This window comes from Aquarana catesbeiana, linkage group LG12 (assembly GCF_042186555.1).
Source record: "Aquarana catesbeiana isolate 2022-GZ linkage group LG12, ASM4218655v1, whole genome shotgun sequence".
Classification (NCBI taxonomy): domain Eukaryota; kingdom Metazoa; phylum Chordata; class Amphibia; order Anura; family Ranidae; genus Aquarana; species Aquarana catesbeiana.
Window position 1 is genome coordinate 138530433 of NC_133335.1, and position 144179 is coordinate 138674611.

The following is a 144179-nucleotide window of genomic DNA, read 5'->3' on the forward strand; positions in this document are numbered from 1 at the left end:
AAGCCAAAATCAGTATAACTTTTATTTTAAGGAGTATTTAAAGACAAAAGTATAAGGCCCATTTATCAGATTCTTCCCCCCCTCTGATGGCCCATTGTAAAAATTTTAGGGGGGGAGATGTTTTGGACAGGTAACCCTCTCCACTTCATTGAGAGCTGAATGCATAAATAATGTGTGTTACTTTGGCCAGCCCCTCCTTACTTACAATATTGAAAGCCCACTGGACAGGTAAGAAGTGTCATAATACTAAAATATAAATACACACTGTACAAATTGAAGCACATTTTTACATTCTGTAATTACCTATCAAGATAATAGGAGAACAAAACTTTAAACAGTACCATTTGAAAGTATTCAGGCAGGCCCTTTCACTACATGCTTTGGTGAATTCATCCATAAATCTGACCACAACAGAGGTAGGTATAGTGTGTATGGGCTTGGCAAAGTCAGTAGATAGAGGATTGGTATTGGTTGACTTAGCGGTTGGGGGGAGGGAGGGTTACAAATGATTTTGGGACCCCCCAAAAAAATCCTCTGGCACTCTGCCTGAATTTAAGGACACAAATAACAATTGTACACATTTTAGGGGGTGTTTAGGGTAAAGCACTGCAATGGAGGATAAAGAGGACATTCACAGCATATTATAATCATGGCAATTATGAAATGATGAAAGAAATACAAAACATTAGCATACATTAAATACATAGAATGTGATGTTAAAGGAGAAAACTTACCCTAATATAGTCCTTCTGCAGGACCTGAATGATGGCAGAACAGGTCTCTGGAATAATGATCCCCAGAGCCTGGGGGGAGATGCCTGTTGAGAACGTGAGGTCCTGCAGACTTCTCCCTGTTGCCAACTACCGCAACGTGGCGACTAGCCTCTGCTCCGGAGTGATGGCTTGCCGCATGCAGGTGTCCTGCTTCGTAATATAAGGGTCAGCAAAGCCAACAGATGTTGAAAAATGGGGTCCGTCATCTGGAGATAATTCCTGAAATCATCAGGGTTATTCTCCTGGATCTCACGCAGCTAAGGCATATGAGAGAATTGGTCACGCTGGAGCAACCAATTCTTGGTCCATGAACTCCTCCCTGCCCTGTTCATGGACTGGGCTTGGGTCAAAGTAAGAACCCCAATACCAAGCCACCACACAGCACGAACTCTACGAGGAGTACGTAACCGCAACATGGCTTCAAAACGGTCGGCTGGTCAGGACGAATTTAACAGAACGCACTGAAGAACAGCAAGGCCTGTAAAGAGCGAGCTGAAAATCAGAAGCGAGCGGACAAGAAAGCACTGAAAAACAGATACGAACTGACTACACACGCTGAAAAGCATATACAAACACACAAGCACAAACTGAAGAGCAGTAATGGACTGAAAAGCACGAAAGCGCAAATCGTCTCTCACCAAACTTCTACTAGCACGAGATAAACACGAGATTAGCAGAAGGAGCCCAAAGGGTGGCACACTGGCTATTGAACTTCCTTTTTCTAGTCCCGTCGTACGTGTTGTACGTCACCGCGTTCTTGACGGTCGGAATTTGGTGTGACCGTGTGTATGCAGGACAAGCTTGAGCGGAATCCCGTCGATAAAGCCATCATACTTTTTTCCGACCAAAATCCCGATTGTGTATGCGGCATAACTACCTGCAATAAACACTTAACCCTTTATTGTCCTACAGGTCATGCTTCAGGTGGTATCTCACTGTACATATATGTATATCGTATCCTCATACTGTTAAACTGCTCTTAAGCTATTTCTTGGGGAATTCCTCTACCGCGTCTGGGCTGTTATTCAGAACTCGGTTGATCTATTGCCCTCCTTTGTAAATTACTACTTTGCTACTCCAATAAAAGCTGAGTTAATATAAACATATTGATCTGTGTGACATGTCATATACAGGTGCTTCTAAAAAGATGTCTGGAAGGTTTCCAGGGTCATGGTGATGCAGATGAGCAGGTAAATCCAAGCAGTCCTCAAGGGGACCATGCTACATTTGTAATGCATTTAGGCCAATAATGTTTTGTTTAATTTTTGGTAAAAGCTATAGCATAAAGACAGCTATTGTAATCAGATTTCTTGTTTATCATTTCAGGATATAGCAATAAAATATTAATGATTAACATGCTTTGTACATTCCAGTTTTCCTTATAAAGGATAAATTCATAGGGTCACAATATATGAGCATTCTATGTTTTTACTCTAGAAAAAAAGTCCTTTGTTTTGAGAATGGTGCATTGTTTTATTCTGGGAATGGCATAAATAAAAAATCCAAATCTAATAAGAGGACCAGTTATAGAAATTGTTCCCCACTAAATTTAGTTACAGTATGATGGGTTTTTCCTGTTGCAAAATGTATAATTAAATTCCGAACATAATCAAAAATAACTTGTTTGTACAGTAGGTCATTCAGCAGAATTCAGCATTGAAAGGGTCAAAGGAGGCGACAGCTTGTAGTATAAAGTGGCCTCTGATGGGTCCTTTATTTGTACCCATATTTTAATGTATTCTTTAGTATTGTCATCAGCATGAGTCAGATGAGAGCTTCCCTGCTGTTTAGCTTCTGACAAATGTCCCCTGCCGAGTTGCTCCTTTGGAAGCCTCCTTTATCAAGGCCGCAGGCGTTGTCCCTGCTTGTGATGCTGTGTTACCACGGAGACAGCTGGCACATCCCAACATTTACTGTCATGGCAAATAATGAGTGACCAGCTAATTTAACCAGCCTGCTACACTGCACTATACAGAGCATGTAGATTGTTGAGATAATTCTTTTCAGTGCAACATATTTTATTTCACAGAATACCAAGCACATTTGCATTTGCATTGTTACAATTGATGTATATGTACAAATGCATTTGTGAATCAGAACATAATTGCATATATATATATATATATATATATATATATATATATATATATATATATATATACATAAGCTACACAAAAAGAACTAACGGAGAATCAATTCACTTTTCATATCTCAAATGCCATTTAACTGAACAACCGTACATTTTCAGTTCTTAAAATGCATTTGTATGCAACATGTCTAATTATGTAAGGCAATAGATAAATCCTTTACCTAGGTGCTTCAGCTGCTGAGCCTGGTTGCCAAAGCCATGCTCTCTTTTATGCTGTAATGACTATAGTTCCAGCCTTGATTATAACCGTCACAGTTCTTCTTGATCTATTAATTCTGCTGCTTCTTGTTATATACTGCTGGCAATTACACTGTATAATGAAGAAAATGTGTTCACATGAGTACATGCTATACTGGATGCTGCAATCTACAGCTTTAGTCATTTGGAATCTAAAGGGTTTATTTTTGTTGTTAATCTCTATTATCATCAATTATATTTTATTGCATTTATATTATGTGTGCATGTTCATTTTTGGCTGAATGGTTTCTGGCCTACGAATGATTCAAACACTGGTTTGAATTATAAAGGCCGTTGTATGAATTACTCTCCAATCAAAAAACTATTTATTTAGTCAAGTTTCTCATTAGAACTGATCATGGTGAGGACAAAGTGTAAGCTGATCATGGGGCAGAGGGGTGTGGGATTATTCAATGTATGAAGTTATAGTTGGAGCTGAAAATGGAACATATGGATAGAAAGCAGAGGCATAATGGTGGATGAACCTGGATGAGTAGAGAGGAATTGTTCCTTACAGGGGATGTAAGGGAGAAAAGAGTGACAGCCTACCATAGAACATTGTGAGAAACAGAGAAGGCAAAGTAGATGCTGAGAAGAGAGAGGAGTCCGATTTGATTAAGTACCAAAGAGACTAAGAGAGAGAAAAGGCAAAAAGTAGATAATCATGTATAGGGTTAAGGCAGAGACAACATAATCTATACATGGACCTTTGGAGCAGAGCATGTTTGGGAAGAGAAGAGACAGAGCAAGAGCTGAGTGTTGTTGAGGGGTGGTAGAGGAGGTAAACCCCCCAAAAATGAGAATCAGTGTATGGTGAGCAGGGGCACCCATTTGTAGGCAGGTACAGTCTGTACTCCCCAGTACAGGTGGTGCTCAACCGAAGCGGCAATGCAGAAGAAGAAGGAAGTTGGCTCCTTTATGACTTCCTGCGGTCACAAGGAGATGGCTGTCCGATTGTGACTCCAGTGGCCATCTTGGGTCAGGCAGAGTCTATTTAAGACTCCAACTCCCAGATTTGGCACACTTTATGCAAGTGGCTAGCATAGGGTCTGGATCGCCGTCTGGCAAGTACAGTACATAGGTAGGAAAAGATTCCAGAGGATTAGGGAAAGTGCAGAGACCACATCTACCACTCTTCATGAAGTCTTCCCATTGGGTGTGGACCAGCTATGCCATGTTCAGCTCCTCGTTGCAGATGCTGTCAGCATCTTCAAATCTTCAAACCGCTGTTACAGATGATAAGTGGCTTTGAATTGGTGTGTCTGCCTGCCAGGCCTGAATAAGGAAGAATTAAAGGATTTATACTTCTAAAAAGTTAGATCATTGGTAACATATAGTAGGTGACATAGTTGACAACAGTGCCAAATTTCCCAAGACAGTCCGGAAATTCCGACCTATGTCCTGCTTTGTTATTGTCTTGGACAGAATCCCCAAAACTGGCCTCTGTCCTAGGCCGCACTGTCATCCCTCCCCTACCTCCTCCCCACCTCCAGGAAGTGCTGCGGATTGGTCAGTGCTGAGAGGGGGCATGGCCAGCCGAGGGTGATTGTCAGTGGCTGCTGTGGGGACCTGACCGATAGCAAAAATCAGGATTCTACCTGTTGGTGTAGTAGTGGCACTTGACAGGGTCCTGCAATCTTCAGCAGTGACATCATTCAAAAGGTAGATGCAAGGTAGATGGGTGTTTGAGGGTTGAACAAAAGGGATTAGGCTGGTGCAGAGGGGTTTTTTCTTTTGCCCAAAGTTGTGCTTTAAGAAAGATTAGCACTGCACTTGTTTTTTTTCCAATAGTTATGTGACTTATTAAGTGACAAACATTTGCCACTGAATCTTTCTAAACATTTGTAAAGCACATTTTCTGCTCACCTTCACATTCATGATATGAAGCCACATTCTTTGACAGTCATTATCATCTGTTTTTTGACTGAGAAGGGTGGTTGCTGCCCTATATCTTACTGACCTCCGTACACTGGCCTACATCCTACTGGCCTCTGTACACTGTCCTACATCCTACTGACCTCCCTACACTGCCCTACCTCCTACTGATCTTTGTACACTGCCCTACATCCTGCTGACCTCCATACATTAGAAAAATTAAATGACACTGCGCTACAGAATCCACTTATAAACTGTGATGAAGGTATATTAGGGATTGGCAGATGAATGCCCTGGTATTTAAAAGAGAAATCTGCTGCCTCTACAAATTAGTACCACCTGGGTGGAGCACAAAATGGATTATGGGGGTGTAGACGTGGCGCTGTTTCCCTTAAAATATATAAAGGTAAAAACATAAAAAGAAAAAAAATGATGTTAGGGATAGTTGACTGGGTCCTGATGTAAAACCCTCCCATAAATGGTAGGTCAAAACCAGAAAGGGGTGGGTGTGCTACACCATCTGTCTCTCCCAATCTATAGAGACATAGAGATAGAGGGAAAATTAGTAATGTAAAATAACCATGTGAATAAATTGCACCTTATGTGCTGAAATAAACTGTGTTACATCCTCTGTCTGATGGTCTCAGGGTGTGTTTAAAAGGCAAATGCAAAACTAAATATAAATGTCAAACATCTAAACAAATACAGTGATATATTGAACCTCTGGTGCAGAAAAACACTATTTAGTGTTACACCCCCTGGGGGCAAAAATCAAAAGTAGCCTATATAATGGTGTTACACCCTCTGTTGATGAGTAACAAAGTGTATGTATTTAGAGGTGCTGAACTCCAGATAGGGTGTCCCACTGTGTGCGACACCCTCTGGAGTCCGCAAACTAAAATCTATGGTCCAGAAATGGCAAAATAATATATATGGATAACTGCTGTATCAATAATATGATATGTGAAAAAATCCAATGTGCCAATAAATAAATAAACAAATGAATAAACAAAACCAAAACGTGAAAATAAATTAAAATTAATAATGATGAATGTGGTGAAAAAAATAAAAAATAAATGTACAATTCAGTATACGTCTATGTGTTACACCACAGTACAAAAACCATTAATGGAATTGTAGTAAACACTAAATCATTAATAAATTAGTCCATACGATAAATAAAGTGACTTGTGCTCAAAAAACAGTGCCCAGTGCTTCATCAGAATAAGGTGCTGATTATCCTTTCAAGTGACAGTGGTGCCAGTTGACAGTATCCGAGTTGATAATATGATTGCACTCACCAGATGACATTACCCCCCCCCCCAGGGGTGTTAAGCCTTCACAGTGTGAGCCACTGTGCAGCTCTTTGGAATTCTGCTGGGCAATCTGAGAACCGTTTTGCTGGCTTTCCCACCGAGATGTCACATAGAGGAAAGAGTAATGCCCATAGTGTAATATTGTTTCAAAAATACTTTATTTGGTAAAAAGTTTAGGAGATATACTCACATTTACAATGTTTTTGTCATGCAAGAAGGTAAAACAAGAGCTGGCGCTGTGTGACAACAATCGCCGCTCAGAACGGAAATGACGCAATGACGCTCTATGAGTTTCATCACCCAAGACGTCATCTGGAGCGCTCCAGATGGCGTCTTGGATGATGAAACGCGTAGAGCGTCATTGCGTCACTTCCGGTCTGAGTGGCGATTATTGTCACACAGCGCCAGCTCTTGTTTTACCTTCTATAGACATATTGCCTTACAACATGACTTTAATCCCCAGGTTATCGGCTTCACCGCCCTGGAGCTTACGTCCCGCCTCTCTCTTCTCCCCTATTGCTGGGTGCTTGCGTCTGGTCCCTTCCCTTCCCTGGCTCTCCCTTTGCTGTTCCCAGCTTCTCTCCCCTCTCCACCTTTCCCCTTCCTCTGCCGATGCTCCAGCCACAGAGGGGTGTCCAGCCAAACCCCCCCGAGTAGAAGTGCAGTTCCCTGTGCCGCCTGGGCTGTATGGACACCCAAGGGTGACACTGCCCTCCAGCAGTGCCAGCCCGCTTTTTGCCATTGGCATTTCAGATGATCCACCTGGATCATCACAACATCTACTGGTATTCTGCAGCGCCACTGTATTGGTTGGCTCTCCAGTTTGTCCAGCATTCCGCGTCAGTTCACATCTCATGACGCGCTACCACTTGCACAGATTCTATACGCCACACCTTCGGAGCCACTACTTCGTCGAAATCCATTACTGTTCGACCAAAAACCACTAAGACTTCAACACCCCTCACGTGTACACTGCCACGGCCATCCTCCATGATCACTAAAACTGCGCACCACGCACTCACAACCACTGCGTCTGCACCTCTTGCTCTCCCTGCACCAACCGTCAGAAGGGTAAGTGAACCTAACCCCACTACAATGTTTCCTACTAGCACACAATTAATTGACCCAAAGATTGCCCCTATTTTTTTAGCTCAGACACTGGACTGCCCGCAGAGTCCCATGCTGAACCCTTTAGGTGCTCTTCCCAACAAAGAACCAATGACCTAGAAGTAGTCAACCTTTCATCTTTCCCACTCACAAACGACCAAATTAAGGTGCTGCAACTGGGCCTGACATTTTGTCCCACTGCGGACTTTAATAAATTTCAATTTATTAAAGATATCCACTTGTCCGCTAGGAAACTAATGTACTAAAGTGATCTACGATAAGTCCTCCCAAACCACCACTGCTGATTCTTCACTATGCAATGTTGCTCCCACATTGGCCGAAATAAAGGCCATCGAGGAACTGATGTCACTACTAGAAGAGGGCGGCACAGAGGATGATTACCCATCATCCAGTGATGATGTGGGTATTGTCGTTTCTGGTGTCTGCTTTCCTCCCCCTACTTCATTTAAACCCAAATCTCAAGCATTTCCTACACTCTCTACCAACCCAACATCTGGGCTTTTGTTGAACAAATGACCAAAGCTATCAAATGCTTAGACCCACCTAATTCTCATTCCTCCAATCTGTCTCTTGCCCATAGGAAAGCCCTCAAATCACTGCAAAACCATCCAGGACTGGTTATTAAACCATCCGATAAGGGCGGAAACGTCATTGTCATGGATGTTGCCGCATATGAGACCATGTGCCGCAACATCCTTGACAACAAAGACTGGTATCGACCCATTTTGAGGCTACTTATTGACAATTTTGCTACAGAGTATTATAAATTGATTTTTTCTGCTTATCAACATGGCACAATTGATTGCAATACTTGGAAGTTTTTTAATGTTAAAGATCCAAAAATACCAACCTTTTATGCCTTACCAAAATTGCATAAATCACTAAAATCCCCGCCCGGCCGCCCCATCGTGTCCGGGTACCAATGCCTTACCGAAAATGCAAGTGCGCTTGTTGATAAATACCTTAGCCCTCATGTTACATCACTAACTTCTTATGTCAAGGATACGATACACCTTCTCTGCACTCTTGAAGATTTACATCTGCCCCACAATGTATGGTTAGTTGCCCTTGACGTAGAGAGTCTTTATAATGCCATTCCCCACAAAAAAGGTATTGAAGTTGTTACGAAACAACTACAAGAAAGAGGTCCAGAATTTGAATCCTATGGTCAGTTTGTTATTAAACTTTTGCAGTTCATTCTTACACGTAATCATTTCATGTTTGGCCCTTCCCACTTCGTCCAGGTACAGGGGGTGGCTATGGGGACCAAGTGTGCCCCCTCCTATGCCAACCTGTACCTGGGGGGGTGGGAAAGGGTACTTTTTGCCAACCCTGATTTAGCTAATTTTCTATGCCATGTTGTTTCATGGCATAGATATATAGACAATGTGCTTTTTTTCTGGTCAGGCACCCACGAGGAGCTGTCCGAGTTCGTGGACTTACTTGCCATTAACACCTGCAATTTAAAATTCACCATGGAGTGTAGCCAAACTAAAATTACATTCTTAGATCTAGAAATCCATTTGGATCCTAATGGTACCCTTCACTCAGCATTATACCGGAAGCCCTCCTCCGATAACACTATCCTCCATGCAGGCAGTGCACATCCAAAGTCATTACTAAAAAGTATCCCTTTCAGTCAATATCTTCGCATTAAACGAAACTGCTCACATGGAACGGATTTTATCAAAGCATCCTATGATCTTTATCATAGGTTAAGAAATAGAGGATATAGCCACTCACTTCTTAAGCGAGCATATAACAAGGTGAAAAAGCTGGACAGGAAAAACCTTATCTTTTCCACAAAAAATCGTGAGACTTCTCAACCCGTTCGTCTCATTACACATCATAACCAAGTCAGAGACATCTTTAACAAATTCTGGCCATTACTAACTGCAGATACAGTCATCAAAAAATATATCAAACCTTACCCTGATATTACTTATCGACGATCCCCGTCATTAAGAGATCGCTTGATAACTAGCCATCACTCCCCTACACAAGTGCCCTCTCTAACTACTGTTTGCGGAAAATGTGACATATGCCAATTCATTTACGACTCTCGAGAAATAACTCTTCCAAATGGTTCTACCCACACCATTAAATACACAGTTACATGTCAAACTGTGGGAATAGTCTACTTAGCCACCTGCCGTTGCGGATGTTATTACGTGGGCAAGACCAAACGCCCGTTCTACATACGTATCAGAGACCACATAAAACCACTGTACAAATGCACTACTACTACCGCTATCAATAGACGTATTGCCTTACAACATGACTTTAATCCCCAGGTTATCGGCTTCACCGCTCTGGAGCATGTTCCTCTACATGCTAGGGGCGGTGGCACCGACCAAAGGTTACTCCAACTTGAAACTAAGTGGATACATACCCTGGAAGCTACTAAATTTCCAGGGTTAAATGAATACATTAGCTTCAAACCTTTTCTTTAATTGCCTATTTTCTTTCATGACATAAACAGTTTTCACTATAAACACTGTAATTTCCTTATTCCCTCCGCCCTCCCATCCCCCTCCCCAATTTGAAGTCTTACCATGGATCCATGGGACATGTTACCTCTATTATTTATTTTTTTTTTTTTTGCAGCCTGTACTTGAATCTCTAATGTTTTCTTTATTTGTCAATATTTTATTATTGAATGTTGTCCATTATTTTTCCTGTTGATTATTATCAATTTATTTATACCATTTCGTATTGACTATGGTAATAATCCATATGTTCATATACATACTTAAACACTGTTCGGTCACCTGACATGGCCAACTAGCGGGACCTTCGTGGGGACCTGACCTGTTGTTCCCCCATTGGTGTATGGGTGACTCATGGTCATCATTGCCCCCGCTTCTCTCTTCTCCCCTATTGCTGGGTGCTCGCTTCTGGTCCCTTCCCTTCCCTGGCTCACCTTTTGCTGTTCCCAGCTTCTCTCCCCTCTCCACCTTTCCCTTTCCCCTGCCGATGCTCCAGCCACAGAGGGGTGTCTGGCCAACCCCCCCCGAGTAGAAGTGCAGTTCCCTGTTCCGCCTTGGCTGTATGGACACCCAAAAGTGACACTGCCCGGCAGTGCCAGCCCACTTTTTGCCATTGGCATTTCACAACATCTACTGGTATTCTGCAGCGCCACCGTATTGGTTGGCTCTCCAGTTTGTCCAGCATTCTGCATCAGTTCACATCATGACACGCTATACAATCCCGCACAGCCCTATGGGTCTTGTAGGCCCATGGAGCTGTTGACGGGCACATGCGCAATGGCTCCGTGTGTCCGCTCACACGATCGGTGACGTCAGACGCCGCACGTGTGTGGGGGGCATAAAAGGCCAGCTTCTCTGGCCATTCTTTTGCCGATGCTTAAGGGCGCCCGTACTTGCTGTCTCCTCTACATCTAATTCTGGTGATCTCTTGTTTCACTTTACCCTCAATATCAAGCAAGACTACATGCTTTTCTCTTATAGCATAGCTTCGCTGTGTCCAACACACCAACCTATACCCATTGTATTTCTATGGTCCATATTATGTCTTCAAGAGTCATGCCGGACCTATGGGTGAGTTTTTTCATTTTAAACTATTGAACTTTTTGAATCTATCATGCGTATCCTAGTACCATTTGACCCTATTCCTCGTTTTTGAACATATACCTTTTTGGTAAAAACACTATTTCCCCATTTGTTCTTATTCCCCCTTTTTTGGTCCCCCCCCTTTTTTCAGTAACCACTCGTCAGTGACCTCATCTAACTCTTTATACGACTATCAGCATACTGGGCGCCCTTATTCTCTCTTGCTTTTACTTAAATACAAATTGTGAGTAATTTTTTGAGGCTATGTTAGCCCTATTTTGTTACAGCTGTAAGCCCAGATCCTTTCTAGGCATCCACCAATATTATGGATTTTATACTCTGTTTTTCCTTTTGTTTGTCAGGCCCTTTTTTTCGCCCCCTGCAGCCACCCTATTTGCAACATAGGATCTTCAGTTCACTTCGGGGGATTGTATGTTCACCCACTGTGAATTACCGGTAGGTACTTTACAATCATTGGAACGGGAGATGGAATTTGGGGTGACCTGTTGGGCGGAGAGATATTCCATTCTTTTGGGAGGGTTTGGAGTGGTCGCTTGCCCTGGTAATAATTTTTTGTGTGGGGGAACTTTTTGGCCATGTCCGGCAGCCCACGAATGTGCACTTTAACTTTGTTATTGTCAATATGTATTGTTACACATTTTTTCTGACTTTTTATTTCTTTATTCAGAATCCATGAAATCAATACAGGTTTAACCATCTTTCCCTGAGGAAGCCAATGTTGGCGAAACATGTAGGAACACAATACCTGTGAACAAGACCTGCCGTTACTTCATTGGCTGGTTCTTGCATTATTGCTGCTTATACTGGTTCTGTATAATTTCTCATTGTTTGCCTACACCCTTGTTGTGTATACTCCTTTTTTATACCCTTCTTTTAACTTGTTTGTCAATAAAATATTTTAATTTTAAAACTAATGTGTTACTTCATAGTATTCAAAATCTTGGCACCGCTATAATCCCCTTATCCTTTTCCCATAATTACTATTCCTAACATAATTTTTTTTCTTTTTACGTTTTTACCTTTATATATTTTAAGGGAAACAGCGCCACGACTACACCCCCATAATCCATTTTGACCTCCGTACATTGCCCTACATCCTACTGACCTCCGTACACTGCCCTACATCCTACTGACCTCTGTACACTGCCCTACATCCTACTGGCCTCCGTACTCTGCCCTACCTACTACTAACATATAAGGAAATTACCCCCAAAAAAGGTTAAAGGGACTTTAACGGCAACTCATTTAAAATTAAAAATTTATTTTATTGAGTAGAAAAAGTATATATATATATATATATATATATATCAAAAAAAGACATATAACAAGGAAAACAAAAACAATGTCATACAATCTATAAAAAACTATACAACGATATACTGTATGTGCAAGGTTTGAAAGACTATGTTCAATGGTCTTGCCACGAATACTTACGCGTTTCGGGACTTAAGTATAATGTCCCTTCATCAGAGACAGAACGTGGATCATAGACCTATTATACAATGAAATAATAATAAAATAAGTACAAAGAACAATCATGTATAAATGATATTTACAGGTATCACGTGTATGTCATTTGGTCCATTGTGACCGTAGATAAAAAGAGCACAACCTACCAATGCATAACAGTAACGGAGCATCTATGTCAGAATCGCTGCAGTAACGGTGTCAGATACCCCAGGTCTGGCAGATGAAACAAAGACCTGGAAGCATCGGCTGGCCCAACTCTATCCACACTGATCCAACCCACGAACATAAGGGGGCATCCCGCTGCTCCGCCAAAATAGACTGCAACCAAGTCGCAGGTACTACAACATTCCGTATCACCTGCGAAATAGAAGCATGTGCTATATAGTGAAGACTTGCCAAAGGCTCATAGGCGGTTCAGGAAATCAGAAAATCAAAAGACAAAGGTGGGGGTAAGTAAGAGGGCTGTGTTCATACCAGGATGTTCATAGGTCAGGCCACAACAGTCTGCATCACCATAAGAGAAAGGAAAATGTTGCCGAGTATGTGCAAGCACAGATCAAACCAGGGCATTAACCCATATGAGGGCTAGGTCTGTGAACAAAGCAGAGGCAACCAGGCAACTGGGAGGGCGTGGCGCGACGTGCGTCTGAACAGCGCAACGTCGTCACCTCAATCACACAGTGGGGATGTGTGAAGGGGGAGCGGTCGCGTCATAGCGCCACGCCCACTGCACGTTCCCGTACTCAGGACGAGAAACAACGTGCGGCTGACAGGCAGCCCCGCCCACCAAGCAAAACCACAACAGAACAGACGGAGCAGCGAGGCATAGTTTAGTGGTTGCCTGGCAACATACCAGGCTAACGCTATCTCATAGGGATTCGGGGAGATTACTTAAGCCTCAAAGAGCAGTTCATTTAGAGCAATGCTCAAGTAAAACTGGATACTATATAGCCTGTGCAGCCCGGTCTGGGATTAACCCATTAGGACAGAATAGCCTGACAAGCTCAATGTGTGGTTTGCATAGCCACACTATTTTAACCCCTTAGAGCCTGAAGCCTCAAAATATTCCTATAGTAAGTGCAACACAGGAGTAAGACAGAGTATGTTTGTTTGTGTATACCTGACAGGACCGCAGTGATCAACACAAAACCATCAGATCCATTTTTGACAAATTTTGGCACATCCTGTACACCGACCCGCAATTGCGCCCTCATATTTCGGGAAGACCCTCTATTACGTATCGACGTGCGAGTTCCCTAAAGGACCAACTAGTCCATAGTGAATTTGTTGGTGACTTTCGCAATGACCTATGCAAAAGACTTGGGACATTCACATGTGGGGGATGTTCGATATGTAGATATATCAATACAAACCCTAACTATACTCTCCCCAATGACCGAAAGTACACCCCCCACCACTACTGCAACTGTAAAACTGAGGGGGTAGTGTACCTTCTCACATGTCAATGCCAGCGATTTTACGTTGGCAAGACCAAATTGAAATTTTCTATAAGGGCATCCAGACATATTGCCTCAATGAAAAAAGCAGACCCTGATTTCCCCTTGGGGAGACATGTTCTTAACGAACATTACGGGGTCTTTCCAAAAATTCAATTTCTTTTTTTGGACAGAATTCATCCTAACCCGAGGGGCGGAGACTGGAATAAGGTCCTTCTTCAGCGAGAGGCTCGCTGGATTATGGACCTTGCTGCCACCTCACCCCCGGGCCTCAATGAGCAGTTTAGCTACAGACCGTTCTTGGAGGGCTTTACATCTGGTCTTTGTGAGAAGGACCTATAGTTCCTTTTTACAGACCCCCTGCATAGTCATTACCCATCCACGCCTCAACCATAAATGCATATCATCACTTTATGGCTGTTCTTTATCATCTTTTTCGGTCTCTAGAAAATCTAACTGCCAGGTTATGTGTCTATGATGTACAATTTACATATATGATGTTTTGTTAATGACCCCTGTACTCTGCTGTTGTCGGAGCATTTTATGTCGGATCCATGGGCGTGCGGTTGTCTTTGGTTCGGCTGACCTCTCCCTGTCCCACCCGGCGCAGGGGGGGCCCCCCGGGCCTCCTGTTGGTAGGCCTATGGGGGGCCCTTCCTTTTGGCCTTCTGGCGGACACTTTAGCCGCCATTTTGTGGCAGGTGGTCCGCCCGTCGGCCTTTTCTGCGTCGGTGGGCTGCCTTTGCATGACCCCCCTCTCAGATTTTTCTGTGGGGTGGGCCGTGCAGCGGCGGCTCGGGATCCTTTTCCTACCACGGTCCCTCCCTCTACTCTGGGTGGGATTGTGTCTCTTGGGGGGACCCCTGCGGTCCTGTCAGGTATACACAAACAAACATACTTTGTCTTACTCCTGTGTTGCACTTACTACAGGAATATTTTGAGGCTTCAGGCTCTAAGGGGTTAAAATAGTGTGGCTATGCAAACCACACATTGAGCTTGTCAGGCTATTCTGTCCTAATGGGTTAATCCCAGACCGGGCTGCACAGGCTATATAGTATCCAGTTTTACTTGAGCATTGCTCTAAATGAACTGCTCTTTGAGGCTTAAGTAATCTCCCCGAATCCCTATGAGATAGCTTTGGCCTGGTATGTTGCCAGGCAACCACTAAACTATGCCTCGCTGCTCCGTCTGTTCTGTTGTGGTTTTGCTTGGTGGGCGGGGCTGCCTGTCAACCGCACGTTGTTTCTCGTCCTGAGTACGGGAACGTGCAGTGGGCGTGGCGCTATGACGCGACCGCTCCCCCTTCACACATCCCCACTGTGTGATTGAGGTGACGACGTTGCGCTGTTCAGACGCACGTCGCGCCACGCCACGCCCTCCCAGTTGCCTGGTATGTTGCCAGGCAACCACCAAGCTATGCCTTACGGGAACGTGCAGTGGGCGTGGTGTTATGACGCGACCGCTCCCCCCTCACACACCTCCACTGTATGATTGATGCGATGACGCTGCGCTGATTAGACGCACGTCACGCTATATCACGCCCTCCCAGTCTCCTTATATCCTAGTGATGCACCTGAACGGGCTCATCATTACCGCACTTGGCGGTGACCGGCCTGGACGCTCCTGCAATCAACCCATGCCTCACCAAGACTCCACACTACACTTTGTTGTAAGTACTAGCCTCGGATGGCTGTGACCCAGCCATACTGTTTGTTCATTGAATTTGATATTCTCAGGGCTGCCGTTACTATCTTATCCCCCCTCTGCTTTGTTCACAGACCTAGCCCTCATATGGGTTAATGCCCTGGTTCGATCTGTGCTTGCACATACTCGGCAACATTTTCCTTTCTCTTATGGTGATGCAGACTGTTGTGGCCTGACCTATGAACATCCTGGTATGAACACAGCCCTCTTACCTACCCCCACCTTTGTCTTTTGATTTTCTGATTTCCTGAACCGCCTATGAGCCTTTGGCAAGTCTTCACTATATAGCACATGCTTCTATTTCGCAGGTGATACGGAATGTTGTAGTACCTGCGACTTGGTTGCAGTCTATTTTGGCGGAGCTGCGGGATGCCCCCTTATGTTCGTGGGTTGGAAGAGTGTGGATAGAGTTGGGCCAGCCGATGCTTCCAGGTCTTTGTTTCATCTGCCAGACCTGGGGTTTCTGACACCGTTACTGCAGGGATTCTGACATAGATGCTCCGTTACTGTTATGCATTGGTAGGTTGTGCTCTTTTTATCTACGGTCACAATGGACCAAATGACATACACGTGATACCTGTAAATATCATTTATACATGATTGTTCTTTGTACTTATTTTATTATTATTTCACTGTATAATAGGTCTATGATCCACGTTCTGTCTCTGATGAAGGGACATTATACTTAAGTCCCGAAACGCGTAAGTATTCGTGGCAAGACCATTGAACATAGTCTTTCAAATCTTGCACATACAGTATATCGTTGTATAGTTTTTTATAGATTGTATGACATTGTTTTTGTTTTCCTTGTTATATGTCTTTTTTTGATATATATATATATACTTTTTCTACTCAATAAAATAAATTTTAAATTTTAAATGAGTTGCCGTTAAAGTCCCTTTAACCTTTTTTGGGGGTAATTTCCTTATATAAAAAAACAAGAAAAATAGCCCTGGGACTTTAGATGAGGTGAGAGAGGTTTAGCCAATGTCCACAATGAACACTGAGACAAAATCAATGTATTTATTTCAAAATGTTATGTAACTGAGCGGTAACAACAATGATTGTGAGTTACCAGGCATAATAGCCTATTACGCCTGGTAACTCACAATCATTGTTGTTACCGCTCAGTTACATAACATTTTGAAATGAATAAATTGATTTTGTCTCAGTGTTCATTGTGGACATTGGCTAAACCTCTCTCACCTCATCTAAAGTCCCAGGGCTATTTTTCTTGTTTTTTTGTGCACTATTAGGGATGGAGGTGTCAGAGGGGTCACACCAGACCTTAATCTTCCTTTTTTTGAATTTCCTTATATATTCTGACTTTGGGGATGTTGGCAACAATCATGATATAGTTGAACGGGCACCCTCCCTCCTCTTTCTCTACCTACTACTAACCTCTGTACACTGCCCTACATCCTACTGACCTCCATACACTGCCCTACCTACATTCCCTATTTAACCACTTGACCTCCGAAAGTTTTTACCCCTTTCCTGACCAGAGCATTTTTTGCTATTTGGCACTGCGCTACTTTAACCGGTAATTGCGTGGTCATGCAACACTATACCCAAACTAAATGTATGTTCTTTTTTTACACAAATAGAGCTTTCTTTTGGTGGTACTTGATCACCACTGGGATTTTTATTTTTTGCGCTATAAATGACAATTTTGAAAAAACTATATTTTCTAATTTTTGTTATAAAAAATATTCAATATTTTCAAATGTTGTCATAAATTTAGGCCAAAATGTATTCAGCTACATGTCTTTGGTAAAAAGACATCATATTTCTTGAGGCATAGCTCCCAACTGTCCCTGATTTGGAACAATGTCCCTCTGTCCCTCATTCCTCCTCATTTATCCCTCATTTTGGTCTGATCTATATAGTTGTATATAAAATGCACTTTTTATCTATCAAAAAGTGTTTCCCAGTGCTAAACCTTTCATCTGATTTCTAAATTGCTGCATTTATAAATTCCAAAAGCTAATATAAAGGAATAGTAGTGGTAAAAAAAAAGCACTTGTTGGTTTAACCAATCTTGTTTTTTTGTACAAGTCTCCTTTAAGGGGGTGTGGCAAGGGGTGTGTCCTATGCCTGTATACTTTTGCTGATAGGTGTCCCTCATTCCCATCTCAAAAAGTTGGGAGGTATGCTTGAGGTGCCAAAAAAAAAAAAACAGGGCAGTAACATGTGGTATCCCCATACTCAGAAGAAACAGCAGAATGTATTTTGGGATGTAATTCCACATATACCCATGGCATGTGTAAGCAATATATCATGAAAAGTTTGTGTAAAAAAAGAAAATATTTTTTATGTCATTTTCCAGAAACTTGTGGCAAAACATAAAATATTCCATAGGCTTAACATGCTTCTCAGCAAATACCTTGGGATGTATACTTTCCAAAAAGGGATCATTTAGGGGGATGTTTGTGAACTATTCTGACATTAGAAGCTTATGCCACACATCTGTCACTTTTTGTTTACATCAAAAAATGTATTTCTTCTTGCTAGAAAATTACTTTGAACCCCCAAACATTATACATTTTTTAAAGCAGGCCCTACAGAATAAAATGGTCTGTGTTGCAATTTTTTTTGTTACACAGTATTTGCGCAGCGATTTTTCAAACACAATTTTTGTGGAAAAAATACACTTTTGAATTTTAATGCACAAAACCCGATATATTGCCCATTTGTTTTGTAAAATATAAAAGATGATTTTATGTCAAGTAAATAAATACCAAAAATGACGTGCTTTAAAATTGCGTATGCCCGTGCAGCGGCGAAAAAAAAAAACGTACATTTTTAAAAGTCTATAAAAGCCTTTACAGGTGTAGCGCTGGTAGATTTACAATCCACCGCAGATTAGGTAAATTTAGTAAATTGTGTGTTAGGAAGGTTAAAAGTTCGCCTCTGTTCCAGCTTGGCTGACGTTGTGTGTGCTTCTGACCGGTGGGTGTCGCTGTTACCATTAGTCAGTGTTGGAAGGGCAACGTGTCAAAGTGTATAGATGCTCCTCTGTCTTGGAGGCAAGCTCGTGGAGGTGGTCCTCCGAGTTGCATTCTGGGAAGGGGGTATTTATGGGACAGACGCCATGTTCTAGGTTCGTTTTGCAGCCACCTGCTGGCCCTCCTGGCCGACAGGTATGCGTTAAGGAGCTACCTCGTGGTCCTCCGATCGGGAGGCCCACGATGCTACAGCGCAGGGGTGGGTCCAGAGGCTTGTCTGGAGCCTACCACCGTGGCCGAGGAATGGTCCTAAGCTGTCGGTCCTGTGTGACGAAGCTGGACAGCCGAGGAGATCTCAGGGGAGGACCCGTCTTGGAGAGATCACGCGGCGTGCTGGTCTGTAGAGGGGCCTGGTGACTCGGTTGCAGGACGTATCCAAAAGAAGCGATTATACAGCATAGTGTCGCTGGTTCGGCTTGAAGGTTCAGGCACTGTGACTGACTGTTCACTGCAGAAGATCTGATACATCCTGTGGCAGAGGATCGTGCAGATTTACCCCCCCAAATAAGTCTGTGGCAGAGACTTTAGATTCGTGCTGCGTACTGGCTGCGAGACTGGTGAGAGAGGCCTATCCAGATGAGCAAGGAGTGCGTCCCATGAGGGGAACACATTCCACATAATTATCTGAATTCTACAGGACATTTGACGCTAAGATCTTGTAAGAAGATATTTGAGTTTCTACTGAAGGTTTCCTTTTCCATCTCTTTCCTGCTACTTCCTAAAGTTTGACTGTTCAATAAAGCATTGAAAACGTACTCTAGTGTTGGTGCATGTGTCGTCCAGCAGTAAACTCAACGGAACCCCTAGACCGGTGCCGTTGAAACAGAGGCAAGCAAAGTGAAGGTAACAGACCCATTTAAACCAGCAGCTCCACCATGAGTTAGTGCTACATTTGGGGGCGTCGTCTGGGATTTGTTGACTGACAATTATTGCAACCCAGTGGAGTGTTTTACCGGGAGTTTACAGAGAGAGGAAAGGTTTTCAGGAAGAGGAAAGGTTAAACTGCAGGACTTTGCTTTTGGGTGCGTAGACGCTGGGCGCCAGAAGAGGCTCGGGAGCTACGTGACTGAAAGAACAAGTGGGAGGAGTTACCCTACTTGCTACTGCGTGGGACGCGTGTAGTGTGCTTGGCGACAGAGGAGAAAAGAAGCCTCGTGATCGTGCTGAAAAGATCAGAGTGTGGCCATGTCTTTTCTGGCGTTGCAATCGGTTGTGGGACCCAGAGTGTTCCCTGCAAGCACCGTGATGAATACTGTGCAATCTGGAACTCTGCTCATGGATACTGGAGTTCGAATGAAACTGCAGGGGAAGTTTGTCCTGTATACCTTGGGAGATGTTGAGGGACTGGGCATGACCTGCCATCGATGTGGAGGATTGGCCGTGCATCTTCGTCCATTCGGTCGATGTCCGCAGTGTGGAGAGTATTTGTTTGTAGTGGAGCCACCTACTATGCCACCCCGTGCCTACCGGATGGATTGGGTGACAGGTATCGCTACAGTGGAAGCTGCTATTGCTACAGAGAGGGAGCGACGGGCCGCCACTTTGCCTGTTGCTACCGACAATGTTTCAGAAAGAGACATTACTGCTGCCGTCTCATCAGGAGACATTACTTTGATTCCTGAGTCCACTACACCTGTTCCTGTGGTGTCTACTCAGAAGAAGGTGGGCTATGTGAAGGCTTCTCGCGGCTGTGGTCAAGGCCTACCCCAGAGATTACCTGAGCCGGAGCTACCAGAGTCTACGTCTGGAAAGGGTAAGCCATTGCTGGGGACTGTAATTAAGTATTTGCCAGCAGAAAAGTTGAGAGACTCGGAAATAGAATCCATGTCGGATCTTTCAGGGGATGATGACTTGTTCGAAACCATGTCGCAAGAGCTATTGTGGTCACAAGGCGAGGATGTTGCCTCCACAATGACCTTTCCTGAATGGACTGTCATGAGTTCTGGGAAGACGTCGTGTGTGCAAATGCACAGTGCTGTTGCTAGGACTTTGTCAAAAGTTATTGATTCGCTACAGACACCGGCTGGGTCTATGGTGAAAAAGTCATTAGACTCCTGTGTACCGCCTGGTATGGGAAAAGACAGATCTTTGCCAAAACTTGCTCGCTTGCAAAGGATGTTAAACAAGCGTGTGGCCGCAGAGTATGGATTGGAGTTCCCTTATGTGCCCCAGGATGTCATGCGGGAGATTGAAGCTAATCGGGAACTTTGGTACAATGAAGCTATTTGGGACTACTTGTCTGTGCCTAAGCCCTTTAGAAAGATTGGATGTTCTGCCGCATGGATGAACGTTTTAACGGATGCTTTGTTCATTGGAACTATGGTCGGCATATCTATGCTGATAAAGTGGTGATCTGCAGACCGGGAAAGGACAATGCTGTATATTTTATTACCACTGTAGATAAAGAAGGAAAATATGTAACCCTGCCAGATCCTCGGTTTTACTGGTAATTATGGACACTATTACTTTGAAGTTAGCTAGTTAGATAGTGACAGGGCAAAGAGATCTGCATGGTCAAGATCTACAGATCCTGTTCTGTGTTTAAATCCAAGGACTTCAGGGCGTGGCTTGGTGCACGGCTTGGATGGCTGCACATTAGAGGAGCTCCATCAGACACACAGCCTTTCAGCCTGACACCCTTACAGAGAACTTTCAATGCCGGGCAGAAAGCTTCACAGCACCCCACAAACTCGTTCCCACAGAGGGCCGACGCCATCCACCGCCAGGCATATAGTGGATCTGTTAAGACAAATGCCAGCGGCAGAGAGTAGCAAGGCCGAACTCAAGATGGCGCCGATGCAACAGGCCGAGCGCCACGAGGAGGACCTCAGTGGTGATTCTGAATCTGCTGAGGACACAGGTAGGGGGAAATCCAGGCTAAATAAACCCCTGACCTATGCTGATATGCCCGGTTTCACAGCAGACATCAAATCTGCATTCTCGGCTGCAATTACCAATCTGAAAACGAACCTTGTAGTTCTCACTGAGAAATTGGCAGCAACGGAGCACACAGGGAGGCAGAGGGACAAAGCACCTAACAGGCTGGACAAGGTCACAGTTTCTCACGCACAGCACTTCATAGACATAAATAGACACTTGGAGGACCTCGACAACAGGGGCAGGAGGAATAATATTAGGGTGCGAGGGATCCCCGAAACTGTGGAGGCAGACCAAATAGCCCCAGCACTCCAGAGAGTCTTCAACAGCCTTTTGGACAGGCAAGAAGAGACCGAAATTGAATTCATTCGAGCCCACAGGGCACTTAGACCTAGAGGTCCTGACCCTGCACCACCGCGTGACATAATCTGTTGCCTCCAGAGCTTCCAATTGAAGGTGGACATAATGCGTAGAGCAAGAAGAAATTACAGGATCATCTTTAATGGGGAAACATAATGTTGTTTCAAGATCTATCCCAGATTACTCTTAAAAACCATAGAGCTTTGCACCCCTTACTGGATAAGCTCAGAGAAAAAGAGCTCAGGTACACTTGGCGCTTCCCCTTTGCACTTATCATGTCGGCAAATGGACATCAACATGTACTGCGCACCCCACTGGACCTTCCGGATTTTTGTGCAGGACTTGGCCTGGACTAAGTGGACCTTCCTGAGTGGTACGCAGACTTTGCACTACCACCACATGACAGGAGTCCAATTCGATCACCATTCTCTATGCCAGAAAAAAGACTCCCTAAGAAGATGAGGCATGGCAAAACAGGAGGCTCCAAATCAGGCACTCCGAATCCAAGACCTATGTGGGACCAAGATCGCGCAGAGGACTAAGGATTGGCCGAACATACCAAAATCACCCACTGTGGCCGGGTTACGAGTAATTGTCCAAGGACGGTGCCGTTTTTGCCTTTTTCATAAACCTTTTTTTTCCTCTTTATTATTTCCCATACCCTTTTGACTCATACTATTTGCTGGAGGATATATATATATATATATATATATATATATATATATATATATATTATCCGAATGATGTTAATACTATCCGGCATTTGGTTTTGAGACCTAATGATAATGATAACGGTGCCTTATGGGGAGAGGGAATTCAAGTGGTCACGACACTTTAGAGGTGGTGACCATGTAGAGTGACTAATTTCACTAGGAAAGTGGCGGTCGGGGACTCTTGGCTTCATAGTTAGAGAGTTGGGAAGATCCCTTGACCGATAGGGTGGATTAATCATATTTCAGATTAAAAAAATTTCTATTTTAGGCTGTGTGTTATTTGGAGGCACGGTTTACCAGTTATATTTTCAAGTTTAAATTCTAAACTTAGTATATTGCATTTATTTGTTCACATACCAGGCGGCCGCCTCCCCCTACCCCACAAGTGATCTGGTCTTGCACGTAGCACTCCAGACTCACTATAGTTTTTTAGATAGGGCTCTATCTAGTGGTTGAACTTAATTCTCTCACTCTTCCTTTTTCTTTTACCTCTTCCTAAGCTTTTGACCATTCACGTTGTCCGCCTATAAGAATACTCTAATTGTGTTTTAGTGTTTATTTCAGATCACCAGAGTACTGCACCACTTCTGAGTCTGCACCATGGCCTATTCCTTCCTAGGACGCAACCCCACGGTAATTTCACACAACATGCAGGGGTTGAATATTCCTGAAAAGCGAACTACACTACTCAGAGAAATCAAAAAAGGTAAGCCGTATTTTATAATGCTGCAGGAGACTCATTTTAAGACTGGACAGGTGCATAGGTTCACCGACCCAACTTTCACTAGGGCGTATCACGCCACCAATGACCATGCTAAAACTAAAGGGGTTTCAATTCTTGTTAGTAAGAACGCGCCCTGCGACTTGACAGAACAAATGACAGACACTGACGGCAGATACATTTTCCTAAAGGGGAAATATGGGGGAGTACCCATCACCATAGCAAATGTATATTTCCCGAATAAGGCCCACCTAACATTCTGTAAACAGCTGATCCATAAATTACAGGAGTTCTCCAAGGGGTGTTTGATATTAGGAGGGGATTTCAACATTCCTTTGAATCCCCTGACAGATACTTCAAACGGAAACACCAGTATTAGGTACAGGACCCTGAAAGGCATTAAAAACCTTCTCCATTCACTCAGGTTGATAGATTCATGGAGATTTCTCAATCCGAGCGGCCGTGATTACACGTTTTATTCAGCCCCTCACAGGAAATATACGCGGATAGATTATCTCTTTATAACCCAAAATGATCTCTCTGTCCTAGCAGAAGCCTGCATAGGCTCACAATCTACCTCGGACCATGCTCCAATAGCATTAACGTTAAACTTGACGAAATTGCCACCAAAAACCCAGACATGGAGACTTAACTCCTCAATAATCTCAGATCCTATCCATTTACCTAAACTCAGGGAGTCCCTGAAAGATTTCTTTGATCACAACAACACCCCAGGGATGGATCCACTGATGATATGGGAGGCCCATAAGTGCACATTGAGGGGGGAACTGATCTCAATAGGTGCCCAACGGAAAAAAGAAAGGGAAAGGGAGATCAAAAATCTAATCGATCGCATTCACAAGCTAGAATCTCTACACAAACAGTCCCTTTCGGTAGATACTGCCACGGAACTACTAGATACCAGAAAACATCTGCAGAAACTTTTTGACGCAAAGGTCAAACGTTTTTTATTTTTCAAGAAAAAGATCTACTATGAGGAGGGTAACAAACCTGGTAAGACATTGGCTAGGGCACTACGGGTACACACTCATAGTAACAACATTCTAGGCATTAGACGGAAAAATGGCACGATGGATGTTTCCATGGAGGCGATTGCAAAACATTTCCACACATTCTACTCTGATCTCTATAATTTACCGCAACAGCACAAACAGCTGGGAATGATAGGGGACAGATCCCAGGTTATACGAGACTACTTAGATAAGAGTGATCTCCCTTCCCTTGATACTATAGAAGCTAACACCCTCGAATGCCCAATAGACACGACTGAAATTAGACTTGCTATTAAAAATCTGAAATTAGGTAAGAGTCCTGGACCAGACGGGTACACAGCTATTTATTATAAAACGTTCGTAGACTTACTGGCTGACCCCCTGGCGACAGCCTTGAACTCCATGTCTGATTCCAGGGATACGACACTAGACTTACTTTCAGCTTTCATAACGGTCATACCGAAAGCGGGTAAGGACCCTTCTGACTGTGCCAGCTACCGTCCTATATCCTTGCTGAATTTGGACGTAAAAATTTTCGCAAAAATACTTGCCAACAGACTGAGACCCTTCTTGCAAAAAGTAATTGGCCCGGAGCAGGTAGGCTTCATGCCTGACCGCGAGGCCAAAGACAATGTCATCAAATCCCTGTTACTAATTCACAAAACTAGATCCAGTGACACAGGGGGCCTTCTCCTGTCTACGGATGCGGAGAAGGCCTTCGGCCGAGTGGCATGGGATTACATGCTGGCCACTTGTAGACATGTTGGACTGGGCTCAAGGATGTTGGCATGGATTTCAGCTCTTTATCAAAACCCCACAGCAAGATTAAAAATAAACGGTACCCTGTCTGAACAGGTACATATTGCGTATGGCACAAGACAGGGATGTCCTTTGTCCCCTCTTTTATTCATATTATCCCTGGAGCCATTTATCAGACAGATCAATGCAAACACCTCGGTAAGAGGACTTCAGGTGGGGGATCGGGAGTTCAAGGTAGCCGCCTATGCTGACGACTTGCTATTCTTCATATCTAGACCACATATCACTCTCCCCAACCTAATGAGAGCTTTTGAACATTATGGTTATGTCTCCAGTTTAAAGATAAATTACTCTAAATCAGAAGCCATGAATGTATCTCTTTCAAACCATTCACTTACCTTGGTGATGGAGAATTCCCCTTTCAAATGGGTTCATAACAGTCTGAAACAGGAGTGAATTTAACTCCACAGATCTCTTCAATTTTCGAAAAAAATTTTCCCCCACTACTAAAAAACATAGACAGTGACCTACGCAAATGGCCCACGGGAACCTTTTCGTGGTTCGGCAGAGCGGCCGTTATCAAAATGGCCATTCTGCCCAGGCTCTTATATTTAATGCGTACACTGCCGATCAAATTACCAGCCAACATGTTTAGGACTCTAAGAGCAATGTTTCTGAAATTCATTTGGGCACATAAAAAACCAAGAAAAAACCAAGAATCAAATTAGAAACCCTACAGAGAGTGAAAGTATCTGGGGGGTTAGGAGTACCCAACTTAAGGGACTACTATAGAGCAGCACACTTAACGAGGGTCATAGACTGGCACTGTCATCGAGACATTAAAGATTGGGTGAAGCTAGAAATGGATCTTAACTCCATCCCACTCACTTTTGCCCCCTGGCGACAATGGAATTCTTACCCTGACGACCTAAAGCAACACCCTTTAACAGGAACCACTTTAAAACTGATTCATGAAATACCTAAAGACACAGGGATTACATCTGCACTAGGCCCATTAACCCCATTGATGGACAACCCGTAGTTCATCCTGGGGGTGGGGAATTCCCATCTCAAGTCACCTCTCAATGATAGACCTCTTTTGGCAGGGGCTTGTTATCAACAGGCCAAAATAAAAGATTTTCAGGCTCTAAAACAGAATGACAACGTGACTAACTTACCCTTCTGGACTTACTTACAAGTCAGAAGCTATATTAGCAGCAATCACAAGGCAGGTGACTTCTCCAGACCAGACGGATTTTGAGTCTGTGTGCCACACAGGCGACCCGGTCAGTAGAACAACTTCAATTATTTATGCATGGCTACAGGATGCAAAGGCTCCCTTGGATGACAGACTCAGAAGGCAGTGGTCTGATATTTTACAGGTAAACATAACTCCTAAACAATGGAAGAACGCTTGCATTTTATCACACAAGTGCTCTATCAGCTCCAAAGTACAAGAGACAGCTTACAAACTGCTGAGCCAATGGTATCTAACACCAATGAAATTAAATAAATGTTATCCCCAGGCATCAGACCGCTGCTGGAGATGCATGGGAGATAGTGGTTCTCTGTTACATATCTGGTGGCAATGCCCCTTGATTGCCCGTTATTGGGACGCAGTTCGAGAACTTATCAAATCGATCACAGAGACGACTCTAATACTGGATGCAGCATGCTGTCTACTGCACATATCAAGCTGGTCTTTAAAGAAATATAAGCATTCTCTCACAAGGCATCTGTTGAATGCTGCCAAATCTCTCATTCCAATTCATTGGAAATCGCATCGGGTACCAACAGTAGCTGATTGACTTCATAGGGTCGCAGAATTCCATGAAATGGAAGACACCCTGGCCCAAGCGAATGAACAGGTCGAAAGTTTTCATGAAACTTGGCGTCCCTGGAATGTTTTTAAATATTCCAAAGCTTTTACCGACATTATCAATGCACAGACTCCGGAACTAGATTATTGCTAGGTCTTGTGTAAGTGCAACAACAGAGTTGCACTGGAGCGGATTAGCTGGACAACGTGGATGGTCTCCTACCGTAATGATTTAGAATATAAATTGGTCATAAATTCTACCTCTTCCTCTTTTCTACTGTTTTCCTCTCTTTCTCTGATGTAGCTAACAAACCAGAAGGTCAAATTTACCAACCCACATATGAGCTGAATAGGAATAGACAAGGTGAGCTGTGACAGCAAAGGTTTATTAATACTGAGAAAGCAATATATTGATGGTCACAACTGACTATACAGACTCTACCTTTATGTTTTCTTTTACACAATATATCTATAGATAAGATGTAAACTCAGGTCAATTTATTGCTACTTATGTCTGGCTAAGTGTTTTCATGTTGATATATCTGATTTGTACTGACAATATAACTTCTAAATAAACTTTTTTGATGTAAAAAAAAAAAAAATCCAAGGACTTCTGTTGCTAGCCGGATTTCTTTATGAGAAATATTCTTGTGCAGGGATGGACTCCAAAAGTACATATTCTTTCTAATGACAAATCATAGGAAGAGAGTCTCATTTTAAATGAGACTTTGCTATTGGTGTTACGTAGTGTGTATATATGTGTGTTTAAATATGTTTTTTTTTCAGGGATCATCGGATCATATGTATAGCTGGGAGGCTTTTCAGCTAGTTAGTTAGTGAGGTTGTGAAAGAATTTTTTATATTGTGGTTTTGTTTGCGGCTGTGAACATAATGTTTTATAGATATAAGTCTCATAATGTCTTTAAAATTTCCTTCTTCTCTCTCTTTGCCTATCTAAAGTTGTGAGAAACTCAAATGCTGCTCTCAGGCTTGAGAGTTCCTGTTACTGCGTTTAGGACAGACGTTGGGGACAACGTCTATTGTAGTGGGGGGAGTATGTAGCGCTGGTAGATTTACAATCTACCGCAGATTAGGTAAATTTAGTAAATTGTGTGTTAGGAAGGTTAAAAGTTTGCCTCTGTTCCAGCTTGGCTGACGTTGTGTGTGCTTCCGTGCTGACCGGTGGGTGTCGCTGTTACCAGTAGTCAGTGTTGGAAGGGCAACGTGTCAAAGTGTATAGATGCTCCTCTGTCTTGGAGGCAAGCTCGGTGGAGGTGGTCCTCCGAGTTGCATTCTGGGAAGGGGGTATTTATGGGACAGACGCCATGTTCTAGGTTCATTTTGCAGCCACCTGCTGGCCCTCCTGGCCCACAGGTATGCGTTAAGTAGCTACCTCGTGGTCCTCTGATAGGGAGGCCCATGATGCTACGGCACAGGGGTGGGTCCAGAGGCTTGTCTGGAGCCTACCACTGCGGCCGAGGAATGGTCCTGAGCTGTCGGTCCTGTGTGATGAAGCTGGACAGCCGAGAAGATCCCAGGGGAGGACCTGTCTTGGAGAGATCACGTGGCGTGCTGGTCTGTAGAGTGGCCTGGTGACTCAGTTGCAGGACGTATCCAAAAGAGGTGATTATACAGCATAGTGAAGTTTCAGCCACTGTGACTGACTGTTCACTGCAGAAGATCTGATACATCCTGTGGCAGAGGATCGTGCAGATTTACCCCTCCAAATAAGTCTGTGGCAGAGACTTTAGATTCGTGCTGCGTACTGGCTGCGGGACCGGTGAGAGAGGCCTATCCAGATGAGCAAGGAGTGCGTCCCATGAGGGGAACACATTCCACATAATTATCTGAATCCTACCGGGACATTTGTCGCTAAGATCTTGTAAGAAGATATTTGAGTTTCTCCTGAAGGTTTCCTTTTCCATCTCTTTCCTGCTACTTCCTAAAGTTTGACTGTTCAATAAAGCATTGAAAACGTACTCTAGTGTTGGTGCATGTGTCGTCCAGCAGTAAACTCAACGGAACCCCTAGACCGGTGCCGTTGAAACAGAGGGAAGCAAAGTGAAGGTAACAGACCCATTTAAACCAGCAGCTCCACCGTGAGTTAGTGCTACACAGGTTACCACTTTAGATTTACACAGGAGGTCTAGTGCTAGAATTACTGCTCTCAATCTGACATTCCTGGTGATACCTCACTTGCATGGTGCAATTGCTGTTTACATACTCCATGAGACAGATGCTTGCATTCGCCTTTGTGTGTGAGCACAGGGGGAGAGGGGTGCTTTAATTTTTTTATTATTTTTGGATCGCTTTTATTGTTATCACAGGGAATGTAAATATCCCCTGTGATAGCAATAGGCAGTGACAGGTACTCTTTAAAAAAAAATCTGGGGTCTATTAGACTCTAGATCTCTCCTCTGCCCTTAACGTGGGGGTCAGCAACCCTCCGTTGGCTGTGAAACTCTGCACCCTCTGCTCATGCTCTGGCTCCCAAGAAGACAGAGAAGCGGTCAGGCACTGAGCCGGTCAGAAGAATCACTTTAAAGTGTCTATGCCAGGCAAAAACCTAGTCACGGGGTACACAATTTCATGGGCGGCATTGAGAACATTGTAACAGCCAAGCAGGGACACAGATCCAGCTGTAGTGGCTAAGTGACCATAGTGAAAAGCCTGTGAAGGATAACCTATGAACAATTAAGCCAGAGACAGGAGCATTAGGACAGAAGTGTACATATCTTAAGTAAAACTGCTTCAGTTGCTATAATCTCCTCCTGGAAAGTCTGATTGTGAAATTTCTGCCCAAATTATATAATTACTATTATTTCATTGGCAGTCTCTGTATGAGGAGAGGGGAGCTGAGTGGCCACACAGAAAATTTAACCCCACAGAGAGAGCATAATTAACCCCTGAACTGCCAGGCACCTTTACCGCATTTCCAGCGGGCTCTATTTCAACCACCCACTGTTTAATGTACTGTACAGGGAAAGGAACGGCGGTGGGGGGAGGGGGGCAGAGTCAGTAGTTTGGGGGAGTAGGGATCTATCAGTGGGGGTCAGTAGTTGGGGGTGGGGGCTGTCAGCTCTACTGACACTGTCCATGGCCTTACTGGCACCGTCCTCTACCCCACTGTCACCATCCACTGTCCTACTGACACAGTCCTCTGCCCTACTGACAGCGTCAACTGCACTACTTACATAGTCCTCTGCCCTACTGACACCGTCATCTGCCCCACTGTCACCATCTACTGTCATACTGACACCCTCCTCTGCCCTACTGACACCATTCACTGCTCTACTGACACCGTCTTCTGCCCTACTTACACCGTCCTCTGTCCTACTTACACCATCCTCTGCCCTACTGACACCATTCTCTACACCACTGATACCGTCCCCTGCCCTACTGGCACTGTCCACTGCTCTACTGACACCATCCACTGCCCTACTGACACTGTCCTCTGCCCCACTGTCACCATCCACTGTCCTACTGACACTGTCCTCTGCTCTACTGACATCATTGTTTGCCCTACTGACCCCTGTAAACTGCCCTGCAAACTGTGAACTCCTGTACTCTGCCCTACAGACTACTGACCCCTGTACACTGCAATACATCCAACTGCCCTTGGTCACTGAAGCTAGCTTTTAAGGTAGGCTAAGTTTATATTTTTACAATGACATCTCTTTTATTACATTTTGCTAAGTTCTCTTCATGCTGTCCTTGCTTTTTATTAGGGCCCTGCTAGTTAATTTCTCTAAGAGCCTGTTCATACTAACTGCAAGCTAAACCAAAGCAGTTTAGTGTGCAGGCATCTGTCCGTTTCAGCTGCAGTGAGCCAGTGGTAAGGGAAAGTGTGATGCATGTTTAAGCATATCAGAGTTTCCTTTTTTTGTTACATAGTTGGTTACATAGGTTAAAAAAAGACACAAGTCCATCAAGTCCAACCTATGTGTGTGCTTTTATGTCAATATTACATTGTATATCCCTGTATGTTGTGGTCGTTTAGGTGCCTATCTAACAGTTTTTTTGAAATTATCTATGCTCCCTGCTGAAACCACAGCTTGTGGAAGAGAATTCCACATTCTTACCATAAAGAACCCCCTATGCTGTTTCCGCCAGTTAAATCACTTTTCCTCTAATTTTAGTGAATGGCCACGAGTCTTTGTAAATGCCCTTTTGTGGGAAAGTTTTATCCCTATTGTGGGGTCACTAGTATGGTATTTATACATTGAAATCATATTCACTCTCAAGCATCTCTTCTCCAGAGAGAATAAGTTCAGTGCTTGTAATCTTTCCCCATAACTAAGATCCTTTAAGGGGGTAATTTAACATTCAAAGCTGTTTGTTTTTGTAGGTAGGAGACTATGTGACAACAGAAAGAAATTACACTTTGCTACAATCTGAAGTAGTGAGTGTACAGCTTGTATAATAGTGTACATCTGCTGTCCCCTCAAAATAACTCAACACACAGCCATTAATGTCTAAACCACTGGCAACAAAAGTGAGTACAGCCCTAAATGAAAATGTCCAAATATTGCCAAATAAACCATTTTCCCTCTCCAGTGTCATGTGACTCATTAGGGTTACAAAGTCTCAGGTGTGAATGGGGAGCAGGTGTGTTAAATTTGGTGTTATCGCTCTCACTTTCTCATACTGGTCACTGGAAGTTCAACATGGCACTTCATGGAAAAGAACTCTCTGGAGATCTGAAAAAAATAATTGTTTCTCTACATATAGATAGCCTAGGCTATAAGAAGCTCGCCAAGACCCTGAAACTGAGCTGCAGCACGGTGGCCAAGACCATATAGAAGTTTAACAGGACAGGTTCCACTCAGAACAGGCCTTGCCATGGTCACCAAAGAAGTTGAGTGCACATGCTCAGCATCATATCCAGAGGTTGTCTTTGGGAAATAGACGTATGAGTGCTGCCAGCATTACTGCAGAGGTTAAAGGGGTGGGGGGTCAGCCTATCAGTGCTCAGACCATACGCCGCACACTGCATTAAATTGGTCTGCATTGCTGCCGTCCCAGAAGGAAGCCTTTTCTAAAGATGATGCACAAAAAAGCACGCAAACAGTTTGCTGAAGACAAGCAGACTAAGGACATGGATTACTGGAGCCATGTCCTGTGGTCTGATGAGACAAAGATAAACTTATTTAGATGGTGTCAAGTGTGTGTGGCGACAACCAGGTGCAAAGAAAAGTGTGTCTTGCCTACAGTCAAGCATGATGGTGGGAGTGTCATGATCTGCAGCTGCATGAGTGCTGCTGGCACTGGGAAGCTACAGTTCATTGAGGGAACCGTCTTGTACTGTGACATACTGAAGCAGAGCATGATCCCCTCCCTTTGGAGACTGGGCTGCAGGGCAGTATTCCAACATGATAACGACCCCAAACACACCTCCAAGATGACCACTGCCTTGCTAAAGAAGCTGAGGGTAAACGTGATGGACTGGCCAAGCATGTCTCCAGACCTAAACCCTTTTGAGCATCTGTGGGGCATCCTCAAATGGAAGGTGGTCTCTAACATTCACCAGCTCCGTGATGTCATCATGGAGGAGTGGAAGAGGACTCCAGTGGCAATCTGCGAAGCTCTGGTGAACTCCATGCCCAAGAGGGTTAAGGCAGTGCTGGAAAATAATGGTGACCACACAAAATATTGAAACTTTGGGCTCAATTTGTACATTTTCACTTAGGGGTGTACTTACTTTTATTGCCAGCGGTTTAGACATTAATGGCTGTGTGTTGAGTTATTTTGAGGGGACAGCAAATTTACACTGTTATACAAGCTGTACACTCACTACTTTACATTGTAGCAAAGTGTCATTTCTTCAGGGTTGTCACATGAAAAAATATAATAATATATTTACAAAAATGTGAGGGGTGTACTCACTTTTGTGACATACTGTGAACCTTGTGGAGGTACATGGTATCTAGTTTGTATGTTTGCAAATGTATTGCTTCGATTGTGTTGCATTAGTGAAGTTAACGGTGGGAATCTGATATGTATTGACCAGTATTTACTGGTACTGCAGGGAGGATGAAATTACAGTAAGTGCTTCTATAGGAACAGAACTGACTTGGTCATCCTCCATAGGAGATATGTTCGTGGAAAAATATTTCCATGCTGCTAGAGCAGCTGAGATTGTGGGATGGTTTATTTTCTTAAATTTTGTGGATATCGATTGTGTTAGAAGGAGAGAACTTAGGGTACCTTCCTGTATAAAAATGTGTTCAATAAACCGCCATTGTTTGTTAAATGAAGGTGTGAACCAATTTCTAATTTGGTCCAGAATCACTGCTTCATAGTAGCCTTTGATGTCGGGGAAGCTCATACCTCCTGCAGATTTTTGTTTTAGAATAGTTGCATATGGACACCGTGGTTTCCGTCTTAGCCATACAAAAGAACTTAGAGTTTGTTTTAAGATGTTAAAGAAGGAGTCAGGGATTGCTATAGGATAAGCCCTATATACAGTCAGGTCCATAAATATTGGGACAGCCACACAATTCTAATCCTTTTGGCTCTATACACCACCACAATGGATTTGAAATGAAACAAACACGATGTGCTTTAACTGCAGACTTTCAGCTTTAATTTGAGGGTATTTACATCCAAATCAGGTGAATAGTGTAGGAATTACAACAGTTTGTATATGTGCCTCCCACTTTTTAAGGAACCAAAAGTAATGGGACAGATTAACAATCATCCATCAAATTTTCACTTTTTAATACTTGATTGCAAATCCTTTGCAGTCAATTACAGCCTGAAGTCTGGAATGCATAGACATCACCAGACGCTGGGTTTCATCCCTGGTGATGCTCTGCCAGGCCTCTACTGCAACAGTCTTCAGTTCCTGCTTGTTCTTGGGACATTTTCCCTTCAGTTTTGTCTTCAGCAAGTGAAATGCATGCTCAGTCGGATTCAGGTCAGGTGATTGACTTGGCCATTGCATAACATTCCACTTCTTTCCCTTAAAAAACTCTTTGGTTGCTTTCGCAGTATGCTTCGGGTCATTGTCCATCTGCACTGTGAAGCGCCGTCCAATGAGTTCTGAAGCATTTTGCTGAATATGAGCAGATAATATTGCCTGAAACACTTCAGAATTCATCCTGATGCTTTTGTCAGCAGTCACATCATCAATAAATACAAGAGAATCAGTTCCATTGGCAGCCATACATGCCCACGCCATGGCACTACCACCATCATGCTTCACTGAGGAGTTGGTATGCTTTGGATCATGAGCAATTCCTTTCCTTCTCCATGCTCTTCTCTTCCCATCACTCTGGTACAAGTTGATCTTGGTCTCATCTGTCCATAGGATGTTGTTCCAGAACTGTGAAGGCTTTTTTAGATGTTGTTTGGCAAACTCTAACCTTACCTTCCTGTTTTTGAGGCTCACCAATGGTTTACATCTTGTGTTGAACCCTCTGTATTCACTCTGGTAAGGTCTTCACTTGATTGTTGACTTTGAAACACATACACCTACCTCCTGGAGAGTGTTCTTGATCTGGCCAACTGTTGTGAAGGGTGGTGTTTCTTCACCAGGGAATTCTTCGGTCATCTACCACAGTTGTTTTCCATGGTCTTCTGGGTCTTTTGGTGTTGCTGAGCTCACCGGTGCGTTCTTTCTTTTTAAGGATGTTCCAAACAGTTGATTTGGCCACACCTAATGTTTTTGCTATCTCTATGATGGGTTTGTTTTTTCAGCCTAATGATGGCTTGCTTCACTGATAGTGACCGCTCTTTGGATCTCATATTGAGAGTTGACAGTAACAGATTCCAAATGCAAATAGCACACTTGAAATGAACTCTGCACCTTTTATCTGCTCCTTGTAAATGGGATAATGAGGGAATAACACACACCTGGCCATGGAACAGCTGAGCAGCCAATTGTCCCATTACTTTTGGTCACTTAAAAAGTGGGAGGCACATATACAAACTTTTGTAATTCCTACACCGTTCACCTGATTTGGAGGTAAATACCCTCAAATTAAAGCTGAAAGTCTGCACTTAAAGCATATCTTGTTAGTTTCATTTCAAATCCATTGTGGTGATGTATAGAGCCAAAAAGATTAGAATTGTGTCGATGTCCCAATATTTATGGACCTGACTGTAGGTATAAAAGTTTTGGAAGTGTGATCATTTTGAAGGCTGCAGTTCTGCCAGCCCACGAGAGATGTTGTTTACCTATCTGTTGGAGGTCTTGTTTGCACATATGAATGAATGGTAAGTAGTTACATGAATAAAGGTTGGAAGTCAGAGATGTTAATGAGATGCCTTGGTATGGCATAAAAGTGGACACCTATTGAAAAGGGAATTTGGCTTTAAGGAGGGACATAAAAGAGTCTGGTACTTTTACGATAAAAACATTCAATTTAAAATCATTAATTTTGTAAAATGAACATGAGTTAAAAACAGTCAGTATTTTGCATATATTTGCAAGGGATGGAGCCAGTTCCATTAAGGTGAGGATTATGTCATCCACAAATAGAGTCATTTTGAATTCTTGGTCTTTGATCTTAACTCCCGAGATACAGGTGTACGAATTTTTTGAGCTAGGGGTTCCATCATTAATGCAAAGATTAAGGGGGAGAGGGGGCACCCTTGCCTCGTGCCATTGGTGATAGCAAATGAATCTGAAAACACTCCATTTGTGAAGACTCTAGCTGTAGGGTTGGAGTACAGGGCAAGGATAGCTGACACAATATTGCCTTGGAAGCCAAATTTTCTAAGAGTATGCTTCAGGTATCCCCAATGGATCCTGTTGAATGCTATTTCGGCATCTAACGTTACAACTAGGGTTGGAATATTTTTTGACTTTGTATAATGTAGGAGGTTCATAATTTTCCATGTAGCAGCGGGGGCTTGCTTTCCCAGTGTGAAACCTACCTGGTGGGGTGTATGAGATGGGGCATGATAGGGGCTAGCCTTTGAGCTACTAGTTTTGCATATAATTTAATGTCTGTGTTTAACAAAGAAACGGGGCGGAAGTTTAAAGGGGTAATGGGCTCCTTCCCTGGTTTTGGTAGGGTTACAGTATTTGCAGACAGCATTTTATTTGGGAGTTCACCAGAGGACACAACAGCATTGAACACCTGACACATATGTGGAACTAGAGTTTTGTCAAAAAGTTTATAATATTCGGCCGAAGAGGCCATCTGGTCCAAGGGCTTTGCCATTGGGGAGTGCTGAAATAGCTTGTGATATTTCTTTAGTGTATAGAGGGGCATTAAGGGTTGATAGTTGTTCGGCAGTTAATGTGGGGAGGTTCAGGGTTTCTAGGAAGCCCAAGATTCCCAAGTCAGTTGGTTGTGTCATTGAGGGGTCATCTTTTAAGTTGTATAATGCGCTGTAATATGTTCAAAACGCATTTGCTATGTCTTTAGGATGGTACATTTTATCTCCTTTGGTAGGATGATAGATGTATGAAATTTTTTGTTTGATTCTTCTTTGTTTGATTTGGGTTGCTAGTAGTTTGCCGGCTTTGTTGCCAGCTATGTAAAAGTCAGCACGTAATTTCAATAGGAATTTGGCGTGTTTAGCATATAGAAATGCCCTGATCCCTGGCCTTAAAAATGTTGTCACTAGTTTATGACATGGGGTTGTTTTTGTTCCGCTGCTCTAGTTCGGTTATAATGGCCAGAAGCTCTGTGAGCCGCTGTGTCCTTTGGCGTTTAGCTTGAGAGCTAAGTTTAAGGAGTATACCTCGGACATATGCCTTGTGTGCAGTCCATAGGGCGGCACGATTACTGACTGATAAGTTAAGGTCAAAATAATCGTGCAGACTTTTTTGTATGACAGCAAAGTTAGTGTGATCTGACATCAGATGTGGGTCATTCCTCCAATTGAAGGCAAAGGAGTTTCCAATTTTGTCGCCCAAAGTCAGGGATATGGGTGCGTGATCTGACCAAGTTATGGTGTGAATTTCCGATTTGATGGCTTCCTGAAGTAGCTGCTTGTCACCTACAAACAGGTCTATTCTGGAGTAAGTGCAGTGGGGTTTAGATAAGACGGTAAAGTCTCTTTCCTTAGAATGTTGACAACTCCAGCCATCGAACAGGTCATTGGCATGAAGAAAGAAGAGTAGATTAGTCTGTCAGGGTTTTTTGGTTGTAGGGCCTTTGGTGTCAATGGAAGCATCTGGAGCTAGGTTGAAGTCTCCACAGATAATTGTGTGACCTTGTTTGATTTTGCTTACTTTTTTCTACGACTTGCAAAAAAAACGTAGTTGACCTGTATTGGGGCATAAGTGTTCACAATTGTGTAAATAGCATTGTTGATTTCGCAAACTAGGATGACATATCTTCCTTGTGGGTCAGCAGAGGTGGTCGGCTTAAAAGCTACTGTGTCTTTAATAGCGGTGAGTACTCCTTTTGTTTTGTTTGGAGAGTTGGCGAAATATATGTGGACATTTTTTGTGCTTCATGTTGGGAGCTTTATAGTGGCAGAAATGCGTCTCCTGAAGGCACAGGATGTCGCATTGAAGTTTGAGGGTTTCTGACAAAAGAGAGAAGCGCTTTCCTGGATGGTTCAGGCTTTTTACATCGAGAGATGAAATTTTGAGAGGCATTTTGAGATCACTCATCGAGTTTCGACGGACTTTTGACGGACTTCCGACGGACTTTTGAGCGAATGGACTTGCCTACACACAATCACACCAAAGTCCGACCGCCTAGTACGCGGTCACGTACACCAGGTCCGACGAGACTATAAAAAGGCAGTGTAATAGCTTGTGCGTCACCCGTTGGGCCCCTTCTGCTAATCTCGTGTTTATCTCGTGTTAGTAGAAGTTTGGTGAGAGACGTTTCGCGCTTGTGAAACTCGTATTTTTCAGATCCTTTAACTGTTGTTCAGTTTGTGTTTGTGAGGTTTGTATCTGCTTTTAAGTGCGTGTAGTCAGTTCGCATTGATTTATTCAGTGTGTTATTGTCCGCTCGTTGCTGATTTTCAGCTCGCTCTTCACAGGCCTTGCTGTTCTTCAGTGCGTTCTGTTAAGTTCGTTCTGACCAGCCGACCATTTTGAAGCCATGTTGCGTGTATGTACTCATCGTAGAGCTTGTGCAATGTATGTACTTGGTGCTGTAGTTCATTCTTCAGCCCAAGCCCAGTCCATGAACAGGGTGGGGAGGAGTTCATGGATGAAGAATTGGTTGCTCCAGCATGACCAATTCTCTCACATGCCTTTGCTACGTGAAATCCGTGAGAATAACCCTGAGGATTTCAGGAATTTTCTCCAGATGATGGACCCAGTTTTTGACCATTTGTTGGCTTTGCTGACCCCTTACATCAGCAGGCAGGATACCTGCATGAGGCAAGCCATCACTCCGGAGCAGAGGCTAGTCGTCATGTTGCCGTACTTGGCGACAGGGAGAAACCTGCAGGACCTTAAGTTCTCGACAGGCATCTCCCCCCAGGCTCTGGGGATCATTATCCCAGAGACCTGTTCTGCAATCATCCAGGTCCTGCAGAAGGACTATATTAAGGTAAGAATTGTATCCTTTCATATCACATTTCATTGTATTTAATGTTTGCTAATGTATTGTATTTATTTCATCATTCCCTAATTACCATGATTGTAATATGCTGTGAATGTCCCCTTTGTCCTCATGCATGCTGTAATTTTTTAATGCTCTTTTTTGTCCTGCATGCATATTTGCGTTCACTAACCTCCCCAGCATGCAATGCTGGGCCCATATCCACCTAGTCTAGTCACTTATCAATGTATTTTGTCAGCTCCATTGTAGTGCTTTACCCTAAAATGTCTCCAAATGGTCTGTGTGTCCTTAAATAACTTTAGAATCCCCCCCAAAATGTCTCCAAATGGTTTGTGTGTCCTTAAATTGCTTTAGAATCCCCCCAAAATGTCTCCAAATGGTCTGCGTGTCCTTAAATTGCTTTAGAATCCCCCCAAAATGTCTCCAAATGGTCTGTGTGTCCTTAAATTGCTTTACAATCCCCTCCCCCCTAAAATGTCTCCAAATGGTCTGTGTGTCCTTAAATTGCTTTAGAATCCCCTCCCCCCTACCCTAAAATGTCTCCAAATGGTCTGTGTTTCTTTAAATTGCTTTACAATCCCCCCCCCTAAAATGTCTCCAAATGGTCTGTGTATCTTTAAATTGTTTTACAATCCCCTCCCCCCTAAAATGTCTCCAAATGGTCTGTGTGTCTTTAAATTGCTTTACAATCCCCTCCCCCCCAAAATGTCTCCAAATGGTCTGTGTGCTCTTAAATTGCTTTACAATACCCCCTAAAATGTCTCCAAATGGTCTGTGTGTCCTTAAATTGCTTTACAATCACCCCCCTTAAAATGTCTCCAAATGGTCTGTGTGTCCTTAAATTGCTTTACAATCCCCTCCCCCCTAAAATGTCTCCAAATGTCTGTGTGTCCTTAAATTGCTTTACAATCCCCCCCCCCCCCCCCTAAAATTTCTCTAAATGGTCTGTGTGTCCTTAAATTGCTTTACAATCCCCCCCTAAAATGTCTCCAAATGGTCTGTGTGTCCTTAAATTGCTTTACAATCCCCCCCCCTAAAATTTCTCCAAATGGTCTGTGTGTCCCTAAATTGCTTTACAATCCCCCCCTTAAAATTTCTCAATGGCCATCAGAGGGGGTGAGGAATCTGATAAGTGGGCCTTATATTTTAGTCTTTAAATAATACTTACAATTAATGTTATACTGATGCTGGGCAATAATGTTTTTTGTGTAATGTGCTTGCAATGTTATGTGCAAAAGTACTTTTTTTTTTTCTTGTTTGACTCCCCAGTTTCCTTCAACGCCACAGGAATGGCAGACTGTGGCATCCCATTTTGCCACCCGTTGGGACTTTCCCAACTGTGGAGGGGCTATAAATGGGAAACACGTCCACATTGTGCCACCACCCCATTCGGGGTCATACTATTTTAATTGTAAGGGGTTTCATAGTATTGTCTTAATGGCGGTGGTGTCAGCATGATATGAAGCACCTGATGAGGCCTGATGAGGCCATTCCCCCAAAGGACCCTCACCCCGGAGAGGAGGGTTTTTAACTACCGGCTGGCCAGAGCAAGAAGAGTTGTGGAGAATGCCTTCAGAATCATGGCCAGCCGGTTCCGCCTGTTTCAGACAGCTATCCACATGGCGGACTACAAACTAAATCATCTTGTCCTAGCGTGCTGCATCCTGCACAATTATTTACACAAACATTCTAGAAATTATCTTGCATCACTTGGGCCTGAGGCCGGACTTACAGAGAATCCTCTGATGGGCCTGGATACTGGCCGTACTGGCTTGGCCCCCCAAAGCGCTCGCCAAGTTCGTGATAAATATGTTGATTTTTTTACGGGTAGGGGGGCCATTGCAATTCCAGACAATCTATAATTTGTTTTAATAAAAAATAATGATCAGATAAAATCTAGAAATGTATTTATTGCTTGCCTTTCTTTTTGGCTGTCTCCTAGGTTATCCTAGTGCACTTGTAGTGCCAAGTGTATTTTCCTTTATTAAATAAGCCCCATTGTCACTGTAAACACCAAATAACTTACAAAACTGGTATTGAGCATTGAAGAAGAAGCCACACATCTTGTTGATTAACAGAATTTGTAATCTGTGCACATTCACATGTGCGTTTTAAAAAAAAAAAATTATTTAAAATATATATATAATTGTTTTTCCAACAATATAATTTTTTGGTTTTTAAAAATTATTTTTTATTTATTTATTTATTTATTTTTAAAAAACAGGCCTCTATTTTTTTGTATATTTTTTTATAACAAACAGGCCTCTCTTTTATTTTTTTTACAATTTTTTTTACAAACAGGTCTCTATTTTTTTATATTTTTTTAAAATTTTTTTTAACAAACAGGCATAAAATTATTCAAAGTCAAAGCCCAGAATGGGGTCAGCAAAAAAGGAAATGAAGAACATGATCAATGTTTTTTTGTGAAAAAGGGATTAGATTCTCCCCAAAACATCGATCATGTTCTTCATTTCCTGCTGCATACTGTCCAGCCGATTGCGCATTAGGTCCAGGCTCGTGCGCATGGCATCAATATCCCCATTCCAGGCCATGATCTGTCCAATTAATCTTTGTGCACTGTCCGTGCTAAATGGTTCCCCTTCCACATCACCTAAAATTGATCAAAAAAAGATGGATTTAGAATCATGCAGGCATACATAGGTTGCCATAAGCTGGGGTGTCAGACACTCACCTGATGGGGTTCACATGTCGTCCACTTCCTCCACCTCTTCTTCCTCCACATCCTCGGGGGGGGCGCTGGTACTTGGACATGCTTCCACCGCTTCTTCCCCTTCCACAACCAGATCACCTAAAATTGATAAAGAAAAAATGTAATTAGAAATATGCATGCATACATAGATTACCATAAGCTGGGGTGTCAGACACTCACCTGGTGGGGTGCCCATGTCACCCACTTCTTTCACCTCTCCTTCCTCCGTGGGGCTTGGGCTAATTTCCCAATCCGGCAGACGAGGTCGGGGGTCCCTGGGATCAGGTTGTCTGAGTCTTTTCTCCCATATGAGAATGAAACAAAAGGTATACTTAGCACAGAGATATTTGAGTCCAGGAATAGGAATATGAAACATTGTGTTGAAGTGGTGTACAATTGTCTGTTTGGGCAGAGCTCCAAGTTGAAGACATGATTAAAACTCTCTTTGAAACAAGCTGGAATACTTACCATTTTTCGCCACGTCTTACAGATAGAGACCCCCCAACAAGTATCCACTGGAGCACCTGTGTGGGTTACCAAAAAAATGTATTCTGGTGTCCCACACTAGTGCTCCTGAGTCCAGATGTGTAAACAGCTGTTGAGTGTCCTCTCCTTACATTCCACTGAATGACATCTAGACAACAATGTCCTAAACTTTTCTTAATAAGACAAATTACCAAGACCAAAATGTTGTTTAAACCCTGTATAAAATAAATATATCATATATATCAATGGATGTTTCCTACGAACGATGTTTCCTATGAACGTTTAACGATTTAAAATTGTACAGTAAAGAAAAGCACATGGAACAGCACGCAAGATAATAATTAGAATAGGAACACACGACAAGTACTTACTTTTTTTCAGCACTTTCTGGATTCGTCTGTACTGATCCAGCTCCCTGAGTTTTAAGTTGGACCATCGTTTCCTCAGTTGATCTTTAGAGCGCCGTACCCCAAAATGATGATGCAGGGTCTTCACCACTTTCGACATTATTTTTGCCTTTCTTAAATTAGGCTTGGCGTACGGTCCATGCTTCCCATCGTAATCTTATTTAAGCAAAATAGCTACCATCTCCACCATCTCTTCAAAGGCCATATTGGAGGCCTTAAATCTCTTCTTCCCTGTTCGGGACATTCCAGGCTCCTGGCTTTCCTAGTTAGTTGAAGAATTAGTACACACCTGCTGTTAGATAAGAATATAAATTATTGATGCGCTCTAATTAAATTGTCAATCTGTGCGCAGCTCCCCTCAGATAAATTAAATAAATTATATGAATTCGATGGATACAGCCATCAAAGAATAAAAATGTATAAAAATGCATAGAATTGCATGTAATAAACCACACTAAAACCAAAAAATGTGGTGTATAATTGTGCATGTGCAACTGTCAGCACTCATAAGCTACATTTTGTTGAACAATGCATAGTGAAGAATTGAAAAAATAGGTACAATATTCCTCTGACACAAATAATAATATTAACCCAGCAGTCCATTAATCGTTTTCCATTTGAAATGTAGGGATTAATTTATGTAGTGATTTGCAAACCGATTTTTAGCTTTCATTCATCAGTGCCTCCAAAGTTTCTTTTCCCAGATTTATAGATAGTAACTTGCACTTTGTTTCACTTTGTGTCAGTCTCAGCAAACAGATGAATCATGCAAAATAAAACAATAGTATCATTGCGCAATGATCAAAAGAAAACAGAGAGGAATAGCCAAAGCGATACACTCACATAGACCCAATATGTGTTAGGCATAAAGGATGCAATCAGCCGCTATGAACGAGACTCCTCAAAAGCCGCTGCTGCCGTACTGATGACTCGTAATAGCAGTGCTCATCACTAGCTCCTCCCACGCGTTACATCACAGACCACGTGAGTTTCTCAAGGATATCCCTAAGACGCCATAGTCTCCATATTTATGTCTAATGGCATCCTGGTTATCATAGTGACCGCGGTTTCTCATCAGATCATCATACTGCTTCCTTTAAGCTAAACAAATGTGAAATTACATATACATCAGTCTCCACATAATTTCAATAACATAAAATAGTTAAAATTATTTGATTGAAACCTAAATCAAATTTTATGTTTTTAAAAACAAGGTATATATAGAACATTGCTATATTTCATACGAACTCCCTCTGGTGGTATTTACCAACATTACACATACCTGTTTATGCAATACCAGAGCGTTCATCAATTATAACTAAAATGTGCTTTAGCAGATCCAGTTACAAATATTAAAATAGACCTAAAAAAATTAAAAAATAAGAATAAAAAATTAAGAACAAAAATTAAACAAATAAATCCAAATTATGAGAACCTAAATGAATTATAGTTCCATAAATGGGCCAAGATCCGGATAAATTTAAATCCATTTTAAGCTTATAAATAAGTAGTTACTACAGAATTCCCAAACTAAAAGACTACGAATTGGTAAGACTTAATTAAAATTAGAAGATATATTGAAAATGTAGCAATTAAAATTATAAATACCAGAGTATGTATACAAAAATTGGACAGGCAGAATCAAAGAAACACCCCAAAAACGAACTAATAATCTGATATAAAACAATTAATATCAAAATCAATGTTTAAACCGCTGGGCGAGAGAGTACCCATCTCGCAAATCCATCTGGATTCATTTTTGCTTAATTCTCTTATTTTGTTCGAGCCCCTACAAGGCGGTTTATATCTCTTGATGGCCCAGAATTTTAGACATGTGGGGTCTCTATTATGGTGTGTTGCAAAATGTCTAGAGACACTATGTTTGGGGAAAGCATTCTTGATATTTTGTATATGCTCTATACATGAGCCTTTTTGTTCTACCTATGTATTGTAGTGAACATGAACATTGCAGAATGTACACTACACCTTCGGTTCTGCAAGAGATAAAGTCCTTGATTTCATATTCTTTATTCGTGCTAGTTGATCTAAAATTAGAGCATTTTTGTCCATTAAAATGAGTGTTTTGACAAGCATAGCATCTTTTACACGGATGAAAGCCTTTTCCCTGAAAGAATGACAGTTCTGTTGCCCTTTTCGGGACATTTTTTGCCACTATATCTCTTAATCTGTGCACTAGCCTATATGTAAAAGGGGGTCTATCAGGTAGGACACTATGAAGAGTTTTGTCAGCTTTTAACAGGGGCCAATATTTTTTAAAAATATTCTCCACCTGTTTATGTTGGACACTATAGTTCATTATCAAGAGTGCCAACATTAAGAGATATAGTGGCAAAAAATGTCCCGGAACCCCCTAAAAGGGCAACAGAACTATCATTCTTTCAGGGAAAAGGCTTTTATCCGTGTAAAAGATGCTATGCTTGTCAAAACACTAATTTTACCTTACATTTCAAATGGAAAACGATTAATGGACTGCTGGATTAATATTATTATTTGTGTCAGAGGAATATTGTACCTATTTTTTTCAATTCTTTACTATGCACTATGCACTTGTTCAACAAAATGTTAGCTTATGAGTGCTGACAGTTGCACACGCACAATTATACACCAAATTTTTTGGTTTTAGTGTGGTTTATCGCATCAACAATTTATATTCTTATCTAACATTAGGGTGCCTGAACACTTATGATTGATTGTGACTCGGTTAAATTGATGATAGGCAACTCCTATCCTCATATTGATTAGTGGTTCCAAATTAATAATATCTACTGCAGTAGGGAACAGACACAAAAGATACGCTCAGCATCTTTCCAAATTACTGTTCTGCTTTATTATGACGCAATTGAAGGTTTTTATGCACATGATTACGTAGGTATCACATTAATATTACAATTGTAGGTTTATGGTAACAAGGGGCGTTACATAGGCAGGCTTATTCTAATCAGGACTCGAAAGAATGTAAACATTTACTGAAAACATTATTAGTGCCGTGTGCACAGTGAGGGCAGAGTGCAATACATACAAAATACAATACAATTATATACAGAACTTACAAATTTCCATTACAGTCTCCCCTCTTTTGATCAATATTTTGATCACTAACCATACCTGCTATCACCTTTAACCTGTAACCTCCACATGCTTAGGTGGAGGTAGTCCTGGCCAAAGAGGCAAAAAAAACTCCATTGTGGAGAAAATAATAGCTGAGCAACTTTTTCATTACAAAATGACTTTTCATTGTGAAGAACAAATGATTGATAAGACATATTTACAGAGTACTGGCTGTACACTCCTGTGGCCAAAATGGCCTTCTAGCTGAATTGTGGACATGCTGACTTATCAGCATATGTAAACACAGACAATTCTACATAAAATGGAAGACGTACAAAAGACAAATATGACTTCAACATGGCTAAACTATTTTTCAAATATATATATCCCTTACAATTAAAGTAATTGAATCAAAAAGTACCCTAGACTGTGATCACAAGAGGGAAACAAATCAAACACAGAGATTTCTTTAATTTAGTCATTTTTGCAGTGTCTGGTGTGGATCCAGGTGACTTTTCCTTCAAGTTTTGCAAAAACTGTACATGAAATAGATTCTGTATTGAGTCTCCAAACATTTCCTTATATATAAATGTCTCTTAACAATCCAAAAGTCACCTGGCTTTAGTTTTAGATCCTGCCAAACTTTTAGGATCTGGAATTAGGGAGAAAACACATAAATGAGTTTGTAAAAAACCTTAAAAGATCATCAGCATTCTCCGTGAGATCCGAATGGAGGACTTCAGCTGCTGAGACAAAATATAAGCAAGTGAGTAACACACTCCCAAACAAAATCTCATAGGGAGAGAGTCCAACATCCCCTTAGGGGCTTGATAAAATTTAAGAAAACATTCAGGCAAAAGTTTTCTAGTTGCTTACTTTACTTTGTCCGCTACATTGTAGACAGTAAGGGGTGTAAAAATAAAACCTCAAAACTTCTAGTAAGGACTCTCCTATAAAAAATGATTTCTTTTGTTACTCTCTGTACTTTCTGCACTCTATATTTACAAACTACTTCTGATAACACTTTTTACTGTGGCCTTTGCAGTAGCATTTGCCACTGGACATCCAAAAAACATGTCCATACAGACAAAATGCATACTCGTAAGATCCTGACTTGGGCATCTGGATATATCTTTTTTGTAATCTCTGGAAGGGATGTTGAGCTTTTGGTAACACCTTTGGTAACAGGTAAAACAAGAAGTGGTATGTTATAAAAACAACTGTGGTGAACCCTGGCTCTATCCCATGCTCATTTACTAAGGCAGCCATAACTGCTTGTGACTGATGACACGGTCCATGTGTCAAGCTGGAGGGAAAAGAGTGGCTGACAGACATAAATGATCACCTTTTCCAAAGTCCTGTTTCATAAGAAGTTGCCCCCTGTGGACCACTTGTTCTTCTCGTTCTGGGGTCCTTAAAGTTGAATTATTAATCCCAGCTAGGGATGAGCCGAACACCCCCCGGTTCGGTTCGCACCAGAACCCGCGAACGGACCGAAAGTTCGCACGAACGTTAGAACCCCATTGACGTCTATGGGACTCGAACGTTCGAAATCAAAAGTGCTCATTTTAAAGGCTAATTTGCATGGTATTGTCCTAAAAAGGGTTTGGGGACCCGGGTCCTACCCCAGGGGACATGTATCAATGCAAAAAAAACTTTTAAAAACGGCCGTTTTTTCGGGAGCAGTGATTTTAATGATGCTTAAAGTAAAAAAAAAAAAAGTGAAATATTCCTTTAAATATCGTACCTGGGGGGTGTCTATAGTATGCCTGTAAAGTGACGCATGTTTCCCATGTTTAGAACAGTCCCTGCACCAAATGTCATTTTTAAAGGAAAAAATCTCATTTAAAACTGCTTGCGGGTTTAATGTCATGTCGGGTCATGGCAATATGGATGAAAATCAGTGAGACAAACGGCATGGGTACCCCCCAGTCCATTACCAGGCCCTTTGGGTCTTGTATGGATATTAAGGGGAACCCCGCACCCAAATTAAAATAAGGAAAGGTGTGGGGCCACCAGGCCCTATATACTCTGAACAGCAGTATACAGGCGGTGCAAACAAGACAGGGACTGTAGGTTTGTTGTTAAGTAGAATCTGTTTGTAATTTTGAACATTTTTAACGTGTTTAGCTCCAGCCAAAAAATCTTTTCTAAGCTTTTTGGAAAACATAGGGAAGGGTTATCACCCCTGTGACATTTGTTTTGCTGTCTTTCCTCCTCTTCAGAAGATTTCACCTCACTTTTTTGTCCCAATGAAAAATGTTTTTTGAAAATTTGGGTTTTTTTGTGGAACAAGGATTGGAAAGCATCAGTGGAAAGGAGAAATTGTTTTCCCATATTAACTCTTACAGGAGAGAATTTCCCTTCCTAGGGGTAGATTTCATCTCACTTCCTGTTGTCTCCTTCCGTTTGCAAGTAGGAGTCGTTTGTAAGTTAGATGTTTGAAAGTAGGGTCCTGCCCTATATACTCAGCAGAAATTTGGGCCTTAGGTGTTGCTGTGGCCACAACACTGTAAGCCCTCACAGGGCCCTGCTGTGAAATATTAGATCAAGAATTGTAATTACATGCCCCTGTTGAACAGGAGCTGAAAAATTAGGCCTTAGGCACTGGTGCTGGTGCCACAACACTGCAACCCCTCACAGACACTCTAGTTGGAACGCAGGAACGAGCCCTGCTGCAAATTATTGCTTCAAAAATTGTAATTACACGCCCCTGTTAGACAGGGGCAGAAAAATTGGGCCTTAGGCACTGGTGCTGGTGCCACAACACTGCAACCCCTCACAGACACTCTAGTTGGAACGCAGGAACGAGCCCTGCTGCAAAGTATTGCATCAAAAATTGTAATTACACGCCCCTGTTAGACAGGGGCAGAAAAATTGGGCCTTAGGCACTGGTGCTGGTGCCACAACACTGCAACCCCTCACAGACACTCTAGTTGGAAGTAGCTTTATATACTGTAACCAGACAAGCCTGCCTGTCAGTAGGAAGATAACAGGAACGGATCTAGCTGAACACTGTGAGCAGGACGCACTGTACTAAATGTAAATAGTCTAGCTGCCTGACCGTGGTACTAATAGGATCAAATAGAACACCTGTAATTTTCTTCAGGTAGCTTTATATACTGTAACCAGACAAGCCTGCCTGTCAGTAGGAAGATAACAGGAACGGATCTAGCTGTACACTGTGAGCAGGACGCACTGTACTAAATGTAAATAGTCTAGCTGCCTGACCGTGGTACTAATAGGATCAAATAGAACACCTGTAATTTTCTTCAGGTAGCTTTATATACTGTAACCAGACAAGCCTGCCTGTCAGTAGGAAGATAACAGGAACGGATCTAGCTGAACACTGTGAGCAGGACGCACTGTACTAAATGTAAATAGTCTAGCTGCCTGACCGTGGTACTAATAGGATCAAATAGAACACCTGTAATTTTCTTCAGGTAGCTTTATATACTGTAACCAGACAAGCCTGCCTGTCAGTAGGAATTTACAAGGGACGGATCTAGCTGAACACTGTGAGCAGGACGCACTGCACTAAATGTAAATAGTCTAGAAGATAACAGGAACGGATCTAGCTGAACACTGTGAGCAGGACGCACTGCACTAAATGTAAATAGTCTAGAAGATAACAGGAACGGATCTAGCTGAACACTGTGAGCAGGACGCACTGCACTAAATGTAAATAGTCTAGAAGATAACAGGAACGGATCTAGCTGAACACTGTGAGCAGGACGCACTGCACTAAATGTAAATAGTCTAGAAGATAACAGGAACGGATCTAGCTGAACACTGTGAGCAGGACGCACTGCACTAAATGTAAATAGCAGGAACGGATCTAGCTGAACACTGTGAGCAGGACGCACTGCACTAAATGTAAATAGCAGGAACGGATCTAGCTGAACACTGTGAGCAGGACGCACTGCACTAAATGTAAATAGCAGGAACGGATCTAGCTGAACACTGTGAGCAGGACGCACTGCACTAAATGTAAATTGCAGGAACGGATCTAGCTGAACACTGTGAGCAGGACGCACTGCACTAAATGTAAATAGTCTAGAAGATAACAGGAACGGATCTAGCTGAACACTGTGAGCAGGACGCACTGCACTAAATGTAAATAGCAGGAACGGATCTAGCTGAACACTGTGAGCAGGACGCACTGCATTAAATGTAAATAGTCTAGATAGAAGATAACAGGAACGGATCTAGCTAAACTGAATACAGTGTATATATATATATGCAACACCTGGGATGCATATATATACACAATACACTGTAAGTGCAGCTAACTGACTGACTGTTCTGCCTAATCTATCTAACTCAAATCAAATGACACTGTCTCTCTCTCTCTCTATCTCTCAGCACACCGGAACACACACTACACAGGGCCGCCGTGCAGGCGGCCTTATATAGTGTGGGGTGTGTACTAAATCCCCTGAGCCATAATTGGCCAAAGCCACCCTGGCTTTGGCCAATTACAGCTCTCTCTACTGACGGCGCTGTGATTGGCCAAGCATGCGGGTCATAGTGCATGCTTGGCCAATCATCAGCCAGCAATGCACTGCGATGCCGCAGTGAATTATGGGCCGTGACGCGCCACACGAATTTAGCGCGAACGGCCCATAACGTTCGCAATTCGGCGAACGATCGAACAGCCGATGTTCGAGTCGAACATGGGTTCGACTCGAACACGAAGCTCATCCCTAATCCCAGCTATACTGGGCCAGAACTAGGGTGGAATCTGTGAGTTGCACAGACCCATCAAGTGTCCGGGGCTGTAAATGCAGCATCCTTAGAGTCACCTGGTCTGCTTCCATGTGTGAAAGTTAATATGGCTACCTCAGCAAGAAGCTGGAAGGCTGAAAACAGCCAATCAAATTAATTTGGCATGCTTTATTGGTTTACCTGCCGAAGTAAAAACAAACTTCTGGCCCTTCAAATGGAACCAAAAGCTCTCTATATCTCGACTATCTATATAAATATACACTCTTTTTATAGCTCACAGGCTTTGCTAAAACATGGAGCTCTGCTTCTTGAGCTGGGGAAAAAGGATCCAATGACTTTGAATACAGAGTATCCTTCTGGGTGATAAACTGCATACTCAAATCTACAAAAAATGTAATATCTGGGTCTTCAGGGAGTGTGTCCTGCACTGGACTCACAGCAGCTGATTCCTATGTCATCAATTTAACACATGCGTCTTTTCCTTTCTTTTGAATAAATGTACGCATTTTTCATTGTTAGATTTGTACATAAACAAACTCATATTTTAAACCTTTCATTAGACAAACATTTAGTTAGCTGTAAATTTGCTGCACAGAATGTCGGACCATTGACCAAAACAATATCTAACTTTGTCTAATAGCACCTTTGCATAAAAGCTACAGCTCTGATATATCGGGGTGAACCCTTCATTACTGGGTCCAGCTTGCATAAATATATTACAATGTCTTGTTTTCTATCACACTATTTGTGTAAGAACTCCAGTTTCATGTTTCAAAAGACAACTTTTTCCTGGCAATATTATAATAAATGATAACAATACCCTGCGGTCATGCAGAGATGTCCATAAATCCAAAACTATTCTTCTGCTTATACCACTGTACTTTACAAGAAAAAGGGGCACATCATTTCACAATCCACACATTCTGCTTTGGATTTCAAAAATAAAAATAAATAAAAACAAAAGGACCAGTAATCTGTATGATGGACCAGAAAGCATCAAAAACTATAAAACAACTGGCTGCAGGTGGCATCTATCCTAACAGGGTGTGTGGACTTGATGTGATGGGTCTGTTATATTTAAATTTTATTTATTATTACTCTCACATCATGGACCGCACATCAAGTTTTCATCAAAAACCTTACAATATCATTTTTGTAGAAAAACTTTTCATGTATCCCATCCATCTTGGCTTTGTTAAATATTATGGCAGCTTTATTCAAAATAACAACCTCATCTTAATCTTTTTTTCTCTCAATAAGGGCTTATTGTATAAATGTAAAATTACAAAATTGTTATCTTAATCTAAACTAATCCCATTTTTACAAATTTCCCCAATAACCTGGATTTCATTTCCAACCAAAGGTTGTCTAAACCAGTTTCATTATATCTATATAATTGTTAAACTCATATTAGAAATTAATACTCATTATTACTTAATTTTACTTAATTTCCCTTTTTTAAATGCACTGTTTCCACTATCAAAGGATATTCAATTTGTGTAATACACGGTTAAATGTAACCTTCATTTTACCATGTTTGGAAAACAGATTCAAAATAATTGTGATCACATTGTTTACCATTAGATTCGTTAACCCAGCACATTTTGTTATAAATGTTTTGTCTAAAAAACAGAAATTGGCAATGGTGTCCTTCCAGCTTATCACTAACCTCTCATCCCAGCCACATTTCTTTCATGAGAGCACAAAGGAGGGGGTCACATCTGCGTACATGACACACACAAGCAATAGAACTAAAGGTCCCAGCATTCGCACACACACCAATATCTCTCTAAAATCGCTTACATTTTTCCCATTTGTACACAACACATGCATATCATTCTCTCACTTTCTTTTAACTCTTTAATATTTCCCTGCCTAAATTCTGCTTTCCTTATTTTGTTTAAATAACTTTTATATCTAGCTTCTATGATTCTATGATCAGATGGGGAGCCACAGTGCTCATCCCATCTTCCCTCTCTGACAACATATAAAGTATTCTGTTTTACCTCTCATTTCTCTGTTTCTGACTTTTACTAGTTGTAGTGCCTGACCCCAAATTCATCCCACAACTTAACATGAAAATGTCCCTTTCTGTCTAGTTCTAATGTCACCCTTGATCCATCCTGCTCACATTGATAGCTGTTTCTCTAGCTGTTTACTCTGCATGATTCTTAGTCCCTGTGGACCTTGGTAACCCAGTTACCCATTGTGGATCCCTGTCCACTCTAACCATTAATCTAGGGGCTCAGTATAGGTGGAACCACATCTTCGGTTCATATATAGCGCTTCTCTTGCGCTGGGCATTTTTGAGGGTCTCTTACCCTTCATTCCCTTACTTAATTCAATGCCCATAATGACTGGCCAGTCTTCTCTCTTCTCTACTTGTGCCTATACCCTCTTGCCTCTAAACTACTTTATCTAGCAGATGTACTACATATACCTGTGAACAGTACTATTCTTCCCTTTCTTATTTATAACACTCCGATGGACAATAGACAGGGACAACATAACATATAACCACCAATCAATACAGTTCGATTAAGGGGAGTAAAATAGGTACCCTTTGTCCCGAAAATGCCTTACCGATCAAGGAAGTCTGATAACTCAAATGTAAGCAAAAGGCTTACCTCAGCCGGCTGATTATCAGAAATTCCCGGATCGTCTCAAGCTCCTCGTTTCGGATACTCAGGGTCACCTGGAATCCCCTCCTGGCTGGCTCGCCATGCATGACTCGGTTAAATTGATGATAGGCAACTCCTATCCTCATATTGATTAGTGGTTCCAAATTAATAATATCTACTGCAGTAGGGAACAGACACAAAAGATACGCTCAGCATCTTTCCAAATTACTGTTCTGCTTTATTATGACGCAATTGAAGGTTTTTATGCACATGATTACGTAGGTATCACATTAATATTACAGTTGTAGGTTTATGGTAACAAGGGGCGTTACATAGGCAGGCTTATTCTAATCAGGACTCGAAAGAATGTAAACATTTACTGAAAACATTATTAGTGCCGTGTGCACAGTGAGGGCAGAGTGCAATACATACAAAATACAATACAATTATATACAGAACTTACAAATTTCCATTACAATTGCAGCTTAATTTTTTAATTTTCAATCACTATTTTATTATATCATATATTTCATTACAGCGCTTGAGTTTTTCACAGTACACACCTGCTGTGTCTCCGCCATTGTTGCTCCTACTGCGCACCATAGAGAGAAGGGGGCGGAGAATATTCGTTAAAAAAGAACGCCGGGGCAGGCGACGCAGGCGGAGTTTCACGCATGCGCAGTGTGTATAAAGCTAACACGCATGTGCCGTATGTTCGGTGCGCGGTGGAAAGCGGAACTGAAGTTGGGAGCGTCAGAGACGAAGGTAAATTTTATTAACCTTGTTGCGGCCTATACTGCTTAAAGATTGAGGCCTATGTTGGGATAAGATTATGAGAGTTTAGCCTTTAACATTAGTGTTTATTGTCTTTTACAGAAAAAATGAATACTAAATTTAAGGACCCTGAATTTCTCACACAATTTATTCAGAAGTACAGGGAGATGAGGAATCTGTGGGAGGTCAAACACCCTCAATATTACATTAAACAAGTAAGGAAGTCAACGCTGGAGAGACTTCTGGCATTTGTGCAGACTTTCATCCCAGAAGCAACCATGGAGATTTTGGAAAAGAAAATTGGGATCTTGAGGAATATGTACAGGAGGGAGCATAACAAGATCCAGATTTCCTTGAGATCAGGAGCATCAGCAGATGATGTTTATAGACCCAGGCTGTGGTACTTCAAAAAACTACGTTTTCTTGACGACCAGACTGAAGCCAGGGAATCTCTTTCCACCCTTCCCTCCACCCCAGCAGAGGCTGATGAGGACCAACCTGGGACTTCCATCCTGGAAGAACCAGATGTGACCATCTGGAGTCAGGTAAATTATTTTTAGACATATTTAGTGTCCTAATATTAATGATGTTACATATAAAAAAGTATCATTCTGACACCAGCATTTTTTCAACAATTTTTGGCCACTACTGTCAACTGATATGTAGACATCATTTTTTGGATAAAATACACATTGAATTTGCAAGTCATGAGCTGACAATTAGCTCAAATCCCTTGAGGGGGAGCACAAAAGTCACCTAAGGATATTGTGAGCACTCAAGTCACCACTAGATTGTCTGCCATATATCTGAACATTGCCGCACTCATACCTCACATGAACTGTTAGTTATTCACTTATATGTGAACCCAATTTCCACCACTGTAACGGACTCATACATGCCTTTGAAGTGGGACTTTACTTTGGTATTTTGGCATATTTCATGTATCAGGGTATTATGCTTGAAATTCTGACATGATATTCCTGGCAGTGGCTTATTTTATTCTATTTTCACTGTGTTATAATTAATCTTCACTGTGCTATTTTGTTAGTTGGTTGCACTACTACTAGGCACTTATTATTTGTTACACTATTTAATTATGTTTTATTTGTTGGCTATGTAGCTGTTGGGACCTACATGCCACTCATTCACCTTGTTTATATATACACATATAACATATACCAATAGGTCGTGCTCTGTGGCTTTGTTGTTATATACACTTCACATATACTTCAATACATGAGATACTGATACCTATCCCAGGTTGGGTTTTTTATGTATTGTGCATCGTTGGGGCTCACAAGCCCTCTTAACCTTTCCTCACATACGTTTATTTGGTTTTAGATATCAGGTAGCGCCACACACCCCCTCTCTCTGGTTTTTTCACTATTTAGTGCTCCCTTAGGGGAGCCCTATTAGGGGAGGCAGCAAACCTATCCTTCTACCCCTATCCTAAGCGCGGTTGCTTATCCATTAACGTGTATATCTCGTGAGCACCTTAGGGTGTGACTCTGACTGCTGCTATGGATATCTTTGGGTATATGGGCAATAGAAATATTGACCTAGGAGGCATTTTTAGCCAAGATTCTATCACCAACACACAAGATATGCATGGCCTAATGAAAAAATTAAGGCATACTATGGAGAAACAACTTAGGGTCTGGTGGGATGTAGCCACCATGGAAATGTATATCACTGCAAAAATGACACCTAGGAGACTAAGGTGGGACATTGATCCTAATGATAGCATCAATGACCCAATCCTTATGGATGAATGGTATTCCTTCTTTAACGGTTGTGAAAATGAATTATTGAACAAAATTATTAAAAGAATTCAAACTAAAGGGAATTGAAGCTACCATAGCTGAGATTAAGAGCCAGCTGTTACCGTTTGCAAGCCAAAAAGAATATAAGGATAAGGAAAAAGAACCCCAGGAGATAATTAAGAAGTATGATACTGATATACAGGCAAAAAAACAGAAAAAATACAAAAGAGATTTGTCGGACTACAACAATATGAAGGTCTATAAATGGCAAACAGTCATCTCAGACTCAGGTGATGAACCTGAGGATGATCTACTAATAGATTGTAGCAGATACCTCTATGGAAATGGAGGGACCGATTAATAACACACCCCAACAGATGGCCAGAACTAATGCTAGGTCACCACATAGACAACAAACTAGATTACCATATAGACACCTGGAGAGATCGGAAACCAGGAAAGTCAATTATCAGGAACCACCTGAATATGGGACCCCCCAAATGCCAAGATATAATGTACCTACACACAACAGGTTTTCACCTTTAAGGGGGAATGGATATGCCCAATACAGGAGAGACTATAGAGAACATAGGGACCCACAATACAGGAGGGACCCGAGGGAATTTAGGGATTTTCCCAGGGGAACCCCCACGAGACAGACCACCAGGAAGATGGAAGGCCTGAGTAGCCTACAGGAACCCCAGATGGAGAGGAACGAATGGGAACAGAGTAGGTCCCCTAGGAAGACAACAGAGGGCAATGGAAGACCAACAGCAGAACCCATACCAGGAAGATATGGAACAGGGACGCCCCAGGGAACACTGGGACAGCAACTATGGAAGAGAGATGACACACATGCAGAGATTCGGAGAAAGAGGAAATTGACTAGAGGAAACAGAGGAGGGAAGAAGAAAATGAAGAAGAGAATACTAGGAAAAGGAATATTTAATCTTAGCAATGCCCAATTCACCGATGATGAAATGAAGATCCTAGATCTGGGTCTCAAGTTTGTCCATGAAAAATCTTTAGACAAATTTGAAACTTACATTGACTTACAAAAATTCATGAGAAAGCTCAACATAAAGAAGCATTTCGCAATGAATGAAGATATTAGAATAAGAGAAGAACCACTTTACGTTCAAACTACATTAAAAAACAAATCTACCTTCAACCCTAAAACACCAGGCAATCAATGTCTGGGTTCTTTTAAAAAAGTGGTCGAGGACGATTTGAGAAAATTAGAAAAACAGAGTAACAACAGAGCTAAGAATATCTGGAAAACCATCAAAGCTCTGGGCAAAAGAAATTAAATTGTAATACGCCCAGCAGACAAGGGGGGAGGACTGGTGATCTTACATAAGAGTGATTATGAGGAGGAAATGAATAACTTACTCAAGGTAGAACACACCTACAAAAAACTTAGAGGGAACCCAAAACTTATATATGAGAAGAAGCTGAAGGCCTTCGTAAAGAAAGGAAAAGATAGAGGTATACTTAGTGATAAAGAAGCTGAATACTTGGTGTCTAACTCTACTAAAACTCCGGTGATTTATTATACGCTGAAAATCCACAAGAGGTTAATCAAGCCCCCTGGAAGACCCATCATCAGTGGGATTAATTCAGTGTTTTCCAGATTAGGTGAATATCTTGATACATTTTTTAAACCACTGGTCTGCATGGGTAAATCCTACCTATGAGATAGTGCTCAGCTCTTAGAGGAATTGCAAGAAATAAGTGGGGCTCAGAATTGTCTACTAGCCACCATTGATGTGGACTCCTTATACACAAGTATAGTACAAAAAGATGGGATACTAGGCGTAGAAAAAGCTCTCCATGAACATACCTTTATGAAACAAGAACAGATTAATTACATACTTGAAGTTTTACAGCTTGCCATGGGATGTAATTATTTCTGGTATGATCACAAATACTATGTCCAGACAAAAGGAGTGGCTATGGGCGCATGGTATGCCCCAAGTGTAGCTAATCTCCTCATGAACATGTAGGAAGAGGAGTACGTCTATGCAAAGAAAATCCCTCAACTGAAACTGTACCGTAGGTACATTGATGATCTCATTATATTAGGGGAAGGTACATCTGAACGTTTGAACAATTCCTGCATGATCTAAATACCACCAGGTATGGCCTTACATTTACTGGCAAATGGGATAACCACATGATTGAGTACCTTGATCTTGAAATTTTGAAGAGGGGCGATGGCCTACATACTAAAACTTTTTTCAAGGCAACTGATAGAAATGGGTATATCCCAATAACCAGTTGCCACCACCCTCAATGGATAGGGAATATCCCTAAAGGTCAGCTTATAAGACTACGCAGAAATTGTGTTATTATTGAGGACTTCTTGAAACAAGCGGATATCCTAATTGAACGATTCCAGGAAAAAGGATATAAGCTAGACCAACTGGTTAAACTGAAAACCAACATAGCAAGCATGGACCGGAATAAAACTAGTCTATCAATGGGTCCGTGCTTCAGACTATTAAAACACTGCTGCCCCCCTATGTAAGTAGGGAACACCTCAGTGATACCCCAAGGAGGTTAAAGTCACAATATAGGGGATGGCGCTGTGTAAAAAACAGAGAGTGTAAGTGTGAGTATTTTAAAGTGACAAGTGCTTTAGTGCGTGATACAATCCTACATAAATAGAAGATAAAAAATAAAAAATATATAAAATATATGAAATAGAAAATGTGAATTGACCAAAAATTAATAAATATTATAAGGTGATAAATCCTTATTTGAATTGCAGACAATTATAATCCCATACAATAAGCAAACTCAATCCTTATATTATCTAAATTATAGAGCATATGTTAGCAAAATCCACTAAAAAATGCAAAGTGACAAGTGTCAAATCTAGAAAAAGTTTGGTTGTCAAACCACGGTGCAATACACACAGTGCAATTATGTGCAAAAAAAAAAAAAAAAAATTAAGACCAATCTATTATATAAAAAATTGTGTATCAAAAAAATATATATACATAGTCCCATATGCTATTTGATATAAAAGTTCATAATGGCGATGCAATATGCAGTGCAAAAAATCGTATAGCGTATTTCCCCAGAGATTCTTCTTTATCAATGGAGAGCCATGCAATAACTTTTAGCAATTTCCCCCAATCTGATTGCACTCACCGGGGCTCCCTGCCCCTGCAGGGGTATGAGCGTGTGATGTTAATCCTCAGCCTTTAATCGCTCCAATCCCACCGGTGCCAGTATCCTTCCACTTAGCCCAATCCAGGTGAACCACTCGTTGAGGAGGGGAGGGAGACTCACTGCCCCTTGCTGTAACACAAATCCCAGCCGGACATCCACTTTCATGTATTAGATAAAAATAAAAAATCTTTTATAGCGTAACTTTGTTTATAATTAATGTTTTATTTGTGTAATACAGTCCAACACCACGACTGAATCCACTCAAACAAAATAGAAAGACTTTAAAAATTGTGTTAAATAAAAGGAGAGGGAGCTCGCAGGCTCACTATCTCTCCACACAGTCCGGGGACGCAGCGCTACTGAAAGCCAACGCTTGCGTTCCACCGGTCTGGTTCCCGGAACCATGATACACGGAAGTGACGTTGTGCGTGCCAAGATAGTCCCGCATTACACGTTTCGTCATTCAGACGTCATCGGAGGCGCTGCCATCTTGGCACTCCCAACATCTTATATTCAAGGTGTAGTCATCGCTGCGGCCAATCACCTCCTGGATGTTTCAATCACAATCCAGCGGCATAAATTAGCATCTTTGTTGCTAGGTAGAATAGGTGAACGGGGGACGACATTGCAAAAGCATGTCAAATCCCCATAGGGGCCCTCTAGTGGTGTAAAAAAGCCTTTTAATGCAGCAGCAACGATGACAAACTCCTTACAATCCAGCCATCATGCAGCAAAAATTAATATCATACAATTCATTTCAATTAAAGTGACTGTAAAAACCACTCCATATACACAGTGTATATTTTAGTAATCCCAAGAGAGATGGAATAAATATATGTGCAAATTAAATAAAATTGGAAGTTAGGAAATAGAGAAAAAAAAAAAAAAATTTGTTTTTTAATTGGAAAATAAAATAAAAATAAATAAAAAATATAAAATATATAAATAAAACTTTTTATTTTAATAGATACAAATATTGAAAAATAAAATAAAAATAGAAATAAAATTATCATAAAATAAATGGTTTCTAGTGTATAAGTGGGCAGTTACGATTAAATAGGAAGAGCGTATATAAATAAAGTGACCTTAGGTTAAAGGGAGTGTATGAATAGAGTGACAATGGGTCACTAGTATGTAGATGAAATATTAGAATATACGAACTAAAAGTAAATTGATATAGGACATAATTGTAGTATCTAAAAATCCTATATAGTGTATTGAGGACATTACTGAGGGATAATAAAATTCTATTTGTTATATAAAAGCCAGAAGGACGTAATTTTAATATCTAAAAATCCTATATAGTGTATTAAGGACATTATATGTATTAGTATTCCGCGCTCAGGACAGGCTCATAACCGAACTGCAGCCCCCCAAAAAAAGAAAGCACCTAGGTGCAATCCAAATGCTGTGAACTCTGAGAAAATAGGGGATTGGCGCTGTTCACTGGTAAAATAATAAACTATTAACAAACTCTCACCACAAGGGAAAAAATGCACTACAAATCTGAGTGAATAAATTAAAAACGGTGAAACACAATATACTTCAGTATGTATGGATAAATATCCACACTAAAACTACCAATACGTGTGCAAACTGCTCAAAATAAAAGAATATATAAAAAATGAAAATATCTCCAAACAATAAATAAAGTGGATAATCGATCAAGTGTGCAAAAATAACCCAAAGTCCAAGGATAATAATTAATAAAACGTGTAAGTGAATTGTGCCCTGAAAACACTCCAAAGTGGTGTTCTACCAATTATGTGAAGCTGGATAGTGATCAAATGGCAGTGAAAACAGATAAAAGAATAAATATACATTTAGTGTGCATTAAAAATGTTGTGATCAAGAATTAATAAATGAAAATAATAAATGAAAAATTTTTTGAAAAAAATTAATTAAATTCTAGCACAATAGTCTATAATTTCAAAAAAAGTGTCCGTGCATACAACAATTCCAAAAGTGCCGAAAAAATGCTGTATATATTAAAAAATGTCCAGTGTGTATAAAAAGTTCTTGTGCAAAAATCTAGTATATCTTCAAATGGTTCCGGGTATGTCCGTTCGGATAAATATGTACCGTCCTGTGTGGAGCCCCCTCTAGTGTCCCCACTCACCGGAATGCCCAACCCCTGCAGGGGTAATAGGCATGTAGATGTAAGTCCGATGATCCAAGCGGTCGGTGTCCCCTTCACCACCTTCTCTCCACTTGTGTCACCAGAGTGCTCTCAAATGGCATCCACCAGGACAAAATACCATATACAGGGAGAAGAGAAGAGCCTCATAGTGTGAATCCAAAGATAACTTTATTTAGCTTAAGCTTACATTAAAACTGAAAATAAAAAATGAAAACTAAAATCTGACAACTCTCTGCCGGCTGGCTCCACGCCAGAAGCCGCAGACAGTGCAATGATAGTGGCGTGCGTTCCACGGCCGTCTACAGAAACCGGAAGTCAATAACATAAACAGAAGGTAAAAGGACGTATGCGTACCAAGTGGCCACGCCTTACGCGTTTCGTCATCAAGACGTCATCTGAGGCGCGGCCATCTTGGTACACCATACGTCTATAAATACTACACGGAGGCGCCGCGGAAGCCAATCGGGAAGCAGTATGTGACGAGCACATACGCCCAGCATAAAAAATGGGTGAACCGCTGTGGTGAGAAGTGGAAAGGCATAACCATCATAGCAGTCTGACACCCCCTGGTGGAAGTTTATAATTATAGAATCCAGGTTAAATGAAAAGAGCGCCTCCGTGTGTAACAGTAACAAACTACAAGCATTTCAACAAGCATATCTGTACTTCCAAAAAAATTTACAATGAAAAAAATTATTAAAACATTGTTGAAAAAAACATGAAGAATAAATTAAAAATGATAAAAAGGGGGGGAATATCAATATGAACAATAAAATGTCATATGCAAAAAATCTTTCATGAAGAAGATTATAATATTGTAACTGACCTTTATACAAAAAATATAAAAATACATTTTTTTTGTGTTATATTATATGAAAAATATAAAAATAAAAATAAAAATGGATAAAAAGTTTTTTTGGTAAAAGTAGCCAGCAGCAATTGTAGTAATTCTGGTGTTAAACTTAATCCAAGATATGTTAAATACATGCATCCAGGCTCCAGATACTAAGGACGATGCCCCTAGATTGAGGTGTAGGAGCACGGAAACAACAACAGCACCAACCATACCAAAAAATGGTATGTATAAACAGGGACGAGCTAGTTTAGCATAAAACAGTCAATAAAATACAACACAAAATGAGAATCAAGTGAAATTAAAATTGAGCCCTAGAAAACTGGATGGAACTGGAAGGAGGAAATACGTGTGCCCTAGGCCCACTGGCTTAATCCTGTGTCATACTGTTAAACTATAAATACGAGGGTACAAAATCCCAAAACGGGAGAAATATTCTACTATGCAACACTAACAGGAAGGGAAGGATGTCAATGTAAATTTAAATAAAATCCCTATGTAAATATAAGTGCTAAAAATTGGATAAAAAACAGTTTAGATCGATGTCCATGTTAAGTCCTCTAGGGACCAAACTGTCCAGACGGTATATCCATCTAGTTTCGTTTTGGGATATCAGTACTTTCTTACTCCCCCCCTCCAGTTATCTTTGATCGTATCTATACCGTAGAACACCAAACACGATGGATCTCTATGATGAAATTCGTCAAAGTGTCTGGAAAGATTATGCTTGGGAAACCCCTTTCTTATATTAGTAATGTGCTCCCTAATACGCACACCTAGGGGTCTAGTGGTTCTACCCACATATTGCATTCGACATGGACACTCAATGACGTAAGTCACATGGGTAGTGTTGCAGGTGATCAGTTCTCTTCTTTGGTTGCTTTTTACTGACCCGACATGCCAGACATTTCTGGCATCTGTAAAAACCTTTCAGGCCTGAGAACAATTTGATGTTTTTTGGGGGGTCAATGACGTTATGCACCAGATGATTTTTTGAGGGTAGGTGCCCTTCTATAAATGAAACGTGTTTTTCTTGTGAGGATGTTCCCCAGAGTTCTATCAGATTTTAATATGGGCCAGTATTTCCTCACTATGTGTTCTATATTCCTATATTGAGTATTAAAACCTGTGATAAAGGCTACATCCCCTGGAGAGTCCCTCTGAGTGTTATTTCTTTTGGTAGTTAAAAGAGTATCCCGGTCAAGAATTCATTATTTCGTTTTTTAATTTCAGCAGGGATTCGGTATGGTAACCCTTGTCAGTGAACTTCTTAATCAACATATCAGACTGTTCACAGTAATCTTCAACATTCCGACAATTCCTCCTTATTCTCAAAAGCTGTCTTTCCACTTAGGGTGGTGACAGCTGGAGATAGGTATGTACCCATTACGATCGTTGGTTTTAAAATATGTTTTCGTAAACAGTTCATCACCTTCCTTGAAGATCTGAAGATCCAGATAATCTATTATGTTAAAATCCGATTTTCCAGTGAACGAGATGCCATATATATTCTGGTTAAGTTCATCAAGAAATGTTTGGAATGTATCAGGGTTACCTTCCCATAAAATGATGACATCATCGATGTATCGACGGTAAAACTTAATTTCTGGTCTCATAGTCCCATATATGTAGCGTTCTTCCATCATGTCCATAAATAAATTTGCCACGCTGGGGGCGTACTTAGCCCCCATGGCCACACCTTTCTTCTGAACATAGAACTCTTTCTTATACCAGAAATAGTTGCTCTCCATAGTCAACTACAATCCTTCTAGGATAAATTTAATCTGTTCATGTCTTAGTTTGGATCGTTCATATAGAGCCTTTTTTACCCCTTTTAATCCGTCCTTCTGGGAGATGCTCGTATACAAGGAGTTGACGTCTATGGTTGCTAATAGCCATTGACCACTTCCTGAAACAGTTCTCAGTTCGTTAATCAACTGGGTACTATCCCTAAGATAAGACTTCCCTTCCACCACTAGGGGATTCAAAAATTGATCGATGTATTCCCCTAGTCTGGAAAATAGGGAATCCACTCCACTTATAATAGGCCTCCCCAGTGGTTTGTTCAATCTTTTAAGTATTTTAGGCAGATGATATATGACCAGGGTTTTTGTGGATTCAGGAATTAAATATTGTGCTTTTTTTTTGTTCAGAATACCTGCTTCCACCCCTTTCTTTACGAATTTCTTCAATTTCTTCTTATATTGTAACTTGGGGTTATGTTTCAGTTTGTTGTAAGTGTTTTCTACTTTCAATAAGTTCTCCATCTCTTCCTCGTAATCCTCTTTCTTCAAAATGACTAATCCACCCCCTTTGTCGGCGGGTCTTATCACCACTTGCTTCTTTTTACCAATTTCTTTAATGGTTTTCCAAACGTAGGTATTTTTTAAATTCTTTGTCTTCATTTTGGCCAAATCACTCTCCACCATACGTTTAAAAGCCCCTATACACTGATCCCCCGGAACTTTAGGATTAAAAATTGAATTGTTTTTAAGGCTGGTATGGCTATACACTTCAGGTTCGGGCAGGGTAGTGGGCTTTTTGTTCAAAGCAAAATGCTTCTTAATCTTCAATTTTCTGATAAATTTCTGTAGATCAATATATACTTCAAATTTATCAATGCTTTTCTCCGGTGCGTACTTGAGTCCTAGGTCCAATATCCTGAGTTCCTCCCTCGAAAAAACTGCTTAACTGAGATTGAAGATGCCCTGGCCTAATATTCCCTTCTCCTTTTTCTTCCTCCCTCCTCGTTTTCCTCTTGTCTGCTTCTTCCGTAGTCTCTGTATGCGTGTTCCGGTTCCCTCTCTGTATTCCTGCTCTCTCCAATCCCTGCATTCCTCCTGGGTATTGTGGTGATGGGTAGCCAGGATTCACACTATGAGGCTCTTCTCTTCTCCCTGTATATGGTATTTTGTCCTGGTGGATGCCATTTAAGAGCACTCTGGTGACACAAGTGGAGAGAAGGTGGTGAAGGGGACACTGACCGCTTGGATCATCGGACTTACGTCTACATGCCTATTACCCCTGCAGGGGTTGGGCGTTCCGGTGAGTGGGGACACTAGAGGGGGCTCCACACAGGACGGTACATATTTATCCGAACGGACATACCCGGAAACCATTTGAAGATATACTAGATTTTTGCACAAGAACTTTTTATACACACTGGACATTTTTTAATATATACAGCATTTTTTTGGCACTTTTGGAATTGTTGTATGCACGGACACTTTTTTTGAAATTATAGACTATTATGCTAGAATTTAATTAATTTTTTTCAAAAAATTTTTCATTTATTATTTTCATTTATTAATTCTTGATCACAACATTTTTAATGCACACTAAATGTATATTTATTTTTTTATCTGTTTTCACTTCCATTTGATCACTATCCAGCTTCACATAATTGGTAGAACACACTTTGGAGTGGTTAACACCGTATTGTTTTCAGGGCACAATTCACTTACATGTTTTATTAATTATTATCCTTGGATTTTGGGTTATTTTTGCACACTTGATCGATTATCCACTTTATTTATTGTTTGGAGATATTTTTATTTTTTATATATTCTTTTATTTTGAGCAGTTTGCACACGTATTGGTAGTTTTAGTGTGGATATTTATCCATACATACTGAAGTATATTGTGTTTCACCATTTTTAATTTATTCACTCAGATTTGTAGTGCATTTTTTCCCTTGTGGTGAGAGTTTGTTAATAGTTTATTATTTTACCAGTGAACAGCACCAATCCCCTATTGAGGACATTACTGAAGAATAATAAAAATCTATTTATTAAATAGAGGCCAGTATATTAAGTGAAATTAACAAATAAAAGGAGAAAGATATGTATGAAAGACATGTGATGAGATTCTGTAATGTGTAAACAGTCTACAAGAGGCTAGAACGGGCTCAAAAATGTGCTGCAATCAATATAACTGATTCATTAATGGTGATACTTATCAATTGGTCAATTCACATTTTCTATTTCTTATATTTTATATATTTTTTATTTTTTATCTTCTATTTATGTAGGATTGTATCATGCACTAAAGCACTTGTCACTTTAAAATACTCACACTTACACTCTCTGTTTTTTACACAGCGCCATCCCCTATATTATGACTTTAACCTCCTTGGAGTATCACTGAGGTGTTCCCTACTTACATTGGGGGGCAGCAGTGTTTTAATAGTCTGAAGCGCGGACCCATTGATAGACTAGTTTTTTTCCCTGGCACTCGCGGGTGCTAAGTAGGGATCTGCAGCTATGGACATATTTGGATATATGCTAAACAGGAAGATTGATGTAGGGGGGATTTTTAATCAAGAGCAGGTGAATAACAGGCAGGATATGAATGGGTTGTTAAAGCAGTTAAGACACACCCTGGAAAAACAGTTAAGGGTGTGGTGGGACATTGTTGCCCTGGAATGTATGAAGAAAAAATGACACCTAGAAGGCTGAGGTGGGATCTAAGTCCGAATGATAGCCTGGATGATGCATCTCTCAATGAAGAATGGTATTCCTTCTTCTCAGGTTGTGAAAACGAACTCCTACATAAAATATTAGCAAGGAGACGTTTTAAACTAAGAAAAGTAGAAGCACGAATCATAGAGATAAAGAACCTGCTACTCCCTTTTAGTGACCAACAAGAATATAAAGATAAGGATAAAGAATTGCAAGATATTATAAAGAAATATGATTTGGAGATACAAACAAAAAAATAGAAGAAATTCAAGAGAGACGTTTTGGACTATGCCAACAAAAGAGTCTATAAATGGCAAGAAGAAGTAGAAAACTGAAACAATGAATTGGATGAAAATTCCATGCTTGAGAGTCCAGTAGAGGAAGAAGAAATAGCAGATAACCTACGACAAACTAGATTTGAACACACCCCCATTACGAGACGCATTGAAATGCCACGCACTCCCAATTACCAAACAAGAGGACCTTGGAGGAGGGGAAGGGATGAATATCCCCCAGAACCCATGAATGGAAGATCTCCAGCTACTCCAAGATACAACATCCCTATTCAAAATAGGTACTCACCGCTGAGAGATAGAAGACATTATGGTACCCATTATAACCAACAATATAGAGGACCTCCCAGGGAAAGTGGGGATTTTCACAGAGGTGCCCCACCTGGGAGATGGAAGGCACGACCTCCCTACAGGAGACAGGGATGGAAAGGGCCACCAGAGAACAACAGAGACTTCCAAAGACAAGGAGATCTACCTACGCACAGAGAGAGGAGGAACACCGGGTCTTACAGATATCCACAGCAGATAAGGAACAGACTGAACAGGAATCAGAGCAGAGAATTAGATCATATTCCAAGAGACATGGTAAGAGGTTACAGGCAAGAGGAAAACGAGGAGGAAAGAAGAGGAAAAAGAAGAAGATAGTATTAGGAGAAGGGATCTTCAATCTGAGTGATGCCATTTTTTCTGAAGAGGAACTGAGGATTTTAGATTTAGGATTGAAGTTTGCGCCGGAAAAAAATATTGACAAATTTGAGGTTTTTATTGATTTGCAAAAATTCATGCGTAAATTAAGAATAAGAAAACACTATGCCTTAAATAAAGATAAGAAAGCAGTTGGGGAACCAGCTAGATTTAAACACACTGATCTCAGGAACAATTCTATTTTCAACCCGAAGGTCCCTGGTGACCAATGTATGAATGCCTTCAAGAAGATGGTGGAAAGTGACCTTGCAAAATTAGAAAGGAAGAACCCCAAAGATAGAAATGTGTGGAAGGCAATTAAAGAGATTGGGAAAAGAAAAGAAGTAGTCATACGTCCCGCTGACAAAGGGGGGGGGACTGGTCATATTAAGAAAAGAAGATTATGAGGAAGAGATGCAGAACCTCCTAAGGGTGGAAAACACCTACAAGAAACTTAAACGAAATCTGAAACAACTCTATGGAAAGAAATTAAAAACCCTCGTAAAAAGAGGGAAAGATAGAGGAATCTTAAACAAGAAGGAAGCAAAATATCTGATATGCGAGTCCACGAAGACACTGGTAATATACTATTTACCGAAAATTCATAAGCGATTAGAGAAACCCACAGGAAGACCGATATTAAGCGGAATCAATTCCCTATTTTCTAGATTAGGGGAATACATCGATTGTTTTTTAAAACCACTGGTGGTGAAAGGAAGATCATACCTAAGGGATAGTACGCAATTAATTAATGATTTGAAACATGTAACTGAGGTCAATGATTGCATTCTTGCAACAATAGATGTAAACTCCCTTTATACTAGCATTATACAAAAATATGGCATTAAGGGGATCGAGAAAGCACTACATGAAGATGGGAATTTCAAACAAGAACAAATCAGCTTTATTCTGGAGGCCTTAAAATTAGTGATGGAAAGCAATTATTTTTGGTATCAAAAAGATTATTATCTCCAGACCAAGGGCGTCGCCATGGGGGCAAGATACGCCCCGAGCGTGGCGAATTTATTTATGGACATGTGGGAAGCAGAACACATATATAAGAGATTACGCCCAGAGATAAAATTCTACCGTCGCTATATAGATGACGTGATCATCGTATGGAAAGGCACGACAGATTCCTTCCAGGAGTTCCTAGGAATGATGAATCAGAATCAATATGGTATTTCCTTCAGTGGGAAAATTGATCCTCAAGAAATAGAATACTTAGACGTACAAATTTTTAAAGAGAATAATGAATTACATACTAGAACTTTTTTTAAAACAACAGATCGCAACAGTTACATTCAAATCTCCAGTTGCCACCACCCCAAATGGAAGGAGAATATCCCGAAGGGCCAACTGATGAGACTGCGAAGAAACTGCCACAAAATGGAGGACTACTACACACAAGCTGATAATCTGATTGGGAAATTCATTGACAAAGGGTACCAAAGGGAATCCCTAATCAGGCAAAAAATGGAGATAGGTGGCTTAGACCGAGATTCCTTATTGGAAAAAAGGAAAAGGATAACAACTCCTCTGGGATGGAAACGGCCTTTATTACGGGATTTAATAATCAATGACGTTCAGATGAACATATCATCAGGAAATACTGGCCGATTCTAAAGTCAGATAGGGTCCTGGCGGGGTTACTTTCGAAAAAGCCACGATTTATTTACAGAAAGGCTCCCAATTTGAGGAATCAACTGGTACACAATGTGATCGATCCACCCAAGACAATAAAATTGTTCCCTGAAATGAAAGGCTTTTTCAGATGCCAAAAATGTCTTCCCTGTAGGGTAAGCAAAAAACAGCCAAGGAAAAAATTATCTTTTAAATCTAGATCTGGGAAGGAGTATCAGATTAGGGAACTGATCACTTGTGACAGTACTCACATAACATATGTGATCGAATGTCCTTGCCGATTACAGTATGTGGGAAGAACCACTAGGCCTCTGTATGTTAGGATTAGAGAACATATTAACAATATTAAAAAAGGATTCCCAAAACATAATCTCTCGAGGCACTTTGACGAATTCCATAATAGGGACCCCACGGGACTGATTTTTTACGGTATTGATTTGATTAAAGATTATTGGAGGGGTGGCAATAAAAGAATAAAAGTGTCCCAGAACGAAACCAGGTGGATATACCGCCTAGAAAGCTTGGTTCCGAAAGGGCTGAATGTGGACATAGATCTCAATTGTTTTTTGTCTAATTTTTAAAAATGATTGATAAGTATCACCATTAATGAATCAGTTATATTGATTGCAGCACATTTTTGAGCCCGTTCTAGCCTCTCGTAGACTGTTTACACATTACAGAATCTCATTACATGTCTTTCATACATATCTTTCTCCTCTTATTTGTTAATTTCACTTAATATACTGGCCTCTATATAATAAATAGAATTTTATTATTCTTTAATAATGTCCTCAATACACTATATAGGATTTTTAGATATTAAAATTACGTCCTTCTGGCTTTTATATAACAAATAGAATTTTATTATCCCTCAGTAATGTCCTCAATACACTATATAGGATTTTTAGATACTACAATTATGTCCTATATCAATTTACTTTTAGTTCGTATATTCTAATATTTCATCTACATACTAGTGACCCATTGTCACTCTATTCATACACTCCCTTTAACCTAAGGTCACTTTATTTATATACACTCTTCCTATTTAATCGTAACTGCCCACTTATACACTAGTAACCATTTACTTTATGATAATTTTATTTCTATTTCTATTTTATTTTTCAATATTTGTATCTATTAAAATAAAACGTTTTATTTATATATTTTATATTTTTTATTTATTTTTATTTTATTTTCTAATTAAAAGAAAAAAAAAAAATTTTATTTATTTTTTTTCTATTTCCTAACTTCCGATTTTATTTAATTTGCACATATATTTATTCCATCTCTCTTGGGATTACTAAAATATACACTGTGTATATGGAGTGGTTTTTACAGTCACTTTAATTGAAATGAATTGTATGATATTAATTTTTGTTGCATGATGGCTGGATTGTAAGGAGTTTGTCATTGTTGCTGCTGCATTAAAAGGCTTTTTTACACCACTAGAGGGCCCCTATGGGGATTTGACATGCTTTTGCGATGTCGTCCCCCGTTCACCTATTCTACCTAGCAACAAAGATGCTAATTTATGCCGCTGGATTGTGATTGAAACATCCGGGAGGTGATTGACTACCCCCTGAATATAAGACGTTGGGAGTGCCAAGATGGCAGCGCCTCCGATGACGTCCGTATGACGAAACGCGTAAGGCGGGACTATCTTGGCATGCACAACGTCACTTCCATGTATTGTGGTTCCGGGAACCAGACCGGTGGAATGCAAGCGTTGGCTTTCAGTAGCGCTGCATCCCCGGACTGTGTGGAAAGATAGTGAGCCTGCGAGCTCCCTCTCCTTTTATTTAACATAATTTTTAAAGTCTTTCTATTTTGTTTGAGTGGATTCAGTCGTGGTGTTGGACTGTATTACACAAATAAAACATTAATTATAAACAAAGTTACGCTATGAAAGATTTTTTATTTTTATCTAATACATGAAAGTGGATGTCCGGCTGGGATTTGTGCTACAGCAAGGGGCAGTGAGTCTCCCTCCCCTCCTCAATGAGTGGTTCACCTGGATTGGACTAAGTGGAAGGATACTGGCACCGGTGGGATTGGAGCGATTAAAGGCTGAGGATTAACATCACACGCTCATACCCCTGCAGGGGCAGGGAGCTCCGGTGAGTGCACTCAGATTGGGGGAAATTGCTAAAAGTTATTGCATGGCTCTCCATTGATAAAGAAGAATCTCCGGGGAAATACGCTATACGATTTATTGCACTGCATATTGAATCACCATTATGAACTTTAATATCAAATAGCATATGGGACTATGTATATATATTTTTTTTGATACACAATTTTTTATATAATAGATTGGTCTTAATTTTTTTTTTTTTCTTTTTTTTGCACATAATTGCACTGTGTGTATTGCACCGTGGTCTGACAACCAAACTTTTTCTAGATTTGACATTTGTCACTTTGCATTTTTTAGTGGATTTTGCTAACATATGCTCTATAATTTAGATAATATAAGGATTGAGTTTGCTTATTGTATGGGATTATAATTGTCTGCAATTCAAATAAGGATTTATCACCTTATAATATTTATTAATTTTTGGTCAATTCACATTTTCTATTTCATATATTTTTTATTTTTTATCTTCTATTTATGTAGGATTGTATCACGCACTAAAGCACTTGTCACTTTAAAATACTCACACTTACACTCTCTGTTTTTTACACAGCGCCATCCCCTATATATGGACCGGAATAGTCTTTTCACTAATCAAAGAAATAAATACTGGCCTATCCTTAAAGAGGACCGTGTCCTTGCAAAGCTACTGCCTAATAAACCTAAGGTTGTGTATAGGAAAGCCCCTACTCTCAGAGACCATCTAGTCCACAACGTAATCAACCCACCCAGACCGATTAAAATCTTTCCAGATATGAAATGCCAGAGATGCTTACCATGCAGGGTTAGTAAAAAACAACCCCGTAAAAGGGAAACTTTTAAATCTAGAACTGACCATAGAGAGTACCGCATAAGGGAACTCATAACTTGCCAAAACACTCATGTGACCTACGTCATAGAGTGCCCGTGCCAATTGCAATATGTGGGTAGAACCACTCGCCCTCTGTTTGTACGCATATGGGAACACATTAACCACTTGAGCCCCGGACCATTATGCTGCCTAAGGACCAGAGGTCTTTTTCCAATTTGGCACTGCGTCGCTTTAACTGCTAATTGCGCGGTCATGCAATGCTGTACCCAAACGAAATTTGCGTCCTTTTCTTCCCACAAATAGAGCTTTCTTTTGATGGTATTTGATCACCTCTGCAGTTTTTATTTTTTGCGCTATAAACGGAAAAAGACCGAAAATTTTGAAAAAAAATGATATTTTCTACTTTTTGTTATAAAAAAAATCCAATAAACTAAATTTTAGTCATACATTTAGGCCAAAATGTATTCGGCCACATGTCTTTGGTAAAAAAAATGTCAATAAGCATATATTTATTGGTTTGCGCAAAAGTTATAGCGTCTACAAACTAGGGTACATTTTCTGTAATTTACACAGCTTTTAGTTTATGACTGCCTATGTCATTTCTTGAGGTGCTAAAATGGCAGGGCAGTACAAAACCCCCCCAAATGACCCCATTTTGGAAAGTAGACACCCCAAGGAAATTGCTGAGAGGCCTGTTGAACCCATTGAATATTTATTTTTTTTGTCCCAAGTGATTGAATAATGACAAAAAAAAAAAAATATTTACAAAAAGTTGTCACTAAATGATATATTGCTCACACAGGCCATGAGCCTATGTGGAATTGCACCCCAAAATACATTCAGCTGCTTCTCCTGAGTATGGGGATACCACATGTGTGGGACTTTTTGGGAGCTTAGCCGCGTACGGGGCCCCGAAAACCAAGCACCGCCTTCAGGATTTCTAAGGGTGTAAATTTTTGATTTCACTCTTCACTGCCTATCACAGTTTCGGAGGCCATGGAATGCCCAGGTGGCACAAAACCCCCCCAAATGACCCCATTTTGGAAAGTAGACACCCCAAGCTATTTGCTGAGAGGCATATTGAGTCCATGGAATATTTTATATTTTGACACAAGTTGCGGGAAAGTGACACTTTTTTTTTTTTTTTTTGCACAAAGTTGTCACTAAATGATGTATTGCTCACACAGGCCATGGGCATATGTGGAATTGCACCCCAAAATACATTTAGCTGCTTCTCCTGAGTATGGGGATACCACATGTGTGGGACTTTTTGGGAGCCTAGCCGCGTACGGGGCCCCGAAAACCAAGCACCGCCTTCAGGATTTCTAAGGGTGAAAATTTTTGATTTCACTCTTCACTGCCTATCACAGTTTCGGAGGCCATGGAATGCCCAGGTGGCACAAAACCCCCCCAAATGACCCCATTTTGGAAAGTAGACACCCCAAGCTATTTGCTGAGAGGCATATTGAGTCCATGGAATATTTTATATTTTGACACAAGTTGCGGGAAAGTGACACTTTTTTTTTTTTTTTTTGCACAAAGTTGTCACTAAATGATGTATTGCTCACACAGGCCATGGGCATATGTGGAATTGCACCCCAAAATACATTTAGCTGCTTCTCCTGAGTATGGGGATACCACATGTGTGGGACTTTTTGGGAGCCTAGCCGCGTACGGGGCCCCGAAAACCAAGCACCGCCTTCAGGATTTCTAAGGGTGAAAATTTTTGATTTCACTCTTCACTGCCTATCACAGTTTCGGAGGCCATGGAATGCCCAGGTGGCACAAAACCCCCCCAAATGACCCCATTTTGGAAAGTAGACACCCCAAGCTATTTGCTGAAAGGCATGGTGAGTATTTTGCAGCTCTCATTTGTTTTTGAAAATAAAGAAAGACAAGAAAAAACTTTTTTTTTTCTTTTTTCAATTTTCAAAACTTTGTGACAAAAAGTGAGGTCTGCAAAATACTCACTATACCTCTCAGCAAATAGCTTTGGGTGTCTACTTTCCAAAATGGGGTCATTTGGGGGGGTTTGTGCCACCTGGGCTTTCCATGGCCTCCGAAACTGTGATAGGCAGTGAAGAGTGAAATCAAAAATTCACGCCCTTAGAAAGCCTGAAGGCGGTGCTTGGTTTTCAGGGTCCCGTACGCGGCTAGGCTCCCAAAAAGTCTCACACATGTGGTATCCCCGTACTCAGGAGAAGCAGCAGAATGTATTTTGGGGTGTAATTTCACATATTCCCATGGCATGTTTGAGCAATATATCATTTAGTGACAACTTTGTGCAAAAAAAAAAAAAAAAATTGTCTCTTTCCCGCAACTTGTGTCGCAATATAAAATATTCCATGGACTCGACATGCCTCTCAACAAATAGCTTGGGGTGTCTACTTTCCAAAATGGGGTCATTTGGGGGGGTTTTGAACTGTCCTGGCATTTTATGCACAACATTTAGAAGCTTATGTCACACATCACCAACTCTTCTAACCACTTGAAGACAAAGCCCTTTCTGACACTCATTGTTTACATGAAAAAGTTATTTTTTTTGCAAAAAAATTACTTTGAACCCCCAAACATTATATATTTTTTTAAAGCAAATGCCCTACAGAATCAAATGGTGGGTGTTTCATTTTTTTTTTCACACAGTATTTGCGCAGCGATTTTTCAAACGCATTTTTTGGGGAAAAAACACACTTTTTTAAATTTTAATGCACTAAAACACACTATATTGCCCAAATGTTTGATGAAATAAAAAAGATGATCTTAGGCCGAGTACATGGATACCAAACATGACATGCTTTAAAATTGCGCACAAACGTGCAGTGGCAACAAAATAAATACATTTTTAAAAGCCTTTAAAAGCCTTTACAGGTTACCACTTTAGATTTACAGAGGAGGTCTACTGCAAAAATTACTGCCCTCGATCTGACCTTCGCGGCGATACCTCACATGCATGGTGCAATTGCTGTTTACGTTTGACGACAGACCGCCGCTTGCGTTCGCCTTAGCGCGAGAGCAGGGGGCGACAGGGGTGCTTTTTTTTTTTTTTTTTTTTTTCTTTATTTTTTTTTGCTTTTTTATCTTATTTTTAAACTGTTCCTTTCATTTTTTTTTTTTTTAATCATTTTTATTGTTATCTCGGGGAATGTAAATATCCCCTATGATAGCAATAGGTAGTCACAGGTACTCTTTTTTGAAAAAATTGGGGTCTATTAGACCCTAGATCTCTCCTCTGCCCTCAAAGCATCTGATGACACCAAGATCGGTGTGATAAAATGCTTCCCCAATTTCCCAATGGCGCTATTTACATCCGGCGAAATCTAAGTCATAAAATGCTCGTAGCTTCCGGTTTCTTAGGCCATAGAGATGTTTGGAGCCACTCTGGTCTGCATTCTCAGGTTCCCTGTTGAGACAGGAGAGCCAGAGAAAAACACGGAAGACGGTGTGGGGGGGGGGCATTCCCTCCCACGGCTTGTAAAAGCAGTCTAGAGGCTAATTAGCCACTAGGATTGCTTTTACATGAAAGCCGACCGCTGGCTGAAAAGAATGATACCAAGATGATACCTAAACCTGCAGGCATCATTCTAGTATAACCATTCAAAGTCGTGAATGGCGTACCTGAAGACAAAAAAATGGTTAACAATAAAGCACAGTAAACGGTAAAGTATAAAAAATTGCATACCTGAAAAGCAAACATGATAAAACATAATAACAATAAAACATTGCAGAATAGAATACAGTAAAAAAGAGCAGAACAAGAGAGAGAGAATAGAGAGAGAGAACAATAAAACGACAACTATTTTTTTTTATTTTATATATATTTTTTTTTTTTTACACTTTTTTTGTAACTAACTTTTATAACGGTAACCAGTTCCAGGTTCGGGTCTCTCAAAATGCGATGGCATCTTGGGAGACCCTGTGAAAGTGTGCCTAGTCTGTGCAATGCTGTACCCTACGCTAATACTCAACTAATGAATGGTAGCGTTCAAAACATTCACCAATGCAAAGACCAGGATTGTCAGGACAGGAGGGACAATAATAGAGGGTGTCACGCCTATATTCGCGCTTGCTGCAGACACGACATCTTTTTTGGGGGTTCGTTGGGTAGGGGTACTCGGGAGGACATAAAGAAAATGCCTCTCATGCAGCTGACTGCATTTGGTTGGGGATGTGAATGGGGGAAGTACGGGCGCTGCAGAAGCGGTGGGTTCCCAATTAGGATTGACGAATGCAGCAGGAAGGGCACTATGGCCACGACGGGCCTGTGTTTGTCTTCTTGGTGGCAGCGCGACACTACTTGTGCTTGCCACCTCACCAGCTTGAACTGCACTTATGGGACTCGCCACGTCACCAAGTGTTACTGCAGTGCTGGTTTGACTACGACCGGGGTGTACTAGGCCGCTGGCGCTTGCCAGTTCAATAAAAAGCTACCAAAAAAACTGTTAGCGATCGCAGGGATCAGGCCTGACTCTGCGAACGCTGCAGTTATGCGTTTAGTGTTTTGTAAGTGACAGTGATCGATCGATACTGCACTTGGGTGGGCTGGGCTGGGCCGGGCGGAGGGGCAAAACGCAGGTGCTAGCAGGTATCTGGGCTGATCCCGCTAACACTGCGTTTTTGGGAACCCTAAACTGCTGGGGACGCCAGTATAGATCTGATCAGATCAGATATTGATCCGTTCAGATATTATACCACTAAGGGAGGTGTACGGTGCGTGCGTGGGTGTTAGCGGTACTGGCGCTAATCTGACGCTGCTTGGGGCTGGTGCTTGCCAGTTCACCAAAATACTATCAAAAAAACTGTTAGCGATCTCAGGGATCAGGCCTGACTCTGCGAACGCTGCAGTTATGCATTTAGTGTTTTGTAAGTGTCAGTGATCGATCGATACTGCACTTGGGTGGGCTGGGCTGGGCCGGGCGGAGGGGCAAAACGCAGGTGCTAGCAGGTATCTGGGCTGATCCCGCTAACACTGCGTTTTTGGGAACCCTAAACTGCTGGGGACGCTAGTATTGATCTGATCGGATCAGATATTGATCCGATCAGATACTATACCACTAAGGGAGCTGTACGGTGCGTGCGTGGGTGTTAGCGCTACTGGCGCTAACCTGACGCTGCCTGGGGCTGGTGCTTGCCAGTTCACCAAAATGCTACCAAAAAAACTGTTAGCGATCGCAGGGATCAAGCCTGACTCTGCGAACGCTGCAGTTATGCGTTTAGTGTTTTGTAAGTGACAGTGATCGATCGATACTGCACTTGGGCTGGGCGGAGGGGCAAAACGCAGGTGCTAGCAGGTATCTGGGCTGATCCCGCTAACACTGTGTTTTTGGGAACCCTAAACTGCTGGGGACGCTAGTATAGATCTGATCGGATCAGATATTGATCCGATACTATACCACTAAGGGAGGCATATGCTGCGTGCGTGGGTGTTAGCGGTACTGGCGCTAATCTGACGCTGCCTGGGGCGACGCATATCACCGCCGGGCGATCAGGGGGCTAAACCTTTATTCGGTAATAAACGGCGGGTGCCCTGACACTATAAAAAATAAACAAACTAACCAGCGTCACCCGTAACAGTTATATGGTGATCAGTGGTGAAAGGGTTAACTAGGGGGCCATCAAGGGGTTAAAACATTTATTCGGTAGTATATGGGGGTCCTTGTCGCTATAAAACGCTGACGGCGAACCTAAATATTTAGGTCCCTAACTAGCGTCACCAGCGACACTAATACAGCGATCAGAAAAATGATCGCTTAGCGACACTGGTGACAGGGGGTGATCAAGGGGTTAAAACTTTATTAGGGGGGGTTAGGGGGGTATCCTAGACCTACAGGGGGGTAATACTAACTGTCCCAACACTGTAACTGTCACAAACTGACACCAATGCAGTAATCAGAAAAAAAAAAAACAAACAAAAAAAAAAACTGCTGGTGTCAGTTTGTGACGGGGGGGGGGGGGGGTGATTGGGGGGGGGATCGGGGGGCGATCGGGGGGGGGATCGGGGTGTTTAGTGTGCCTGGCATGTTCTACTGTGTTGTGTAGTGTTGGTGCACTCACATACTTGTCTTCTCTCCTCGGGCCGGAACAGAAATTACCGAGCCGAGGATAGATGACATAATTTCCTTTGCTGCTGTTTAGCATACAGCAGCAAAGGAATGATGTGATTGGCCGGCGGCGATCGCGAGGGGGGGGCCACGAACGGATGGCCTCCCCCTCATCTCCGATCGCCGTGGGACAAAAGACGACCGCCTCGGGCACCGGGGGGGGTCCGATCGGACCCCCCACCCGCGGAAAGCAAATCACGTATATGTACGTGATTTTGCCTGTCCGTGCCACCTTGCCGACGTAAATCGGCGTGAGGTGGTCGTCAAGTGGTTAAAAACATCAAGAAGGGGTTCCCAAAACACCATCTATCACGCCATTTTGATACAGTACACAATCGTGACCCCACTGGCCTGATATTCTATGGGATCGACTGTATAAGAGACCACTGGAGAGGTGGAAATAAAACCACTTTGATTTCACAAAATGAAACTGCCTGGATATATCGGTTGGGGTCCCTTGCTCCAAGGGGCCTCAACTTAGATATTGACTTGAATTGTTTTATAGCTAACCCATGATGTGATCTCCAGCCGACTCCCATATTTCCATTATCTGGCAATTGGCCAATTAGATCTATCTCGCTTGTAATTCTTGGGGCACATAGGGCATACTGAAGATGGACCCCTTTCTTTTCTGAGAACTCTTGTCCCCTATGGTACACTATGTACCTAATTTTTTTTACATCCTCCCTTCTCTGCCTTTGTTTAATTTTTTTACATCCTCCCTTCTCTGCCTTTGTTTGTTTTTTGTTTTGGGGTTTTTCCCCTATCACGTTTTCTTTTTTGCTTCTCACCCTCTTTTTCTACCTTTTACATGCCCCGCCTTGACCAGGTTTACCTCTGTCTAACATGTATATTATTATATATATTTTTTAGCTCCCTTGGCTTACTGTCTATCCATATGTACCTATATATTTTTAGATTTATGGTTATATCAGTTAAGATGGGGGAAAATTTTAGGATTTGAGGCACGGGAGGTTGGGCGACTGATACCCTGTTATGTAACACTCTGCCACATGTTCTAGGTGCTACTATTATTTATATCACTGTTAGGGCAAGGGAAATGTGTAGTTACAGGCTAAGATTGAGTATTGTAACTTCATGTTATTATTTTTATTTATGTCTCTTTTTGCACAACATTTACTGCCTCTCTTTGTGTTTTATTACTGTTATGCTGCTAGATTACTCCATTATATAATTTCAATATAAACATCAGATTGTGTTGCTCTCCCCTGTTGTGTTTTACTAGGTAATATCTGGTGGGTTTACCTGCTATAGCATTTCCATTCCCTACCTCTAGGGGGAGCTGATCATATGGCTGCTTTACACCGGCCCCTATACCTTAGACCAGCTCCGCTGTATATTAGTATATATCTACTGGTGTGCGTATTAGTGCATAGGAGAGCTTACCATGGCGTCCACTAAGATGTATAATATATACTGCTATTACTTGATAAAAAACTTTTCGAACATTGTGTTGGCACTTAAGTAGGAGTTTTATGCTCTGGACTCTCCGCTCTAGCAGTTAGATGTGATTGGCTGTACCCCAGGTGGGGGGCGGGACAGGCATGGATGCTCTCCTACAAGTTGACGCAGTGCGTGGCGTGCTGGCACCGTCGCTGAGGACGTCTATGACGAAACGCGTATGACGGTGCCACGCACGCTACATCACTTCCGGGACTCGAGTTGGTGGAACGCAACTGGAGCGCAGCGGACCGCTGCTGTCCCCACCTCGGGTCTACTGTTTTAAGAGTGGTTTGTGGTCTGACCATCGCTGTCTAGGAGTCGGCCATACACATATATATTATATATATGTCATCTGGAATGTTTATTGCATGTTTTTTTACTGTTTTTTATCAATTTTTAAATAAATGAATATACTTTTACTACACCATGGGAGCCTATATTTTTCTCTCCCACGAGGGACCTATTAAGGATTACGTCCTACCTATCTGAAGTCAGAGGTGTGCTTCTGGAGCAAATTTAACAGATATCGTGGCAAATTGGTTGCAGTGACTATACCTATATGCGCATTGCCCCATTGGGGTGATTGGATCCGGTGAGTGGGGACCCTTGAGGGGGAGCACAAAAGTCACCTAAGGATATTGTGAGTACTCAAGTCACCACTAGATTGTCTGCCATATCTGAACATTGCCGGACTCATACCACACATGAACTGTTAGTTATTCACTTATATGTGAACCCAATTTCCACCACTGTAACGGACTCATACATGTCTTTGAAGTGGGACTTTACTTTGGTATTTTGGCATATTTCATGTATCAGGGTATTATGCTTAAAATTCTGACATGATATTCCTGGCAGTGGCTTATTTTATTCTATTTTCACTGTGTTATAATTAATCTTCACTGTGCTATTTTGTTAGTTGGTTGCACTACTACTAGGCACTTATTATTTGTTACACTATTTAATTATGTTTTATTTGTTGGCTATGTAGCTGTCGGGACCTACATTCCACTCATTCACCTTGTTTGTATATGCACATATAACATATACCCATAGGTCGTGCTCTGCGGCTTTGTTGTTATATACACTTCACAGCTACTTCAATACATGAGATACTGATACCTATACCAGGTTGGGTTGTTTATGTATTGTGCATCGTTGGGGCTCACAAGCCCTCTTAACCTTTCCTCACATACGTTTGTTTGGTTTTAGATATCAGGTAGCACCACACAACGCCTCTCTCTGTTTGGTTTTTTCATGAGCTGAAAATTGTGTGTGATTGCTGAACCAAAAACTAAAACTATGTCCCTTTTTTATACATAGGATGAGCTCAGCCAGGAGGAAGGTGTGGAAAGTGGCAGGCAGGAGGAGGCCGGGCCCAGTGACAGCCAGGAGGTGAGCGGGAGTGGTGTCAGCCAGGAGGAGGCAGGGCCCAGTAGGAGCAGCACACAATCACAGGTCCCTCCCCTCTGCCTTCATACAAAAAGGCCTAGGAAGGGGACGGTGACAGAGGAGGCATCACTGCGCCTCATGAGAGAAGCTACAATTTTTCCCAAGAGCCCCCCCGAACCTGAAGAGGCCTATGGCTGTTATTTAGCCAGCAGGTTGCTCGAAATGGAGAAGGGCAAACGCCTCCTCAGTGAAAAATGCTTTTTCAGATGTCATTCACAAGGGGCTGAAGGGCGAGTTAACTGTCAATGCCCAAATAAATGAGCAAGCCCCTCCTCCTCCTCCTCCTGCCACAAGTCAACCACCAGAGCCACAGCTTCCAAGGAAGGCTGCAGGGCAGCGTGGAGGGAAGGCTGCAGGGAAGGGTGCAGGGCAGCATGGAGGGAAGGCTGCAAAGAAGAGAAGAAAGTGATGGCCTGGATTCAGTCTGGTCTGACAGAAGACGCAGGCTGGTGTAGTACCACAGCCTGGGGACATATATGTCATCTGCTGCTGCTCTTGATCTCTGGGATTCCTGGACCAGAATGTGCTCCCTATATTATATGGACTCCTCAAGATCCCAATTTTCTTTTCCACAGACTTGATGTGTGCCCTGGGGCCAAAAGGCTTCACAAATTCCAAATCTCTCTCTCTCTCTATATATATACATTTATATTTATATAAAGAGAGAGAGAGAGAGAGAGAGAGAGAGAGAGAGAGAGAATCACTATTTTTGTAACAATCCTAAAAAAATGATCTTGATGAAATAAAAAATAATAAAAGATGACTCCAAAAAACAAATGTGTTAACATTATAGTATGGAGATCGGGCTTTTACAAAATACAATATCATTCATGAGATCAAGAGAAATAATCCAGAAATCAGTTTGTGAGAACTCTGTGTGAATACGAGAAGCAAAACAACTTGGTTCTAGCATTATTAAGAAGACAATTAATGCGCTGCATTCAACGCTCACAGAATTTGCAGCGTGAGGAATGTGCTAGCTACAATATGAACACTAGTTTTACCACACCGAGCGCTTCCGTCTCGCACTTGCTTCTGAGCATGCATCGTTTTTTGTCCGTCAGACTAGCATACAGACGAGCGGATTTCTCGATAGGAACTGGGTCCGACGGAGTTACGACGTAAAGATTTGAAGCATGTTCCAAATCTAAAGTCCGTCAGACTTTCAACCGAAAAAGTCAGCTGAAGGTCTGATAAAGCCCACACATGGTCGGATTATCCTCCGGATTCAGTCCGTCAGACCAGTCCGGTCGAAAAGTCTGCTCGTGTGTACGCGGCATAAGGCTGCAAAGGTGAGTTGCGTATCCTTAGCAAGGAGATGTATGGATGTTGGTCGACTTACTTTTTGCAGAGGAGTTCTAGGAGATTATCCATGCTGACAGGATCTTGGCAGATGTGGTCTATATTTAGCACGGATGATTGAATTATTGCGTTAAGCAGCAGACTGTAATATATGGTAAGCAGATCAACAGAGTGCATGTTGGTCTGCGAGTTGAGTATTAGTGTCAGGAAGCTAGTTGTTAGGTAATTTGGACAGGGTATAATCCCCAATCCTCAATAAATTAGTAGGTACGATGCCCGGTGGGTGTGGAGAGGCGACTCGGTGTACATCTTGTGGCATGTATGCATTCCTTGATCATCAGGGCAAATACTTTTTTTTTTATTCTTTTATTTAAAATTTCACAAGTAAAATACAATGATAACATAAATCAAAAAGAAAATGTTTGAACAATAAAATAAACATTGAGGTACATCATTAGACAAGTATTTACAATATTTACATAACCCTCCCACCTCCCTCCCAAAACCCACTCACTTCCCTCCCAAACCCACCCACAAAAAACAAAATTATACATAACAACAGTAAAGAAAATAGACATCTCACATCAACAATAAATATACCATGAAAGTTTCAAAATAACAATAAAGATAACAAAAATATTAACAAAACAACCCACTCCCATCCCTCATAACGAAAAAATGACAAACTATCCCTATTTATATACTATCCCTCCACCCTATCCCTACACAAACAAAAAACACTCCTATATTCTTTCTCCACACTGTCCCTTTATCACCATCTGTGCTCACCCTGAAAAACAAAATAAAACAGGTTAATCGTTCAAAACATCAATAATCATAATTCACATATTTACATTATATACACCATTGTTTCCACTCCTCCAACTTCCATAATTTCCTTGCATCCTTTTCCCCTAACTTTTTATAATCATAATATGCATAATTGTAAATCTTTCCTCGGACCATGGCCACGCATTCTTTCACTTTAACTACTTCCTGCTTGAAAATCAAAATATTCCGAACATCCCACAAACACTCTTTAATACAACTCACAACAATCCATAACAACCTCTCCTCATTCCTCCCCAGATCACACAGACCATATAATACCATCTCATACGTTACACTATTCACACCAGTCAGCCCCTCAATCATCTTTCCCATCCTTTTCCATATTTTCTTCGCATAGCGACATTCCCAGAACACATGTACCACCCTCTCAATCCCCCCACACCCCAGCCTTGGACACACCTCACTGTCCACAAACCTTCTCCTTCTCTGAAACTCTCTTGTAGGCAAACACCCATGCACCCCCATCCATGCAATATCCTTCTGCCTATTATCCACTCCCTTACAGCACACATTCTTCCAGACTTTCTTACATTCGGCTACTCTCAAACCACCTATTCCTTCCATCTCCTCCCTTTCATTCAGTATCTGCATAACCTTCTTACTCTCACGCCATTTATCTCGTGTCACATCCTGCAACCCATACCTCCTCATACACCTTTCAATCCTCACATAAAACCAAGGTGCAATAAAACATACAGGTTTCCTCAAATCAACTTCACACAACTTATATTTCCGTAACACACTCCCACATGCATATCTTACCATACACCCTGCAACGTTCTCTTTCTCACTTAATCTCACACACATACTTACATACTTCACCACCAGAAATTTCTCAATACTCACCATACCTTTCCCGACATTCATTACTCCTTTCATTACTTTCTCTCTTTTCAACTTCTCCATCTTAGACGACCAAAAAAAGGAAAAACACACTCTCACAATTTGTTTCATCACTCTATCCGGAGCTGGAAACACGTAGTATAAAAATAACAGAATCGGAATCACAACAGCCTTCACAATCAACACCTTCCCTTCCAACGATAAAGTCCTTAAAGACCAAAAGTCAATTTTCTTTTTAACTTTCACCAAAGCATCCTGCCAACTCTCTCTCCCATACAAATCAGAATCAAACTTGACACCTAAAATCCTCACTCCTCCCTCACAAAACTTCCAACCACACTGTTCAATCCCCCTCCATACACCAAACAATTTACACTCACTTTTTCCCATATTCACACTGAAACCACTTGCCATACAAAAAATCTCAATCAACAACTTCACTCTTTTCAGTCCTGCCATATCTCTACAAATCACTGTAACATCATCTATATATCCTATTACTTTCAAAACCCTACCACCACTCCCTGGTATTTCCACCCCTCTTACACACTTATCTTTCATCAACATCCTCAACAAAGGTTCAATCACACAAATAAACAACACGGGTGATAACGGGCAACCCTGCCTCACACCCGACCTAATGCTTATATCCTTCGTCATCCACCCATTCACCAACACCTTACTTACCATACCTCTATACAAACACTTAATCCACCCAATCAGCACCTCAGGTAACCCCATTCTCCTCAATACTTTAAACATAAAATCATGCGACACTCTGTCATACGCCTTTTCAAAATCCACAGCCAACACCGCCACTTCCTGCTTCCTCTCCTTACAAAACCATAACACATCCCTCAAGTTCACCAAGCTCTCTGCAATAGACCTCCCAGGCACCGCACACGCTTGCTCCTCCCCCACCAATTTCTCCACCACTGCACGCAGCCTGTTCGCCAGTACCTTCGCCACCACCTTATAATCCACATTCAACAATGATATCGGCCTCCAATTTTTCAACTCTTGCTTGTCACCTTTTTTATACAGCAAAACAATCACGCTTTTTAACATAGATTCAGGCATCCTCCCCTCTTCCAAAACTTTCATCACCATCTCATACACATAGTCACCAATCACTTCCCAAAAAGTACAATAAAACTCAACTGGCAAACCATCACTCCCAGGCGTCTTACCTTTTTTCATACTCCCCAGACACTCATCAACTTCACCTTTACTCACTTTCTCCCCTAACATACTCTTATCCTCCATATCCAGACACATCTCCACCTGCTCCAACACTTCCTTCTCAACCCTCTCATCCCTCTTCTTTTCCATATATAAATCGGAATAAAACTTCCAGATTTCATCTCCCAACCTCTTTTTCCCACTTACCACCTGTCCATTCTCATCCAACACACTTGACAAATCCACCTTCCCACCATATACCTTTTTAAAGAAAAAACGCGTACACTTCTCATCCTTCTCCTTCACTACCATCCTTGCTTGCGACATAATCTCTCTCCCCCTCCGCTCCATAAAGACTTTCAATTTTCCTCTTGCTTCCACTAATTCACACCCCACATTCTCTCCCCATTCCCTTAGTTCTTCCAAATATTCCAATCTCTTCAGCCACCATTCATACGCCTCACGTTCCTTTTTTGCAATCTCACAACCCTTTCTTACAAAAAACCTCTTAGTCTGACCTTTCACCCACTCCCACCACTCGATCATACTTAAAAAATCATTCCTCCTCTTTTTAAGTTTCCCAAAAAACTCAACATACTCTCTTTTCACACCCTCATCTTCCAATAATTCCACATTCAACTTCCACACACCTTTACCATACGTTACCTCTGATTCCATACTCACAACACACTCGATCCGACCATGGTCCGAGAAAGGCTCCCGCTGAATCATAAAGGATTCCAGCTGCAAATTTTTGGAAATAAAACAAAAATCAATTCTTGACTTCACATTACCCTTATCGCTAAAATAAGAAAACCCACCACCTTCACCCACATCCCTTAACCCAAACAACCGCAAAATCTCACCCAATTCTTTCCCAGACTTATCAACATCCCCACCACCACCTCCCACCCCACATCTATCCCCATTACGTAAAATACAATTAAAATCCCCCAACACAATAATAGGATCCCTCCCCCCCCAAAAAAACTTCATTTTTTCAAACAATTCCAACCTCCCCTTTTTATCAACCGGTGCATATACACAAAATAATTTAAAACAAACACCCCCATACTCCAAAGTAACAAACAAACATCGTCCCACCTCCACCTCCACCTTCCTTAAAATCTTAATTTTTTTATTTTTAATAAGAATCCCCACACCACTATTCCTACTCCGACCCAATGACCATACTGCATCCCCCCGGGTCCATCTTGCAGTATGTGGTTCCTCCCTCATGTTGCAGTCCTGTAAGCAAAAAACATCATTAGCATAGCCAGACAAGATTTTAAAAATTGCTGCCCGTCTAGATGCCGTCCCAATGCTTCTGCAATTGAGGGAAGATACCCGTAAGGCCATAGAAGATTAGGAAGGGATCATGTTCCTGTCATGACTTTTTCTTTTTCCCATTTTTATCCCTGGCCCTAGTCCTTGGTCCCACCCCTGACCCAAGGTTCACCCCGGCAGATTTTTTCTTTGCCTTCCCCTTTGGCAACCTGCAGTACCCTATCACCTCCTGCAGCTCGGACACCTGACCAGTGCTTACATAAGATGGTGCCTGCGAGGAGTCCGAGTCGATCACCACATCCGATGCTTCAGGGCCCGGAGAGTCTGGGAAGGAGCCTATGACCTGGGAGGACTCAGCCATCTTTCTTTTCAGGGAGAGCTGCCCCACCTCCATCTCCTCCTCCTCCTCTGAATCCTCCGATTCCTCACCGCTCCCCTCCGACTCCCCCTCGGCCAGGAGGTGCCCAGGGACACTCTCCTCAGGTGCAGGAGAGGCCCCCTCCTCCCTTACGGCGTCAACAGGGGAGGGACCTGGCTCACCCTCCATAGGTAGGCAGACATCAGCCCGCACCACCACTTCCTCGGGTAGCACTATGGTCTGCTCAACAGAGTTCACCACGGTTGTTGGAATGGATCCCAGTCTGGCCACATCCGCGTAGGAAAGCACCTGCTTGCCCCCCGCCTCCACAGCTTTAACCGCCACAGCTTCAGGAGTGGGTTCAGACGCTCTGTTAACCTTCGGGCACTGTCTCGCAAGGTGCGTCCTACTACCGCTGATGTGGCAGCTCTTCTTCTCCGGACACTGACCGGCTCCGTGACCCTGCTTGAAGCAATTGCGGCATGTCAACCCGGCCTCGCACTGGTCTTTGGTGTGCCCGAAAGCAAAACACTGCCTGCAAAAGAGGGGCTGGCCAGGGTACCACAGGTAGCCACGATTCCTCCCAATGGAAAAGGACTGAGGGGGGTGCCTGACGCCACCTATACCCTCTGGATCCGCCCTAAAGGTTACCCAAAATTTACACTGCCCGTTAAAGGTACCTAGCACATTCGTCAGTTTCACGCCTGCTGAAACTGACTCGCAGTACCTGAACAAAAAGGCAGCGATTTCCCCATCCTGTACAAAAGGATTGTACATATGCACAGTGATGGGGACCCGCACTTTCGTCTCACTCGACAGGAACACGATCCCTTCCAGCATCTCGTCGCCTTCTTTCTCGCTCTTCCGTAGCAAAACTGTCTGCAGATCTTCCTTTTTCCAGAAAGTAACGTCATACATTCCAGTGGTAGGAAAACACTGCATGCAAAAAATAGCTTCTCTCGGCATCCCAAAAAAGTCTTCAATCAACTGCTTCTGAATGAAGTGCAAACCGACATCGTTCCTTCTAGGCTCGGCCACGACCAGCCTCAAAGTGTTTGGTGCGCTCGGCGGCCCCACCATACCTATGCCCACCAATCCCACAGCCAACTCATGGATGGTAGGGAAAGGCGATCACTCTCGTGCACTCACGGTGGCGTCCCCCCCAATAGCAGCATGGGATGCACCCGAAGGAAACACCCCAAGGCCGAGAGGGACTGGCACCGGTCGTTACCTAATGACAAGAACAAGGCAGAAACTACACTTGATCTTAGCCAAAAGGCCGAGGGCAAATACTGCTGTGCAAAATCTAAGCACATTGTTCCTCTGGAAGCCCAGGTTCTGAATCTGGGGAAGCAACTGTCAGCACTGAGAAGACCCTCCATACTAAGGGAGAGCCAGGAATGTACACGGCAGGTGTCAGCAGGGGCCAGCACAGAGGCGGGTGGAGACAAAGAGGTGCAGGCACTAGGAAAGAGTAGATGGGTGACAGTCAGGAAGGTTAGAGAGGGAAGTGCCAGGGAGGCCAATCCAGTGCTGGAGCATCCCAATAAGTACACTCCATTGAGTGACATTGGTGAAACCAGTCAGGGACCAGCTTTGCTGGAGCTGAGGGACTCTCCTAGCTGCCAGGGGAAGAACTCCTCCAGTGAGAGTAGGGGGGAAGTGAAGGGAAAGGAACAACAGATTCTGGTGGTAGGGGACTCAATTTTTAGAAGGACAGAGCGGGCAATCTGTAACAAAGACCTGAAGCGCCAAACTGTATGTTGTCTACCGGGCGCTCAGGTTTGGCACATCACGGATCTGGTGGACAGATTACAGGGAGAGGCTGGGGAAGATCCGGCTGTCATGGTGCATGTTGGCATCAATGACAAAGTCAGAGGCAGATGGAGTGTCCTAAAGAACGATTTTAGGGACTTGGGAGCTAAATTGAGGAAAAGGACTTCAAAGGTAGTATTCTGTGTTCCAAAGGGTGTGCAGCATGATATGGGAAACCATTGGTTCCTACAGGACTGCAATGTATATCCGCCCCGGCCGTTACGCATGCCGCCCCTAATGCCACGCTGGGCGTGTTGGGGTAGGGCATTCTCACCAGGACAGCTGACGCAGAAGCGACCAGCGCCTGGGGGGATGCCCAACGCAATCTGGAAATGGAATCAACACTGCTGTGTCACCAAGAGGTGGCGTCATGCGCTCGGCGTGGGGCGTGATACTGATGCACCCCGGGAGGCCCACCCAGTCCCCCAGTGATGGACAGGGAGGAGAGGGGATGCTCCGGGTGTGCATCACAGCTCCCGGACCAGGAACAGAACAGCCAAACAAAAACATATATATATTTATAGGCAAAAACACACATATATTTATAGGCAACTTTTTCCACACTAGTCACACATCTCCATCCCTATATCATAATATAAAGAGAGGGTGGGTTTGGGACTTTGAATGAGGCATATGGTCAAATTTCAAAAGAGCCAAATTCCCTAAACTACGAACCTTGCTAAAAGGCATGAATTGGGATAAAATCTTAGGAACAAAGAACATGGAGGAGAAATGGGTTTGCTTTAAGAGCATATAAAATAAGGGCATTAGCCAATGCATCCCATTGGGTAATAAATATAAAAGAATGAACAAAAGTCCTGGATGGCTTAACTCCAATGTAAAAACATATAAAAGCAAGGAAGAAGGCCTTCAAAAAATACAAGATTGAGGGAGGAGAGCAAAAAAAATTCCAAGAAATTATTTAACTACTTGCCGCCTGCCCACGGTCAAATGACGGCTGGGCAGTGCAGCTCTCGTTCTGGGTGGACTTCACATGATGGCCTCCAAGAACAACCGCCTTGCGCGCCCCTGGGGGTGCGCAGCACGGCGATCTCGGCCGCGCCGTGTTGCTAGGACACTTGGCGACCTCGATCTGTGTAGAGCCGTGGAAGCGGCTCTTTAACCATGTGATCGGCTGTGTCCAATCACAAGTAAACATGGTGATGCCGGTAAACGGTGCTGCTCACCTCACACTGACAGAGTGTGAGGAGAACCGATCAGCGGCATCTCTTCACAGGGGAGAGCTAGATATGTAATCAGGACACTGATCATCAGTGCCCTGATTACAATTAAGTGCCCACCAGTGCCAGCAATGATTAACTACCACTGCCAGCAATCAGTGCCAACCAGTGCCCACAACTGCCACCAAACTGTGCCCACAAGTGCCAGCAATCAGTGTCCACAAGTGCCAGCAATTAGTGGCCATTAGTGATGCCAGTCAGTGCTGGCTATCAGTGCTGCCTAACAATGCCCATCACTGCTGCCCATCAATGCTCATCACTACTGCCCTTTAATGCCACTCATCAATGCCCATTAGTGCTGCCTATCTGTGACCACCAGTGCTGCCCATCTGTGCCCACCACTGCCACCTATCTGTGCCCACCAGTGCCGCCTATCTGTGCCCAGTGCCCACCAGTGTCACCCATCAGTGCCACCTATCAGTGCTCATCAGTGCCACATTTCAGTGCCACCTATCAGTGCCCATAAATGCAGCAATTTCGTGCCACCTAATCAGTGCCCATATGTGCCTTCTGATCAGTGCCCATAAGTGCCACCTCATCAGTGCCCATCGGTGCAGCCTATCAGCGCCCATCAGTGTTGGAGAAAAATTACTTATTTACAAAATTTACTGACAGAAACTAAGAAAAAGTTTTTGTTTTTTTTAAATGCTTGGTCTTTTTGTTTTTTTAGAAAAAATAAAAAACCCAGGAGTAATTAAATGCCACCAAAAGAAAGCTCTATTTGTGTGAAGAAAATTATAACAATTTCACATGGTTGCAGTGTTGCATGACCGCGCAATTGTCATTCAAAGTGTGACAGCGCTGAAAGCTGAAATATGGCCTGGGCAGGAAGGGGGTGTAAGTGTCCTGTATTGAGGTGGTTAAGTATGTAAACAGTAAAAAAGGAAGGACAGACCATATTGGCCCCATAAAGAATGAGGAAGGACATCTGGTTACAAAGGATGGGGAGATGGCAAAGACTTCTCCTCAGTCTTCACGAGGGAATCGGGGGGCTTCAGTAACCAAAACTGCAGTGTTAATCCTTATGACACATCACAAGAAACACCTCCATGGTTTACAGAGGACAGAATTAAAATTAGACTTGGGAAACTTAACATTAATATATCACCGGGACCAAATGGCTTGCATCCGAGGGTACTTAGGGAACTCAGTCAAGTAATTGCCAGACCATTGTTCCTAATTTTTACTGACAGTCTACTGACTGGAATGGTACCAGCTGATTGGATAAAAGCCAATGTAGCACCAATATTTAAAAAGGGCCCAAAATACATCCCTGTGAATTACAGACCAGTTAGCCTAACATCAATAGTATGCAAGCTCTTGGAGGGGATGATAAGGGACTATATACAAGATCTTAGTAATGAGAACGGTATCATTAGCCATAATCAGCATGGATTCATGAAGAATTGTTCTTGCCAAACCAATCTATTAACCTTCTATGAGGAGGGGAGTTGCAATCTAGATAAAGTAAGGCCCGTAGATGTGATGTATCTGAATTTTGCAAAAACATTTGACACAGTTCCTCATAAACGTTTACTGTATTTACTGTACAAAATAAGGTGCGTTGGCATGGACCATAGGGTGAGTACATGGATTGAAAACTGGCTACAAGGGCGAGTTCAGAGGGTGGTGAGGTGGTGATAAATGGGGAGTACTCGGAATGGTCAGGGGTGGTTATTAGGGTCCCCCAGGGTTATGTGCTGGGACCAATCCTGTTTAATTTGTTCAATAAACGACCTAGAGGATGGGGTAAACAGTTCAATCCAGTTCAATGGATGATACTAAGCTAATCAGGGCAATAACTTCTCTGCAGGATGTGGAAACCTTGCAAAAAGATCTGAACAAATGAATGGGGTGGGCAACTACATGAGGTTTAAATGAGGTTGGCAAAAATATGAATGCAATCTATACACTGGGGGGAGAACCTCTGGGGAAATCTAGGAAGGAAAAGCACCTGGGGGTCCTAGTAGATGATAGGCTCAGCAATGGCATGCAATGCCAAGCTGCTGCTAACAAAGCAAACAGAATTGTCAGGGACATGGTCATCGCAGGACTGGCAATGTCACCCAAATCCAACATGAATGCCCACAGAGAGTTTAGATGCATGCAGGAGCGAGCGGCAAGCATCAGCGCATACCGGCGCGCTTTGGTGCACGCACATGCGCAAGTGGTGTGACAGACGCTGGTGCCAACTGCCCTATTTAAACCAGCCATTAGAGACAGAACATTGCTGGATTATCTCAGCTTCCCTGTGTGCCTTGTGATTCCATTTCCTGACCAGTGGACTACCCGTTATTGACCCGGTTTGACCTTTGACTTGCATTTGGACTTTGCTTCTGTTCCTGTCTCCTGTGTGTGACCTTGGCTTGCCCCTGTTTATGCTCCGGACTGATTTATCCAGTATGACCTCTGGCCTGGCTCCTGGTTTCTCCTCTTACCATGCACCGCAAGTACAGCTATTGCTTTCAGCCTGCTACAGTCATCCCTCAGTGACCAGCTCATCTGACTACAAGCAAGCACCTGGCAAACTGTACTTTTTTGAGAACCGCGCTCCCTGTCTCCAACTACAGGGGAATGCTGCGCTTAGCCACAAGGGGAGCCCTCTTAGCACCTCGATCTCCATACCCGCCCCTGACAAGAATATTGGCATACATTAAAAAGGGGATCAACTCCAGAGATAAAGCGATAATTCTCCCGCTCTACAAGACTCTTGTCTGGCCACACCTAGAGTATGTTGTCCAGTTCTGGGCACCAGTCCTCAGGAAGGATGTACTGGAAATGGAGCGATTACAAAGAAGGGCAACAAAGCTAATAAAGGGTCTGGAGGATATTAGTTATGAGGAAAGGTTGCGAGCACTGATTTTATTCTCTCTGGAGAAGAGACGCTTGAGAGAGGATATGATTTCAATTTATAAATACCGTACTGGTGACCCCACAATAGGGATAAAAAATTTTCGCGGAAGGGAGTTTAACAAGACACGTGGCCACTCATTAAAATTAGAAAAAAAGAGTTTTACCCTTAAACTACGTAGAGGGTTCTTTACTGTAATGCCTTGTACACACGATTGGACTTTCCGACGGGAAATGTTCGATGTTAGGCTGTTGGCGGTAAATCCGACCGTGTGTATGCTCCATTGGACAATTGTTGCCTTACTTTCCCCCAACAAATGTTGGCTAGCAGGTTTTCAAATTTTCCGTGGACAAATGTGTGTTGTCGGATTTTCCGATTGTGTGTACACAAGTCTGTCGGACAAAAGTCCAAAGTACAAATACGCATGCTCGGAAGCAAGGATGAGCCGGAAGCGGTCAGTCTTGTAAAACTAGTGTTCGTAATGGAGATATCACATTTGTGATGCGGCAAATCATGAAATTTCTCAATGCAGCGCATTCTTTTCTTCTTTATAATGGTATAATAATGAAGCTGCATGGTGGTGATATTCACAGAGTTCTGCCAAACGTATTTCAATATTTTTTTTTCTAGTGATCTCCAGAATAATATATATATATATATATCTATATATATATAAATATTATATATATATAGATATATATATATATATAGATATATATATATATATATATCTATATATATATATATATATTTTTTTTTTCTAGTGATCTCCAGAATAATTTTTTTTTCCGTTGGACTCCGAGAGATCAGGAGCAACAGCAGATGACATATATGTCCCGAGGCTGTGGTCTTACAACAGCCTGCGTTTTTTGCCAGACCAGACCGAACCCAGGCCATCACTCTCAACGCTTCCTTCCACACAAATTAAATAAATTAAATCAAAAATGCATTCTCTGCACAAAAAAAAAAAATCAACTCAAATTAAACAAAAAGAAAATGAAAAATTATACTGCTGATAATTCCCAGCCCAGCGGTCTTGTTGGGGGGTGTTGAGGCTGCATTGGCCACAGTCCGCCATGCTGCTGTAGTGGGTGGGGTGGCTGTGGTGTTGGTGGAGGTGGTGGATGATTATGGTCGATTTTGCATATGTGCATTTTTGGGGTAATTTGGCCCCTCCTCCCCTTGTTGAGAAGCTGAAGGATCATCTCTTCGTCTCTGGTCCTCCTCCATATCTTTTAATTTGTTTCCCATCATGCAGACAAAAGCCTCCTGGGCATCAGGGACCGTGTTAATAGCACTTGTGGCATGCCCAAGGAACGCAGCTGTGGCATCATCCAAGTTTCTCGACTCCCTGGCCCTTTTAGTTGGAGGGTGGAGGGGAGGAACCTGGAACTCAGTCTGGCTGCTCAGCACGGCCTCTTCTTGGGCTTGGGCTTCTTGGGCTAATAGAAAAGACTATCATTCTGACCCCAGCATTTTTCATTCCTGTCACAATCATTTTTGGCCATTACTGTCTATTGATATGGAAACCACTTTGTTAAAGCAGAAATTTGGGATCAATAACGTCTAGTTAACATCATTCAATATTTGACAACAAATATGTTCAACAATGCTATACCTGGGTCAAGCTGGGCTCCTCCACATCTTCTTCCTACTGTGTCAAAGGACCAGGGTGGACCTCAGGAGCCTCAGCCGATGTGGAAGGAAGTGTTGAGAGTGTTGGGCGTGGTTCAGTTTGGTCTGACAAAAAGTGCATGCTGTTGTAGTACCACAGCCTGGGGACTAGGGATGAGCCGAACACCCCCCGGTTCAGTTCGCACCAGAACCTGCGAACGGATCGAAAATTCGCACGAACGTTAGAACCCCATTGACATCTATGGGACTCGAACGTTCAAAATCAAAAGTGCTAATTTTACAGGCTAATTTGCATGGTATTGTCCTAAAAAGGGTTTGGGGACCCGGGTCCTACCCCAGGGGACATGTATCAATTCAAAAAAAACTTTTAAAAACGGCCGTTTTTTCGGGAGCAGTGATTTTAATGATGCTTAAAGTAAAAAAAAAAAGTGAAATATTCCTTTAAATATCGTACCTGGGGTGTGTCTATAGTATGCCTGTAAAGTGACACGTGTTTCCCGTGTTTAGAACAGTCCCTGCACAAAATGTAATTTTTAAAGGAAAAAATCTCATTTAAAACTGCTTGCGGGTTTAATGTAATGTCGGGTCCTGGCAATATGGATGAAAATCAGTGAGACAAACGGCATGGGTACCCCCCAGTCCATTACCAGGCCCTTTGGGTCTTGTATGGATATTAAGGGGAACCCCGCACCCAAATTAAAATAAGGAAAGGTGTGGGGCCACCAGGCCCTATATACTCTGAACAGCAGTATACAGGCGGTGCAAACAAGACAGGGACTGTAGGTTTGTTGTTAAGTAGAATCTGTTTGTAATTTTTAACGGGTACATTTTTAACGTGCTTAGCTCCGGCCAAAAAATCTTTTTTAAGCTTTTTGGAAAACATAGGGAAGGGTTATCACCCCTGTGACATTTGTTTTGCTGTCTTTCCTCCTCTTCAGAAGATTTCACCTCACTTTTTGTCCCAATGACAAATGTTTTTTGAAAATTTGGGTTTTTTTGTGGAACAAGGATTGGAAAGCATCAGTGGAAAGGAGAAATGTTTTTCCCATATTAACTCTTACAGGAGAGAATTTCCCTTCCTAGGGGTAGATTTCATCTCACTTCCTGTTGTCTCCTTCCGTTTGCAAGTAGGAGTCGTTTGTAAGTTAGATGCTTGAAAGTAGGGGCCTGCCCTATATACTCAGCAGAAATTTGGGCCTTAGGTGTTGTTGTGGCCACAACACTGTAAGCCCTCACAGGGCCCTGCTGTGAAATATTAGATCAAGAATTGTAATTACATGCCCCTGTTGAACAAGGGCAGAAAAATTGGGCCTTTGGTGGTGGTGGTGGTGGTGCTGGTGTCACAACACTGTAAGTCCTCACTCGCTCTTAGTGGGTGCAGAAATGGGCCCTGCTGTGAAATATTAGATCAAGAATTGTAATTACATGCCCCTGTTGAACAAGGGCAGGAAATTGGGCCTTTGGTGGTGGTGGTGGTGGTGCCACAACACTGTAAGTCCTCACTCGCTCTTGGTGGGTGCAGAAATGGGCCCTGCTGTGAAATATTAGATCAAGAATTGTAATTACATGCCCCTGTTGAACAAGGGCAGAAAAATTGGGCCTTTAGTGGTGGTGCTGGTGCCACAACACTGTAAGTCCTCACTCGCTCTTGGTGGGTGCAGAAATGGGCCCTGCTGTGAAATATTAGATCAAGAATTGTAATTACATGCCCCTGTTGAACAGGGGCTGAAAAATTAGGCCTTAGGCACTGGTGCTGGTGCCACAACACTGCAACCCCTCACAGATACTCTAGTTGGAATGCAGAAATTAGCCCTGCTGCAAAGTATTGCATCAAAAATTGTAATAACACGCCCCTGTTAAACAGGGGCTGAAAAATTGGGCCTTAGGCACTGGTGCTGGTGCCACAACACTGCAACCCCTCACAGATACTCTAGTTGTAACGCAGAAACGAGCCCTGCTGCAAAGTATTGCATCAAAAATTGTAATTACACGCCCCTGTTAAACAGGGGCTGAAAAATTGGGCCTTAGGCACTGGTGGTGGCGCCCAGAACCAAAAATGTTCTTACAAGCTATCAGCGTGATGATTGAGGAGGAAGAGGATAATTACTCAGGGATAGTCACTCAGCATCAGCATAGGCAGTCTTAAAGGGATCTGAGATTTCAAAAAAAATTATTCGGTTACATCAGCATCAGGTGCTTGGTAGCTGGTGGTGATCCAAGACTGATTCATTTTTATGAAGGTCAGTCGATCGACCGAGTCGGTGGACAGACGCACCCTGTGATAAGTTACAAAGCCTCCAGCAGCACTGAATGTGAGTTCCGAAAGAACGCTGGATGCAGGACAGGCCAGTAGCTCAATTGCATACTGTGCAAGCTCTGGCCAGTGATCCATCCTCAAGACCCAGTAACCCAGAGGATTTTCGGTGGGAAAGGTGTCCAAGTCAGATCTTGCCCCTAGGTATTCCTGCACCATGTAAAACAGACGCTGGCGATGATTGCTGGAACCGATCATACCTTGGGGCTGCGGACCAAAAAATTGTCTGAACGCATCGGTCAGACGGCCACCTTCTCCACCGCTCCTTCTTTGACTGACCCAAGCCTCAGCAACACGTTGTCCAGAAACAGGAGTTTGTAACCTCCCAGTCTCTGGGAACGTGTTGCACAGACCTTTCTGCAAGGCCTCCCGAAGATGTTTCATCCTCTGCTCCCTCTGCGATGGCAAGATAAGGTCCGCAACCTTACCCTTGTAACGTGGATCAAGGAGGGTTGCCAGCCAGTATTGGTCCTTCTCCTTGATACCACGAATACGAGGATCCTTACGCAGGCTTTGCAGGATCAGGGAGGCCATGCAGCGTAGGTTTGCTGAGGCATTCGGTCCGGAGTCCTCTGGGTCACTAAGGACGACATGGTCCACAGCCACCTCCTCCCAGCCACGTACAAGTCCATGTGTTTCTTGGGACTGATCCCTTAAAGACTGCTGCTGATGCTGAGTGCCAGGCTCCATCTCCATACTGACACAATCTTTCTCCTCCTCCTCCTCCTCCTCCTCTTCCTGTGTGATCAGCGGGCACGCAGGAACACTGTCTGGATAAAGGGGGCCTTGAGAGCTTCCTGCCTCTGTTCTGCCTCAAGTGCCCTGTCCATTATTCCACGCAGCGTGTGCTCCAACAGGTGGACAAGGGGGACAGTGTCACTGATGCATGCACTGTCACTGCTCACCATCCTCGTGGCCTCCTCAAATGGTGACAGGACAGTGCATGCATCCCTGATCATGGCCCACTGGCGTGGGGAAAAAAACCAAGCTCCCCTGACCCTGTCCTGGTGCCATAGTCGCACAGGTACTCATTGATGGCCCTCTGCTGCATGTGCAGCCGCTGCAGCATGGCCAACGTTGAGTTCCACCTGGTGGGCATGTCACAGATTAGGCGGTTCTTGGGCAGGTTAAACTCCTTTTGGAGGACCGTCAGCCGAGCACTGGCATTATATGACCGGCGGAAATGCACACAGACTTTCCTGGCCTGCCTCAGGACATCCTGTAAGCCCGGGTACCTGCCCAAGAACCGCTGCACCACCAAGTTAAGGACGTGAGCCAAACAGGGCACATGGGTCATTTGTCCCTGTCGGAGGGCAGAGAGGAGGTTGGTGCCATTGTCGCAAACCACCATTCCTGCCTTAAGTTGGTGTGGCGTCAACCACCTCTGAACCTGCCCCTGCAGAGCTGACAGAACCTCTGCCCCAGTGTGGCTCCTGTCCCCCAAGCACACAAGCTCAAGCACCGCATGGCATCTTTTGGCCTGCGTACTTGCGTAGCCCCTTGAACGGCTACGGAGCACCGCTGGTTCTGAGGACAAAGCACAGGAAGAGGCCATGGAGGAAGAAGAAGAGGAGGGGGTGGAGGAGAGAGGTGTGTCACAATCATTAGCATTTTGGAGGCGTGGTGGCGGAACAACCTTCAACACTACTGCACCTTGTCCTGCATCCTTCCCAGCTGCCAGCAGAGTCACCCAATGCACCGTGAAACTTAGGTAACGTCCCTGTCCATGCCTGCTGGACCATGAGTCAGCGGTAATATGCACCTTACCGCTGACCGCCCTGTCCAGCGAGGCATGGACATTGCCTTCCACATGCCGGTAGAGAGCCGGAATCGCCTTCCGTGAGAAAAAGTTGGCGTTTGGGTACCTGCCACTGAGGAACCGCACATTACACAAACTCACGGAAGGGGGCAGAGTCTACCAACTGAAAAGGCAGCAGTTGAAGTGCTAGCAATTTTGCCAAGCTAGCATTCAACCGCTTGGCATGTGGATGGCTGGGAGCAAACTTCTTTTGGCGGTGCAGCAGCTGGGGCAGGGAAATTTGCCTGGTACAATCTGACATCGGTGTACCAAAAGCAGATTGCCCACAAGTACTTGGCTGTGACACACCTAATTCTACACCTTCATTCCTCTCAGTGCAGGTCTCAGAGAGGACTGAAGGTATAGTGGGGTTGGAGATCTCAGCTGATGAGGAGAGGTCCTCTTTGTTCTTTGGTGTGGGTCTTTTAGATACGCTTGCCAACGAACTGCATGGCAGGTCAACATATGTCTGGTCAAGCATGTGGTGCCCAAGCGGGAGATGTTTTGGCCACGCGAGATGCGCTTGAGACATATGTTGCAAATAGTAGCGGTACGATCTGATGCACTCGTCTCAAAAAAGGCCCACACCAAAGAACTTTTTGAATAACGCGCAGAGACTGCAGTGCCCTGCACATGTGGAGCTTTGGGGTGTGATGCAGTCAAGGTGCTGCCCTTAGGCTGGCCCCTGGAGGGCATCCTGCCTCGTTGGTGATGTTCCGCTTCCTCCTCCTCCTCCTCTCTCCTATCAGGCACCCACGTTGAGTCAGTGACCTCATCATCCCCTCCCTCCTCATCACTGGAGCAAACCTGGCAGTATGCTGCAGCAGGGGGAGCATGACTGCCAGATTGCTGTCCTTCTTGGGCACCCCCTCTGTCCGTGCTCACGTTACTGCCTTCATCGAGCTCAGTATCATCATCAGAGCCTTCCAAACGCTGGACATCCTCCTGGAGCATGTACCCAACACTGTGGTCAAACAGTTCGAGGGACTCCTAAGGAGGACATGGTGGGGCTAGGGAAGGAGTCACTGATGACATTGAGCCAAGGGAAGAGGCCGCTGCTTTGCCAGACAAAGTACCCTGGGCATGGGTGAGGAGGATGAGGACGGCTTGGTCATCCACTCGACCAAGTCTTCCATATGTTGCGGCTCAACACGGCCAGCTGCCGAAAAAAAGGCCAAGCATGTCCCACGGCCACGTGCTGATGAGGATGCACCGTCTCCACGACCAGCACTAGACACAGAGCCTGCTTGCCCTCTCTTATTGGCTTGTGACTGTCTGCATCTCCTTCTTGGTCTTCCGGACATACTAATGGCCTGTAGCTGCACTAAGCTGGGATATATATATATATATATATATATATATATATATATATACTGATACTGCAGCTAGCAAAATCAACTGCCTGCCTGTAGTATGAGAACACCACCAACCTTCTACAGGTAGCTTTAGCTGAACATTGTGCAGAGCTCGCAAAAAACTAACTTGTAGCTTTTTTAGCTGCCTGCGGTAGTGATAGGTTCAGGAAAACACCACCAACCTTCTACAGGTAGCTTTAGCTGAACACTGTGCAGAGCTCACAAAAAAATAACTAGTAGGTTTAGCTGGACACTGTGAGGAGGACGCACCACACTAACTTGTAGTTTTAGCTGAACACTGTGAGGTGGACGCACCGCACTAACTTGTAGTTTTAGCTGAACACTGTGAGGTGGACGCACCGCACTAACTTGTAGTTTTAGCTGAACACTGTGAGGTGGACGCACCACACTAACTTGTAGTTTTAGCTGAACACTGTGAGCAGGACGCACAGCACTAACTTGTAGTTTTAGCTGAACACTGTGAGCAGGATGCACCGCACTAACTTGTAGGTTTAGCTGAACACTGTGAGGTGGACGCACCACACTAACTTGTAGGTTTAGCTGAACACTGTGAGCAGGACGCACCCCACTAACTTGTAGGTTTAGCTGAACACTGTGAGCAGGACGCACAGCACTAACTTGTAGCTTTAGCTGAACACTGTGAGCAGAATGCACTGCACTAACTGTAAATAGTCTAGCTGCCTGACTGTGGTACTAATAGGATCAAAAGAACACCAGCAATTTTCTTCAGGTAGCTGTAAATACTGTTACAAGACAAGCCTGCCTGTCAGTAAGAAGATAACAGGAACGGATCTAGCTGAACACTGTGAGCAGGACGCACTGCACTAACTTGTAGCTTTAGATGAACACTGTGCAGAGGTCTCACTACACTAACTTGTAGGTTTAGCTGAACACTGTGAGCAGGACGCACAGCACTAACTTGTAGTTTTAGCTGAACACTGTGAGCAGGACGCACCGCACTAACTTCTAGGTTTAGCTGAACACTGTGAGGTGGACGCACCGCACTAACTTGTAGTTTTAGCTGAACACTGTGAGCAGGACGCACTGCACTAACTTGTAGGTTTAGCTGAACACTGTGAGGTGGACACACCACACTAACTTGTAGGTTTAGCTGAACACTGTGAGCAGGACGCACCCCACTAACTTGTAGGTTTAGCTGAACACTGTGAGCAGAACGCACCCCACTAACTTGTAGTTTTAGCTGAACACTGTGAGCAGGATGCACTGCACTAACTGTAAATAGTCTAGCTGCCTGACTGTGGTACTAATAGGATCAAAAGAACACCAGCAATTTTCTTCAGGTAGCTGTAAATACTGTAACAAGACAAGCCTGCCTGTCAGTAAGAAGATAACAGGAACGGATCCAGCTAAACTGAATACAGTGTATATATATATATATATATATGCAACACCTGGGATGCATATATATACACAATAAACTGTAAGTGCAGCTAACTGACTGACTGTTCTGCCTAATCTATCTAACTCAAATCAAATGACGCTGTCTGTCTCTCTCTCTCTCTCTATCTATGAACGCCGGAACACACACTACACAGGGCCGCCGTGTAGGCGGCCTTATATAGTGTGGGGCGTGTACTAAAACCCCTGAGCCATAATTGGCCAAAGCCTCCTTGGCTTTGGCCAATTACGGCTCTCTGTTCAGACGGCGCTGTGATTGGCCAAGCATGCGGGTCATAGTGCATGCTTGGCCAATCATCAGCCAGCAATGCACTGCGATGCCGCAATGAATTATGGGCCGTGACGCGCCACACGAATTTGGCGCGAATGGCCCATATCGTTCGCAATTCGGCAAACGGGCGAACAGACGATGTTCGAGTCGAACCTGGGTTCGACTCGAACACGAAGCTCATCCCTACTGGGGACATATATGTCATCTGTTGCTGCTCAGGATCTTTGTGAATCCATGACCTTCTTGCACTCCCTATTATATGTACTATGCAGGCTACCAATTTTGGCCTTCAAATAATTAATGTCTGCCGTGAGATACACAGGCTTCACCAATTCCAACAGTTTCTCCATCGCTGCTTTCCTCTTGATTTTGTTTGAATAATCACTGCTTTTAACTTGCTATAGACATGGCAGCTCCCGGTATTGTTGGATAAATTGCAGTAAAAAATCAGGGGATGTAAATTTATCCACCATTTCACCTTCAAGACACAACACAAGACAAACCCTAATGTCAGGCTAAACTCTCATAATCTGGTCCCAATATAGGCCTCAATCTATAAGCGTTCGTGGACACAGGAATAGTTTGCGGGACATTAAACATTATTAATTTGAGCACTAATACTTCGTTTTTGGGAGATGCAGGTTAAATGCATTTGTTCAGGCCTATTTTGATTAAAATAAGTTCATTAGATTGTTGTCTAGATGTGTTTGAAACTATAATGAAATATCAGCTTTATTCAGTGTCAGGAGAGGACACTCAGCAGCTGTTTACGCATCTGGATGCAGGGGCACTAGTGTGGGACACCATAACACCCTTGTTATGGTGTTCCACGCAGGTGCTCCAGTGGATGCTAGGGGTCTCTCCATGTGTGAAACTTGCACAAAACAGGTAAGTATTCCAGCTTTTGAAAGGAAAAAAAAATCATGTATTCAGCTTGGAACTCTGCCAAAACAGACAATTGGAAGACACTTCCAAGCAATGTTTCATATTACTATTTCTAGCCTAACATATCTGTCTGCTAAGTATACCTTTTTTGTATTCATATAGGGGAGAAAAGAGGGACATCTGAGGTGTGTGGGGACACCAGTAACCCAGCACCTACTGAAGATAATGAAGAAAGGCAACTCATCACACACCCTGAAGATGTTGATGCTGATGTGCAGGAAATACTGGGTGAGGTTGTGGAAATGGTGTCGACCACAGGTCAGTGTCTGAGACCACAGCTTCAGGTAATAGATGGATGCCTGCATATTTTTAATACATGGTGTGTTTTTTTATTTTTAGGTGATGTGGATGTTGTGGAAGAAGAAAATCACAAGTGCACAAATCCTGATCAGTGAGCTCATTGTTTGCAATGGGGATCAACATCATAGATATTTTAGGGAAAATCTAAAAAACAAAAAAGTTTTATAGTTGTCGTTATGTTGTACATGTTTGTACAGTTTTAAATGGATTACATTTGTATGGCTTCATGCCCAGATGTCCATTCTAAGTCACAGCTGAAATTGTAAAAATTCTTGCAGGAACTACTTTTGCAAATTGTTGCGCCGCTAAATCAGTGTTGCAGCGATTGGAACAGTGCCATTGCCTCAGATAGCCTGCGACTTGTCATGCGATTTTATATATCAAATCACATGACAAATCGCTCCAATGTGAACCTAGGCTTTATAATGTCTGAGGTCAGTGTTTAGCCACTCCACTTCTCTAGGTGCACCACCAGATCCTGTTTTCTTTATTTTCCGCATTTTAAAAAGGAATGTGTGAATTACTAACCTCGAAAATGACATCATCACCTAATCATCACCTTTGCCAAAACCAAAAAAATATAGAAAACATGACCTAGAAATGCATCTGGAGAAGGAGCGTTGCAAAACACTGCCCTAAGTAATGTTTTAATTTTAATCTTTATGTGTTGTTATGAAACGCAAAGCCAAATTTTGAAGATGCACACAAATTGGGACTCAAAACTTGGATTTCCCTTATGATCCCATGCCTAAAATGTGTGTCTTTTCCTACATCTATTTTGCTAAAGCCCAAAAACACACAGTCTGTCAACATGTGCTATCTCACATCACAGAATATTAATGTACGCGTTTTGTGGGAGCAACCCCTTCCTCCAAACTAAAATAGGTGAGAGGAAGGGGTTGCACCCACGAAACACATCCATTGATCCCCGTTGACACATTGGGGCTTATTTCACAAAGGCAAAAGCACTTTGCACTACAAGTGCAATGCAAGTGCACTTGAAAGTGCGCTTGTAGGGCAAAATGGATTGATTGGCCTTTCTGAAATAAGCCCCAGTGTGTCTATATGTGCTAGCTCACATCATCCCGTGATGGGAGATAGCACATGTTGACACACTGTGTTTTGGGGCTTGAGGAAATAACCTGTTTGTACCTACACACATTTTTGGCAGGGGATCATAAGGGACATTTGACAGTGATGCCTTTACATGTACGTGTTTTGGCTTTTAGAGGGGTGAGATCTCCCCATCAGAGGAAGGCAACATCAACACAGTTTTGAGATACTGACGTCGCATATGGCCTTCACTTTAGCAAAGTAGAACTTTGTAAGTTCCTGAGTTGGGGATGTGTATGTTGTGTTTTTAAACATGGCTATTTAGCCACAAAAAAGGCTGAATAATGTCAAACATACATGTTATACACCAAGATGTTGGTTTGTTCAAAAACCTTTTATAACGCACATATGAATGTGCTTGAAGTAAAATCTTTTATACTAAACAATGTGTGGCTTCTTATTTCATTGCTCAATACCAGTGTATTTGTTAAGTTGGTGTAGTTACAGTGACAATGTGCTGTAAAATGTGCCAAACTCAGGCAATTTTAGGGACTCCAAGCAATTAATTCAAGGAGTTGAAAAGGCCAAATATTTTTATCATTAATGCATTACATACATTAACAACAATAACATTGTGTGTGTGTTGCAGACCCACAGAACAACATAATCAAATAAGTAGGGATGAGCTTCGAGTTCGAGTCGAACTCATGTTCGACTCGAACATTGGCTGTTCGCAAGTTCACCGAACAGCGAACAATTTGGGGTGTTCGCGGCAAATTCGAATGCCGCGGAACACCCTTTAAAAGTCTATGGGAGAAATCAAAAGTGCTAATTTTAAAGGCTAATATGCAAGTTATTGTCATAAAAAGTGTTTGGGGACCTGGGTCCTGCCCCAGGGGACATGGATCAATGCAAAAAAAAGTTTTAAAAACGACCGTTTTTTCAGGAGCAGTGATTTTAATAATGCTTAAAGTCAATCAATAAAAGTGTAATATCCCTTTAAATTTCGTACCTGGGGGGTGTCTATAGTGTGCCTGTAAAGGGGCGCATGTTTCCTGTGTTTAGAACAGTCTGACAGCAAAATGACATTTTGAAGGAAAAAACTCATTTAAAACTACTCGCGGCTATTGCATTGCCGACAATACACATTGAAGTTCATTGATAAAAACGGCATGGGAATTCCCCAAAGGGGAACCCCGAACCAAAATTAAAAAAAAAAAATGACGTGGGAGTCCCCCTAAATTCCATACCAGGCCCTTCAGGTCTGGTATGGATATTAAGGGGAACCCCGGCCAAAATTAAAAAAAAAAAATGACGTGGGGTTCCCCCTAAATTCCATACCAGACCCTTCAGGTCTGGTATGGATTTTAAGGGGAACCCCGCGCCAAAAAAAAAAAAAAAATGGCGTGGGGTCCCCCCAAAAATCCATACCAGACCCTTATCCGAGCACGCAACCTGGCAGGCCGCAGGAAAAGAGGGGGGGGCGAGAGTGCGGCCCCCCCCCTCCTGAACCGTACCAGGCCACATGCCCTCAACATTGGGAGGGTGCTTTGGGGTAGCCCCCCAAAACACCTTGTCCCCATGTTGATGAGGACAAGGGCCTCATCCCCACAACCCTGGCCGGTGGTTGTGGGGGTCTGCGGGCGGAGGGCTTATCGGAATCTGGAAGCCCCCTTTAACAAGGTGACCCCCAGATCCCGGCCCCCCCCCTGTGTGAAATGGTAAGGGGGTACATAAGTACCCCTACCATTTCACGAAAAAAGTGTCAAAAATGTTAAAAATGACAAGAGACAGTTTTTGACAATTCCTTTATTTAAATGCTTCTTCTTTCTTCTATCTTCCTTCATCTTCTGGTTCTTCTGGTTCTTCTGGCTCTTCTGGTTCTTCCTCCGGCGTTCTCGTCCAGCATCTCCTCCGCGGCGTCTTCTATCTTCTTCTCCTCGGGCCGCTCCGCACCCATGGCATGGGGGGGAGGCTCCCGCTCTTCTCTTCTTCTTTTCTTCTCTTCTTCTCTTCTTCTTTTCTTCTTTTCTTCTCCGGGCCGCTCCGCAATCCATGCTGGCATGGAGGGAGGCTCCCGCTGTGTGACGGCGCTCCTCGTCTGACAGTTCTTAAATAACGGGGGGCGGGGCCACCCGGTGACCCCGCCCCCCTCTGACGCACGGTGACTTGACGGGACTTCCCTGTGACGTCACGGGGAATGCCACAGGGAAGTCCCGTCAAGTCACCGTGCGTCAGAGGGGGGCGGGGTCACCGGGTGGCCCCGCCCCCCCCGTTATTTAAGAACTGTCAGACGAGGAGCGCCGTCACACAGCGGGAGCCTCCCTCCATGCCAGCATGGATTGCGGAGCGGCCCGGAGAAGAAAATGAAGAAGAGAAGAAGAGAAGAAAAGAAGAAGAGAAGAGCGGGAGCCTCCCCCCCATGCCATGGGTGCGGAGCGGCCCGAGGAGAAGAAGACAGAAGACGCCGCGGAGGAGATGCTGGACGAGAACGCCGGAGGAAGAACCAGAAGAGCCAGAAGAACCAGAAGATGAAGGAAGATAGAAGAAAGAAGAAGCATTTAAATAAAGGAATTGTCAAAAACTGTCTCTTGTCATTTTTAACATTTTTGACACTTTCTTCGTGAAATGGTAGGGGTACTTATGTACCCCCTTACCATTTCACACAGGGGGGGGGCCGGGATCTGGGGGTCACCTTGTTAAAGGGGGCTTCCAGATTCCGATAAGCCCCCCGCCCGCAGACCCCCACAACCACCGGCCAGGGTTGTGGGGATGAGGCCCTTGTCCTCATCAACATGGGGACAAGGTGTTTTGGGGGGCTACCCCAAAGCACCCTCCCAATGTTGAGGGCATGTGGCCTGGTACGGTTCAGGAGGGAGGGGGGCCGCACTCTCGTCCCCCCCTCTTTTCCTGCGGCCTGCCAGGTTGCGTGCTCGGATAAGGGTCTGGTATGGATTTTTGGGGGGACCCCACGCCGTTTTTTTTTTTTTTTTTTGGCGCGGGGTTCCCCTTAAAATCCATACCAGACCTGAAGGGTCTGGTATGGAATTTAGGGGGAACCCCACGTCATTTTTTTTTTTTTATTTTGGCCGGGGTTCCCCTTAATATCCATACCAGACCTGAAGGGCCTGGTATGGAATTTAGGAGGACTCCCACGTCATTTTTTTTTTTTAATTTTGGTTCGGGGTTCCCCTTTGGGGAATTCCCATGCCGTTTTTATCAATGAACTTCTATGTGTATTGTCGGCAATGCAATAGCCGCGAGTAGTTTTAAATGAGTTTTTTCCTTCAAAATGTCATTTTGCTGTCAGACTGTTCTAAACACAGGAAACATGCGCCCCTTTACAGGCATACTATAGACACCCCCCAGGTACGAAATTTAAAGGGATATTACACTTTTATTGTTTGACTTTAAGCATTATTAAAATCACTGCTCCTGAAAAAACGGCCGTTTTTAAAACTTTTTTTTGCATTGATCCATGTCCCCTGGGGCAGGACCCAGGTCCCCAAACACTTTTTATGACAATAACTTTCATATAAGCCTTTAAAATTAGCACTTTTGATTATTCATGTTCGTGTCCCATAGACTTTAACGGTGTTCGCATGTTCGAACGAATTTTTTTCCTGTTCGCATGTTCTGGTGCGAACCGAACAGGGGGGTGTTCGGCTCATCCCTACAAATAAGTTACGTTTGCACTATTGAAGAAAATGGCCAAATTTAACCACTTAAGGACCAGCCTCGTTCTGGATTTTAGGTGTTTACATGTTTTAAACAGGTTTTTTTGCTAGAAAATTACTTAGAACCCCCAAACGTTATATATGGTTTTTCTTCTAACACCCTAGAGAATAAAATGGCGGTCGTTGCAATACTTTTTTTTGCACCGTATTTGCGCAGCGGTCTTAAAAGCGCACTTTTTTTTGAAAAAATCCACTTTTTTGAATAAAAAAATAAGACAACAGTAAAGTTAGCCCAAATTTTTTTTTATATTGTGAAATATAATGTTATGCCAAGTAAATTGATACCCAACATGTCACGCTTGAAAATTGCGCCCGCTCGTGGAATGGCGTCAAACTTTTACCCTCAAAAATCTCCATAGGCGACGTTTATAAAATTCTACAGGTTGCATATTTTGTGCTACAGAGGAGGTCTAGGGCTAGAATTATTGCTCTCGCTCTACCGGTCGCTGCAATACCTCACATGTGTGGTTTGACCACCGTTTTCATATGCGGGCGCTACTCGCGTATGCGTTCGCTTCTACGCGCGAGCTCGTCGGGACGGGGGGGTTTTAAAAATTTTTTTTTTTTTTTATTATTTATTTTACAATATTTTATTTTTTTTACACTGTTTAAAAAAAAATGGTGTCACTTTTATTCCTATTACAAGGAATGTAAACATCCCTTGTAATAGAAAAAAGCATGGCAGGACCTCTTAAATATGAGATCTGGGGTCAAAAAGACCTCAGATCTCATATTTACACTAAAATGCAATAAAAAAAAAAAGTCATTTAAAAAAATGACATTTGAAAAAATGTGCCTTTAAAAGGCGTGGACGGAAGTGACGTTTTGACGTCGCTTCTGCCCAGCAGTGTCATGGAGACGAGTGGGTGCCATCTTAGCCTCACTCATCTCCAGACACACCACGGAGGAGGAGGCGATCGCCTCCGCCGCTACTGATGGCTCCGGTAAGCGGCGGAGGGCACTGGATCACGGCGGGAGGGGGGTTTTCAAATGGCTTTTTAACCACTTACCGACCGCTGCGCGATGATGTACGTCCAAACTTTGGCGGCAGATATCGTTGTTATGGCAGCAGCCAGCTGCCATAACCCCGGTATCCCCATTTTCGTGCGGCGGACGGCTTTCAGATAAAAGTGGTCCCTGCGGCGGATTCGCCACCGATAAAAGTGATCTCGCGGCGAATCCGCCGCAGGGACCACTTTTATCTGAAAGCCGTCCGCCGCACGAAAATGGGGATACCGGGGTTATGGCAGCTGGCTGCTGCCATAACAACGACATCCGCCGCCAAAGTTTGGACGTACATCGTTGCACGGCGGTCGGTAAGTGGTTAAAAAGCCATTTGAAAACCTAGGAGACAGATGAGAAACACAAACAGTAATTCAAAGGAAATATGAGTTTAGTATAAAATAAATTTTAAGCAGGCAAATTTTGCTGTAAAGCCACTGCTCCTCTACCCGCAGAGTACTCAAGATACTTTTGGCAGACTTCTCTGGCAGTTTGGGATGGCAAGCCAGCATAGCCACTTTCCATAGCCGTCAGCATTGTTGATTCAGCTGCAAAGTCCACCTCAGTCGAACCTGAAGCAAGATAGCTGGCTGCATTCCTCCTTAAATAATTGTGAAGAATGCAGCAGCACAACACCACATGATTGAGTTTGTATTCTGCCAGGTTGATTGCAGTAAGAAAAAGCCGGAACCATCTCGACATGATTCCAAACGCATGCTCCACAACTCTTTGGGCACGAGACAGCCGATAGTTGAAAATCCTCTACTCTGGGGTCAGGTTCCTCATGGGAAACTGCCTCATGAGATGTTCCCCCAGAGCAAAGGCCTTATCCGCAACAAACACAAAGTTGAGGCCCTCAACATTCTCCTCAGGAGGTGGCAAACGCAAGGTGATATTTTGTAGCTGATGGTAGAATTCTGTCTGGGCTATCACTTCTCCATCCGAGTTTCGGCCATTCTTCCCACCGTCAAGGTAGAGAAATTCATAATTGGCCGGCACCACCACTAACATCACGATACTACAAAAGCCCTTGTAATTAAAACAATAAGAGCCCAAGTTGGGTGGTGGGATAATCCACACATGCTTCCCATCAATAGCACCACCACAGTTGGGAAAATCCTACTGATGGTGGAATTGGAAAGCCACAGTCTGCCATTCCTGTGGGTTTGAAGGAAACTGTGGAGTCAAACAAGAAAAAAAAAAATTAGTACTTTTGCACATTACATTGCAAGCAGATTAGACACAAACATTCTTGGCCAACATAAGTATAACATTTATTTAAATACAAAAGTATTTAAAGACAAAAGTGTCAACTTATCAGATTCCTCACTACCTCTGGTGGCCCATTCTAAAAAAATTATGATGGGGGGATGGGTAGATGTTTTGGACAGGTAACCCTCTCCACTTCCATGAGAGCTGAATGCATAAATAATGTGTGTTACTTTGGCCAGCCCCTCCGCACTTACACTATTGGCAGCCCACTGGACACATAAGTAGTATCAAAATCCAAAAATATGGATACACACTGTCCAAATTGAAGCACATTTTTACATTATGAAATTACCTATCAAGATAATAGGAGACAAAAACAAAAACTTTCAACTGTACTATTTGAATGTATTCAGGCAGGCCCTTGCTCTACATGCTTTGGTGAATTCATCCATAAATATAACCACAAAAGAGGTATAGTGTGTATGTGTTTGGCAAAGTTAGCAGAGTATTGATATCGGTTGACTTAGCATTTGGAGGGGGGGAGGGAGGGTTCCAAATGAGTTTGGGCCCCAAAAAAATAGCTTCTTGCACTCTGTCTGAATTTGAGGACAAAAATAACATTTGTACACATTTTAGGGGGTGTTTAGGGTGAGCTCAAAAATGTAGCTGACAAAATACATTGTTAAGTTACTAGGCTAGGTGTGTATGGGCCCAGGATAGCATGCTGGGGAGGTTAGTGAAGGCAAATATGCATGGAGGACAAAAAAAGAGCATTAAAAGCTTACAGCATGCATGAGGACAAAGAGGAAATTCACAGCATATTACAATAATGTAATCATGGAATGAAGAAATTAATACATAGTTACATAGTAGGTGAGGTTGAAAAAAGACACAAGTCCATCAAGTCCAACCTATGTGTGTGATTATATGTCAGTATTACCTTGTATATCTCTGTATGTTGTTGTCGTTCAGATGCTTATCTAATAGTTTCTTGAAACCATTGATGCTCCCCGCTGAGACCACCGCCTGTGGAAGGGAATTCCACATCCTTGCAGCTCTTACAGTAAAGAACCCTCTACGTAGTTTAAGGTTAAACCTCTTTTCTTCTAATTTTAATGAGTGGCCATGTATCTTATTAATCTCCCTTCCACAAAAAAAGTTTTATTCCTATTGTGGGGTCACCAGTACGGTGTTTGTAAATTGAAATCATATCCCCTCTCAAGCGTCTCTTCTCCAGAGAGAATATGTTCAGTGCTCGCAACCTTTCCTCATAACTAATATCCTCCATACCCTTTATTAGCTTTGTTGCCCTTCTTTGTACACCATTTCCAGTACATCTTTTCAGAGGACTGGTGCCCAGAGTCTTGTAGAGCTGGAAAATTATTGTTTTATCTCTGGAATTAATCCCCTTTTTAATGCATGCCAATATTCGGTTTGCTTTGTTAGCAGCCGCTTGGCATTGTATGCCATTGCTGAGCCTATCATCGACTAGGACCCCCAGGTCCTTTTCCATCCTAGATTCCCCCAGAGGTTCTCCCCCTAGTGTATAGATCGCATTCATATTTTTGCCACCCAAATGCATTCTTTTAAATTTTTCTACATTGAACCTCATTTGCCACATAGTTGCCTACCCAATTAATTTGTTCAGATCTTTTTGCAAGGTTTCCACATCCTGCAGAGAAGTTATTGCCCTGCTTAGCTTAGTATCGTCCGCAAATACAGAGATTGGACTGTTTACCCCATCCTCCAGGTCGTTTATGAACAAATTAAACAGGATTGGTCCCAGCACAGAACCCTGGGGGACCCCACTACCAACCCCTAACCATTCCGAGTACTCCCCATTTATCACCACCCTCTGAACTCGCCCTTGAAGCCAGTTTTCAATCCATGTACTCACCCTATGGTCCATGCCAATGCACCTAATTTTGTACAGTAAATGTTTATGGGGGACTGTGTCAAATGATTTTGCAAAATCCAGATACACCTCGTCTACGGGCCTTCCTTTATCTAGATGGCAACTCACCTCCTCATAGAAGTTTAATAGATTGGTTTGGCAAGAACGATTCTTCATGAATCCATGCTGATTACTGCTAATGATACCGTTCTCATTACTAAAATCTTGCATATAGACCCTTATCATCCCCTCCAAGAGTTTACATACTGTTGATGTTAGGCTAACTGGTCTGTAATTCCCAGGGATGTATTGTGGGCCCTTTTTAAATATTGATGCTACATTGGCTTTTCTCCAATCACTTGGTACCATTTTAGTTAGTAGACTGTCAGTAAAAATTAGGAACAATGGTCTGGCAATTACTTGACTGAGTTCCCTAAGTACTCTCGGGTGCAAGCTATCTGGTCCGGGTGATTTATTAATGTTAAGTTTCCTAAGTCTAATTTTAATTCTGTCCTCTGTTAACCATGGAGATGCTTCCTGTGATGTGAGGCAACAATTGGGATAAAATCTTAGGAACAATTAAAACGGAGGAGAGATGGGTTTGCTTTAAGAGCATATTAAATAAGGGCATTAGCCAATGCATCCCATTGGGTAATACATTTAAAAGAGTGAACAAAAGTCCTGGATGGCTTAACTCCAAAGTAAAAATGCATATAAAAGCAAAGGAGAAGGCCTTCAAAAAATACAAGGTTTAGGGATCATCATACATAAACGTTTACTGTACAAAATAAGGTCCGTTGGCATGGAGCATAGGGTGAGCACATGGACTGAAAACCGTGTTCTTTGTTCCTAAGACTTGAACCCAAATTATGCCTTCTAGCAAGGTTCGTAGTTTAGGAACGTTGGCTCTTTTGAAATTCAGTGTCTTTGTATTCCCCTTATGTTTCCTATTTGTGTGATTTATACTGAAGCCAATTGACCTGTGATAGCTGTTTCCTAAATTGCCCTGTATTTCCACATTAGTGATCTGGTCTGTATTGTTGGTAATCAGTAGATCCAGTAACGCTTTATTTCTATTGGTGCATCTACCATCTGACCCATAAAATTGTCCTGCAAGACATTTAGGAACTGGCAAGCCTTAGATGAATGCATGGTTCCCTCTGCCCAGTCTATGTCTGGATATTTAAAATCCCCCATTATGATAACACTTCCCATCCTTGCTGCTAATCCAATTTGTGATAGGAGATCTGTCTCCCCTTCCTCCCTCAGGTTAGGGGGCCTATAGCATACTCCCAGTATTATTTTCCCCTTAGCTTCATCCCTTTGGAGCTCTACCCATAAGAATTCCACCTGCCCCCTAGCTCCCTTAGTAATGTCTTTTCTCATATTCACTTGTACATTATTCTTGATATATAGGCATACCCCTCCTCCTTTTTTACCCTCTCTATCCTTGCGATAAAGGGTATACCCTTAAATGGTTGCCAGCCAATCATGAGAGCTGTTGAACCAGGTCTCTGCAATTCCCACAAAATCCAAATCCTCCTCGTACAACAGTATCTCTAGTTCACCCATCTTGTCCGCCAGGCTCCTGGCATTGGTGAACATGCCACGTAGTTTAGACCGGTCGCATGTTATCCTCTTATTGGGTGTTCCAAGATTGTAACTAGGCTTTGCTACTATACTTATAAATCAGGAAAATACCGCGCCAATCCAACAAGTCAGAACAGCAGCCAACACTACAAAACGACTAGATTTGTGCATGTAAACTATATATTAAAAGTGTAGCGCTATAGTGGAAAAATAAATGTAAAGGTATAGGACAGAAAGGATATCTTTTTGAATGGAAAAGCAAATGACCTTATCTGATTCCAAACCTGAAAGGTATGTGTGCTAAATGGTGCAGTGAATAAGGATATGACATCCAATGACAACACACCTGTGACCAAATGAAAAAGCTCTATCTTGTCAGAAAGAGCACAAAAAACGAAAAACATAAATATACTAATAAGCAATCAAAACTCATCTGTGGTGGAAAAGATTATATAATGTCAAAAAAACGTCCACAGTGCAAATGAGGAGATGTGCCTCCCAAATGAACCACAAAAACATAATACATTAGTCCATATTATGTATGGCGTGATCGACTCAAATTGAATCCCAGGCGGGTAACATCACAACTACAAATCCGAATCTGAGTAAGGGACGGAATACTCTTACCGACTTGGGTGGACTCACAGGCCGTTGGCGGTGAGTCAGTAAGGCTTGTACTGTCTTAAGATGGATGACAGTGTCGGGACAACTTATACACCGGAGGAGTTCCTCTTCAGATGGGGGGCCAGGATCCTGCCCCAAAGGGTCTGCACAGTCACCGTCTTTCTCAGCATGCATCGACCATATATGAAGAAAAAACAAGGAGCCTCCACATGGTGTAAATCCAAAGATTATTTTTCAAATAGTATTTATTAGATCACTCAAGATCATCAGGCAATCCATAGAAATTAAAAATAGGCAGAATCGATTCCAATAGTAAAAAGTGAATAAAAATTGGTAAGCGTGGTAAAAGTGGCTGGGTACAGCAAAGAAACCCGACCGGTTTCGTCTAAAAAGACTTCGGCTGGGGTATATGCCATCCCGCCACTACTACTATATTGCTACTATACTTACCTTGAGTTTATGTGCTTTGGTCAACCTATCACTAATGCCCCCAATGCTACCCTCTGTAATATGTTCCGTGCTGACTATCTCTACCTCTGGACCCTCCCCCCCGTTGCCTAGTTTAAAAACCCCCCTAAATTTTTGGCCATCTTCATTCCCAGCTGATCTGCACCCTCCTCATTTAGGTGCAGTCCATCCCTTCTATTTTACTGGTTATCGACTGAGAAGTCAGCCCAGTCCTCCAGGGACCCAGACCCCTCCTTACTACAGCAGCTCTTCAGCCACTTGTTTACTTCCCTAATCTCCCTCTGCCTTTCTGGTGTGGCTCGGTGTACCGGTAGTATTCCTGAGAATACTACCTTGGAGGTCCTTTTCCTCAATTTAGCTCCCAAGTCTCTAAAATCGTTTTTTAGCACACTCCATCTGCCTCTGACTTTGTCATTGGTGCCAGTGTGCACCATGACAGCCGGGTCTTCCCCAGCCTCTCCTAGTAATTTGTTCACAAGATCCGTGATGTACAACCATGAGGGGACCTCCCTCTGCGCTACTATAAAGTGACACAAAAAATGCAGTATAAATAATCCAAAGTGTAATGCTGCAAAATCTATAGTGTACACATAGCCACCACAGAATAAATGAATGAATAAATGATTTCGCACAGAAAACAACAATGAAAATAATTTTTTTTTCACATAGATAACATATGCCAAATAGTGCACTAAGTCACCGTGTGAAATAATCATCAAATATTCCCATCCGGGTGATGGTGTATAAAGGGAAGGAAATCCCCAATGGTGAGATGATAAAATATTAACACGTGCAAACTAAAACACAATAAAAATAAATGTGCTGATGATAAAAAAACAAAAAAAGTTCATTAACGGAGATAAATCATCAGTGGGTACACATCAATAGTGTTAGTGTTCATAGAAATTCTTCCATGATTGCAGTGAGAAAGGTAAACGTGTTAGTGTTCATAGATATTCTTCCATGATTGCAGTAAGAAAGGTAAACGTGGATAATCTTTGTGCAAACCTGCTCTCTGTGCTCTTACCTTAAAGGACTTTGTTAAAAGCCTTAATTGTAGAAAATACTGAATAACAGTGGGGATGGCTGTGATGGATGCTGCTGAATGGTAGTGGGTGATATCAGGTGGATAGATGTCCATAGTGGATCCACATCAGGCTTGCCTCAAGGTCCCAAGAATCATGCCAAAGAGAGAGAGGGAAACATAGGGGGGCCTCCAATAGTGTAGTATAAAAATAGATGTTTATTGAAATAAAAAAGCACTGAACATTTCAGTGTATACAGTGACACAGTACAAGGCGGCGGAACGCCGCCGTCACCAAGTACGATACTTCCAGTCCGCGGTATAAACAACCGGGTCAGAGAGTACTGACTACTGGATGCGTCGGCTAGCAAAAATTCCTTACGCGTTACGTCACGTGACCTCGTGACTTCTTCTGATTTTTTAATAAATCAAAGTTATACATCTGCACTATGGAGTCTCCCCCATTTTGTTTTCATTGAGGGGTCTGGATGTGTGGAGGATCCAGGGGAGATAATTAATCTTCCCCCCGCAGTTGTGGAAATCAGTTACCTAAACAAAAAGAAAGTGCCTGTTTGCTGTGCATTAGAAGTGGACGAGGACATCTCTCTGGATCGTTACCCAGGTGGAAATCACAGATGCTGGCAGGCGAATGCAACAAGCCTATAAGATCTCTATAACCTGAGATCCAACAGATCCGGTAAGCGGGTAATTCTATCATACCTATAGCTGGAGGATCACCTATTTATTTCAAAGTAGAAGATCTGTGGTTCATCTTCAATACAAGATATTCTCATTTGGACTTTTTCTTGTTTATAACATTCTTCACAGAAAAAATCACTAGGATGTTTATTTTTATTTTCATCAAGGTTTTTTCAGATGATTAACTATCAACACGATTTGGTGTGTGAAGTGGGTGCAATAATATTGCTGGTATCAGGTTACAAGCACATAGAGTAACGTAGTTGCTTTTTATTTGTGTCACATAACACTAGTCATAAAGGGTCACTTCAGTAATTTCTATTAATGTTTCACATTTTTATTTCAAAATAATTTTTTTTACATTAATAGTGTTGAATCACGTTGGTATATTTGTTGCATACGTTGCATCACAATATATATTTGTTGGTTGCGCGCTTGTTACTTTTTATGAATGACTCCAAGCCCAACAATAGCATGATTTCTTCGAAGAGGAACGCCACATGGCTAATAGACGAATGGCCTTTCAGAAACGAACTGACAAGAATGCACTGAAAATCAGAAAGGACCTGACAAGCACGACCTGAAAATCAGAAACGACCTGACAAGCACGCACTGAAAATCAGAAGTGAACTAAAAAGAACGCACTGAAAAACAGAAATGAACTGACAAGCACAAGATGAAAAACAGAAACAAACTGACAAGCACGAGGCTGAAAAGCGGAAATCGACACTCACCAAACTTCTACTAACACAAGATTAGCAGGAGGAGCCCAAAGGGTGGTGCATGACTTCCTTTTTATCGGCTTGTAGTAAGTCTAGTATGTTACTACGTTCGTAATTGTTGGCCAACATTTGTGTGGCCATGTGTATGCAAGACTAGTTTGAGCCAATGCCCTTCGGACAAAATTCTACGGTTTTGTTGGCGGAAAATCCGATCGTGTGTACGAGGCTTTGGAGCGGCAAGGCAAGTTAAATGAGAAACAGAAGAAATGTATTCAGTGTTTCTAAGAACTTTTTTTTTTAAACATAAAGAACAGCAGCACTCTGCGTATGCGGTGTATACCGCGTCTTATATTGGGGGTATAAGGCTGACGACCTAGGCTTGAGAAGACATTCCAGGGCTAATTGTAAGCCTAGTAAAGCTGGCAGAAATTAGGTGGTCATTTCATTCGGGGGATCAAAGTCATCCTAATCACTATTGTTATGATTGCGTTGATTATGGCTTGGCTGATGTTGCTGAAGTGGCTCCAAGATGTGCCATGGTCGCAGCAGCGATAGGCCTTCATCAAGGGTGCGGACAGTGTAGGACTTGTTTTCCTTCGTAATTACTAGTTTAACCGGGTGACCCCATTTGTATTGTATCTGGTGATTTCGGAGGGGTTTTGTGATGGTAGATAGATTCTTGCATTGCAGCATGGTGTATTTAGATAGGTCAGCATAAAAGGACAAATTTTTGTATGGCTGAGAATAAGCATCAGGGTTATGAGTAGCGTGCATCAGATTTTCCTTCACGTGAAAAAAGTGAATTCGGACGATGGTATCTCTTGGAATGGTGTCTGGCAGATATGACGGCTTGGGTTGCCAATGGATGCAGTCAAAGATCAGTTCTCCTGAAGGGGTATCGGGGAGAAAGGCCATCATCAATTGGGTAAAGTATTCCTTTAAGGCGGATTGTTGAATGGACTCTGGTATGCCTCCAATTTTTAGATTGTAAAATCTGGAACAGTCTTCCAAATGTGCTATTTTGGCTTTCATCCATTCAATATCCTCTGCCTCCTCACCTTGAGAATCCACTAGATCATTAAAGGAGGATGTCACTTCTCCCATTTTGTGTTCTATAGGGACTCTTTCTCCTAGAAAGGATATTTCAGTGGAAAAGTGTTGCTTCATTCTGGTGATGTCAGAGTGAATGGAGCTTTTTAATGATAGCAGCATGTCTCTCAGAGTGGTGTCAAGAACTGGTTGATTTGATGTTGGGTATGCAGCTATGGAGTTAGACAGGTTGCAAGGGGTGTCTGTGTAGCTGGACTCACCTCAGAGTCCTGCTCTGTGTCCTGTGTCAGCCGCAGCTTAGGTTTAGCTGGGCTAGCTGATGGTGTAGAGGCCTTGGAGCTGATGTTTGGCATGAGTGGAGGGAGACCTGCTCCTTCTGTAACCTCTGCCTGTGCGCAAGCTGTCTCTGGGCCGCCTCGTGGAGCTGCCTTGGGTCCGCCGGCGCCATCTTGGAATAATCAGCAGTTCGGCTGCGGGTAAAACTCTGAGTTTACGTGGAGAAGATCGTTCCTTCCTCCTCTTCAACATTCTCTGGGGTGTCTCGGGGATCAGATGCGGATGTGTGCTGAGAGAGAAAGTTGATTTGTGTATCGCTGCCGCCCTGAAAAGCTGCTGTAGCCTGGAGCAGAATTAGCAAGCAGCCATCTCGGTTTCCAGCCATGCCCCCCCATCTTGGTCCTTTTTTAAAGATTGGTTCTACATTGGCTTTTCTCCAATTCCAAATTGTGATAGGAGGTCAGTCTCCCCCCCCACCCTCAGGTTAGGGGGCCCTAGGAGCATACGCCTAGTATTACTTTCTTCTTGGTTTCCTCCCTTTGTAACTCTACCCATAAGGATTCCACCTCTCCCCTTGCTCCCTTAGTGATGTCATCCCTCACATTCACCTAAATATGCAGATACTGATATACAGGCATACCCCTCTCCATTTTTTACCCTCACTGTCCCTGCAATATAGGGAATACCCTTGAATGGTTGCCAGCCATCATTAAGGCTATTGAACAAGGACTGTGAAATTCCCACAAAATCAAATTCCTCCTCATACAGTAGCAGCTCTAGTTTTCCCATCTAGTCCGCCAGACTCCTGGCATTAGTGAACATGCCTTGTAGTTTTGTCCGGACACATACTATCTCCTTATTGGGAGTTCTGAGGTTGCAAATAGGACTTGTTACCATACTAACCATGGGTTTAGTTGTTTTAGTCAACCTACCACTAATGCCCCCAATACTACCTACTGAAATACGTTTGACTGGCTATCTCTATGTCTGGACCCCCCCTGTCACCTAGTTTAAAAGCCTCTCTAACTTCTTGGCCATCTTCACTCCCAGCAGATCTGCACACTCCTCATTTAGGTGCAGTCTGTCCCTTCTATAGAGCTGAAAAGTCAGCCCAGTTCTCCAAGAACCCAAACCCCTCTTTTCTACACCAGCTCCTCAGCCACTGGTTTACTTCCCTAATCTCCCTCTGCCTAATCTCCCTCTGCCTTTCTGGTGTGGCTTAAGGTACCAGTAGTATTTCTGAAAATACTACCTTGGAGGGCCTATTCCTCAATTTAGCTCCTAAATCCCTTGTGTCACATTTATGTCACCGCACAGCAGCATGGTGTGTTGCATTTGCAGTGCGGTGACATGCAGGGATTTCCAGTGATATGCGATATTGTGCAAATATGTTGCATATCACACATCTCTGAAACACAGAGAAACACAGTGTGCTGGTATGAACATGACACATATAAATCAATTGTCTTCTGCGGGTCATTGTAGTTACCTGCATTTATCCATGAGGAAAAACGCAAGTAACTGCACATAGTTTTTTTTTTTAAAAGGCGCCAAATCCTGATGATCTCTGATCTCTTCCATGTTGTTCAGGTAGATCGCCACCTCTCAAAGGTTGCTTACCCCTGCCTTAAAGCATCTGACCACACCAAGATTGGTGTGATCAGAAGCTTTCCCTATTTAAAAATGGCACTGTTTATATCCAGCGAAACCAAAGTGATGAAATGCCCATAGCTTCCGGTTTCTTAGGCTATAGAGAGGATTGGAGCCATTCTGATCTCCGATCAGCTGTATGGTCAGCTGGCGGAACCGCCATCTGCATTCTCGCATTCCCCGGTGGGACAAGTGAGCCCGAGAAAACTGTGGAGAGCAGTGGGAGGGGATGTCCCCTCACACTGCTTTTAAAAGCAATCTAGCATCTAATTAGCCACTAGGATTGCTTTTACATGAAAGCCAGCTGAAAAAGACGATATCAAGATGATGCCTACATCTGTAGGCATCTTCCCGGTATAACCACTCAAAGTCCATGAACGTACCAGTATGTATGCTGGTCCATGATGGGCATATATTGTAGCGTTCTTTTTTTTCATGCTGCCTGGAGGCTGAATGAAAAAAGATAACCTAACAGATTCCCCCATTCACATCAATTGATGTGGATGAAGCCATTTCTGCAAAGAAAAGTGAGAAAAAAATTCTTTTTTTTAACTGCGGTGGAGAAATCTCCTGCTACAGGGCTGTAATCACTGACATATGTATTCTGAAAGCACACCCTGTTACTGTCAGGATAAACTGATCAGTGCTGCAGCTGAATGTTGTTCCTGCAAAGCAAACAACAGTTAACAATATTTAAGAGATAGAACTGATATGGTGGACTTTAACGGTACCAGTAAAGGATGTATAAACCAAGTGATGCTAAATGTCTTTATTACAAAAAGTTAATATTTTTACAGATATAAAATCATTTGATCAATATAGTCAGGCATTAGTAAATTAAAGATCTATTATTACATATGTCAAGAGGTCGACGCGTTTCACATCTTTGCTTCTTCAGGACCTTATGTTCTTGACTTAAAACAGAGATCCTAGTTAAAAACAGAAAGAGACATATAAACATTGTTTGCATTTAGATTGTATTTAGATTGTATGGGGTGCAACAAATTTAATTTCAACATATCATCCAATTGAATGGAAAGCAGCATAAATGGGGACACACATCCATGAGGGGCCCGCAGAAAATGACGTGCCAAGTGACGTGGGAGAGCAAACCAATAACCAGTGTCTTAAAACAATTGATGAATCGATATAAGTAATCCTGTCACAAAACCACATGGCTTAGTTTAAAAAAATGCAGATAAGCGTCAGATTGAGAGGTAAGAATAGGGTTATGAGCTGATCATAATAATGTGGTACTTACTTAGGATGAAGTCTTAATTGGAAAAGGAAGGAGGGGGTTAGCTTTGGCCACAAACCAGAGACAGAGGACCCTACAGTTACTCCATCAGCAAAGTCCCTATACAATTCATACCAAAATATATAGTCAATGTTCCACATAGAGATAAAGTTCCTAATCAAACAAAGGAGCAAACAAAGACAGTAATGAGATGTATATATACCTCAAAAATATCAAGATATGGCTTAGTAGTGCTGTTCAACAGAGTTATTCAATCAGTTATAAGGACAAAGAAATTAATACTGTCATAGATAAGTGTGTATGAGAGTTCTAGTGAGAGCAAAGAATTCACCAGAAACTGGCTATAACAATTTAACGACTTACCGTCTGACTAATGGCAATTGAAACTCTCCACCCTACTGGCATTGCTATCTAGCAAAAAAAAACCTCTTATCTCATATTCCCTCCACTGTGGTCATCCAAAGAATCTAAGAAATATACAATTGCATAGTTAGTGAGTTGAAATCAGCTCACATAATAAGCATGAAAAAACCTCAGATAGACTCACCTATGTCTCCCATCAACATACACAGCACCGTTCACTAAGCCCTTGTAATCAAAACTGATTATATAGCCTGCTTTGGTGCCAGACCGGTGTCTTAATTAATCTAAAAGGCGGGTGAGATGATGGGAGGGTACTGGCAAGGCGTGGGGCAGGTAGGGAGGAAAATTAGTAGTGCGATGAGCTGTTCGCACTCCTGCGCATGCGCTGAGCCAGATTCCGTCCGAAAACGAAACCAAAAGTCCGCGCATGCAATGGTGCAATTCACAGTCCTTGAAAGGGTTCTTGAAGATGCAAGAGGAAGCAACATAGATCAAAAATTACTGCAACGTGAGGCGAGGTGGATTTTTACATTAAAATGCCACCCACCCACCAGGCCTCAATGAGTTCTTGAGCTACAAGCCTGCCGCTTGGGACGGTAGCTCTTGGACTTTCACATTTTATAAATCATGATATATGTGCAAATCTGACCATGTGCAACTCTGATCCATATACCTATATCTGTCCTAATACAGTGGGGACGGAAAGTATTCAGACCCCCTTAAATTTTTCACTCTGTTATATTGCAGCCATTTGCTTAAAATCATTTAAGTTCATTTTTTTCCTCATTAATGTACACACATCACCCCATAATGACAGAAAAACACAGAATTGTTGACATTTTTGCAGATTTATTAAAAAAGAAAAACTAAAATATCACATGGTCCTAAGTATTCAGACCCTTTGCTGTGACACTTATATATTAAACTCAGGTGCTGTCCATTTCTTGTGATCATCCTTGAGATGGTTCTACACCTTCATTTGAGTTAAGCTGTGTTTGATTATACTGATTGGACTTGATTAGGAAAGCCGCACACCTGTCTATATAAGACCTTAGAGCTAACAGTGCATGTCAGAGCAAATGAGAATCACAAGGTCAAAAGGAACTACTTGAAGAGCTCAGACACAGAATTGTGGCAAAGCACAGATCTGGCCAAGGTTACAAAAAAATGTCTGCTGCACTTAAGGTTCCTAAGAGCACAGTGGCCTCCATAATCCTTAAATGGAAGACGTTTGGGACGACCAGAACCCTTCCTAGAGCTGGCAGTCCAGCCAAACTGAGCTATCAGGGGAGAAGAGCTTTGGTGAGAGAGGTAAAGAAGAACCCAAAGATCACTGTGGCTGGGCTCCAGAGATGCAGTCAGGAGATGGGAGAAAGTTGTAGAAAGTCAACCATCACTGCAGCCCTCCACCAGTTGGGGCTTCATGGCAGAGTGGCCCGATGGAAGCCTCTCCTCAGTGCAAGACACATGAAAGCCTGCATGGATTTTGCTAAAAAAACACCTGAAGGACTTCAAGATGGTGAGAAATAGGATTCTCTGGTCTGATGAGACCAAGATAGAACTTTTTGGCCTTAATTCTAAGCGGTATGTGTGGAGAAAACCAGGCACTGTTCATCACCTGTCCAATACAGTCCCAACAGTGAAGCACGGTGATGGCAGCATCATGCTGTCGGGGTGTTTTTCAGCTGCAGGGACAGGGTGACTGGTTGCAATTGAGGGAAAGATGCAGGGCCATCTTAAGAGCATTATAGGCCCCTGGGCAATACAGTGCACTGGGGCCCTGTCTACACAATCACACATGAGAATAAAAATGCAAATTATCAATAAGGCTATATTTATTGGTACTTCCAACAAAATCAGTATTTAAACATTAACACAACGTTTGGACAATATAACACGAGTTTGATGGGCACAGTAGCAGCGTTGGATAGGCACAGTGGCAGAGTTTGATGGGCACAGTGGCTGTGTTTGATGGGCACAGTGGCAGCTTTGATGGGCACATTGGCTGCATTTGATAGGCACAGTGGCTGCGTTTGATGGGCACAGTGGCAGCTTTGATGGGCACAGTGGCAGCTTTGATGGGCACAGTGGCTGTGTTTGATGGGCACAGTGGCAGCTGTTGATGGGCACACTGGCAGCTTTTGATGGGTGCAGTGGCTGCGTTTGATGGGCGCAGTGGCTGCGTTTGATGGGCACAGTGGCAGCTTTTGATGGGCACAATGGCAGCTTTGATGGGCACAGTGGCAGCTTTGATGGGTACAGTGGCTGCTTTTGATGGGCACAGTGGCTGCGTTTGATGGGCACAGTGGCAGCTTTGGGCACAGTGGCTGTGTTTGTTTTTAGGTGTTTACATGTTTAAAACAGGTTTTTTTGCTAGAAAATTACTTAGAACCCCCAAACATTATATATGGTTTTTCTTCTAACACCCTAGAGAATAAAATGGCGGTCATTGCAATACTTTTTTTGTGCACTGTATTTGTGCAGCGGTCTTAAAAGCGCACTTTTTTAAGAAAAAATTCACTTTTTTGAATAAAAAAATAAGACAACAGTAAAGTTAGCCCAATTTTTTTTATATTGTGAAATATAATGATACCCAACATGTCACGCTTGAAAATTGCGCCCGCTCGTGGAATGGCGTCAAACTTTTACCCTCAAAAATCTCCATAGGCGACGTTTAAAAAATTCTACAGGTTGCATATTTTGCGGTACAGAGGAGGTCTAGGGCTAGAATTATTGCTCTCGCTCTAGCGATCACGGCGACACCTCACATGTGTCGTTTGACCACCGTTTTCATATGCGGACGCTACTCACATATGCGTTCGCTTCTGCACGCAAGCTCGTCAGGACGGGGGGGTTTAAAAATTTTTTTTTCATTTTTATTATTTATTTTACAATATTTTATTTATTTTTACACTGTTTAAAAAAAAAAAATGGTGTCACTTTTATTCCTATTACATGCAATGTAAACATCCCTTGTAATAGAAAAAAGCATGGCAGGACCTCTTAAATATGAGATCTGGGGTCATATAGACCTCAGATCTCATATTTACACTAATATGCAATAAAAAAAAAAAAAAAAAAGTCATTTAAAAAAAATGACATTTGAAAAAATGTGCCTTTAAGAGGCGTGGATGGAAGTGACGTTTTGACGTCGCTTCCGCCCAGCAGTGTCATGGAGATGAGTGGGCGCCATCTTAGCCTCACTCGTCTCCAAACACAGGACGGAGACGGATGCGATTGCCTCTGCTGCTACCGACGGCTCCGGTAAGCGGCGGAGGGCACCGGATCGCGGCGGGAGGGGGGTAGCCCCCTCCCGCCACCGATAAAAGTGATCTCGTGGCGAATCCACTGCAGGGACCACTTTTATCTGAAAGCCGGCCGCCACACGAAAACGGGGATACCAGGGTTATGGCAGCTAGCTGCTGCCAAAACAACGATATCCGCCGCCAAAGTTTGGACGTACATCGTCGTGCGGCGGTCGGTAAGTGGTTAAGTAGACAGTGTTAGACTTACTTGAGGCCGCCGGCCTGGTGCAGTACAGTGTGTCACTCACAGCAGCAAGGCAGCGCCAGCTATCAAGGGCCATCTTTCCGCTCCGCTCCCTCTCCACGCTGCATGAAGAACATGGCATAGGTGGGCGGAGCTTGTTCTCTAGCAGATTGGGCGACCGCGGCGCGCTATGAATGCTGGGGCGGCCACGGCCTCTGACTGACGTCACTGGTTGCTAGCTAGATGCCAGGCGGCCAGCGATCCTAGCAGGTGAGCAACCAGTGCAGTTAGTGAACTTAAGCAGCAGATTGCAGCACTGAGGATTGGCCCTGCATGGGGCCCTCCAGACAAGTGGGGCCCCATGGCAACTGCCCAGCATGCCCAGTGGAAAAAACGGCCCTGGAAAGATGAATGCGGCCAAGTACAGGGATATCCTGGATGAAAACCTTCTCCAGAGTGCACAGGACCTCAGACTGGGCCGAAGGTTTACCTTCCAACAAGACAATCACCCTAAGCACACAGCTAAAATAACGAAGGAGTGGCTTCACAACAACTCCGTGACTGTTCTTGAATGGCCCAGCCAGAGCCTGACTTAAACCCAATTGAGCATCTTTGGAGAGACCTAAAAATGGCTGTCCTCCAACGTTTACCATCCAACCTGACAGAACTGGAGAGGATCTGCAAGGAGGAATGGCAGAGGATCCCCAAATCCAGGTGTGAAAAACTTGTTGCATCTTTCCCAAAAAGACTCATGGCTGTATTAGATCAAAAGGGTGCTTCTACTAAATACTGAGCAAAGGGTCTGAATACTTAGGACCATGTGATATTTCAGTTTTTCTTTTTTAATAAATCTGCAAAAATTTCAACAATTCTGTGTTTTTTCTGTCAATATGGGGTGCTGTGTGTACATTAATGAGGAAAAAAAATTAACTTAAATGATTTTAGCAAATGACTGCAATATAACAAAGAGTGAAAAATTTAAGGGGGTCTGAATACTTTCCGTCCCCACTGTCTTGTTTGTGAGGACACTCCACGATGAACATTAAAGTTATCTTAACTGTTGTATGACATTGTTCTATATAAAGTCATTGTGTACAGCTTGAAGTTGTATACAGTTCCAACAGAAGGAATTTGGACAATAACTCATTTATGTAATAATTATAAATGCCTTTTTCGTTTTTGAGGAAAGTTTCTACATATGTATCTATGATGTGCCAGGTGGTTTTGAGATATGTAATTCACAATCAGGTCCTGATATATGGGACCCCTGGCATGGTTATAATCTGGGGGCACTAGGGGTTTTTTTCGGCCCTCTGCCCGACCAAGGTGGTGGGGTTGAGGTGGTAGGAGTACGGGGATTCCCATTTTGGTCAGGCCTTCTGTGATGTAATTGTTCCACTACATATTTAAATGATGAGTAGTTTATCCAGTCTGTAGAGAGGAGGAAGGTGTGGCGCAATGAGTGTACATGGGTGGTTTTGGCTCTGACATGAGATATCCAACACCCTCTGTTTCTTGCAGGACAGGGCTCTTATGTGTGTTTCTTGATATTGCGATAATTGCGCCGGCTCTGGCGAGCATGTGCGGACTTTTGGTTTAGTTTTAGGTTGAAATCTGGCTCGGAGTGCAAATGGCTTATCGCACTACTAATTTTCCTCCCTACCCGACCCACACCTTGCCAGTACCCTCCCATCACCTCATCTTTTTAGATGAATTAAGACGCCGTTTTGGCGCCAAAGCGGGCTGTATAATCAGTTTTGATTACAAGGGCTTACATAGTTGCCAACAGTCCCGATTTTCCCAGGACAATCCCGAACGGAGGCTGTCCCGAATCGGAATTTCCATCGGGAAAATCGGGAATGTTGTTTTTTTAATTTTTGGAGTAGCTGGCTCCAGCAAAATGGCCGCTGGCGCCGCCACTAGATCTTCCCCCTAGTGTTCAGTGGAGAGAGGAAGGGGACTCGATCCATGCAGCCAATGAATCGGCTTCTTTAGCTGCACAGATCGGCCCCTCCCCTCTCCACTGAACATACGGCGCCGGTGTCTTGCTAAGAAAGTTCCCCAGCTATTCAGCTTAGTTCGACTATTTCCGCCGGCTCGTACTGCGCAAGCGCTGCGCCTGCGCAGTACGGGGGTCCTCACTTGCCGAAGGGGAACTTTCTCGGCAGAACACCGGCCGCTCCTGGAGTTCCTGGATGTGTGGTGGGGGGCGTTATGGGAGGGGAGGGTCTGCACTGGCACTGGCACTGATGGAGGGGGTGGTCTGCACTGAGGGGGGCCTGCACTAATAGAGGGGGGGTCTGCACTAATAGAGGGGGGTCTGCACTGAGGGGGGGTTTGCACTAATAGAGGGGGGTCTGCACTGAGGGGGTTCTGCACTAATAGAGGGGGGTCTGCACTGAGGGGGGTCTGCACTAATAGAGGGGGTGGTCTGCACTGAGGGGGGCCTGCACTAATAGAGGGGGGGCTGCACTGAGGGGGTTCTGCACTAATAGAGGGGGGTCTGCACTAAGAGGGGGGTCTGCACTGAAGGGGGTCTGCACTAATAGAGTGGGTCTGCACTGACAGAGGGGGTCTGCACTGAGGGGGGTCTGCACTAATAGAGGGGGGCTGCACTGAGGGGGGTCTGCACTGATAGAGGGGGGTCTGCACTGATAGAGGGGGGTCTGCACTGATAGAGGGGGTGGTCTGCACTGAGGGGGGCCTGCACTAATAGAGGGGAGCTGCACTGAGGGGGGTCTGCACTAACAGAGGGGGGTCTGCACTGATAGAGGGGGGTCTGCACTGAGGGGGTTCTGCACTAATAGAGGGGGGATCTGCACTAATAGAGGCGGGTCTGCACTGATAGAGGGGGGTCTGCACTGTGGGGGGTCTGCACTGATAGAGGGGGGTCTGCACTGAGGGGGGCCTGCACTGATAGAGGGGGGTCTGCACTGAGGGGGGTCTGCACTGATGGAGGGGGGGTCTGCACTGAGGGGGGTCTGCACTGATGGAGGGGGGTCTGCACTGATAGATAGGGGGAACAGCACTGAGGGGGGTCTGTATTGAGGGAGAGGGGTCTGTACTGAGGGGGTCTAAACTGATGGAGGGGGTCTGTACTTAGTGGGGGGGTCTGTACTGAGGGAGGAGGATCTATACTGCTGGAGGGGTGGTCTGTACTTAGTGGGGGGGGGTCTTTACTGAGGGGGGCTGTACTGAAGGGGGACCATAGTTGGTGGAGGGAGGTGACACCAATTTTTTTCCGCACCGGGTGACACTAGCTGTAGTGACGCCACTGGCTCTTGTCTCTGCAGCAATTTAACTTTAATGTACAGGAGGGGGGTTAACTATATACAGGAGGGGGGTTAGCTATATACAGGAGGAGGGGGGTTAGCTATATACAGGAGGGAGGGGTTAGCTATATACAGGAGGAGGGGGTGTTAGCTACATACAGGAGGAGGGGGGTAGCTATATACAGGAGGAGGGGGGTTAACTATATACAGGAGGGAGTTAACTATATACAGGAGGAGGGAGAGTTAACTATGAGGCTGGGAACACTGGTGTAAAGACTGACTTTGCTGGTGGCACCTGATGCAAGGACAGACTCTGCTGGGGGCACCTGATACAAGGACAGACTCTGCTGGGGACACCTGATGCAAGGACAGACTCTGCTGGGGACACCTGATGCAAGGACAGACTCTGCTGGGGGCACCTGATGCAAGGAAGGACTCTGCTGGTGGCAGGCGACGTAGCTAGTGACATGCTCAGGGATCCCACTGATTCGGCTATGGTGAGTTGAAAGATTTCATTTTATATTACAATGTAATAATAGAAATAATGCACTTCAATCATCCCGACCAGAGGCGCCTCTAGACTTTGTGAGGCCTTAGGCAAATCTTAGACACGAGGCCCCACTCACGCCCATAATGGGAAAAAAAATTAAAGAGATAGAAATTAACTGTATAAATTGCATATATTAAGAGCCTTAAATCATATGAACTATGTATACACAGTTTCTAGAATTTTCTCTAACCAATTACTCTTCAATCAAATATCATTAAACATAGGGTATATTAGCAATGTGTTTAAGTTATAGCAAAAGTGTCAAAAACCATATTTCTCCATTTAACATCAAGGTCAGGTTAATATAATCCAGCCAGCACAGAGTTCCCACTTACATCAGAGTCTGCAGGAGAACCCCTTACCGTGAAAGGGGAAATTTGATGCAAGGGGGAATGGTGCAGACTTTGGTATAAAGGAGACCACTGATGTAAGGGTGTGGGGGTTACTGATATAAGGGGGAACCTTTATATCAGTGCCCCCTTACCTTACTGTATCCACTCCCCCTTACATCAGTGACCCTCCTCCCTCAGCCTGGCCGCGCTGTCACTGACCTCCTCTTAGGTGCACTGTGCAGGGCTCAGTCAGACAGTTCTCTCTGAGCTCTAGTGTGGCGGCTCTGGTCTCATCCAATATTCTCCTCTCCACAGTCCACACACACCTGACTCCTCCCATGATCCCTGCCCTAGCAGCGTTCCCACTCTTGACTCCTCTGTACCCCCCCCCCCTAAAGACTGTAGACATGATATAGGAGATGGTCAGAGACTGTGCGGCTATAATACAAGAGATGGTCAGAGGCTGCAGACATGATAAAAGAGATGGTCTTAATGGTAATGACAAGCAAACTCTCACCCGCCTAACACACTAACACCACATTGTTGCAGCAGCCAAACACTAGAGCCACAACCACACATGATCCCACCACAGACAGGGTACAGACAGATGATCCCTCTATACACTCCTCCATTCCCAGCTACAAGCAAGAGAAACCAAGACATTCGCTTTGAGCGCCCAAGAGTGCATTCTGGGAGGTGTAGTCTCTGCAGAGCGCAGGTAATGGCTGACCAGTGTGTAGTGTGGAGAACTACAACTTTGGAGAAGGCCAGGATGACATTAGAGCCTGTTATTGGCTGCAGCTGATGAGATGTTCTCAGTGTGGGGGGGGTTGTTACAGCTGGCTGGAACCTCCATGGCTTTCCCCCAGTGTGTGGCAGCCCACTCACCCCGCCCGCCCAGGGACTGGCGGGGTGAGTGGGCTAAAGATGACAGGGGGGTGGGATAAAGATGACAGGGGGGTGGTTGGAAGCTGGCAGTGGGGTACAGGTCGGATGATGAAGACAGGGGTGAGGTGGTAGGAAGCTGGCAGAGGGGTACAGTGGGGATGATAATGACAGGGGGTGGTAGGAAGCTGGGAGTGGGGTACAGGTGGGATGATGATGGGGGTGGGGGGTGGTAGGAAACTGACAATGGAGGTAATGGCTGACTAGTGTGTAGTGTGGAGAACTACAACTTTGGAGAAGGCCAGGATGACATTAGAGCCTGTTATTGGCTGCAGCTGATGAGATGTTCTCAGTGTGGGGGGGGTTGTTACAGCTGGCTGGAACCTCCATGGCTTTCCCCCAGTGTGTGGCAGCCCACTCACCCCGCCCGCCCAGGGACTGGCGGGGTGAGTGGGCTAAAGATGACAGGGGGGTGGGATAAAGATGACAGGGGGGTGGTTGGAAGCTGGCAGTGGGGTACAGGTCGGATGATGAAGACAGGGGTGAGGTGGTAGGAAGCTGGCAGAGGGGTACAGTGGGGATGATAATGACAGGGGGTGGTAGGAAGCTGGCAGTGGGGTACAGGTGGGATGATGATGGGGGTGGGGGGTGGTAGGAAACTGGCAATGGAGTACAGATAGGATGAAGATGACAGGGGGGTGGTTGGAAGCTGGCAGTGGGGTACAGGTGGGATGAAAATGACAGGGGTGGGGTGATAGGAAGCTGGCAGAGGGGTACAGGTGGGATGAATGTATGACTGGTGGTCACTAGGTGGCATCATATACCGGATGATATACAGATCATGGCTGTGTGTGGGGTGGTTGGCAGCAGTGATTTTCGGGGCACCCTCGGTCAGGGGGGGTGACGTCCCAGGATGTGTCTGTAGGCAGGACCGTCCGTCAAGCTGTACCACGAGCCGCAGACAGGCTCCCCGATCGCCAAGCACCAGCTATGGAAGGTTCCTCCATTACAAAGACCGTCCAGCATCTGTCCTGGAGAGTGGATCAGGGAGCTGCTCAGCTGCCGCGCTCTGCATATTGCAGGAGATCCGCATAGCGTGGCAGAAGGGGAGGAGCTGGAGGAAGGAAGTACATGGAGCCACAACGCACTGACCCTGGGACCTCGGGAAGTGATTAAGTGGTCAGTCTGCACCCTGGCTGGGGAAAACTATTCTTCAGCCATAAACACGGCCCTGGGGTCACCAACCAGGAGACATTCGCTCCAACTTCCACACACACATTAGGCAAATTTAGGCATCCGCGAGGCCCCTGGGAGCGCGAGGCCTTAGGCGACCGCCTAATTTGCCTAATTAGAGAGCCGCCTCTGATCCCGACACATAACAATCATGGTGTCTAGATGATTGAAGTGCTAACACCACCAGGTGTTTGGAGTATCTTTATCTGCTGATTGTTAAACTTTCTAGAATACACATATTTCTATTGTTGTGTAGGATCTGGGCCTGCCTCCATTCCTCTCTCCCCCTTTCCCTCTCCAGCCCTCATTCATCTCAGACTCTAACCACACCCCCTTGGAGCCATGCCCATTTAAGCCATGCCCACTATTTGACGTAAACCACGCTCAGTTTTCTTTTTTTATTGCTATGCCACGCCTACAAATGCATTATTATATGGTTCCGCCTACAGCCAAAAAAGCGTCCCACAAATTTTTTTTGCAATGTTGGCAACTATGGGCTTAGTGAAGGGTGCTGTGTTTGGTGATGGGAGATAGGGAAGTCTATCTGAGGTTTTGTCAATGGACAGTTTGCTATGCTTATTATGTGAGCTGATTTCAACTCACTAGATATGCAATTGTATATTTCTTAGATTCTTTGGATGACCACAGTGGAGGGAATATGAGACAAGAGGTTTTTTTTTGCTAGATAGCAATGCCAGTAGGGTGAAGAGTTTCAATTGCCATTAGTCAGACGGTGAGTGGTTAAATGGTTATAGCCAGTTTCTGGTGAATTCTTTGCTCTCACTAGAACTCTCATACACACTTATCTAATGACAGTATTAATTTCTTTGTCATACCACTTTGTATAATTTGCAGAGTATATGAGTATATACCTTACACTGCCCTTATAAGTGATTAAATAACTCCATGTTGAACAGCACTACTTAACCATATCTTGATATTTTTGAGGTATATATACACATCTAATTACTGTCTTTGTTCCTTTGATTAGCAACTTTATCTCTATGTGGAACATTGACTATGTATTTTGGTATGTATAAATTGTATAGGGACTTTGCTGATGGAGTAACTGTAGGATCTCCCTTCTCTTTCCTTTTGCAATTAAGACTCCATCCTTAGTAAGTGCCACATTAATATGATCAACTCATAACCTGATTCTTACCTCTCAATCTGACGCTTATCAGCATTTTTTAAAAATAAGCCACGTGATTTTGTGATAGGATTACTTATATTGATTCATCTTGTTTTAAAACACTGGTTGTTGGATTGCTCTCCCACAACACTTGGCACGTCATTCTCTGTAGGCTCCTCATAGATGTGAGTCCCCATTTATGCTGCTTTCCATTCAATTGGATGATATGTTGAAATTAATTTTGTTGCGACCCCATACAAGCTAAATGTTGTGGTATTGGGGGTTATTTAGCTTCAGTGTAGAGCTTACCAGTGAGCTGAGTCTACGCCAGATATGCAGTTTAAGGGCTTTTTTGGCCCATGTTTATTGAAGTAAAATAAAAACAGTCCATCCAGGATTCCCACGCAGGGGTTTCTTCCACAAAGCAATAATGAAATAAATGGAAAATACCGAGCCACCTGGCTCTCTGGTCAGCACTGCTGTTCAGGTGTTGACCTCGGCCATTTTGACCCTGTAACTGTGTCCCTGTTTGGCACCCACACTGTACCTCTGGTGACACTCTCTCTTACACCTTCCTGGCTTACGTTATTGCCACACGGCTGCTTCAGGCCTGTAGCCTAGGCCTTAGGTCTGCTCCTTAGAACAAAAGGGTTTCCTTGAGTTAAGCTCTCTCCTAGTTTACTCCTGATCAGCGCCTTGCTGCTCTGTCACAAAGTACATCTGCCTCCTGCAAACATGCATGCTCTGGCTGCACCCATGCAGTCTCTGACTCCTGCAGAGGAATGGGAGTCCACCTGACACCCATGCACAGACTTCCTGTCTGTCGGGTGGGGCCCCGAGCCATAGCCAGGTCACAACTAAATAGCCCAGCACACAGCTGTGCAATCAGCGTGCCTTTCTCTCCAAAATCTGGTGTAAACCAGCAATATTCCAGGTAGCACAGGGTCCCAATGCCACAATGTAAACAATGTTTATATGTCTCTTTCTGTTTTTGACTAGGATCTCTGTTTTAATTCAAGAACATAAGGTCCTGAAGAAGCAAAGATGTGAAATAACAGAGATCTTTTTTATTTTTTTTTAATTTCTTTTTATTGAAAATTTCAATTTCTTTAAGCAGTACAAAACAGGGCCATTGGGGCATACCCCGGCCAACCGGTGAACATATTCATGTGCATAACATAGTACTACTAACAGATTCTCTAAAAACAACATAACTAAACACAACACAGTCGCTGCTCAGGTAACACATGGCAGGATGTTGATGTGAGATATTTTTCCTTGTGGAGTTGTCTCCCGGTTTTAGTTATTGACCTTGGACTCTATAGGGACATTTGAGAATAGATGTAGAATAAATGTAGTTGTATTGATTTTTAGGCTAGCATCTCCGACTATCCATTTGGGATCTAAGCCTCAGCGCCCAGTAAAGCTGGACAGAGATAGATGAGATCTATCTGGGTTGATCCCCTGAGGGCTGATCATCTGTTGTGGAATCTGAGTCTATGCACAAATGCCAGACCTTGTGATATTTTTTGGGGCATCCTCGGGACAGATATGTTGCTTTATAGAGGGGTATCATTGCGTTAACTAGTTGCTTCCATGAGGACAGTGTGGGGGAAGTGGTTGACTTCCACTTTAGTACTATGGCTTTTCTCGCATAGAAAAGAAGGATACCTATTAGGGTGCGTGTTGCTTTGGCAAATGCCAGGTGTTCCACTAGGCCAAGGAGGCAGACACTAATTGCCAGGGGAATAGGAATAGTGGTCAAACTATGAATGAATTGAGTTACCTCCCGCCAATAGTCCTGAATTTGTGGGCAATCCCAGAATATATGCGTGAAATCTGCAGGAGTACCAGAGCAACTCCAGCAGCTGGCCAACACGGCTGGGTACATGCAGTGGAGGCGCTGGGGGGTTATAGTAGATCCTGTGTAGGGTTTTGAATTGGATCAGTTTATCCCTAGTAGCAATCAGTGACTGGAATGGATAGTCCCACGTGTCTTCCCAGTCCTCGCTGTCCAATTCCTGCACCTCCGCCCACCACAGACCATGCAGACCATCCAGTCCGACCTGGATGGATGGTAGAAGTGCTCTGTAAATTTGGGATAATGGTTTTAAGAGATCAGCATCTTCTAGAAGGGTCTCTATGTCATCATATTCCAGCCGAAGCTGAACTGATTTGAATTGTGAGTCGAAGGCATGGTGGAGCTGCAGGAACCTGAAAAAGAAAGAGTTCGGAAGTTGGAATTTATTTTTCAGCCTATTAAATGTAAATAACCCTGACCCATCAAATACTTGATGCCCTTACTGGCCCACAAACCGGGGTCCTGCAGAGAGTGGAATTCTTTCAATCTTGGGTTACACCAAAGCGGTGTATTAGGGGACCATTTGGCCTTTACCAAATTAGGTTTAATCACTACCGTGTGCCAAGCCTGAATAATTGCTTTTATCGCTAATGTTAAATGTACTGGAGAACCCCCTGACCCCCTATAAAGGGCGTTGCGAAGGGCCTCAAAGGATCCCAGTTGGGCTGCTTCTAGGACAACTGACGCATTGGTGTCATCTGAAACCAACCAGTTGTGTGCATAAGTGAGCATTGCCGCTAAATAGTATGTGTGAAAGTCTGGACAGGCGAGCCCCCCCTGTGTCCAGGGCCTACGCAAGATTTTCCTACTGAAACTAGCCGGGCGTGATTGCCATAAAAAGGAGGCCACTGTGGAATCCAATTGCTGGAAAAGAGTCTTAGGTATCCAAACTGTGGAGTGTCTTAAAATATACAGCAAGACTGGGATTAATTTCATTTTTATTAGGTTAATTTTCCCTATAAGTCATAATGGGAGATTCGACCAGGCCTTCAGTTTCAGTTTGCACCACTGCAGCACTGGGAATAAGTTAAGATTGCTAAAGTCCTGGGTATTGGAAGAGATATTGATTCCTAGATATTTAATGGTACTTGCCCATTGTAGAGGTGAAGCAGGATCACTCAGCTTTTTTGCCCCGGGATCTATGGGTAGAATAAGTGATTTGCTCCAGTTGGTTCGGAGGCCAGAGAGAGTTGCAAAGCGGTCCAGAAGCCGGAGCGCCCCAGAAAGTGAGGGACCTGAGTCCCGAAGGAAAAGGACTAAATCATCCACGTACAATGCTAGTTTCTCGACCACTGAACCAACCTGGATTCCAGACACCTCGCTCAATCTCCGCAAAGCCTCAGCCAGAGGCTCCATCGCCAGGGCAAACAGCGCAGGGGAAAGAGGACACCCCTGTCTTGTCCCCCTCCAAATTGGAAAAGATGGCGAAAGCCTACCATTTAGTTTAATTTGGGCCTTGGGAGTCTTGTATAATAAGCCGATCCATTTCCGGAAAGCTGGGCCAAAGCCCTCCAGAACCTGCATCATATGGGACCATCTAACAGTATCGAAAGCCTTTTCGATGTCAAGGGATACCAGGACCCGGGAGGAATTCTCCTCAGGTGGGAGCTGGAGATGCGTGAAGACTCGTCTAAGGTTTATGTCCGTGGACTTGCCAGGCATGAAGCTGGTCTGATCTATGTTGACAAGGGATGGTAGGACCTTCATGAGTCTATTGGCTAGCACTTTGGTTAGTATCTTAAGGTCGTAATTCAGCAGTGAAATGGGTCGGTAGGATGAGCAGCAAGTGGGGTCATTCCCTGGTTTGGGCAGCAGCACTATATGTGCCTGATACATACTATCTGGCAGTCTCTCGGATTCCAAGCAATCTGCGAACAACTGAGTTAGTTTGGGGACCAGTATGTCAGCATGTGTCTTATACCATTCCCCAGGTAAACCATCGGGGCCCGGGGATTTGTTGTTGGGCAAGGAGTAGATTGCGTTTTCTATCTCTTGTCGTGTTAAGGGTTTATCTAGTGTATCCCTGTCCTCCTCGGATAGGAGAGGTAAGGTGAATCCCCCAAATCCTCCAACAAGGCGTCAGCTGAGTCAGAGAATGGATCATCATATAGTTTATTGTAAAAGAGATTAAATTCCCTTAGTATACCGTCGGGGTCTGTAACCTGGCACCCAGTGGAAGTCTGTATTCTAGGGATCACTGTCTGGAGTGTGGGCTCTGCCACCAGGTTGGCCAGTAGTTTGCCATTTTTATCCCCTGATTCGAAAAGCTTGGCTGCAAGCTTTCGTGCATCAGAGTGAACCAACGAGGTGTAATGGAGCTTCAAATCTCTTCTCGCTTGGGCTAGAGTCGAATAATTTTCGGGTGTTGGATTCCCGTGCCAGTTCCAGTGCCACCCCTTCACACTGTTCCAGTTGTGCTGTCCGTGATGCAAAGCCAGGTCTCACTGCCTTGATAGAGGATACATACTCTCCTCGGGCATGAGCCTTACCCTCCTCCCTGACCACATCAAGGGAAGATGACCCCTCATTAAGCATCCAGTATTCTGCGAGTTTGGGTTCTAATAACAGAGATCTTTAATTTACTAATGCCTGAGTATATAAATCAAATGATTTTGTATCTGTAAAAATATTTTAAACTTTTTGTAATAAAAACATTTAGCATTATTTGGTTTATACATCCTTTACTGGTACCGTTAAAGTCCACCATATCAGTTCTATCTCTTAAATATTCCATGGGATGAGGTACCCCTATAGCCAATTCAACCTCTTCATGAACAGTTAGTAGAGCTGCAGGATTCTGGGAAAAATGAGAATCACAATTTATTGGCTTAGAATAAAGTTCACTATTTTGTCATGATTCTCGCGGCATAACATCATCTTTCACATTATACAAAAAAATTGGGCTAATTTTACGGTTTAGTTTTTTTTTAATTCATTAAAGCGTATTTTGTTCCCAAAAAATTGCATTTGAAAGACGGCTGCGCAAATACAGTGTGACATAAAATATTGCAACAACCACCATTTTATTCTCTAGGGTCTCTGCTAAAAAAAATACATATAATGTTTGGGGGTTCTAAGCAATTTTCTAGCAAAAAATAATGATTTTAACTTGGAACCAACAAGTGTCAGAAAAAGGTCTTTAAGTGGTTAAACTTCCCTCATTTACAGACCAAAGTCATTCCTTTGATCTAAAGAACAAAATGTTACAATGTTTATAGTTAACTCAGTGGCTGAGGAATGTTGTGAAACTTGGCAGACTGCCTGTTTTTATTTTTTTTGAGGGCTGTAGGCTTGAGCAGAGAACTCTGCAAAGAATCTGGAAAATGGGGGGGTGTGGCCCACTGCTGAGAGGATGGTTGCAGGCTGTTAGAGCTCTGAGGTAACGGGCTCCCTGTAGCTTAAATAAAGTGACAAAAATATCTCCTGAGGGCACAATTAAAGCCTGAAAGTGGTGGTGAACGTCCTAGGAAGACGGAAAATCGAAAAAATAAACAAGGACCCCACAAATTAGGCGAATTCAGAAGGCAGGCCGGGACACTGCAGAAGATTAAAAGATGGCGCTGGTCCCTTCTCACCTCATAGCAGCACAAAGCAGCAGGATTCCAGCACTGAGGGAGACATGGAGACACAGCCTGGCTCACAGGGAAACAGTCTACAGTTCCAGGTTGACATTAACAGCCCCATAAAAAGGAGGAGAAGAATTTCATCCTCTGAGGAAAATCTGAGTGAAACTTCAAATGAATATACTAGTACACTGGGAATTAACCCCTATGATGCAAAACTAATTGCAATACCTACCACAGGTCAACCCATATCAGATTCCACTATTAACCACTAGGGATGAGCCGAACACCCCCCTGTTCGGTTCGCACCAGAACATGCAAACAGGAAAAAAGTTTGCTTGAACACGCGAACACCGTTAAAGTCTATGGGACACGAACATGAATAATCAAAAGTGCTAATTTTAAAGGCTTATATGCAAGTTATTGTCATAAAAAGTGTTTGGGGACCCGGGTCCTGCCCCAGGGGACATGGATCAATGCAAAAAAAAGTTTTAAAAACGTCCGTTTTTTCAGGAGCAGTGATTTTAATAATGCTTAAAGTCAAACAATAAAAGTGTAATATCCCTTTAAATTTCGTACCTGGGGGGTGTCTATAGTATGCCTGTAAAGGGGCGCATGTTTCCCGTGTTTAGAACAGTCTGACAGCAAAATGACATTTCGAAGGAAAAATTCCATTTAAACTACCCGCGGCTATTGCATTGCCGACAATACACATAGAAGTTCATTGATAAAAACGGCATGGGAACTCAACACAGGGAAACCCCGAACCAAAATTAAAAAAAAAAATGACGTGGGAGTCCCCCTAAATTCCATACCAGGCCCTTCAGGTCTGGTATGGATATTAAGGGGAACCCCAGCCAAAATTTAAAAAAAAAATGACGTGGGGTTCCCCCTAAATTCCATACCAGACCCTTCAGGTCTGGTATGGATTTTAAGGGGAACCCCGCGCCAAAAAAAAAACGGCGTGGGGTCCCCCCAAAAATCTCCATACCAGACCCTTATCCGAGCACGCAACCTGGCAGGCCACAGGAAAAGAGGGGGGGACAAGAGTGCGCCCCCCCCTCCTGAACCGTACCAGGCCACATGCCCTCAACATTGGGAGGGTGCTTTGGGGTAGCCCCCCAAAACACCTTGTCCCCATGTTGATGAGGACAAGGGCCTCATCCCCACAACCCTGGCCGGTGGTTGTGGCGGTCTGCAGGTTGCGGGGCTTATCGGAATCTGGAAGCCCCCTTTAACAAGGGGACCCCCAGATCCCGGCCCCCCCCTGTGTGAAATGGTAAGGGGGTACTTACCCCTACCATTTCACTAAAAAACTGTCAAAAATGTTAAAAATGACAAGAGACAGTTTTTGACAATTCCTTTATTTAAAATGCTTCTTCTTTCTTCTATCTTCCTTCATCTTCTTCTTCTTCTTCTGGTTCTTCTGGCTCTTCTGGTTCTTCCTCCGGCGTTCTCGTCCAGCATCTCCTCCACAGCGTCTTCTATCTTCTTCTCCTCGGGCCGCTCCGCACCCATGGCATGGGGGGAGGCTCCCGCTCTTCTCTTCATCTTCTTCTTCATCCTCTTCTCTTCTTCCTTCTTCTCTTCTTCATTTTCTTCTCCGGGCTGCTCCGCACCCATGCTGGCATGGAGGGAGGCTCCCGCTGTGTGACTGAGTCTCCTCATCTGACGGTTCTTAAATAACGGGGGGCGGGGCCACCCGGTGACCCCGCCCCCCTCTGACGCACGGTGACTTGACGGGACTTCCCTGTGACGTCACGGGGAATGCCACAGGGAAGTCCCGTCATGTCCCGTGAGTCAGAGGGGGCGGGGTCACCGGGTGGCCCCGCCCACCATTATTTAAGAAACGTCAGACGAGGAGACGCCGTCACACAGCGGCAGCCTCCCTCCATGCCAGCATGGATGCGGAGCGGCCCGGAGAAGAAAATGAAGAAGAGAAGAAGAGAAGAAGGAAGAAGAGAAGAGGATGAAGAAGAAGATGAAGAGAAGAGCGGGAGCCTCCCCCCATGCCATGGGTGTGGAGTGGCCCGAGGAGAAGAAGATAGAAGACGCCGCGGAGGAGATGCTGGACGAGAAGGCCGGAGAAAGAACCAGAAGAGCCAGAAGAACCAGAAGAAGATGAAGGAAGATAGAAGAAAGAAGAAGCATTTAAATAAAGGAATTGTCAAAAACTGTCTCTTGTCATTTTTAAAATTTTTGACAGTTTTTTAGTGAAATGGTAAGGGTAAGTACCCCCTTACCATTTCACACAGGGGGGGGGCGGGATCTGGGGGTTCCCTTGTTAAAGGGGGCTTCCAGATTCCGATAAGCCCCCCGCCCGCAGACCCCCACAACCACCGGCCAGGGTTGTGGGATGAGGCCCTTGTCCTCATCAACATGGGGACAAGGTGTTTTCGGGGGCTACCCCAAAGCACCCTCCCAATGTTGTGGGCATGTGGCCTGGTACGGTTCAGGAGGGGGGGGCCGCACTCTCGTCCCCCCCTCTTTTCCTGCGGCCTGCCAGGTTGCGTGCTCGGATAAGGGTCTGGTATGGACTTTTGGGAGGACCCCACACCATTTTTTTTTTTTTTGTGTGCGGGGTTCCCCTTAAAATCTATACCAGACCTGAAGGGTCTGGTATGGAATTTAGGGGGAACCCCACGTCATTTTTTTAAAAATTTTGGCCGGGGTTCCCCTTAATATCCATACCAGACCTGAAGGGCCTGGTATGGAATTTAGGGGGACTCCCACGTCATTTTTTTTTTTAAATTTTGGTTCGGGGTTTCCCTGTGTTGAATTCCCATGCCGTTTTTATCAATGAACTTCTATGTGTATTGTCGGCAATGCAATAGCCGTGGGTAGTTTTAAATGGAATTTTTCCTTTGAAATGTCATTTTGTTGTCAGACTGTTCTAAACACGGGAAACATGCACCCCTTTACAGGCATACTATAGACACCCCCCAGGTATGAAAATTAAAGGGATATTACACTTTTATTGTTTGACTTTAAGCATTATTAAAATCACTGCTCCTGAAAAAACGTCCATTTTTAAAAAATTTTTTTGCATTGATCCATGTCCCCTGGGGCAGGACCCGGGTCCCCAAACACTTTTTATGACAATAACTTGCATATAAGCCTTTAAAATGAGCACTTTTGATTTCTCCCATAGACTTTTAAAGGGTGTTCTGTGGCATTCGAATTTGCCGCGAACACCCCAAATTGTTCGCTGTTCGGCGAACTTGCGAACAGCCAATGTTCGAGTCGAACATGAGTTCCACTCGAACTTGAAGCTCATCCCTATTAACCACTTAAGCCCCGGACCATTTGGCTGCCCAAAGACCAGAGAACTTTTTGCGATTTGGCACTGCGTCGCTTTAACTGACAATTTCACGGTTGTGAGACATGGCACCCAAACAAAATTGACGTCCTTTTTTCCCCACAAATAGAGCTTTCTTTTGGTGGTATGTGATCACCTCTGCGGTTTTTATTTTTTGCGCTATAAACAAAACAAGAACGACAATTTTGAAAAAAAACTTTTTTTTTTTTTTACTTTTTGCTATATTAAATATCCCCAAAAAATATATAAAAATCATTTTTTTCCTCAGTTTAGGCCGATACGTATTCTTCTACATATTTTTGGTAAAAAAAAAATAAAAAAAAAAATAGGAGATCGTTTTATGGCATTTTTATTAATTTTTTTTTTTTACTAGTAATGGCGGCGATCAGCGATTTTTATCAGTACTGCGACGTTATGTCGGACAATTTTGACACATTTTTGGGACCATTGGCATTAATTCAGCGATCAGTGTGATTAAAAATGCATTGATTACTGTAAAAATGTCACTGGCAGTGAAGGGGTTAACACTAGGGGGCAGTGAAGAGGTTAATGTGTGTTCTAGTTTTTGTTCTAACTGAAGGGGGATGGGGACTGTGCAGAGAAGCTAACAGATCACTGTTCATACTTTCTTTTTATCATGACTGCGACATTATGGCGGACAGATCGGACACTTTTGGCATGATTTTGGGACCATTCACATTTATACAGCGATCAGTGCAATTAAAAATGCATTAATTACTGTGTAAATGTGACGGGCAGTGAAGGGGTTAACCACTAGGGGGCAGTGAAGGGGTTAAGTGTGCCCTAGGGAGTGATTCTAACTGTGGGGGGGCGTGGCTATGTGTGACACGACACTGATCACGGCTTCCGATTACAGGGAGCTGTGATCAGTGTCCTGTCACTAGGCAGAACAGGGAAATGCTTGTTTACATCAGCATTTCACAATTTTTCCTCTCCGTGAGATAATCGCGGGTATCCCCACGGACATCGAGTCCACGGGACCCGCAATCACACTCACGGAGGTCGCGCCCGCAAACCGCTTCTTAAAGGGCAACGTACAGGTATGTTAATCTGTCTGTACGTGCCCTTCTGCCGATGTAAATCGGCGTGAGCCGGTCGGCAAGCATTTAAAGACATTATAATGTCATTGAGGGGAGATCTTCAGTTTGACATGACAAATTTTATGAATCAGTCAAAACAAGAAATTGATAAACTTCCACTTGGATGTGGAAAATGAAATTAGAAATCTAAAAATGAAGGTCTCAGGCCTGGAAGATAGGTCCAGAAGGAATAATATAAAATTCAGAGGAATTCCTGAAAATATTAAACCTGCTGACCTGAAAAGATTTCTAACAGAAATGATTTCTAAACTGCTCCCTGCAACTCCCCAACAAGTCAAGAAGTGACGATAGACCATGCACATAGACTTCCTAAACCGTCACATATACCAGGAAGACTGCCTAAAGATGTCATAGCAAAAATTAATTTCTTCCAAGTAAAAGATCAGCTGATGCAATTTGCAAGGCATAATTCACCGCTTCCAGATCCCTATGCAGGAATAATACTTTATTTGGATCTGTCACAAGCAACAATTCTGGCACACAAAAAAATTAAATTCAATCACCAAAATCCTCAAAAACCACAGTATCCTCTATAAGTGGGGATTTCCTACAAAAAAATGTGATAGACAGTGAAGGAACTACATACAACATTACCAACATGGAAGACGGTATAACAATTTTGAAAACCTGGGGATTATTACCAAAAGATGAAGAAATCTCACTTAACAAAACCACTCCTAGGAAAATCCCACAGCAATGGGAAAAAAAGTCCTACTCGATATGATTCTCTCTTAAGAGGTTTCCAAATTCATCACAGCACACAGTGCTACTTGTTTACTAGCTTATTATATACAACAGCATACGATAGTAAATTGCCTCAGGTACTGTATTGCTCAGGGAGCCCCCAATCGGGGAATTTTCTGTTCCAAGTTTAACTCTTCCCTCACGTTATTACCCCCCACATACAGTACATATCTCTGTACACAGGAATTTATATATTTCCTCCTTTTATTATACTATTATAAATATGTTTTCTGGTTTAAATTATTTTTTTCTCCACTCAGTAGCATACAAGGTACAATACTGCTAAAAATATTCATTAACGATGCTTACAAACATTTCCATGGGTCTTAAACTAATGTCACTAAATGCAAAAGGCCTCAACAGCCCATTTAAGTGGAAAGCTCTTTGGAATGACATATTAAAATTCCAAAGTGACATTGTATCATTCAAGAATCGCATTTTGCTATGAACAAAGTGCCAAAATTCTCCCACCACAAATTCAAAGGAGTAATATTGGCAATAAAAGATTGTTTCCTTTCAACCTCTAAACGTTAAGACTGATTCTCAAGGTGGGTACATTATTATGGCAGCAACCATTGAAAACACAGATTACTATTGTCAATATTGATACCCTGAACAAAAACCCTCATCAATTTATTGAAAATAATAACAAAGGCACGTAAAATGCAAAAAGGTCAACTCATAATTTCCGGAGACTTCAACGCACCGATGGATCCAGACATAGACACCTCCAATCAAGGAAACACAAAAAGAATGGGACTAAATAAGATACGGTATTTTCTAATGAAGATTTGTATGAACCCTAGAGGTGTCTGCGCTCCACCGAAAGGGACTATACATTTTATTCCCACGTCCACAAATCCTACTCAAGGAATAGATTATTTTGTCATGGACAAATTATTACTTCAGAACATATCTAAAGCTCAAATCCACAACATTTCTTGATCTAATCATGCTCCTATAACAATATAAATGAATACAGGATTTCCCTGCACCAACAACCAAATATGGAGGAACAATACCTACATACTTTCCCAAGAGGAACATTTGTCCGTGATAAAAGAAAGTCTTAGAGAATTTTTTGTATTTAATGATACTGGTTTGATAACAAGTACCACAATATGGTGTGCTCACAAAGCATTTGTTAGGGGTCTTAATAAAAATAGCAGCTAGGGAAAAAAAAAAAAAAAGAAGAAAATCCTTTGAATTAAGTAAACTATTAAAAGACATTACCGAAACTGAAGAACAACACAAAAAATCCCTAAGGGATGTGAAATTAGCACAATAACTCAATCTAAGTAAGAACGAAGGCTAGAGATATAGGCTGATAGATAACCATTACAAATACATGAAACTAATGAAATGAAATTACTATTCTCAAGGTAATAAAGCGGGTAAACTTTTGGCTATCCAACTACGCCAACATCAAAATAAAAACAAAATTAACAAGTTAGTTCACCACAAATCACATAAAAAACCCCCAAGAAAAAGTGGATTCCTTCTCAGAATATTATGAATCTCTATATAACCTAAAAGTAGATCAATCCACCCCCAACCTTCACCCCAAAATATAGCTGATTATCTAAAAAATATCAACCTGCCAAAAATAAATCCGGAAGATCTACAACAAATCAATAACCCAATTTCATTACAAGAAACTCCCAAAGTTATAAAATCCCTCTCTAAAAACAAAACCCCAGGCATAGATGGACTCTTAAGAGAATATTTCCAAGTATTTAGTGAAATACTATGGCCTCATCTGACCAAAATGTTCAATCAAACAACATTATCTAGCCAATTCCCAAAAGAGATGCTAGAAGCATTAATAATTACCATCCCAAAACCAGATAAAGAACCAACATCACCCATAAATTACAGACCCATATCACTACTAAATGTAGACATAAAACTTTATGCTAAGAATATAGCCAATCATTTAATAAACATCTTATCTCATTGGGTCCGATCAAGTAGGATTTGTTAAAGGCAGACAAGCCCCTGATGGCACTAGAAGAATGGTGAATCTAATAAACCA

The 144179-nt window shown here is 43.1% G+C and overlaps 1 protein-coding gene across 1 annotated transcript; it reads left to right on the plus strand.

Moving 5' to 3' along the window:
* The first annotated feature begins 15520 nt into the window (after positions 1-15520).
* Positions 15521-103454, plus strand: LOC141114070 (uncharacterized). The gene is made up of 8 exons (XM_073607533.1): positions 15521-15667; positions 15777-15893; positions 16011-16221; positions 53021-53247; positions 53359-53801; positions 80104-80175; positions 101824-101979; positions 102061-103454. The coding sequence occupies exons 4-8, from the start codon at positions 53157-53159 to the stop codon at positions 102187-102189; spliced, it is 891 nt and encodes a 296-aa protein (XP_073463634.1). The 5' UTR covers positions 15521-15667; positions 15777-15893; positions 16011-16221; positions 53021-53156; the 3' UTR covers positions 102190-103454.
* The last annotated feature ends 40725 nt before the right edge of the window (positions 103455-144179 follow it).

Excerpts from the sequence above, each read along its gene's own strand:
- LOC141114070 (XM_073607533.1), top strand. The coding sequence starts at position 53,157 with ATGCGCAGTGTGTATAAAGCTAACACGCATGTGCCGTATGTTCGGTGC. Across the intron at positions 53,802-80,103 it reads ATGTGACCATCTGGAGTCAG|GATGAGCTCAGCCAGGAGGA; the intron begins GTAAATTATTTT and ends TTTTATACATAG. Across the intron at positions 80,176-101,823 it reads GGCCCAGTGACAGCCAGGAG|GGGAGAAAAGAGGGACATCT; the intron begins GTGAGCGGGAGT and ends GTATTCATATAG.